Source organism: Nicotiana tabacum, chromosome 5, assembly GCF_000715075.1.
Source record: "Nicotiana tabacum cultivar K326 chromosome 5, ASM71507v2, whole genome shotgun sequence".
Classification (NCBI taxonomy): Eukaryota; Viridiplantae; Streptophyta; class Magnoliopsida; order Solanales; family Solanaceae; genus Nicotiana; species Nicotiana tabacum.
The window spans coordinates 49,170,549-49,314,727 of record NC_134084.1 but is presented as its reverse complement, the minus strand read 5'-3'; the positions used below and the strand labels follow the sequence as shown (position 1 = coordinate 49,314,727).

Below are 144,179 nucleotides of genomic sequence, written 5' to 3'. Positions count from 1 at the left end.
AGAAAAATCGGATTTAAGTTGCGAAAAAACCGACTAAGGATTTGTCTTGTAATGAAGCTTTTTGAGTAATACATTTCGTGTGCTATATGAGGTCTTTTTGGGACATATTATATATCAAATTGAAGGTCTTGGAATGTAGTTTCCAACGCTCTTAACCGTTTGCTCATACGACACCCGGATAAAAAGTTATAAGCATTGGAAGACGAGCCAATTATAGGGTGCCAAGTAGCACCTTTTGACTTTTCAACAAAATGGAGATTATCTCCTTTATCTCGTCTCTTTCTGTATATTTCCAGAGAGCACGGCCAAATAATACCCCTAACATCACCCTTAAGCTCTCTACAAGGGTTTCAAATAATACCATCATCCCGGGCACGAAATCACGAAGCAATAACACAAGAACGATCCCCACGACGTAAGTATTGCTATATAACCTTTCTTTTTCTTTATAGTTTGAGTGTTGGAAGGTATTTAATAGTTAAGAAAATTCTTAATTTCTGGTTTTAAGCTCTTAAAGATCAAGTAAGGTTGATTAATTCATTTCATAATATTTAGAACTCACGGGAAGGTGATCGGAAGCCGTGAGTTCGAGTTATTTGATTTGTAATGGACTGTTTTGTGGGCTATTTCGTGTAGCTTTTGGGCTGTATCTTTTGCTGATATTTAATGGAGTTTTTGGAGGATGAATGTTTTGAAGAAACACCACATATTTGTGAAATAATGGATTAGTCATTCTTTGTAATATTTTCGGGGTGTTGGACACTACTATAGTCGTTGTTTTTGGTATGAATTGATTGGGGTGTGTTGGGCTGTTGTAAGCTAAATATAATATAGATTTCGACTTGCATCTACTGTAGGAGGTAATTATATTGTTTTCCAACAAGTGCTTAAGGTTATATTGACATCGGTTGAGTTAAATGGATGAACTAGACATGAACTAGTGAATAAAATTGCTAATTAAGAATAATTGGAGTTGTGGATCATTTTCTTTGTTATGGATATATGGTATAAGGTTGGAATTATTAATGAATGACTTCATTATCATGTTAATGATACTATTAATTTAAAGTAAAAAGTCTATAAGGGATGATAAGGGATATACGAATTCCAATTGGAGCTTGTCGCTCGTCGTAAAATAGTTATGACTTGTTGTAGTTTTATGGTGTCTTGTTATTAATAATCTGTATTGATGGATTTCTCTGGTAATTCTTGTTGGTATATGGTATTGGAGGAGGCTCTTGTTACTGGGGAGATGCTTCCCGGATTTATATAAATGAGCTACAAGTTTAAGTTGCAAACTTAGCCTTTATTCAACACTAATTTTGAATCTCCTTATGCAATGGTAGATTGAGTTGAGTTGTTTGAAGAGTTGCTTAAGATGTATTAAGGACTCACCATGGTTAAGGTATGTTAAGGCACTTCCCTCTTTCTTTTGGCATGGTCTAAAGTGAAATGAATACACTATTTCGTAACAGATCTACTCCTAGAAACTAAGGTTGCCCATGTTGTTCTTTCCTTATAAAGTTATTCTAAGCAAGTATGTATGATCCTTGAATCCTATAGAAACTCATATTGATGGTATGATTTCCACAATGTTAATTGAAGGTGCAACGACCTTAAGTCACTCCAAAAGGTTTAGAACGTGATTCCATGAGTTTAACATGCATTATATATAATATCTATTTTACTCTACCGAGCCGCACTATAGTAGGTCGGGTACGATATATATTGTGTAACCACTGATCAGTTGGATTTACCGAGCTTCACATGGCCGAGTACGATTCTACCGAGCCTTATGATGGCCGGGTACGTTTTTACTTAGTCCTCTTTGAGGTCGGGTACGATATGATGATGATGATGATGATGCCTACAGACGCGTATATTTTTAAAAGTTTATGTATATATATATGTATTACGCATTTCATGTCAGTAGCCCACAGAGGCACGCATATGTTACAGGTTGTATCTCCTCTATCTCTCTTTATATTACTATTCTTGTTTATGCTTTCCTGCTTTACATACTCGGTACTTTATTGGTACTGACGTCCCTTTTGCCTGGGGACGCTGCGTTTCATGCCTGCAGGTCCCAATTGATAGGTTGACATTCCTCCTAGTAGGCTATCAGCTCAGCGGAGGTGTTGGTGCACTCCACTTGCTCCGGAGTTGCCTATTTGGTCAGTATGCTTTAGATATATATTGATTGACATGGTGGGGCCCTGTCTCGACCTTTATGATTTTATGTACTCTTAGAGGCTTGTAGACATATGTTATGTATATGAAAATCATATGGCCTTATCGGCCTATGTTCAGTGTATGAGTTATCACTTTGGTTTTATAGGCACGTATGTCACATGTATAAGTTTTCATGTCATGTCAGGTCGTCCAATATTTAGTATTCCCTTATATTTTATTTTTGTTATCTCATGACGACCTTTCTAGGCTATTTGCCCATGATATTATGATATGACAGATACGTTATGTTGGTACTCGGTTAAGTAAGGTATCGGGTGCCCGTCACGGCCCATTGGTTTGGGTCGTGACAAAAGTGGTATCAGAGCAGTTCTGTCCTAGGAAGTCTACAAGCCGTGTCTAGTAGAGTCTTGTTTATAGGTGTGTTGTGCACCACACTTATAAGCATGAGGCTACAGGGCATTTAGGATTGTCACTCTTTCTTCTTGTTCTAGATCGTGTGCTAGATCTCTGTTATAAGAATTCAAACTCCTAAATTTTGTTTTATTCATAATACAGTGATACTTACATCCTGAAAGATAGTTGGTAAGAGGTTGAATTTTGATGCGAAAGAGTTGAGTCAGAGGAACCCGATTTTGCATCATGCTTATGATGACTAAATATGAGGTCTTCAGCAGATCATATGTGTATTTAGATGTGTAAAGCTCTTGATAAGGATCCCTAAGACAAGAATATCTATCCACTTGTATGGTAAAAAGGAATAAGAAAATCGAAAAGTAGACACAAGTTTCACCAAGTAAAACAAGCAAGATGCTGAAGGGTACGAGGTACCTAGTTAATGAAGATTATCAGTATTTACAATTCAGGCAGAGAAATGTAAGTATTGGTGTTACCTTCAATATTATGGAGATATATACAATTGACCACACCCATCTGAGTTATGCCATATGGGAGCTAACAAATATAGTTTAAGAGAAGAATGTGATATCAAGATTCAGTTCGGGTTTGAGTAACCCAAAAATTATGGATGGATTGTTATCATTAACTAATGTTTCTGAAAGATGGTGCAAATGTGGTAATAGATCTCCTTATGAGATACCCAAATGGTGAACTCTAGAGTAGTACAATCAAATATAAATACTGGAATATTCAGAAATTTCAGAAGATAGGCAGTGGGATCCTAAAAGGGACAAATATTTACCTTAGTATGACTCTAGCCCTAAGTAAAAACAAAATAGGAGAATGTTAGGCATCCCAAAGAGCCAGTAAGATGAAGCTAGGGGAGCAAAAAGGGAAAGAACTTTTTGTTAGAATTTTCAGAATAAAGTGATAGACAAAAAGTATTATCCGGAGAATAAGAAGAGAGTAAATGAAGCATTATGAGTAAGATGTGATATATGGGTGATAACAGTAAATCAAAATATGACACGATGATAGAGTCTATAGTCAAGTGAAGGAAAATACAAGAGGTGATAGTCCTTGAGGCAATAAAAGAGTATAAACCATAAAGTCATATCCTTATTTCGAGAAGTGAGTTGGTGACTTCAGCGTGATTACAAGGAGGAAAGGTTAGACCCCAGAGTAATAAAAATCAGTATGGGCTGGTGAACAAGATAAACTGAACATGAATTAGGGACTGAAGGATTTTATAATAGTTGATATCATGAGAATTTCAGAGATAGCATTCCGACAATAATAGAATGGACAACAAAATAATAACCTTTAAGGTTCATTCAGGAAGATGCTTCCCAAAGCAAGCACATGGAGCAGAGTTAAGCCTAAGGGAGTAAGTGTGTCAGTTACACTAAGTATCACCCTTATGCGTAATAAATTCAATTATCCCCGGTATAGAGAGGTTACCGCAAGGCGAGTAAGATGTTAGTGAAGATGTGAAAAAATGATAAAATGAAGAGGTAACTATGGAATAGTAAATGAGGAATGCGGCAAAAGGGTGAAAGGAATGAGATTGCATCTATTCAGATCCTATAGATATGATATGACTCCAGAACATTATGCAAGCATGATACCGGAGAGAAGCAGTAAGGGTTGCACACCCGATGGTTGATAAAAAAGTACAAATGAACTCTTGATACATAAGGAGTCAGTGTGAGAGGTAACTTAAGACAAAGTAATTAACTAAAGAGAGATTACACAGAATATAGCTATGAGAATGGACCAACGAGTAGTTTGTAGTTGATTTAGGAAGAGCCAAGTTATGGCTATACAAGAGGTTATAAGCAAATCAGCAGATCATGCAAGATAAACGTAGTGAATCCTAATCTAGCAAATTCAGTCTTGCAGATATGATGTCGTAACCTTGAGAAATGTTCAGATAGGAGTTGGAGTATTTAAAGGTATTGTATAAGTGTTACGGAAATAATGGAGAGCGCCACTAAGGAGATAATCAAAATCTGAGTTTAGAATTAACACAACGAGTACAAGGGCACGAAGGTATGTAACTAAGGATGTTTGTAGGCGAGTAAGAATATCGAAAATTCCTTCAGGTATATAGTATAAAAAGATCGTAACTTTACAAGATCCAGAAGGTCTCCTTAAGTACTACAAAGAAATACTAGCTGAGGAAATAAGGAAGAAGGCTTCAACTTTAGCATAATGACATAAAGAAGATATGGTTGGGTAACAACAGTTCCACTACAACATTGTATGCACTCAATACGAAAGTGGCACCTATCGTGACTAATGAACGGGAAGTCAAAAGTGATATTTGAGATCAAATGAGTTATAGGAAATTCAAGTATTGGTGGGAAATAAAATAAGCCAAGTATTCATGCAACAAGTGGCAAAACGACCAGGAAAAGTGATTGCTTACATTTAAAGAACGCTGAGAAGGCACGAAAGGAATTATTCAATCAATGATCCAGAGTTAATTACGTTGTGAATGCACTTAAGACTTCAGAGTTATATCCATGCAGCATATATGTTGACATTCATATAGCTATAGGAGACTCTAGTATAAGTTAAAAGAAAGAATTAAGTCCACGCACCTATAAAGGCTTGAATTGTTAAAAGATTATCTCATGGATGCTACATAGAGTCCATGAAGGGCTAATGTAATAGCTAATACCATAAGCTGAAGATTGGAAGATAGCCTAAGCTTAATTAAAGGCTGATAAGGAAGAGGAAGCTCGAAAGTTACATCACGAGTCCGATTGTTAGACCCAGATGATTATAGAAATCGTGACTCAAACCATAGCAGGAATACTTTTAATAGTAGAGGTATAAAAGAGATAGTACAACAATCATATTCTATAAAAGCTCTACGATAAATCAATTAGAAGAGTACCATCCTCATAAGACGTTAATGCGAAGCTCCCACCAGATTATGTATGCACCAGGGTTACAAGTATTATAGTAGAGTTTTAAGGTATGGATGTGAATTCCACTAATGTAGAAGGGAGGTTATGAAATTGATAGAATATACGGTGCGAGATTTAAAGGTAAGTATGGTAAATATAAGTGAGAAGATGGCAATAATAGGCAAGGTCTCAGGATTAAACCCGTCAAAACAAGAGGTCTGATGATTTCCATGAGCTATAGAAAGCTCGGTACACTTTGAATGAACTTAGAGAAGTATAAGAACATGAGCAATTAGAAGAGATGGAATACTGCCCTGGTAGTATAATAAGGGTGTAATTGTGATTGTTAAGAGAATAACGTTCGGGCCTTCGATTGAGTAATGATTTAAAGAAAAGAGATTTTATGGATGGCACGGTATTAGAATGCCCCCATAAGATTAATACGTTGGGATGTTATGAAAATGCAGTTATTGAAGTATAGTATCATCCCTAAGTGCATCAAGAATATCACTTCAGATGTTCCCTGATGAGACGCGAGCCTTAGTGACAATGTATTACATCCGAGGCGATGGTTGGAGTTAGTGAAAGACTATGACGTTTATACTTTATATCATCCAGGGAAAGCGAATGTAGTAGTCAACGCCCTCAATCGTAGATCTATGTTTAGCCTATCATATTTAAAGGCATAGAAGAGTGAGATAGCTTGCGAGCTTCATTTGCCAGCTAATCTTGGAATTCGGTTACTAGATGCAGGTGGTACCAAAGTTACTACTTAGGACATGGAAACCCCATCTTTAGTAACTGAAGTGAAGGAATGCCAATATGAAGATCATGTGCTAGATCATTAAAGAGATACAACCCCTCAAAAGGAGAAGACACTATTTGAGATTACAGGAGATGAAGTCCTCAGATATCAAGGTTGATTATATGTTCCTAATGTGGCAGGGTGAGATGGAGTACTAAGATATTGAGGTCGATTATATGTTCCTAATGTGGCAGGGTTGCGCCGGCAGGTTATGGGACAAGCAATGAGAAAGTAACCTAGAGTTGTGTAGCTCACCTCAGTAATAATACCAAGGCTATAAAATGAAATATATTAATAGTCGTACATTCAGCAAAGTACCAAGCGAAGAGCTTAAGTATACCTATATATGCCTAGAGGGACATCATGTCTTAGTTCTATATATGTATTCACAATGTGAAGCCAAGAGATTGGCAAAAAGCTGGAGGAAAAAAAGAGAAGAGTCGTGCATAAAAGGACATAGTCATATAGGACTCATCATAGAAGGTAGTCGAAGTTACGAGATTGGAAGAACTCCGGCCATAAGTCGCGATGTGAGAATAGGTCTAAAAGGGGGAATGCTCTAGTTTTTGGATTTCTTCATAGAACAATTGCCTAGATGGCAAAGGACAATATTAAAGTATTCATAAGAGCCATATGGTATGATAATGAGAAGCGCATCAGTCAACATTCGAGGACGAATGTTCTAAAGGGGGGAATAATGTTACAACCCACATTTTTGTACGGGAAAGTACGTCGTAAGTCCGTTGATGTAAGCTCAGAAATGAGATCCTCTTGGAAAGTATATAAAGTGATTTAACGGTGTTACATCCCATTTTTTTTTTGCAATCCTTTGAGAGTTAATATTCAAGGATAAATGTTTACAAGGGTACATGTTGTTACACCCCGTACTTCAGATGTTACTATCATTATAGGATTATCTAATGTAAACTCAAAAAAGGATGAAATACTTCTACAAGGACAAGAAAGGTTTGCCGAAGTGTTACGCAAGTTAAGATAAATATGAGACTTGTTAATCATGATTTAAATGAGTTTAAAGCCATGATATAACTATATATGATGTTTGTATATGAAGTATAAAGTTTGAGAAAAATCGGATTTAAGTTGCGAAAAAACCGACTAAGGATTTGTCTTGTAATGAAGCTTTTTGAGTAATAAATTTCGTGTGCTATATGAGGTCTTTTTGGGACATATTATATATCAAATTGAAGGTCTTGGAATGTAGTTTCCAACACTCTTAACCGTTTTCTCATATTACACCCGGATAAAAAGTTATAAGCATTGGAAGACGAGCCAATTATAGGGTGCCAAGTAGCACCTTTTGACTTTTCAACAAAATGGAGATTATCTCCTTTATCTCGTCTCTTTCTGCATATTTTCAGAGAGCACGACCAAATAATACCCCTAACATCATCCTTAAGCTCTCTACAAGGGTTTCAAATAATACCATCATCCCGGGCACGAAATCACGAAGCAATAACACAAGAACGATCCCCACGACGTAAGTATTGCTATATAACCTTTCTTTTTCTTTATAGTTTGAGTGTTGGAAGGTATTTAATAGTTAAGAAAATTCTTAATTTCTGGTTTTAAGCTCTTAAATATCAAGTAAGGTTGATTAATTCATTTCATAATATTTAGAACTCACGGGAAGGTGATCGGAAGCCGTGAGTTCGAGTTATTTGATTTGTAATGGACTGTTTTGTGGGCTATTTCGTGTAGCTTTTGGGCTGTATCTTTTGCTGATATTTAATGGAGTTTTTGGAGGATGAATGGTTTGAAGAAACACCACATATTTGTGAAATAATGGATTAGTCATTCTTTGTAATATTTTCGGGGTGTTGGACACTACTATAGTCGTTGTTTTTGGTATGAATTGATTGGGGTGTGTTGGGCTGTTGTAAGCTAAATATAATATAGATTTCGACTTGCATCTACTGTAGGAGGTAATTATATTGTGTTCCAACAAGTGCTTAAGGTTATATTGACATCGGTTGAGTTAAATGGATGAACTAGACATGAACTAGTGAATAAAGTTGCTAATTAAGAATAATTGGAGTTGTGGATCATTTTCTTTGTTATGGATATATGGTATAAGGTTGAATTATTGATGAATGACTTCATTATCATGTTAATGATACTATTAATTTAAAGTAAAAAGTCTATAAGGGATGATAAGGGATATACGAATTCCAATTGGAGCTTGTCGCTCGTCGTAAAATAGTTATGACTTGTTGTAGTTTATGGTGTCTTGTTATTGATAATTAGTATTGATGGATTTCTCTGGTAATTCTTGTTGGTATATGGTATTGGAGGAGGCTCTTGTTACTGGGGAGATGCTGCCCGGATTTATATAAATGAGCTACAAGTTTAAGTTGCAAACTTAGCCTTTATTCAACACTAATTTTGAATCTCCTTATGCAATGGTAGATTGAGTTGAGTTGTTTGAAGAGTTGCTTAAGATGTATTAAGGACTCACCATGGTTAAGGTATGTTAAGGCACTTCCCTCTTTCTTTTGGCATGATCTAAAGTGAAATGAATACACTATTTCGTAACAGATCTACTCCTAGAAACTAAGGTTGCCCATGTTGTTCTTTCCTTATAAAGTTATTCTAAGCAAGTATGTATGATCCTTGAATCCTATAGAAACTCATATTGATGGTATGATGTCCATAATGTTAATCGAAGGTGTAACGACCTTAAGTCACTCCAAAAGGTTTAGAACGTGATTCCATGAGTTTAGCATGCATTATATATAATATCTATTTTACTCTACCGAGCCGCACTATAGTAGGTCGGGTACGATATATATTGTGTAACCACTGATCAGTTGGATTTACCGAGCTCCACGTGGCCGGGTACGATTCTACCGAGCCTTATGATGGCCGGGTACGTTTTTACCGAGTCCTCTTTGAGGCCGGGTACGATATGATGATGATGATGATGATGATGCCTATAGACGCGTATATTTTTAAAAGTTTATGTATATATATATGTATTACGCATTTCATGTCAGTAGCCCACAGAGGCACGCAGATGTTACAGGTTGTATCTCCTCTATCTCTCTTTATAGTACTATTCTTGTTTATGCTTTCCTGCTTTACATACTCGGTACTTTATTGGTACTGACGTCCCTTTTGCCTGGGGACGCTGCGTTTCATGCCTGCAGGTCCCAATTGATAGGTTGACATTCCTCCTAGTAGGCTATCAGCTCAGCGGAGGTGTTGGTGCACTCCACTTGCTCCGGAGTTGCCTATTTGTTCAGTATGCTTTAGATATATATTGATTGACATGGTGGGGCCCTGTCTCGACCTTTATGATTTTATGTACTCTTAGAGGCTTGTAGACATATGTTATGTATATGAAAATCATATGGCCTTATCGGCCTATGTTCAGTGTATGAGTTATCACTTTGGTTTTATAGGCACGTATGTCACATGTATAAGTTTTCATGTCATGTCAGGTTGTCCAATATTTAGTATTCCCTTATATTTTATTTTTGTTATCTCATGACGACCTTTCTAGTCTATTTGCCCATAATATTATGATATGACAGATACGTTATGTTGGTACTCGGTTAAGTAAGGTATCGGGTGCCCGTCACGGCCCATTGGTTTGGGTCGTGACAAGATCTTAATTTGGTCATTTATAATTTATGACAACATAGAGCTTAAACTCATTACCAAGAGTTGATAGATTCCATCTTAATCCATCACTAATTCTACAAGTATTTAATCATACCCAATATCCTTTCAACTATCGCCCTAGGACCATAGGTGTCTGGTATCAAAGCACAATAAATAACTTGTCAATTACTATGACGATCTCAGGTCAAAGGAAACTCTTACATCACATTCTTCAAGAGAATATCCTATTGACAGTTTATGGTAATTCTAACCATTAGGAATTATCCAATGAGTCGGTTCAATGATCATATCTCTATATGCATCATCTATCTATGTGATTTAGTTAATGAGATCAACTAATCTTTATCCCATAAAGACGATCACATAAATATTGATCTAACCAGATTACTAATGTCCAAGTTAATAATCCTACGATCAAGAACAAATCTAGATTAAATTATAAGAGACTTTGCTCTCATTATCATGATCTCTATCACAATGACAAATCTCAAAATTTAATCAAGGACCTTATCAAATTAATCAAATAATTAATTAATAACTATGATAAAAGAATATCAGGTGCCATATATATATATTTCATATCAAATAATATTCACAAAAATATGTTCAAATCATCAAATATGATATTGGATCTAGGGCATATTTACTATATCCCTAACATTCTCCCACTTGCACTAGAGCCAATCGCTCTTGTACTTCATTCCCAATTTTCACTTGTGCTTGTCAAACTACTTTGAGCCTAGAACTTTAGTGAATGGGTCTGCAGCATTTTCTTTTCCATCAACTTTTTGAATCTCGACGTCTCCACGTTCAATGATCTCTCTTATCAAGTGATACCTTCACAGAACGTGTTTGGATTTTTGGTGTGATCTTGGTTCTTTTGCTTGAGCAATGGCTCCAGTATTGCCACACAACAATGGAACCGCACCTTCTATTGTAGGAACCACACCAAGTTCAGTTAAGAACTTTTTCATCCATACAACTTCCTTAGCAGCTTCACTAGCTGCTATGTATTCTGCTTCAGTTACTGAATCAGCTACTGTAGCTTGTTTGGAACTTTTCCAACTCACCGCACCACCATTTAAGGTGAATACATAACCAGAAGTAGATTTGCTATCATATCTATCTGAAGAGAAACTTGCATCAGTGTAACCTTCAAGTTTCAACTCAGAATCTCCATAGATGAGGAATTGGTCTTTAGTCCTTCTTAAGTACTTAAGAATGTCTTCACCACCTTCTAATGTTCCTCACCAGGATTTGCTTGATATTGGCTAGTCACTCCAAGTGCATAAGCCACATCAGGACGTGTACATGTCATGGTATACATGATAGCTCCCACTGCACTAGCATATGGGATCCTACTCATGCGTTCTCTCTCTTCAGGTGTTTTAGGACAATCCTCCTTGCTGAGAGTAATTCCAGTGCCTATCGGTAGATAGCCTCTTTTGGAATTATCCGTGTTATATCTCTTTAATATGGTATCAATGTACAAAGACTGGGAAAGTCCAAGAAGCTTCCTAGATATATCTCTATAGATCTTTATTCCTAATATATAAGCTGCTTCTCCCAAGTCTTTCATGGAGAACTGTTCAGATAGCCAAATCTTGGTACTTTGCAATGCCGATATGTCATTCCTTATGAGTAATATATCATCAACATACAACACTAAGAATATAATTGTGCTCCCACTAACCCTTTTGTACACACAAGGTTCTTCTTCACATCTAACAAAATTGAACTTTTCAATTGTCTTGTTAAAACGAATATTCCAACTTCGAGAAGCTTGCTTTAGTCCATAAATAGATCTTTGTAGCTTACACATTTTATTATGATCAGATGAAGATGTGAAATCTTCAAGTTGTGTCATGTACACATCCTTTTCTAGATCACCATTAAGGAAAGCTGTTTTCACATCCATTTGCCATATTTTATAATCATAGTATGCTGCTATAGCAAGCAAAATCCGAATAGATTTGAGCATTGCCACGGGAGAGAAAGTCTCTTCATAGTTGACTCCTTCTTTCTGACGATATCCCTTGGTAACAAGACGGGCTTTGTAGGTCTCCACCTTTCCGTCTGCTCCAATCTTTTTCTTAAAAATTCATTTACATCCTATAGGTTTTATATCCTTTGAAGGTTCAACTAAAGTTCATACTTTATTTTCCTCCATAGATTCTATTTCAGATTTCATGGCCTTTTGCCACTTCTCATAATCAGAACTTTGTATAGCCTCTTCATAGGTCTTAGGGTTATAATTATTATGATCAACCTCATTTGATACATCATCTTGTACCATTAAATTTAATCTAGTTGGTACATGACGTTCTCGTGTAGACCTTCTAAGAGGTACTTGTACAACCTGTTCACCTTGTGCTGAATTTGGTTGTTGTTCAATTTAGTTTAGAACTGGTTCATTAACCTGTTCTTGAACTTCATTTAGTTCTTGAACTTCAACCGTTGAAGATGGCAACTTCCTTGGCAATTTCAAAACATTCAATAAAGGTTCTTCAACTTGGGTCTCATGATCTTTACATTGTGTTGATTCATTAGTTTCTTGAACTTCATCAAGTTCTATTTCTCCATTATAATTTCCTTCTAAAAGAAATTCCTTTTCCAAAAAGGTTGCTCCTCTGGACACAAACACTTTATGGTCAGAAGGGTGATAGAAATAATATCCCATTGTTTCCTTGGGGTACCCAATGAACCTACATTTATCAGATCTTGAGTCAAGTTTATCAGACAGGAGTCTCTTAACATAAGCTGGACAACCCCAAACTTTAATATGTTTAAGGTTAGGCTTACATCCTTTCCATATCTCATATGGTGTTGTAGAGACTGACTTAGTGGGAACTTTATTAAGTAAGTATGTTGCTGCTTCCAAAGCATATCCCCATAAATTTATTGGAAGATCAGTGAACCCCATCATAGATCTCACCATATCTAATAAGGTTCGATTTCTCCTTTCAGACACACCATTGTGTTGTGGTGTTCCTGGAGGTGTCCACTGTGAGAGAATCCCATTCTCTTTAAGATATCTGGTAAAATCTTTACTAAGATATTCTCCTCCTCTATCAGACCTTAGTATTTTGATACTTTTACAAGTTTGCTTCTCCACTTCACTACGGAACCTTTTGAACATTTCAAAAGATTCAGACTTATGTTTCATAAATACACAAATCCATATCTTGACATATCATTAGTGAAAGTGATGAAGTAAGAATATCCTCCTCTAGCTTGAATTTTTATGGGCCCACAAACATCTGTATGAATTAGTCCCAATAATTCAGTAGCTCTTTCTCCACTTCCAGTAAATGGAGATTTGATCATTTTTCCTTTGAGACAAGATTCACAAGTTAGATATGATTCAAAATCATATTTGTCAAGGTACCCTTCCTTGTACAACTTGTTAATTCTTTTCTCTCCAATATGACCAAGCCTACAATGCCAAAGGAATGTATGATTTACTTGATCATCTCTTTTTTTCTTAAGACTTGAAACATGCATAATTGAATTAGCATTCATATTAGGTAAGACATAAACATCAAGTTGGAGATAGCCATTCACATATAAATTATCACCATAATAAATAGAGCAAGTACCATTGCCTATATTTATGTGAAAACCACGTTTATCTAACATAGAAGCTGAAATTATGTTCAAAACAACTTTAGGAACGTAATAACAATCATCCAACATAAGTACTTTGCCCGTAGGCATTATTAAAGAAATTGATCCTACAGCTATGGCCGCAACTTTTGCACCATTTCCAACTTGTAGATTAATTTCTCCTTTCTTCAACCTTCTACTTATTTGGAACCCCTGCAACATAGTGCAGATGTTATAACCACTGCCAGTATCTAATACCCACAATGAAACATCAGTAGTAGTTAAAGAAACTTTGAAATCATTTTTCAGTTGAGTCTTACCTTGTTTCTTATCATTTAGAGTTGCAAGATACTCCGGGCAGTTTCTCTTCCAATGTCCTATCTTCTTACAGTGGAAACACTCAGCGTTATATTGGTCGGCTTTGCCTTTTTTGCCTTTGGGTTTGGTCACACCACCCTTAGGTGCAATAGGTTTCTTCTTGGGTTTAATTTTATTCTTACCCTTCTTCTTAGAAGAGTTTCCAACCAACATGACGGTTCCTTTCTTCTTCTCAGATGCAAGTTGATTCTCATAATCAATCAGCATGTTGAGCATCTCATGAAGATCACAATCCATTTTATTCATATTAAAATTAATAACAAATTGTGAAAAGGATTCTGATAGTGACTGCAAGATCAAATCTTGAGAAAGCTCTTTACCCAGTTTGCACCCCAACTTCTCAAGTTCTTCAATAAGATCAATCATACGATTAACATAGGGTCCAACTGGAGAGTTTCCAGTCAATTTGGATCCAAATAAAGCCTTAGATAGCTGGTATCTATCTGTCCTGCTTTGTGTACCAAACATCTTCTTAAGTTGTTCAATGATTGCAGTTGGATCCATATCCTGATGTTTCCTTTGTAGTTCAGAATTCATAGAAGCGAGAATGATGCATTTGGTAGTAAGACATTCTTTCAAGTATTTCTGATAAATCTTGGTGGCATCATCATCATTTTCATCTAGGACTTCCTTGGCAGGCTTATCGATCACATGAATAAGTTTTTTATGCATGAGAACAATTCTCAAATTTCTGTACCAATCATCAAAGTTTGGTCCTACCAACTTGTTGGTCTCAAGTATTCCACGTAGTGATATAACAGACATATTGAGAAATCTAAAATATAGAAAAGAAAAGGCAATAATATAAGAAAATATTTGCATATATCATAAAGACATGGACTTTTATCTATATGATATTTTTACTAATTATTTTAAACTATTTACCCTCATTATAGTTTACGAAATCTTTATTTCTGTTAGTGGAGTAAAGAAATCTTTTAACAATATGTATGAGCCCCTTGGAAGTCAAGTCGTTTCTCACATATATTTTAAAGGTAGGTACTCTTACCAATTGTATCCCTATACAACTTCCTTAAATAGCTCTATGTCAAATAGTCCCCTGGTATCCAGGTCGATCCTATTGGCATAATTGAGTTGAACCATCATGATAGCAAAGAACTTATTAAATTTTATACTCCCCCGGGTAGTCCAGGCGTCTAGTGTAAAATTGAATAATTCTTTCAATTCATACATCTATTGCAAATAAATAATTATAACATATTCTCGAACTATAAGTCTCCTGGTTGTCAGGCCGCTCCTTATAAACAAGAAGTAAGTAAAATTATTTACTTTGATGGATAACTCTATAATAAAATATCTTATATTTTATTATTCAAGAACTCAAATTTTTAATAAGAGGGAATTGTTACTAAAACAATTTTTAATAACATGAAGATCAAATCTTTTATAGCATGTGAATTTAGTTCAAGTTGTCTACGTGCTTAGTCCTAAATTAATTTACATCACATATAATAAATAATTCAAAATTATGTAATGAACAAGCACATGACATAAAAACGAAATTCAACATCCTCTAACATGTTTATCTTATATATATTACATAAAAGAATTCATGCTAGAATATTGTTATTAATTAACATCTCATGAACTAATAACAATTAAAAATAACCATAGAATCATGTAACCTATTAAAGATTCCCATTGTATCTAATACAAAATTTCAAATTCAAGTTATGAACTATCTCAATAGTTATATGAATGCATAATTTATCCACAACAAAATAATAGCAACATTCAAACGATTTGACTATTGCATAAGACACATGTATTATGGTTTGAACTATTCAAATATAATATTAAAATATTTCGTAAATAAATTTTAGACACAATAAACCACGACTCTGATACCACTGTAGGATTGTGTATAGGTGTTTGTAATACGCAGCGGAAGACAATAACAATCCTAGGAAGATCTTTTCGTGTTTAAAATTTATTTACATGCCAAAGATCGGATCTAAGACGTACCTAGTAAAGAGTGTCTCGTTTGAAAATTTCTTCGATAGTGCGAAGACTCTATGCGTATCCACACCGAGACCGATCCTTGCTATCAATTCTTTGATCAATGAAACCCGCGAACAAATTAAACGAAATATTTTGTTGAAATGTTTCTCAAAAACTTCAACTAAAATAGAAAGAACAAGAAACTAAGTTTTCTTGTCAAGAATATTTCTTGGTTTTTTTGTGCCTTCTTAAAAATTATATCACTTGTTCACCTTTTTCTTTTGGGTGAAGTACGATATCTATATATATATATATATATACCAAATTATTAATTTATGTTAAGAAACACGTGAAGACCGTCGAGGATCAAAAATCAAAATTGGATTCTTATAATTTTATATTGTAAAATACAAATCCTATTCATAATAGGACAAAGTAGCCAACAAATCCTTTTGACCTTATACATAAACTACTAATCTCATTCTTTGAATTTGATAGCCGACGTGAAGATGTTGTCCAATTCTAAATTGTACTTTTCTTTCAAAAAAAAAAAAAAAAACGAATCCCATTCAAATGGGATTGTGGCTACCGAAAAATTAGACTTTGCATATTCAATTCCAATTTGGATTCTAAAATCCTTGTTGGTATTTTACTATAGAAAATAACATCTCATTCTTAAAAGGATATCACGTTGCCGGCGAGTCCTTTTATGGACGTTTACTTTGCTAATCCAATTCAAAACTGGATTCAATCAAAGACTTCCATTAATATTTTATATAAATAAATATTTGTTATATATATCACATATATATTTCAACCAAGAGATATAATTTAATTTTTATTCCAAATAGAAACTTCAATTTGTTCATGATATTAATTATATCCTCTGTGCTAGCAAAAATATAATAATATTTCATTTGGATAATAACTAAATCTATTTGACTAATTAAATTCCTTAATTTAATTATCAAATAATAAGTTAATTAATCCTTTAGCAAAGATCAGAACACTCATAAGTGTGCGACCCCATAGGTTCAATACTAAATCGATAGTAAATTGATCACATCAATATACTAATCAAGGGTGGCATCTAGCAACACTCCTTAACGACCGGATAGTATGAAGTATACAATTTACTCTCAAGAACCAGTAGAAGAATATGTAGTAATTCCTTCTGTCCTTATAGCTCTGGATCACCCTAGGATATGATTCAACTGTCAAATCCTAATCGGCGACCAACTATGTGTTCATGTCAAATATAATCGACCATTGAATGACCTAAGAAACTCATTTCTTCTTTCCTTCAATTTCCCTAGCCAAGGTCTTAATTTGGTCGTTATAATTCATGACAACATGGAGCTTAAACTCATTACCAAGAGTTGATAGATTCCATATTGATCCATCACTAATTCTACAAGTATTTAATCGTACCCAATATCCTTTCAACTATCGCCCTAGGGCCATAGGTGTTTGGTATCAAAGCACAATAAATAACTTGTCAATTACTATGACGATCTTTGGTCAAAGGAAACTCTTACATCACATTCTTCAAGAGAATATCATATTGACAGTTTATGATAATTCTAACCATTAGGATTTATCCAATGAGTCGGTTCAATGATCATATCTCTATATGCATCATCTATCTATGTGATTTAGTTAATGAGATCAACTAATCTTTATCCAATAAATACGATCACATAAATATTGATCTAACTGGATTACTAATGTCCAAGTTAATAATCCTACGATCAAGAACAAATTTATATTAAATTATAAGAGACTTTGCTCTCATTATCATGATCTGTATCACGATGACAAATCTCAAAATTTAATCAAGGACCTTATCAAATTAATCAAATAATTAATTAATAACTATGATAAAAGAATATCAGGTGCCATATATATTTCATATCAAATTATGTTCACAAAAATATGTTCAAATCATCAAATATGATATTGGATCTAGGGCATATCTACTATATCCCTAACACTTTTACCCCCTTTTAGCGTAAATTTTTATTTTTAGTTTTTTTTTAAAAAGTTAATGTACCACTAATTAAGCTAGGTGGTTAGTGGTATTTTTTATTAATGAAAACAAAAATAAAACAATGTCTTACAATGTGAAAGAAATAAGAACTAGCTAGAATATTATAAACTAGTATAACTTAAACACAACATGCCTTAAGTTGATAGTATTAAATGAAAGAAGTACAAAGTTAGCTATTGATCCTTGTTTCCAAGTTTGCATCTTCTGGACACCAAAATACACTTGAAAGATCAACCTATTAATAGAAACTGTCTTCCCATGCATCCTGGAATTCCTTCTCTTCCCCAAATCCCACACAATTAAGGATGTGATGGCTTGGTAGGCTATCCTCAAGCTTGTATTGCCTGGCCTTCTCTATCTCTCATTTATCACTTGGACAAGTTGTTAACCTTCAATGTTGATCCATGTCGGTGCACAAAGTACCTCCATAAGAACATGGCCACTGGAGATCTCAAAATCACATGACATATGATTTCTTCTCTAGGGTTTCTACAACACCAACATCTTGATGGCATTGAGTACCCCATTCTTCTTAAGAATTTATCAAGTGGTGGATTTACTTTCCATAACCTCTACATAGAAACGATATCTTGATTGGTAATCCCTTTACTCATATGAACTTGTAAAGCTTGTTCTCTTGTCTTCTCCTCCAACTATTATGCCAAGCTGTCTTCAATGAAACATTGGACCTTGGACTCCAATTGCCACCATGGCTTATCCTTCATGACATGACAGTTTCGTGGTGCAATTTTCTCCGGTATATTCTCAACTAGCTCATCAGGTAGAATGTTCCTTAACATGTCTACATTCGGGTCCCTATTTTCCACTACATCACTAACATGTGTGATAGTTTCATCATACTAATGGTTTGGTCCTGAAGCATGGTGAAGTATTTCAAGACCAATCCAATTATCATACCAAAAGAATGTATTGTATTGTTTTAATTGCCACCATATTTGATCTTCAAGAGGGTCTATCTTTTCAATCATCTTTCTCCACACATGTGAGCCATATTTCCAAGGCACTAGGACCTCATTGATATTCCTGAAATATTTCTTCCTAATAAACGTGGTCCACAAGGTGTCTTTTGTTATAAAGTTTCACCAAATCTTAGCAAACAAAGCCTTAGACACATCATAAAGTGATCTAAAACCAAGACCCCTTCATATTTACAGAGTGTATCCCATGAAGTCCAATCTCTTGCCCTTCTATTTCCTGAATTGCTCCAATAGAATCTTACAAACATCTTGTGGAATTGAGCAATCACATAGGGAGGTGGATTGACAACTGACAAGAAATGGACTGGCATGCTTCCAAGAAGATGTGCAATCAATATTGCCCTCCAACCAATAGACAGTAGCTTGTCCTTCCACGATTGAAGCCTTTCTTGCACTTTGAAGATAATGTCCTTTTAGAAATTCTTATGCCTTATACTATAAAAAATAGGGAATCCAAGGTAGGTAAAAGGGAAGGAATGCCTCTGAAAGTTGGTAATCAGGTGCTCTGTATTAGCTTCATCAGGAGGTGCATTTTCATGCATATAGAATCATGATTTTTCCTTGTTGATCTTCTATCCAGAAGTTGCCTCATACTCCTCCAGTATATTCATGATTAATTGTATAGCCCCATAGTGTGATGAGCTAAAGATGATTGTATTTTCAGCATATAAGAAGTAGTTGATATTGTGACCCCATTTTGATCCAGTAAATTTTGGATTATCAAATAAAGCATCCAGAGCTCTTCCAAGGACCTCAGTTGCTAGTATGAGCAATATAGGAGATAAAGACCACATGGTTTGACTCCCATTAGCTTGACCATTCAAAAGTACTGAATACCAGTTGTTGGAGACCAACCTATATACCATATCTATGAAGACTTCTCGAAACACTATTTGCCTCAACACATTTGTCAAGAATATCTATGAAACTATTTTATATTCTTTAGTCATGTCTAGATTGATCACCGCATTTGATGGCTTGTCCCTCATTCTAGTATCTGCGAGAATAACCTGTGTTAACAAGATGGTTTTCACAATGCTCCTTCCTTCAACAAAACTAGCATGATTAGGAGAGATCATGGTTGGCAGTAAGTCCAATAGTCTCTTACGTAGTACCCTAGAGATGATGTTGTTTGAGAAATTGCTTAAACTTATTGGTCTCACATATGAAAAGGTTGCCACATTCTTCTTCTTAGGAAACATCACTAAATTGTGTGCATTATGAATTTAGGACACCTACAACCACAAAAGAAAGCCTTGACCATGCTAAGTATATCATCACAAATAACATCCCAGCATACATGATAGAATTGGCCAGTAAACCCATCTGGCCCACTATCACTATCACCATTCAAGTCACTTTACCTCTTCCATAGTAGGTTCTGCTCATAGTCTTGTATTCTGCTCCTCAATGACCATTCTAGGGATGTGATGCACAATATCAAAATTTGTAGGCACCTTTTCTTCAGTGAATTGAGCTTTGAAAAACTCCACTGCCTCCTTTTCCATGCCATCTTGATTGTCAATCCAATTGCCATTATTATCAAGAATTCTTGACACTTGTAACCTATTTCTCTTCCCCCTAATATGAGCACGAAAAAGTTGGGTGTTTCTATGTCATTCTTGGAACCATTTCATACCAACTTTTATCTCCAAAACTCCTCCTTCAAGTGCAAGTATCTAGTAAGATCAACTTGTAACTTGAGAGGTTTAGCTCTATTATGTGCGGTGGGATTGAGTTTAAACTCTACTTCATGTACCTTAATGACATATTCTAATGAAGCAATTAACTTGAATATGTCTCCAAATATTTCTATACTCCATGTTGCAAGTGCTTTATTTACATTCTTTAACTTGTGTTGAAATATGATGAAAGGATTCCCCATAATATCATTGTGCCAATATTCTTTTATCATTTCCAGAAATATCTCATGTTTTACCCAAAAATTAAGAAACTTGAATGGTTTCTTAGTTTGATGAAGCTGGAAATAAGTCTTGGAATTGTTGATTGGCTAAGAAACTGTCCAACCTTTTGAAAATGCAAGTATCATCAGATCTCCCATTCCACCATGTATATAGACTACCTTTAAAGGCAAGATCATAGAAAACAAAAGTATCAACACAATGTGCAAAGTCTTCGAATTCACTAACATAAATAGGCAGTCAACCATACTTCTCCTCTTATGCCAAAATGACATTAAAATCACCTCCCACAAGACAACGTAATCTATGTCAGAAGCTAGATGATACAATGAGTCCAACAGTTTAATTCTCTCCAAATCATTGCACTTTGCATAGATCAGTGTGACTACAATTTCTTTTCCAAGAATTCTATGAAATAATTTAAGAGTGAGTTGTTGATCCATAACAATCATAACATATACATTAATATCTTCATCAACAAATGCTCATATTTTCCCAGATACATTAGCAAAACAACATGAATTCTCAATCTTCTTCTACATTCTTCTAACTTATTAATGTCTTGCCATGGTTCTATCAAGCCAATTAAATAAAATTTATACTTTTTATGAAGGTTAATCAACCGTTGGAAAGTTTTTTTGTGTGTTTACAGACCTCACATTCCAAACTAAGGCATTATCCATGAGATTATTTGGAAAAAGGGACTCCACTCCTCTATAGTTGTACCCCAATTGGCACATTCTTATCTTTCTTCTTCTTGGCATGTTTTACACCCGATTTCTTTTTGTTAATACTTTTTAGTGATAAATATCCATCTCTAGATACTTGTTGAAAGTTAGCAGCTGTGGATTCCTCAGCTATGTCCTCCCCCAAATCTCCTTGTTCCTTTTGTCCATCATCAACAACTTGAAGAGCTAAAGGTCTTGGTTCAAATTCTTAGCAATAATGTCCAATTCCTTCTGACCCCTCTGATTCAGCAGGATTCCCTTTTCCAGCATTCCACTTGTGACACTAAATGTCTTCCTTGCAAGAATAACTGGATCCTCACTTCTGTGGTCAACCACTTATACTGCCTTATTCAAAGGTTTTAGTTGTGTTTCATCTACCAAAGTGTCAGCTACAACCAGTGTTTTGTCCTTTTCAGCTAATGTGTACTCCATTAAGTTTGTTTCCTTATGCCTTGCATCATCATCTTCAATACCTCCATCTTGTGCAAGATCATCGTGTAACTCAGAATCTTTGCCTGCATTATGTGGTGACTTGTTCACTGATTCATCTCCGTCAGTTGGATTCGAAACAACCAACTCATGTGCTTTCTCACCTTGAGAATCTACCTCCTTATCTCCATTGTCAACATTCCTCACATAAACATTCTCTTCATAAGTCTGCGATGGAACCTGCTGGCATGACCTCTTTTCAAAGACTTGAAGTTTCACATCATTCTTAGGTACATTCTCCATACTGTTTGTATCCTTCTCCACTTCGCTAGCTCTATTAAGAACCATACCAAATGACTGTTCAACCCAATTCTTAGCATACGCACTGCATAGTTTATACTAACCCTAGGGTTTGCATTCGGATTAGGATTTGTAGTAGGTTAGGATTTGAATCTTTCTTCTAACCCAAAATTTGGACCTCCTGTTCTTCTTCTTTTTCATGATTTTCTTGATCAATTTCACCTTGTTCCAGTACTAGAAAAGCATTAGAAGTAGTATCCATTTGTTGCTCTTGCACATTGGCAGGTACATTCACCTGTTTGTATCCGTCAACATTATGATCCTTGCTTTCTACTGGAGTTTTAGTCAATTTTCGATTATCACGAACAATATTCCGATCTCCAGCCTTTTTAATATTTCCAAAAACCTTTCCACTGGACAATATGCATATCGAAACCTCTTTTATATTGCATTACTGCTTTTCCATGTTTTTACCAGATTCAACAATTGTTTCTCCTTCTCCTAGTTTAACAAGAATTAGCTCCGGATGTAATTTTTGGCATTCTTCATTTTATGACCCTAAAACTTGCAATGAATGCAATACTTAGGAACATTGTCGTATCTAATTTTTAATCCACTTAGACACAAACTCCCTAGTTGACCTTTTACGATAAGTAATTTGAATTCTCTGGGGAAATTCAAGCGACAAATCCACCCCAACCTTAACCTTTGCATAGAGGGTACTTGTTTGATGTTTGGTGGCTGAATCTACTTGAAAAGGTTTCCCAACTGCATTGGCTAATGAAAACACAACCTCATTAACAAAATAATTTGGTTATAATGCTGGGAATGAAATCCAGGCTATTACAATTGATGTTTCCTCTCTAGGATCAAAATTTGGATCCCGCTTCATGGTTCTCATCTAATTGTACAAGTCTTTATGCTTGATGTAAAAAGCAGGATTAGATAGCATATTAACGTAGTCTTCCAATAGGGTCAATCTAATCAAAACAATATGATCAAACAATAATCCAATCTTGCATTCTCCCTTGATTTCACATTGTATGGGAATTGCTTTACGTAATTCCTGAAGGTCAGACCAACCATATAAGAACTTTCCTATGATTGCATATAGTAAATTCTACTTGATGATTATAGTTTGCTCTTCATCTTCTTCCAAGATAATGGATGGTTCACCATGTACGTAGGTGAGTGGTTTTATGTCAAGGGGTAGAGTTTGAGGAAGTGGGGTGTTAGGATTGAGAAATAGTGTGAATGGATTAGTGGTGGGGGTAGGTGAAGGAGGGATGAGGGTTGGACAACCTCTGATGGGGGATGTCCAATGGCCAAAGTGGCTATGTGTAATGATCCAACCAATTATTTTGTGTATTAGAGCCTTGTTCCCCTGTTTGTTGCTTCCCATATGTGTATTTGTTGTTATGTTACTTGTAGGGATGTTTGGTTTTGGTTCGGGAAGGTTAGATTAAATTGGAACACTTAGTTCCTTATTTGGAAGTTTAAGTTGGAAGTATTGACCAAGTCTGACTTTGTGTATATGACCTCATATCAGAGTTTTGATAGTTTAATTAGGTCTAGATAGTGATTTTAGACTTAGGCGTATGTTTGGATTGAGATTTGGAGGTTCCTAGGTTGTTTTAGCTTGAATTGGTGAAAGTTAAAAATTTAAAGGTTTAAAAGTTCATAAGTTTTACCTATAGTTGACTTTGTGGTTATCAATGTCCATTTGGGATTCTGAGCCTTAGAATAAGTTCGTATGGTGATTTATGACTTGTGTATAAAATTTGGGGTCTTTTCAAGTTGTTTAGGCATGTTCGGTGTAAGTTTGGAATTTGGATTAGTTCATTAAATTGTATTGAGGTGCGATTCATGGTTTTGATATTATTTGTGTAATTTAAAGCCTCAAGTAGATTCGTTTTATGTTTGGAGATTGGTTGGTGTCATTGGACAGGGTCTTGGGGTCTTCTGGTGTTTTTCGGATGGGTTTCAGATCATTTTTTGTTATTTTAGAGCAACTAGTTTTCTGGTGTTCTAGTGTTCATCACGATCACGAAAGGAGTCACGCGATCACAGAGTGTGTTTTGGTTACTGGTGATTTTTGCTCTTCACATTCATGATAGGGTATCGCGTTCGTGGAGCATTGTGGGCAGTGGCCATTGCGTTTGCAACCTGGATGTCGCATTTGCGTAGAGAGAAGGCTAGATGGGCTGCCAAGCTCTTGTACTTAGCATTCACGGGTGGGAACCGCGTTTGCGTAGGCTAGTGGAGATTATGAATTGCGTTCATGGGTGCGAGAACGTGTTCGTGAAGGGTCATTTTTGGCCAGTGTTGACTGGTACTTCATGATCGCGAAGTAGGTTCCACGATCGCGAAGGGAACCCTTGGGCTTATTTAAATACTCTATTTCGAGGGTTTGAGTTATTTTATTGCATTTTGAGATTAGGAGATCATATTTGGCCATTTTTGAGGGGATTTTCATGACCTAAATTGGGGTATGTGTTCTTGACTCGGATTTGATTATTATTCATGATTCATCCTTTATTTTAGCATTTTGATTCATCAGTCTAAGCAAGGAAAACTAGGGATTTTGGCAAAATATTTCTAAAATAAAAAATAGGGATTTGAACCTCGACTTGAAGTCAGATTTGGATGAAACTTGTATGGTTGAACTCGCATTAGAATGAGTGCTTGGAATTTGTAACTTTATTCTGGTTCCACGAGCTAGGCCCGAGTTGACTTTTTGATTTTTGATAAAACATTTGAAGCTTTATTAATTGGAATCGATTTCGATAACCATGTTTGATATTATTGAGTTGTTGTTTCTAGATTTGACCATTTAGAGGCCGATTTGAGAGGAAAGGGCTTGTTAGAGCATTGATTTGGCTTGTTTGAGGTAAGTATCTTGCCTAATATTGTGTGAGAGAATACCAATTAGGATGTGGCCTTAATTGCCTATTTGTGTTATGTGAAAAGCAATGTGTACACGAGGTGATGAGCATGTGTACATGTGCTATGTGTGGTTTGTGAACGGATTAGACCTTAAGCTATTAATATTCCTTAATTTTGAAGATAAAACATGCTCAATCACTTGATGTCTATGTGAACATGATCACTGCGCTTATTTTAGTTGTAGTAATACTTTATTTGTTAAATATCCATCCGCATTTTACTATTTTCCATTTCCTTATTCACCTTGTTGATAAATTATGAACTCAAATTCGTGATAAAAACTTTGGCTTTATTGTTTTATGATTATTGTGGCACATGTGGACATGTTGAGCGGACTGTTCTGGTATTGGCACGAGGTATTTATCGTGCGAGCATGAGGTCTTTGCCGTGTGAGTGTGATTGATATTGGCATGAGGTCTTTGTCTTGCAAGCACAAGGTCTCTGTCGTGCAAGTGTGATAATGTGGTACGAGTTCTTTACTGTGCGAGTGTGGTATTGTGGCACGAGGACTTTGCCGTGAAAGTGTGATTGATATTGTGGCATGAGATCTTTGCTGTGAGGGTATGATTATGTTATGTCACAAGGTGTTTGCCCTATGAGTGAGAATGATAATATGGGCACAGGGTGCCGTATGTGTCTGTTTCTATTTGATGAATTGTTGTTGAAGCTAAGACGTTACTTGCATTTAATTGTAATCACTTGTTTTGATGAGATTATTGCTATTGTTTCTGTTATATTTTCTGTTGCTAGTCTTTGATATATTGCACATGTTATTTGACTAGTGAGTATCACATGGCTTGGACCTCGTCACTACTTCATCGAGTTTAGTCTTGATACTTACTGGTTACCGACCATTGTGTACTCATACTATACTTCTGCATATTTTTTCGTAGATTTAGGAATTGGTAGCAGCGGACCTCGAGAGTGAGAGCTTGCTTGTTCGCAAGGATTCAAGGTAGAGCTGCATATTGTCGCAGTCCCTTAGAGTCATCTTTTATATTGATACTGTTAATTTATATTCAAATAGTAGTATATCTTTAGGGATATTTCGTATATATTCAGTTAGAGCTCATGACTCTGTACTACCTAGTTTTAGGAAGATGTTTGAGTATTGTCTTTGAATTATATTGACTTTATTTCTACTTTTATATTAATCTTTTCCTTATTATATCATGAATTGTTGATTTAATATTGTTAAGTGATAGACTTACCTATTATTAGAGATTAGGTTCCATCACGACTCCTATGGTGGGAGTTGGGTTGTGACAAGTTGGTATCAAGGCTCTAGGGTCATAGGTTCTACAACTCATGAGCATGTTTAGTAGAGTCTTGCGAATCGGTACGGAGACGTCTGTACTTATCTTCGAGAGACTACCGAACTGTTAGGAAACATCATCTTTTTTCATTCTTTGTCGCACCGATTTGTTGTTCTAAAGTTTGAACATTTACTCTTCTATTCTCTCACGGATGGTGAGGACACGCTTTAGTGAGTAGACACCAATGCCCCCTGCTAGAGCCGCGAGAGGTCGGGGTTGAGGTAGAGCCCGAGGAGGGGTACGTGCTACAACTAGAGCAACAGTTGTGGAGCCTCCACCAACTCCACTGAAGGATCAGGAGCTTGAGCATGCCTATTGCTACGTTGTCTCCAGGGGACTTTGGCACACCATTTGAGTACGTTTGGGATTTTAGTTGTTCCCCCAACGACTTTATGGGATGGGGTAGAAGCTTAGACTCCCGCCGCTCGTACACCAGAGTAGCCGGCTCATGCTTATCAGACACTGGGTGTTGTGCCAGTGCAGCTAGTAGTTGCAATTTAGCCCAACGTAGGGCCAGATGTGTTGGTAGAGGGGCAGAGGAGCTTGGAGAGGTTTTAGAAGTTCTGTCCTCCCCGATTCATTGAAGGGGCTTTTGAGGATGCACAAAGTTTTTTGGATCAGTGTCACCACATTTCGTGTAATATGGGTTTTGTGGAGTCGAGCGGGGTTGACCTTACTACGTTTTAGCTAACAGGGTCGGCATATAGATGGTGGCAGACTTATGAGGCGAGTAGGCCAGCTGGTGCAACACTACTTACATGGTCCTAGTTCTCTAATCTTTTATTGAGAGAGTTAATTCCACATACCCGCAGGGACAAGTTGCGCAGTGAGTTCGAGCAGTTGCGTCAGGGATGCATGATTGTTTCTGAGTATGCTCTAAGGTTTGCAGAGTTATCTCGCCAGGAGCCTTCCTTGGTTTCCACATATAGAGAGAGAGTTTGTAGGTTTATTGAGGGACTCATCTATAGCCTCAAGTTTGGGGAGTGCTAGAAGGTTGGAGCATATTCGCGGGCACGAGAGGAGGGATAAGGAGGCTAAAAATCCTCAAGGTTCTAGAGGATTTAATGGTTCCTACTCTTCGGCTCCTACCCATCATGGCAGAGGCTTTGTTAGTTGGCCAGTTCAGTTAGTACTCTAGCTTACCCGTAGTGCTCCAACTAGCTAGGGACCCAAAGGCACTCATAACGGGGGTTCCTACAACAGTTATTCCTGTTGTCCAGTATAGATTCAATATCGGCAGCCATGCCCGTAGAGGAGTTGTTTTGAATATGGTGATACTAGGCACTTTATAAGAGATTGTCCCAAACTTCGGAGGGGCATACCTTCGCAGGGTACTCAGGCTATGGTTTCCGCTCCAGTTGCTACTCCACCTGAATAGCCAGCTAGAGGTGGAGGACAGGTGCATAGAGGACGTCCTAGAGGGGGAGGCCAGGCCCGTTGTTATGATTTCCCTGGTAGGACTATGGCATTTGCATAAGATGTAGTCATTACATGTATTGTTTAAATCTGTCATAGAGATGCATTAGTTTTGATTTATCCGGGTTTTATTTATTCATATGTGTCATCCTATTTGCTTCATATTTGGATATGTCTCATGATTTTCTAGATACTCCTATTTATATGTCTACACCCATCGAGGATTCTATTGTGGTGGACCGTATTTATCATTCTTATTTGGTCACTATTGGGGGCTATGAGAGTAGGGTTGATCTTCTATTGTTTAATATGGTAGATTTTGATGTGATTTTGGGTATGGATTGGTTATCTCCCTATCATGCTATTCTTGATTATCTCGTTAAGATCGTGACGTTGGCTATGGCGGGGTTGCCGAGGATGGAATGGAGAGGTTCCCTAGGTCATGTTCCTATTAGAGTGGTGTCTTTTCTGAAGGCTCAATAGATGGTTAAGAAGGGGTGCTTGTCATACTTAGCCTTTATTATAGATATGAGTGATAATATTCCATGGTTGATTCAGTCCCGTGGTGAGGGAGTTTCCAGATGTGTTTCCACCAGACCTACCGGACATGCCACCCGATAGGTATATGGATTTCTATATTGACTTGGTATCGGGCACTCATCCCATATCTATTCCACCGTACCGCATGGCTCTAGAAGAATGGAAAGAATTAAAGGAACAATTGTAGGAATTGCTAGATAAAGGTTTCATCAGGCCGAGTATGTCACCTTGGGGTGCTCTTGTTCTATTTGTGAAGAAGAAAGATGATTTTGTGAGGATGTGCATTGACTACCGGAACAAGGTTACTATCTAGAACAAGTATCCACTACTACGTATTGATGATTTATTTGATCATCTTCAGGGTTCTTAGGTATTCTCGAAGATTGATTTGAGATCGGGTTACCATCAGTTGAAGATCAAGGCTTTGGATACTCCTAAGACGACCTTCAAACCCTGTTGTGGGCATTATGAGCTCTTGGTGGTGTCTTTTGGGTTGACCAATTCCCCAACAACTTTCATGCACTTGATGTATAGCAGGTTTCAGCCTAATCTGTATTCCTTTGTCATTATGTTCATTGATGATATATTGGTGTATTATCGTAGCTGGGAGGAGCTTGAGCAGCATTTGAGGCTCGTTCTCCAGACTTCGAGGGAAAAGAAACTATATATTAAGTTCTCCTAATGCGAGTTTTGGTTAGACTCCGTGGCATTCTTGGGTCACGTGGTATCCAGTGAGGGGACTAAGGTGGATCCTAAGAAGTTTAAGGCAGTTTGAAGTTGCCCACATCTTCTACAGCTACTAAGATAAAGAGTTTTTTTGGTTTGGCTGGGCCTTATACCGCTTCGTAGAGGTTTTTTTGTCTATTTCAGCTCCATTGAGTAGGTTGACTCATAAGGGTTCCCCATTTAGGTAGTGTGACGAGTGTGAGGAGAGCTTTTGGAAGCTCAAGACTTCCTTGACTAAAACTACAGTTCTAGTTTTGCCTTCGACATCGGGTTCGTATACAGTCTACTGTGATGCTTCACGGGTTGACATAAGGTATGTGTTGCTGCAGGATGGTAGGGTGATTGCTTATGCTTTGCGTAAGTTAAAGCACCATGATAAGAACTACTAGTGCATGAGTTAGAGTTAGCAACAATTATACACGTGCTCAATATTTGGAGGCATTACATTTATGACATATCTTATGAGGTGTATACGGATCACCAGAGTCTTCAGCACCTATTCAAGTATAAGGATTTGAATCTGAGGCAATATAGGTGGTTGGAGCTATTGAAAGACTATTATATCACCATTATTTATCATTTGAGGAAGGACAATATGGTGGCCGACGCCTTGAGTAGGAAGGCACAAAGTATGGGGAGTCTTGTTTCTATTCCAGCTGGGGAGAGACCATTAGCTTTGAATGTTCAGGCTTTGGCCAACAAGTTCGTGAGATTGGATATTTTGAATCCTAGCAGGGTTCTTGCTTGTGTTGTATTACAGTCATCCTTATTTGAGTGCATTCAGAGAGTGCCAATATGATGATCCACACTTGCTTGTCCTTAAGGATACGGTGCAGCATGGTGATGCTGTGACTATTAGTGATGATGGTGTGTTGTAGCTTTAGGGATAGATTTGTATGCCTAATGTGGATGGGTTGCGAGAGCTGATTCTTGAGGAGGCTTATAATTCACAGTTCAATTCATTGGGGTGTTGTGAAGCTGTACCATGATTTGAAGCAATATTGGTGGCGGATGATGAAGAAAGACATTATTGAGCATGTTACACAATGATTGAACTGCCATCAGGTAAAGTTTGAGCATCAGCGACCAGGTGGTTTGCTTTAGAGGCTAGATATATTGGAGTGGAAGTGGGAGCGTATCACTATGGATTTTGTGATTGGCTGCCACGGACCTTGAGGAGATTTGATATTGTATGGGTCATTATGGATAGACTGACTAAGTCAGCACACTTCATTCCAGTCAGGACTACCTATGAGCATATGGATCATATTTATCTTAAAGGGATTGTTCACCTGTATGGTGTGCTTGTGTCTATTATCTCGGATCGAGTCATTCAATTTACATCACATTTTTGGAGGGTGGTGCAGCGAGAGTTTGGCACACAGGTCGATTTGACTACAACATTTCATCCCCGGATAGATGGGAAGTTTGAGCATACTATTCAGATCTTAGAGGACATTTTGCGAGCCTATGCTATTGATTTTGGGGCTAGTGGGATCAATTTCTACCGTTAGCAGAGTTTTCCTGCAACAACAATGAGTCGAGTATCTAGATGGCTCTTTATGAAGCCTTATATGGAAGGAAATGTCATTCTCCAATTGGTTGATTTGAGCCTGGGGAGGCTAGGTTGTTGGGCACTAATTTGGTTCGTGATACATTAAAGAAGGTTAAATTGATTAAGGAGCGGCTCGTATGGTGCAGTCTAGGAAAAAGAGTTATATTGATAGGAAGGCTCGTGATGTGGCATTCATGGTGGGGGAGAGAGTTCTACTCAAAGTTTTTCTCATGAAGGGTATGATGAAGAAGGGCAAGTTAAGCCCTCGATATATTGGTCCTTTTGAGGTTCTAGAGAGAGTTGGAGAGGTGGCCTATAGACTTGCCTTTCCACCCAGCTTATCGGGAGTTCATCCGGTGTTTTATGTTTTCATGCTTCAGAAGTATTATGAGGATCTGTCATATGTGTTGAATTTCAGCTCGGTGCAGTTGGATAAGGATTTGACTTATAATGAGGAATTAGTTGCCATTTTGGGTAGGCGGGTTTGAAAGCTAAGCTCGAAGAATATTGCATCGGTGAAGGTCCTATGGAGAGGTCAACCAATAGGAGGCGACTTGGGTAATCGAACATGATATACAGAGCATATATCCTCATCTTTTTGGCACTTCAAGTATGTTTCTAAACTCGTTCGATGATGAAAGTTTGTTTAAGAGAGGGAAAATGTAATGACTTGGCCGATCGTTTTGTGTACTTGAGCCTGTTTCCCTATTTGATGCTTCTAGTTTGTGTATTTGTTGTTATGTGACTTTTAGGGATGGTTGGTTTTGTTTTTGGAAGGTTTTGGATTAAATTGGAACATTTAGTTCCTAGTTTGGAAGCTTAAGTTGGAAGTATTGACAAAGTTTGACTTTGTGTATTTGACCTTGGATCAGAGTTTTGATAGTTATATTAGGCCCGAATGATGATTTTAGACTTAGGTATATGTCCGGATTGGGATTTGGAGGTTCCTAGGTTATTTTGGCTTGAATAGGAGAAAGTTGAAAATTTGAATGTTTAGAAGTTCATAGGTTTGATCTATAGTTGACTATGTGGTTATCGTTATCCATTTGTGATTCCGAACATTGAAATAGGTTCGTATGGTGATTTATGACTTGTGTGTAAAATTTGGGATCACTCCGATTTGTGTAGGCATGTTTAGCATAAGTTTGGAATTCGAAAATTTAGATTAGTTCACTAAGTTGAATTGAGGTGAGATTCGTAGTTTGGATGTTATTTTATGTGATTTGAGGCCTCGAGTATAGCCGTGTTATATTTTGGGATTAGTTGGTGTGATTGAACGGTGTCTTGGAGCAGGTGTGTTTTAGACCATTTTTTCTTATTTTGGAGCAGCTGGTTTTCTAGTGTTCATCGCGATCGCAGAGAATGTTTTGGTGGCTGGTGATTTTTGCTCTTCGCGTTCGCGATGGGGGGGGGGGGGGGTCGCGTTCGCGGAGCATGGTGGTTAGTGGCCTTTGTGTCCATGACCTTGGCGTCACGTTCGCATAGATAGAAGGCCAGATAGGGTTGCCAAGCTTTTGGCCTTTGTGTCTGTAGGTGGGGGACCGCGTTTGCGTAGGCCAATGGAGGTTGTGTATCCATTAGCGGGTGCCAGACCGCGTTCGTGAAGAGTCATTTTTTGGCCATTTTTGATTAGTACTTTGCGATCGCGAAGGGAACCCTTGAGCAAACTTCAGTACTCTATTTCGAGGGTTTGAGTTATTTTATTACATTTTGAGATTGGGAGTTCGGATTGGGCGATTTTGAGGGAATTTACACGACTTGGATTGGGGTAAGTGTTCTTGACTCTTTATTTGTGATTCCATCCTTGATTTTATCATTTGACTATGAATTAAAGTGAGGAAAATTAGGGATTTTGGCCAATTTGTTCTAAAATGAAAAGTAGGAATTTGAACCCTGACTCAGAGCCGGATTTGGATGAAACTTATATGGTTGGACTCATATTCGATTGGGTGTTCGGAATTTGTGACTTTTGTCGGGTGCCGTGTGACGGTCGAGTTGACTTTTTGGATGAATTTTTTATTTTTGATAAATATTTGAGCTTTATTAATTAGAATCTATTTCTATAGCTGTGTTTGATATTGTTGAGTTGTCTTTGGCTAGATTTGACCCGTTAGGAGGCCGATTTAAGAGGCAAGGGCTTGTTAAAGCATTGTTTTGACTTGTTTGAGTAAGTATCTTGCCTAACTTTATGTGGGGAAATACCCCTTAGGATTTGGCTTTAATTTCCTATTTGTGTTATGTAAAAAGGCGATGTGTATATGAGGTGACGAGCATGTACACGGGTGCTATGTGTGGTTTGTTATCGAATTAGACCTTAAACTATTAATATGCCTTAATTTGAGGATGTATTGTATATGAAACATGCTTAATCAGTTGGTGGCTATGTGAACATGATCATTACACTTGTTTTAGCCGTAGTAATACTTTATTTGTTAAATACCCATCCACATTTTACTATTTGTCATGTCCTTGTGCACCCTGTTGATAAATTATGAACTCATATCTGTGATAAAAAGTTTAGCATTTGTTTTGTAATTATTGTGGCTCATGTGGACATGTTAAGCGTATTGTTTGGATATTGACGCGAGGTCTTTTCCATGCGAGCACGAGGTCATTACCCGAGGTCTTCTCCGCACGAGTCTGATTGATATTTTCATGAGGTATTTATTATGCGAGCACAAATTCTTTTCCATGAGAGCGTGATAATGTGGCACGAGCTCTTTGCCGTGCAAGTGTGATATTGTGGCACGAGGTCTTTGTTGTGCGAATGTGATATTGTAGCTCAAGGTCTTTGCTGTGTGAGTGTGATTGATGTTGTGGCACGAGGTCTTTTCGTGCGAGTGGGATTGATAATGTGGCCCGAGGTGCCATATGTGTGTGTTTCTATTTGATGAAATGTTGTTGAAGCTGAGCTGTTACTTGCACTTAATTGTTATCACTTGTTCTAATAAGATTATTGTTATTGTTTATGTTATGTTTTTTTACCAGTCTTTGATATATTGCACAAGTTATTTGACTAGTCACTATCACATGACTTGAAATCGTCACTACTTTATTATCATGACCCAAGACCACCTACTGATCGTGATGGCTCCTAACTCACTTTCTAGGCAATCCAAACCTAACAAAATTGAAATATAAATACTGAACTAATATAAATAGTACAAGTCTAGGCTAATGTAACGATCCGGCTGGTCATTTTGAGTGTTGTAGCCCCATTCCCCAATTTACTGCCTATTCTATGCTAAATTGTTGATATGCGACTTGCCGGGGTAGTTGGTTCAATTTCGAGGATATTGCGGAATGAGTTGAGATACTTTGTCTCAAGGTTGAAAGCTTAAGTTAAAAAGATTGATCGAGTGTTGACTTATATGTAAATGGCTACGGAATGGAGTTTTGATGGTTTCGATAGCTCCTTTGGATAATTTTGGATTTAGGAGTGTGTCCGAATAGTGATTTGGAGCTCCGTAGTTGATTTTGATGTTTGACTGAGAGTTGGACAATTAGAAGTTTTGGAAATTGAAAAGTTTGACCGAGAGTTGACTTTGTGGTTACCAGGCTCGGATTTTGGTTTCGGGAGTTGGAATAGGTCTGTTGTGTCATTTGTGACTTGTGTGCATAACTTGAGGTTAATCGGAGTTGATTTGATAGTTTTTATTATCGATTATAGAAGTTGGAATTTCTTTGTTTTCGTTAGGCTTAAATTGAGGTGTGACTCATGTTTTTGTTGTTGTTTGATGTGATTTTAGGCCTTGATTAAGTTCGTATCGTGTTTTAGGACTTGTTGGTATATTTGGTTGAGATCCTGGGGGCCTTGGGTTGGTTTTGGATGGTTAACGGATCAAATTTTGGCTTAAGTGTTATGCTGGGGGCTACAAATCTGGTGTCATCGCACCTTCAGTGGGATTGGCTGCAGGCGTGGAGCTGCAGAAGCGGATAGGAGGAAGGTCACTAGGGGTCGCAGGCACAGAAAGGTTTCAGCAGGTGCGAATGCGCATCTGCGCGAGGTCGACCGTAGAAGCGGATTTGAGCAGACAGTGTTGGGTTGCAGAAGCAAGGATAGGCTCATAGATGCGGTCCTGCAGGTGCGAGGCTGGGACCGCAGGTGCGAGAGTTCGATTGTTAAGTGGGTTTCGCAGAAGCGAGGATTTCTCTGAAAAGGTGGAATCGTAGGTGCGGAAATGCCTAGGTAGTGTATATAATTCTAGGGTTTCATGATTTTAATCGTTTTGGACTTTGAAAACTCAAACTAAGGCGATTTTTGAGAGGGATTTCAAGGGGTTTCTTGAGGTAAGTCAACTTTGATCTTTTTTATGCAATAATATTGTTTGCCCATTGAATTTCCCACCTAGTTTGTGTGTTTTTGATGTGGAATTTTGGGAGTTTATGCTAGGGATTAGAGAGTTAAATTTGGGTATTTGAGTGACGATTTGGTGTCAAAATTTGGTATGGTTGGGCTCATGGTTGAATGGGTTTCAGATTTTGTAACTTTTGTTCGATTACAAGACATGGGCCCGAGGGTTGACTTTTGAGTTAAATTTTTGACTTTTGATTAAGAACTTAGCATTTTTCATATGGAATTGATCCCTATAGCTTGAGTGTATCGAATCATTTGTTGCTAGATTCGAGGCGTTCGGACACCGATTCACAAGGCAAGAGCTTGTTGGAGTAGAGATTTGCGCGGTTTGAGGTAAGTAACATTTCTAAACTTGGTTCTGAGGGTATGAATCCCTGAAATTACATGCTATGTGATTGGTGTTGAGGTAACGCGCATGCTAGGTGACCGGCGTGTGGGCGTGCACCGTGGTAATTGTTATTTAGTCGATTCCATAGAACTGTGTTGCTATTTTATCTAAATATCATTACTATACTCTATGTGTTAGAGCACTTGAGCTGTGATTTATTCTAGAAATCATGTTTAGGCTATGTGGTGGTACTATTGGAACCTACAGTGGTCCTTCTTTACTGTTGAGCTATTTGCTTAATTGCAGTTGTGTACTTAGTCGCATTCATCATTACATATCATATCTTAGTCTCTGTTATCATACATTGTCACATCATGTATCATTGATTTGGGCTGCTTAGCATGAGTGTTGTGAGCCCGAGAGACTGGAGAGATAGATGACTAAGTGAGGCCGAGAGCTTGTTTGTAAGTGATATTTATGGGATCGGGTTGCACGCCGTAGCAGGATTTATTGATTCATGCCATGATTGTCTTATTATAGTGCTTGGGTTGGATCTACCCCTCCGGAGTCTGTACACCCACAGTGAGCGCAGTTGCTATTGATTCATGATATCTGATTCGGGCTGCGTCTATCCTGTACAGTGCTGTGTGATTGAGTGTGATGAGTGACAATTGAGACAGTTAGGTTGAGTACTCTGAGGATGTGAGTACGCGAGGCCTTCCATTGTGTTACATCACATACGATGTGCATATTGGCATATAGATATAGAGATGACATATTCCTCATATCATTCAGACTTGACATATTTTATATGTTCTGAGTTTAATTGTTAAGTCTGGAAGCATGTCTACATTCTTGTACTGGTACCTGCAAATTATGAGTTTCTCTGAGATATTACTATCATATGTTTCATAAATTTTTGTAGTATTTAGTTATGTATTTGGACCGTATTGTTCAGATTCATCACTGCTTTTCGTCCAAAGGTTAGACTTGTTGCTTATTAGGTTGGTTGTACTCACGCTACACTCTGCACTTCGTTTGCAGATCCAGGTGTTTCTGGGCATGTTGGTTGTTGATCTCAAAGTTTCAGCCATTCAGAGATTATCGAGGTAGCTGTCTTGGCATCTGCAGACTTGACTCTCCTCCCATATCCCTCAATTTTACTTATTCAGTTCTATTTTCTTAGATAGTGTATCAGACTGTATATTTGTATAGATGCTCATATAAACAGTGACACCTAGGTTTTTGGGAAATTCTATATTAAGATGTGACATTTTCATCTAGTTTTATGAGACTTTTACTTACTTGTGAGCTATGACATTTTCATCCAGTTTTATGAGACTTTTACTTACTTAAGCTTATTTCTGTATATTTTAAATTTCAAGATATTGGTATGTGTGAGTTGTCGGCTTGCCTAGTATCATGATAGGCACCATCACAACACTTGGGATTTTGGGTCGTGATAAGTTGGTATTAGAGCCTACATTACATAGGTCTCACGAGCCATGAACAGGCTTAGTACAGTCTTGTAAATCGGTACGGAGATGTCTGCACTTATCTTCGAGAGGCTACCGAACCCTTAGGAAAACTCCATATTTTTGTATTCTTGTCGTGCGAATTTGTTGATTCTGGGAACTAAAGTTCTGTTATTCTATTCTCTCACAAATGGTAAGGACACATGCTATCAGACCAAGAAGACGTCCACCAGTACCACCAACTAGGGCAACGAGAGGCTAGGGTCACGGTAGAGTCAAGGTGCAGCTCGTACAATAGCTAGAGAAACACTTGAGATCCACCAGTTGCTCAAGCTTAGGAGCACGTTCCAGATGTGGTTGAGCCGGTAGGGTTAGCTCACGCATCAGTTATACCTTTTGTGATTCTAGACCTTCAGGAGGATTTGGCCAGATATTAACTATTTGCACTAGCCTAGTTCTGGCGGTTTTTGTTCAGGCTGCGCCTGCCATTTCTCAGGCCGGGAAAGGTACTCAAACTCCCACCACTCATACTCCAAAGCAGGTAGTGCAGGGACTTCAGATATTGGGGGTACTACCAGCCCAGTCAGTTGCAGTTGCTCAGGACCAGGTGGGTCCCGTCATGAGTGATGAGGAGCAGTAGAGACCAGAGTGATTTGGGAGGCTCCAACCTCTATCATTCAATGGGTCTGAGTTAGAGGATGCTCAGAACTTCTTTGATAGGTGCCAGCGGATTCTTTGTACGGTAGGTATTGTGGAGAGTAGTGGAGTCTCCTTTACTACTTTTCAGCTGTCAGGGGATGCCTTTAGATGGTGGAGGCCTATGAGAGGAGTAGGACAGCCGGTGCAACACCACTTTCATGGCATGGGTTCTCTATTCTCTTCTTGGAGAAGTTTGTGCCAAAGACTCGCAAGAAGGAGCTGCACAGGCAATTCGAGTAGCTACATTAAGAGGGCATGTCTGTGGCCCAGTATGAAATGAGATTTTCAGAGTTGGCTCGTCATGCAGTTTGGTTGGTCCATTCAGAGGGAGAGGATTATGAGGTTCATTGATGGCCTCACCTATCAGTTGCGTTTTGTTATAACTCTGGAGAGTGTATCAGGTGCTAGGTTTGATGAGGTGGTTAATATTGCTCGGCAGCTAGAGTTGATTTGTAGTCAGGAGCGTGAGGAGAAAGAGTCCAAGAGGCCTCGTGGTTCGGGTGGTTTCAGTGTTTTTTCTTCCAAGGGTCAATTCTACCACAACAGGAGTCGTCCTTATAGGCCCGCTCAGATGGCTCGTCCAATTCATCGTGGTACATCATCTAGCCATGGTTCAATAGTGCTCGATCGAGTCAGTCATCTTTTAGTGCATTCCCAACTTAGAGTTCATCTCGTGCACTTTCAGTTCAGGGTTCATCTACACTAGGTACCTCTGGTAGTTATTCTGGTTCTTGGTGTCCGCCTCAGTACTTGCCACCATTTTTTGAGAGGGTTTGTTTTGAGTGTGGAGAGTTGGGTCATGTAAAGAGGCAGTGTCCCCGCATTTTGGGAGGTCGAGTTCAGTAGAGAAGTTAGGATGCGACTTCAACATTAATTACTTTACCACCCGCTCAGCCAGCTCGGGCAGCTAAGGGCCGCCCTAGAGGGAGAGGCTGATCAGGCGACAGTCAGGCTTGATTCTATGATATTCCTGCCAAGCCAGAGGCTGTTGCTTCAGACATATTGATCACATGTATTATCCTAGTATGCCACATGGATGCTTGTGTATTATTTGACCATGGTTCCACTTATTCGTATGTATCATCATGTTTTGCTCGTTATCTTGATATGCCCCGTGAATCCTTAGTTTCATATGTGCATGTAAATACGTTAGTGGGCGATTCTATTATTGTGGATTATGTATATCGGTCATGTGTAGTGACTATTGGGGGATTGGAGGCTAGAGTTGATCTCTTATTACTTAGTATGGTCGATTTCGACGTGATTTTGGGTATGGATTGGTTGTCTCCATGTCATGCTACTCTGGATTGTCATGCTAAGACCATGACGCTGGCTAGATAGGGGTTGCCAAGGATCGAGTGGAGAGGTTCTCTACATCATGTTCCCAGCAGGGTGATTTCATATTTGAAGGCCCAACGATGGTTGGGAAGGGTGTCTATCATATTTGGCCTTTTTAAGAGATGTTGGTACTGATATCCCTACTATTGATTTTGTTCTAGTGATGTGAGACTTTCCGGATGTGTTTCCTGTAGACCTGCTGAGCATGCCACCCAATAGGGATATTGACTTTGGTAGTGACTTTGTACCAGACACTCAGCCCATTTCTATTCCTCCGTATCATATGGCACCAACTGAGTTGAAAGAATTGAAAGAGCAGCTTCAGGATCTTCTTGATAAGGGGTTTATTAGGCTTAATGTGTCGCCTTGGGGTGCACCGGTTCTGTTTGTGAAGAAGAAGAATGGTACTATATGAATGTGCATCGACTATAGGTAGTTGAACAAAGTTATAATCAAGAACAAGTATCCTTTGCCACATTGATGATCTATTTGACCAGCTTCAGGGAGCGAGGGTGTTCTCTAAAAATTAGTTGAGGTCTGGTATCACCAGTTGAAGATTCGGGACTAGGATATTCTGAAGACAACATTCAAGGCCCGTTATGGTTACTATGAGTTCCTTGTGATATCTTTTGGGCTAACCAATGCCCCAACAACATTCATGCATTTGATGAACAGTGTATTCCAGCCATATCTTGATTCTTTTGTCATAGTATTCATTGATGATATCCTGGTACTTACGTAGCTAGGAGGAGCATGTCCAGTATTTGAGGATTGTACTACAACGGTTGAGGGAGGAGAAACTTTCTGCCAAGTTCTCCAATTGTGAGCTTTGGGTCAGTTCGATGGCGTTCTTAGGGAACGTGGTGTCCAGTGAGGGTATTGAGGTGGATCCAAAGAATATAGAGACGTTACAGAGTTAGCCAGACCGTCTTCAGCTACTGAGATTCAGAGCTTTCTCGGCTTGACTGGATATTATCGTTGCTTTGTGGAAAGTTTCTCGTCCATTGCAGTGCCTTTGACCAGGTTAACCCAGAAGGGTGCTCCATTCAGGTGGTCGGATGAGTGTAAGGAGAGCTTTCAGAAGCTTAAGACTGTCTTGACCACATCTCCAGTTCTAGTTGTGCCTTTAGCGTCAGAATCTTATACACTGTATTGTGATGCTTCACAGATTGGTATACGGTGTGTCCTGATGCAGGAGGATAGAGTGATTGCTTATGCTTTGCGCCAGTTGAAGCCCCATAAGAAAAACTACCTTGTTCATGATTTAGAGTTGGTAGCCATCGTTCATGCATTGAAGATTTGGAGGCATTATCGCTTTGGTGTGTCTTGTGAGGTATTTACGAATAATCAGAGTCTTCAGCACTTGTTCAAATAGAATGATTTAAATTTGAGGTAGCGGAGATGGTTGGAGCTGCTAAAGGACTATGATATCTCCATTCTGTATCATCCCGGGAAGGCCAATGTAGTGGCCGATTCCTTGAGTAGGAAGGCAGTGAGTATGGGTAGCCTTTCTTTTATTCCTGTCAGTAAGATGCCGCTTGCATCAGATGTTCAGGCTTTGGCCAATCAATTTTTGAGATTAGATGTTTCGGAGCCCAGTCGGGTTCTAGCTTGTGTGGTTTCTCAGTTTTCCTTATATGATCACATCAGAGAGCGCCAGTATGATGATCACCATTTGCTTGTTCTTAAGGACACGGTTCAGTATGGTGATGCTAAGTAGGTTACTATCGGGTATGTTGGGGTGTTGAGGATGCATGGTCGAATCTGTGTACCCAATGTAGATGGGTTGCGTGAGTTCATTCTTGAGGAGGCTCACAGTTCACGGTATTCCACTCATCCGGGTGTCGCGAAGATGTACCAATACTTGAGGCAACATTATTGGTGGAGGAGAATGAAGAAGGATATAGTGGGTTTCGTAGCTTGGTGCCTAAACTGCCAGCAGGTGATCTCTTTGAGATCGTTGCATTCAGACCTGATTGTCTTCTGTCTTCGGCTCCATGTGTTGCTTTCTCATGTGAACATTTAATATAAACATATTTTACCATATACAATGATAATGATTAATAATTTTGTTCCCATATATGTATTCAGAGTTAGTTGGCATTAGTTAATGCATTTCATAATTTTGTTTCTAAATCAGCCATGCAATGGGAGGGCAATGAAAAGCTGAAATTTTTGTGTAATTTTTTTTCTTTTTGAAATGGGTGTGAACAAATAGGGTTATAGTGTTTGTGGGTTTTGTTCTAAAACTTAATATTGATGGTGGTGACAATGGTGCCAATGATAATTTTAATGGCGGAACTTTAATGGAGAAGATGACTAAAAGGGGGGTTGGGGAAGATGAGAGATAGGTTGGGAAGGGGACCTTTTATATTTTCTTTAAATAAGTATTAATTAATTTGTAAATTACGCATTTTTTGTCATGACACGTGTTAGAACCTTATTGGTGCGTGATATCACACATATTTTAAAAAATTGGTCAACAAAAAAGTGGTGTGTCTAAGACACACTTTAAAAAGGTTGAGCGTGTAAAATATTTTCGTCCGCAAAAAGTATGTAACAGGAATTTGATCCATAGTACAGGGTAACTTAACTATTTTGCATGGTTTTTGTCAGTGCGGCTAACCGACTCATCCTAGGACATACAAATACGTTAGCTAGATCAATGCTACTGCCCAGAGATACAGATAGGTTGAGAAGTATATGATCGTTTCAAGTTTAGAGTCTTGCTCCGGTCTTGGGATTTTGTCTCGGATGACGTAACTATTAAGCTGACTTAAATCTCATACGATGAGCTTTCTGAGGTTTGAAATTAGTTAGACATGGCATGCGCTTGTTATTTCAATTATGTTGTAGGTGATTTGATGGAATGTTGACAACTTTGATACTCTTGTTATTATAGGATTTTCATAGTGAAAGGAGGTACGCAAACTAGGTAGAAAAAAGTGACAACAAAGAAGAATCTAACAAAAAAGGGAAATTCTTGAAAAGTAATACACATTGGACAATATCAACATCTAAAACGATATTATCTTAGAGAAGTGACTATAAGATTTAATAGAGACTACGTACAATAGAGTATAGGGTCCGGCCCTTCTTCGGACCCCGCGCATAGTAGGAGCTTAGTGTATCGAGCTGCTCTTTAAGTGAGTTTAAGATTTAATAGTGTTCACAAAAAAAAATCACTGTCAAATGAGCACATAAATAAATTTTCATGACATAAATTCAAAGAGCAATTATAGTGTATGAGTTGCAGTAGATCGTAAAAGAACAAATAGAGATCGTACATTTTGATTTATTAAGCACTGTATATATGTGTAAAAGTTCTTTCATATATAGTATCAAAGTTTGGAGCTTTTCAACTGTGATCTATCTGGAATTTCCAAGTAGCCCCAGCGATCATCGTGGACCACTTCAGAAAACTGCATTACAGTCGCATCTTGTACTTGCTCCAACTTTGATGGTTCCCACTATATATATGTAGAAAATAATTAGAACAGCACTTGACGTATGTTTTTCAAAACAAAGTTATAAACTTTGATAATCTTTTTTTTTTTTTTTAAATTACATTAGCTCGTTGTTGAAAAGTTAGATAAATATTGAAGATGCTGGACAAAAGGCGCAAATTTATGCTTGGGTTCGCTGAAAGTGCTGATACGTTTTGCGTTCTATATATATGATTAATCGTACCTTAAACTTTTTGCCTTTGTCAAAAAAGATTGCTTTACCACCCTACAAGTTCAATCAAATCAGAAAGTGAAGATCAAATTAAAGAGGTAAAATTTATATGATGTGAAGATTGCAGCATATATACCTCGTAGAAATCGTTGTAATTGAATGATCTTAGTACGATGCGACTACTAATATTAAATTCGCGAGACAAACACTGTCGAAGTGATTGCTTCCGTCCTTCTCTAATCTGTAAAACACTAATGTGTTAACTTTTATAAAAGAAGCAACAGATGATCAATTCAATAGTCGGCAGTTAATATTACAGATCGTAGTGAAATCTTAAGGCTTGTTGGTGAGGCAAACTTCATAGACTTTATTGCATTAGTGATCCACTTGTCATCCATTCCAGTTGCTTCTTTTTCCTACCAAAAGCAAGAGGTTAGAAGTAAATAAATATGTTTAGTTCACTCATATATAATAATTAGGAGATATATATATAAGAGAAAGATTTCATGAATAACTTACCAGTGCAGATAGTATATCTTCAACTGTGTCCTTGCCAAAGCAATGATTGATAACTTCAAGTCTATTTTGGTGATTGCATACAAGGAACAAATTAAATTAAGATAAGCCATTAGTAGGATGAAAGTACGTAGATTAAGAAAAAAATTATTGGAAACTGCTTCTTGCAATATACTAAGTTACATTGCATTCCATTCCTTTGGAAAATGACACAGTTTTTGTCTAATATTTGAAATCAGACATATCCATTTCTTCCTGAGCTAACCAACAAATAAAAATGTGCTAAAGTCATACATATAGCTAGAAAATATATCAATAGAAATAAATATTAGAAGAAAATAGCATTACCTTTTCAAACTACTTCCTTCTTTCAACTCTGGATTACGAGCGAACTCTTTTATGATTCTTGAAACGTCCAACTCATGAGCAAACTCTAATGATTTGTTTGATGAGAATGCTTGACATAATGCATCTTCCATTGACTCTATATCCTACAATTAAAAGATTCAGTTGTGCTTTTAGAATATATGACCAATTAACGTGAAGTAATCAGCTGATCCAAAGAGTTGCTAAATGTTTTGCAGGAATGTTGGTGTACAAATACAACTACACGTAATGGACTGTTTTAATTATGTTTGATTTGATATATGCTATATTTCATGATTCTCATGATACATATTTGTATTAAGGCTAATCTATGCAAAGATTTAATCCGTAAATACTAGTTAAGAGACTTATGTGTTTTGATGTGTGGCTATAATTTCATAGTTTCGTACATAATGTGCCTTGCATTTTACATGCTTTAATGATAAATTACACTTTATTTGCGCATAATGGAGTCTATTTTATATGTAGGTGAATTGGAGATGAAAGTAGAGCAAAACGGATACTTAAACGTCAAAGGTGTGCTCGAGAACAGTGAAAAGGAGAGACCTGGTGAGGCCAGCCAAAGGCCAGTATTATATGATTTGACTATGCATATAAGATGATATAGGTTAATCCGTGTGACTGGTTATGTGTTCTCCATACACTTGAAAATTGTATTGAAAACTAATTTTTTGGTTGATAATGGTAAAGTATTTATGAATGATTAGTACCAAGAGGGTACTTTACAAAAGACAATGTCAAGTTCACTGCATTAAATACAACATCATAGACTCCAAAGCCTTCCCGGAAATAAAGACTAAAAAATAGATTTTCCAATGGCTGCTTACTACACTAAAAATATTGTGTTCGAAAATTGTTCAGCTGAGCACATATTATGTTTTGATTATTAAGAAACAAAATTGATTGTGTTGTAGAGAACCAGGTTTCATGTTCCAGGTTGGTGTGCTACTAGACTGGTATCTGCAGACATGAAATACGAATGCCAAGATGTAATGACCTAGCTGGTTGTTTCGTGTATTTTAGCCCTGTTACCTTCCCTATGTGTATTTGTTGTTATGTGACTTCTGGGGATGGTTAGTTTAGTTTCGGAAAGGCTTTGGAGTGAATTGGAACACTTAGTTCCATAGTTAGAAGCTTAAGTTGTAAGAGTTGACTAAGGTTTGACATTTGTGTAAATGATCTCGGATTCGTATTTTGATGGTTCCAATAGGTTTGTATGGTAATTTTGGACTTAGGCATATGTCCGGAATTGGATTTGGAGATTCCTGGGTTGATTTGGCCCTAAATGTTGAAAGCTGAAAATTTAAAAATTTGGAAGGTTCACAGGTTTGATTGTGGGTTGACTTTGGTGTTAACAGATTCAGATTTTGGTTCGGAAGTTGTAATAGGTTCCTTTTGTCATTTGGAATTTTTGTGAAAAAATTAGGTTCATCCTGGATTGCTTAGTCTTGAATCGGACACTTGGTTTGAAGTTTGAATATTTGTTTAAACTTAGGAGACATTCTATTTGTGTTTTGGCATTTGATTCATTGTTGTGGTGTTACCCTATGTGTTAGGAGGCTTTGGATAGGTTGGAGTAGCGTTTATGAACTTTTTGGTGTGACTGGACGGGGTCCTAGGGAGCTCGGGTGGGCTTCGGGCCACCCGGAGCATTTTGGACAATTACAGATTTTGCTAGTGTTATATCTTCATCGCGATCGCGGGGTTGGGTCAATTGTGAGCTGGGCAGTTTTCTTTCATCGGGTTTGTGTATTCGTGGATCAGCTAGGAGCTGGGGGTCTATTGTCTATGCGTTTGCGATAACATGTTAGCGTAGGGTCAGGTTGGTTCTTCATCGCATTCGCAAGGTGGTGTCTGCGAACGCGAAGGTATATTTTGAGGCAGTCTTTTTTGCGAGAGCACGTGCCGCGTTCATGAAGGGCACACCTGGCCAGACCTTTTCATGGGAGCCTAAGTTCAAGGTTAGACATATACCACAAGAGACACTAAAGCGTTTCTTTCAAACTTCTTAAAGCTAAAGCCACTACCTTTATTAGACCTAGTACCATAGAGGACTCACAACAGTCATCTGATTGAGTAGTAGAGGACATTGGAGCTCTCACTCCTCTGAGCACATGATCCTGGTCGCATCCATAGGAGAAAAGAAGGAAAAAATTTGAATCTTTTTTTTTTTAAAAAAGAATGAGAATTTTGGAAGCAGCAAAGCTGGGTTAGGTTGAAGGATGTAGCTCATATCTGGTATAACAATTTATTGTTAGGAATGCTTATTGGTGCATCCCTGATGACATGGAGTATACCAAGGCTTTCATGGAGTAGTTCTTCCTAATTGCTTTAGAGACGAGTTGACTCGAGCATTCTAGAGATAATACATATGAAAAATATGATCATGGATAAATATGATGTTTAAATATACTTAGGGCTATGCCCCTTACTTGGTTCATGATGAGAGCATGAGGAATAAGAGGCTCGTTGAGGGTTGAGAGATCCATTATTTAGGGTCTTAGAACATTTGATGTGCACTATGACTTACATTTGAGGCTAGACACTGCTAGGAGGATTGAGGTGAGAAGATAGGAGAGAAGCGTACCTCTCGAGAGGATAGCAAAAAGATAAAGATAATAGGATATACCATTTAGTTGAGGCACTAGTTCTGGCTAGGCATCTAGATCATATGAGAAGCAAAAAGGCTTTATGAGTTCATCAGTGTTATTTAAGCAACCATCAGCTAGGTTCTTAACTTAAATAGGACTATAGAGGTTATGTATAGTCTGAGTCATCAGAATGTAGATAGTCTATCCTCGCAGTTGATGTTTGATTATAATTCTAAATTGTATGGTATTACTTGCCTTATATTTTGATGTAACAATAATAATTTGTGGGACATTTGAGCTTAATTAAGTTACTTTCATGGGTAGGAATACTTGGACATAAAGTGGAGAGAAGTTGCAAAAAGTGGTACAAAAAATGATAGAGTAGATCACGAAAGGAACAAGGCCACGAGACAGCCATTCCTTAGCACCATAGATAGCATGAGGCGATGCCAAACACGGAGAAGATGTCGTGCCTACAGTGTGAGGCACCCTTATATAAAGTCAGTTTAAGGCGCGAAGCGCCATCGACCCTGTTCGAGCTGGTTTCTTCTCTTTTTCAGTTTTGGACTTGGCTAATTCAGCCTAGGCTTTATCCTACCCTATAAATACTCTCTAAACTCGTTTTTACGGGATTGGATATATTTCAGAGGCAACAAAGGCTATGGAACACGTGTTGTAATGACCCGACTAGTTGTTTTGAGTATTTGCACTTCGCTCGGTATTTTGAGGGCTCGAGTATCTTCGCATGATATATTATGAGTTACATAAATCGACGGTGTTTGTTTTCAAGTTATCTGGAATCGATTTGGAAGAATGAACTTCAAGATTTAAGCTTTAAGTTGGAAAAGTTGACCAAGTTTGACTTCTTAGCATTTGACCTCGGAATGGAGTTTTGTCAATTCTGTTAGCTTCGTGGGTGATTTTGGACTTAGGAACGCGTTCGGATTTTGATTTGTAGGTCCGCAGTTGAGTTAGTCATGAAATGGCGAAAGTAAGATTTTTGGGAAGTTTGACCAGCAGTGGACTTTTTTATATCGGGTTCGGATTCTAATTCTGAAAGTTAGAATAGGTCCGTAATATCAAATGTGACTTGTATGTAAAATTTGAGGTCAATCGGAGGTGATTTGATATATTTCGACATCGGTTGTAGAAGTTGAAGTTTTAAAGTTTATTGATTTTGACTTGAGTTGTGATTCATCGTTTCGAGGTTGTTATTCGTAATTTGAAGCTTCAAGTAGGTTTATTTTGTCATATGGAACTTTTCTGCAAAATTTGGCGTCATTCGGAGTTGATTTGATATGGTTCGGATGCTTGGTTGCAATATCTATAAGTTCTTGAAGGTCATGATGATTTGTATGTGTTTTGGCATCTGATTTGTGGTTTTAGTTGTTATTTTGGTTTTCTGATCGTGCGAGCGAGTTCGTGTTATATTTCTAGACTTGTGTGGATGTTTGGTGTGGAGTCCCGAGGGCCCAGATGAGTTTCGTACGCGTTTCAGAGTGTTGGAAGAAGGTTCAGCTGTGTTGGTGTCTCTGCTCTCACATTTGCGAGATATTTCTTGCTTTTGCAAAGATGGGCTAGGGCAGGGGAGTTCTCAATTGCAAACAACATCATCGCATTTGCGATAGCAGCTTCGCATTTGCAACGCCAACTGTCGCTTTTGTAAAAGACTCTGAGCTCGCATTTGCGAGTCTTCTGTCGCATTTGCAACTTGAGAAGGGTTGGTCAGCCATCGCTTTTGCGATACTTTTGTCGCATTTGCGAGCATCGCATTTACGATCATGATGTCACAAATGCGACGTCTGAGGCTGCTATTAAGATTTTCATTTCCGGACTTAGCTTCATTTTATCATATTTTGAACCCTAGGTCCGAGAAGAGGAGATTTTATGAAAGGATTTTCATACCAAATCATTGGGTAAGTACCTTTAATCATTTCCCAACTACATTTCATGATTATATATAAGATTTAACATCAAATTCATGAGAATCTAAAGGAAAATTTGGGGAAAATTGTAAAATCTTTCAAAAATTTAAATTGATGATTTGAAGGACGAATTGGTACCAGCTTTGTAAAATTTTCAAAATTTTTTTCCCAAAACGTGTATTTATTGTAAAATCTTTCAAACAGAACGTGTATTTATTCGTACCAGCTTTGTAAATTCCAAGTCTTAGAAGCTCATGAGTTGTACTATTAGATCCTGGGTAAATTTTTAAATGTTCAGTTATCTATTCTCTATTTTCTTATAATCTCTATTGAGATGTATTATCTGTTAGTTGACTTACCTAACGGGTTGAGTTAGGTGCCATCACGACCAGTGATTTTTGGGTCGTGACAAGGTTGTATCAGACCACTAGGTTCGTAGGTTCTACGAGTCATGAGCACGTGTCTAGTAGAGTTCTGCGGATCGGTATGATGGCTTCTATACCTATCTTCGGGAGGCTACAGAGCATCTAGGAAAATTTCTTCTTCTTCTTTCCTTATCGTGCGACCTTGTTTGAGCTTGAAATCTACGACTTTGACTCTTCCCAATCGCTCATATGCAAAGTTGTGCACTCAGTATTCGCTATGCACTGACAATCAGTGATGCTGCAAATAGATTACGATAGGCTATGGATGCTTGATTATTATCGCGATGTGTTGTCTAGACTCAGAAGCAGGTGTAGTGTTAAATCTTCTAGTCGTTCATTTGTGGTATGAGGCGGGTTCATATGTCTGGTGGGTAAGCACAGATTTGGGAAGATTGGTTGGTGGCCTGGCTATTGTGATTAAAGTGGGTTCATGGCAAAGTGTCGGTTTGAGTATAACCGGTGGACGATCTCCTGCATGATGAGTTTGGGATCGTGTGTCTAGTATGTCTCGTATGAGGTTTCCATTCAGTGGAGTGCATATGTTATCATTTCAGAGCATTTGGGGCAGTTGTTTGACTATTGCAATGATGGGTAAGCACTTATAGTGACTTCGAAGTGTTCTATGATCGGCACTGCATGAGTTTTAAAGTATTCAGCTAAATAGCTGTGCGGGATCGGGGCATGCTGTGAAGATATGGTACTTTGGGGTGCTAACATCGTTCTATGGCTTCGAGCTAAGTGGTGGAGTTTTCTAATGATGATCGGATTGTAGGATTATAGGCCATATCAGTTTCCGGACCGAGGGATTGCATGGTAAATTCTTCAAATGGTCATATGTTGGTGAAGCACGGGTTGCTCGACGTGTTTAGCTGTGTGTTGAAGATCAGAGTAAGATGAGTGGTTATCGAGAACGTTCTGGCGAGTTCCAAGTCTTATGTAGCCTTTAAGGACTTTTGAATTTTTCTACATGTGGGCTTGAAAACGGTAGCAAATGGTAATCGGATCTGCGGTATTTCCTTGTCAAGAAAGGTTTACGTGTAAATGTTGGGGTGATGTAAGAAATGGCTTTGGGTTCCCAGGAAGTTCCCTTAAGGCGGTCATATCGGATTGAGTTACTCTCGGGTTGGCGGTCTGCGTGACTCGGTTGAGTTAGAGGCGATTAGTTATGATTACTCGATTATTTGTTACTGAGTTCTGAAAAGTTTATCATGGTTATGACCACGGTTGGAGTTGATGTCTTTCTACAGGTATAGAAGCTATATTGTGTATGGAGGTGTTCCCCTGGATTGAGTTAAATGAAAGATTCTCGGTTGATGAGGTGTTCAATTTGCTTATGGTTCAGAGTTGACTATGAGATTTTCATAGTATTACGAGTTATCATGTTAGAGGCGACGCGTTGTGTGGGGTTGAAAAGTTGAATGTACAAGGTTGCAGTTAGTTTTGGAGGGAAGTATATGAGTTCTTAATGATACAGCCAATTTCGGGTGTTTAAGGCTTTGATGGCACCGTGTGTTTCCACCGGGGGAGAGTTCGGCTGTTGGCAGGCATAATGTGTTTTGACTTATGGGTGTTTTGCCGTGAGATAATGGAGTATGAGTTACGTGTCGACCATCAGAGTAGTGGTGTTGAGATTGGATATGAAGATTCTGATATTCGTGAGGCTTAGAGACTAAATGTTCTTATTGCCAGACTATTCCTTGATTGCGAGTTGTGAAGAAATATTAAGGATTGGATGAATGATAGTAGGTGTTATGGAAAGGTTGCTATGGACATTTGGAAGGTTAATTGCATGTTTGGGAATGATTGGAATTTGGTTTAGGGATTATTTTGAGCCTAATGAGAATGTGTATTCTGTATCAGATTGGATTTGCTTGCTCTTGCGCAGTTGTTGCCACGTGGATATCATCGGGCGGAATAGATGTTATTCGTGCCTTGGTTTATGTTATATGTTTCTCTCTTATACTATAATGGATTGTGAGGGTTACATGGTTCTTCGCACGCATATTGTGATTTAGTTTAGGCCTCATGGCACTATGGGCGAGGTGGCCTTCGTGATGTTGCTTTACGTATTGCACCATAGTTGTGCTTGTCCTTCTCAGTATTGTTTGTTCTTAATAATTTTCCCACAGTTATATTTTTGTGCACTTTGCTGTGTTTGATGTTGACGCACATGTGATCAATGAGCCCGAGTATTATGGCTCGATGGGTACCCTATGTGGATCGATATAATGGGATCGAGTTGCACACTGCAACGGTACAGTAATGAAATGTGACTCCTTATTCCCGTTTCGTGTATTTTGCTTTCACCTTGTTAGAAATAGTTCATAGTAAAGTGCAAAAATTTCCCTGCTTGTTCAGCTTATTTAGTAGTCTTCTTATTTAATTTTCTTACTGTTATCTGTCATGTCTAGATTGTTACTTGTTAGTATACAAAACCAGGTTGTGAGGGGATCCATATGATTATTGTTGATACTTGTCGGTGTGGCTGTTTGCATTGGCTGAGATGAGGTTTCTAGACCTGAGATTTGCGATATTGTATTGGGATGAGGAAGTTTTGGAAGAATAATACTATATTTTGTTGAGGATTTGGACAATGGCCCTGGTCGGGTGAGTGAGTTTCTTGGCTTATTGATCAGATGAGTAGTTAAGCGGTTATGCATGTCTTTCATCATCGGTAGGGTATGAAGGTTTTTAACGAGGTTCTAATCAATATGAGGTTTGCTACCGACACCGGATTTGTTTTGGGCAGTAATGGTGGTCAGCAGTTCCTACTGTGAGTGTCGAAGTGATGGGGTATGTTTACCGTGAAAATGGTAACAACAACTAAAATTGTTAATGAGATTCTAAAAATACGTGATCTATTCCCGAGCTAGTTGTTAGAGCAGTTAATGCCAAGAACGCATACTATAATGATGCAATGCGAGCTAAAATGAGACAATAATCAAACTGAAGGGGCCTGTTACCCGAATGCAAAGCCGGTCGATAAGGACCTCGGGGTTTGGATTCGAATCGAGCTCGAGCTATCAGGGGAAACCAAGAATAGGATAACAATTAAGGATTCGATCAAGCGAGGCTCTTTATGGCCAGTATTGCGCAGTATAGCATGAAACAAGTAAGAAGACAATAGATATTAAAGTGGCCTTGGGCCAGTGAGAACAAGCAAAATAGGAGAAAATAGAGAGAGAGAGAGAGAGAGAGAGAGAGAGAGAGAGAGATTAGTGCATTTGTGGAGAAATGGAGCAACATTATCCCTTTACAAAGTGGTATGGGTTCCCCTTATATAGGTGAGGGAACACGGTATGGTACAGAATGCATTAAATGTAAAGATACGAGGATGGGACAGCTAGACATGACACTAGAGCCTATTGATTCTAGCTGCTTGCCTCGGGAGTTCCCCGTCTTTGTAACCTTTGCTGGGTCGTGGACAGATCCCCTAACCTCGGAGCCTCTGCAGGGCCGCGGATGATCCTTGAGATAAGGAGCCCGATCATGATCCCACAGCCTCGAGGCACTGACACGACATTCCGAATATACCTTAATGGCGGGAAATGGATTCCACTAATTTCACCGCATACAGATAGTCTTCGCTTTTCCTAGAATGAATTAAAAGGAAACGATATTGAATCATCCTCTCGAGGTCATTATTGCCATGACGTCAACCGTCTAAGAGCATTATATGCCATGCCCTAGAGAACCGTGCAGGGCCGCCGTCAAATGCGGTAATCAAGAAACCTGCGAACTGGTATAGGCTCGTCTCTTCTGCTTTCCCAGCGATTCCTATAAATGCACTGGTTGCTAGATACTCTCCATCTTCACCCTTGTTTCAGGCCTGAATCAGAATTTTGCTATTTGATATCTTCACATCTTTCCCTCTTTTCACTAAAAGGTTTTACCATTTTTCATGGCTAGGACTTCTAGGACGTCCCTTGACAGAATGATACTGCGTCATTGTCCCGATTACCTAAGGGGGAAAACAAATCGATTCCCACTTTAGAGCAATGGACTCCTCCCGATATTGACACGTCAAAGGATTTAGACATTGAGACTCCCTCGTCTACGTCGGGTCGATGCGAGCACGTATTTCGATATGTTAGTGTCGTGACCAATACTGACAAAGTGAAGGAGGACTGCCGATGGAGCGAGGCAGTGGAGGTAGAGATACCCAGCCCCAGCGACAACATTACCGACTTTAAGGCTGGCTTTCTTTACATATATACTTACCCATTCACCCTGGGTCCTAATAAATCTGTCGAATCTCCTCCTTTGGATATCGACCCAGTTATCCTTAACTTCTGCGCCTGATATCGGGTGACCCTCGGTCAGATCTACCCGTCCTTTTGGAGGATCGTGTTAATGCTCAGGCACTTTACCGAAGGGGTTACAGGCGAGGTTTTTACCCTTAGCCATTTGATCAGATTGTACCGCCCTCGGCTGTATCGAGGCTTAATCAAGCTTCGACATCGGTCCAAAAAGTCTTTCTTCATGAGTGTTGATGAGGGGAAGGACCGGGGATGGATGAGCAGGTTTATTCAAGTGAGGACCTCGGATATCATCCCGGCCCGGAGGATGCCCTTTCCAGAGCGATGGATCGATCGACGTAAGTGAACTTCCCTTTATCCACTTCACAATTACTCTTTTGTTTGTCACAATAACCCCTTTGTGCTCTCTCTAGCCGCTACTTGGCATCCCAAGGTGGTCCCAGATTTGGATGGATGGATCAGGCTTTTGGATGAAAGGTTCCTGTATCGTATTCGGTCTTGGACCGTCATGGATAAGGAGTGTTGGGTGGCTAAGAATCATGGTGAGGTTTATTTACCACTCGTGTGTGAGCACGTGATTTTTGCCTTAACGAAAACTACTCCAAAATAAATCAAAAAATAAAATAAATTTCTTTTACTGTGTAATTTTTGAATTTGCGTGGTGTTAAATATTTGTGTTATGTCCGTAAATGTTTACTTTGTCATAATAAAATGAAAAATAAAATAAAATACATGTTGCATGCATATAGGATTTAATTATGCATTTAAAAGATAATTTAAATAAAATCACAAAAATATGCGATAGTTCTATTTTAAATATTTCACTGTGTGATTGATGTTTTGTCTATGTGTTAAATAATTGTTATAGAGTAATTAATATATTTTTGTGAAGTTAAAATTGTTTTATAATTAAAATTGGAAATTTAAATTAGAAAAATGAAATAGTTGAAAAAGGAATAAAAATCGGACCTGGATTTAAATCCAGGCCCAAGCCAAATTACCCCCTTTAGCCCAATCCAGGCAGCCCAAGTCCGGTCCAGTCCAAAGCCAAGACCAAACGACGACGTTTGGCCACATTTATCAAGGACCATTGGATCAAATCCAACCAACGGACGCGATTTCATCACCTTTACCCGTAACCCGTAACCCGATCCAGTGACCCGACTCAGTCCGACCCCAACGTTAAACCAAACGACGTCGTTTGGATTAGTGGATTGATCCCGGCCCTTCATCTTACTTGATCGGACGGACAATACCAATCCACCCCACCCCTATATAAGTCCCAAGCCCTACCCCGGCCCCTAACTGAACACCCCCCTCCTCTCACTGTTCACCATCTTCCTCAGACCCTCCCACCTAACCCTAGCCGCCCTAAGACCCCAAAGCCTGAAACCCGGCGGCATCAACGCCGCCGGTCACCAAAATAACACCCTAAGATCCCCCTGAACATCCTCTACACGAATATGACCTTAGTTTCCTTCGAATCAGGCCCCAACCCTTCGAATCTTAAATCGAAGGTTGGCCTGAAAACCTGATCTTCTCCGATGGCTTCCAAAATAACACCACAACTTCCCCTAGATACCCTCATCATGGATCTGTTAGTTGCATGGTTCGAATCATACTGGAACTACTCGAATCTTCATTTGAAGATTCGAGTACAACCTGACCTTATCCCAACCTACTTCAAACCCACACCAGTTAACCCCCTGACCTCCCTCGTGCCTAGAACATCTTTGGTTTCCCTCGAATCTAACCAGAAATGAGTAAGTCCCAAATCGAACTTTCAAGAACCCTAAAATACCAAACTTTGGATTCTGTCCAGATTGAATAAAGATTGAGTTTTAATCGACCTTAGTCGAAGTATTTTCAGTGGAAAATACTTCGACTAAGGTCTGTTTGATTTCAAACAAAGTCCAAATCCAAGTCGAGTTGAGTTCATTTGAATTTAAAGGTTCAGAGGCAATTTCTGTTTCTTATGAGCATTCTATGAGTATTCTATGTTTGTTTTCATTAGTCTGTTTAATTTTTCATATTTTTTTAGTCAATTCTGTTATACTGTCTCAATACTCGTCTATTGGATCAGAATCATACTATTGTTTCTATTGTTTACGAATGGTCATAATATGTGTAATCGACTCGATTAAGTTCGTCGATTAGTTGTTTTGTAAATTCTTATTGCCATTAATGCTGTTTGTAATACCCTGTTTATCCGTTTGGAATTATTTATTGTCATTGAACTCAGTCAATTAGTTCTTCCCAATTAATTGATTCTCTTTTAATAATTCAGAAAGTTTGTCAATGGTATGTATATATTGTTTTCTGAACAGGGCATTGTCAGTATATTGACAATGCTCCTGTATTTGTTTGCTTTTAGTTCAGTTTTGAATTTCAGTTGAAATAATCCTGCATGTTCTGTGTAATGTTAAGGGTGTTTTATTCAGTGTTCAGTTGAGAATCCCCTGTTTAAATTCAGTTCTTGTCAATCAGTTATTAGAAATGTGATATACTGTCTAAAAATCATAGGATTGGTTATAGCTGTAAATCAGAAGGATAATTAAGTTTATACAGATTATAGAATCTGTTTTACAGTGGGTTCTGATTTTTCAGTAATAACAGTAGGTTTTCAGGGGTACTACTGGTAATGAAACAGTGAGGTAATATGATATAATAGAGGGCTGAAAGTGGTATGTTAATGACTATTAGTTAATGATACTAATGGGGAACAAGGGATAATGGGCTGCTAGAAATCAGGAAAAAGTTAACTTGATGGGATTTAAAGTAGTAAAAGCAGATTTTAATGGAATTTTTTCTGTTTTTAAAAGATAAAAGGGGGTCCGGGCAGCACTTAAAAAGGGGGGACAGACCTGTATAAGATAGAGGGAATGGGGACTGATTTAAAAAAGGGAGTTTTTTCAGAAAACTTGAAGAGAGTTTAAGAGTTTTTTTCAGAACAGAATTTAGACAGACCTTAAGAGTTTTCAGAAAGAGAGAAATCAGTTTTCAGACAGAAATTTTAAAGTTCAGTTTTCAGAGAGATTAGAACAAGGAAAATTGAGATCTTGGGCAGATTTTAGGAGATTGAAAGAGGAAAATCAAGCAGAAACAGAAATCTGAAAAGGAAGATAGAAAGAAAGGAAAACAGAAACATTAAAACAGAATTCTACATCGGAAGTTAGTATTGAAATTGATTCTGTGTTTAAAAATTGAAATTTTTTAGTCGGTTTTGTTCCAAGTCTCAGAATCAGAAATGTCATTCTCTTCATTAAATCTGTCCGGATTTGTTCAATATCGTTGTTCAGTTAAAAACGTGAAACTTCCTAAAAGTACTGTCACTGTGCATCTGGGTTCTTCGGGTCTTATTGTTGCTCAAACCTGTGGAAAGACTGCTATTCCATTGATTTTGTTACTGCTGCTACTGCTGAAATTTACTCCTTCTACCTTCATTTTCAGGTACATGTTTTTTAAATTTTAAGTTGGAAAGAGATTCAACATGACTCATCAATGAAGCTTGAATTGAACTTTTTTTTTATTTTGTCCAAATTCATCAGTTTAAATTTCATTTTTTTGTTTCATGTTAGTTAATTAGTAGTGAATTCAATTTGATAGCTATGAGCTAATTGTCTTACTTTGAAAGTTCGTATAAAGCTTTGTAATAATGTTAGTCCTTCATCTCATTAGTTTAATTATATTTGAACTGTCAAGGCAAGAAACATGACATAAAGATTGGCTATTTACTAGGCCTTATGGCATTGTTAGAATGGAGTAAAAATATCAAAACTATATTGCTAGTTTATTCTTATACATGATTTAGTTATGGATGGAATGATATAAGTTGTATATTCTTATGTGGTATGATAACAGGTATTTATAGAACCATTAGTGGATAGTAAGTTGAGTTGTTATGGCTCATTACGATGTTAAAGTGCTACGAATGTTTCAAGACATACAAATAGGTGGCATGTAAAGCAATGTTGTTAATTAATTTGTACAATAATTCCCTTTATTATCAATTTGATGCCTATTTACCATCCTAAATAAATAATTAGGCCTATTAGATTAAAAGCACGTATATGAGAATAAGATGAGATATACAAATTGCAACACTTTTATCAACGACAATTAAAAATAGGACTTGCACTAAATAGAAATAATAAAAGTTCTTTAAAAAAAAATATTCTTCCCTTTATAAATCATTTTTAGTTTCATATACAATTCATTATTGGGCATGTAGATATATATGTTGTATTTGTGAAAAATAGTATTAATCATGTTCTTATTCTTTATTTTGAATTTGAATAGTCTTGGATGAACATGTTATATGCGGAAATTATAATCAACGGGCAACATTCAATAAATTGCGAATTCTTTTTCAAGAATTAAAGGGTATCTTAAATGAAGATTTCTCCTAATATAATAAACAATTTGTGGAAAAATCCCTAATATCATTACAAATATTTTGCGCAATTAGGGATACGTTCGCGTACCCTGATTATATTTTTAAAAGCAAAAAATTCGGATTATGCGTACGCGCAATTTCGAGCAAATATTTAATAAAAGGATTTTTCCAAAGGCGTTAAATCAATTTCATAAAAATCCGAGATGTACGGTTCACTATTTAAGAAAAAAAACAAATATTCTTGATTCGACACAATTTCGAAAAATGATTGTTTAATAAATATCTTACCAAAAGTTATCGTGTACACGTACGCGTGACACAATTCCGCATTTTTAAATTTATAACACGAATATACGTACGCGTAATTCGATTCAAAGAAGGGTCTTCAATCACAATAAGTATAAGCGGTAGTAAAATCATGTAACATCAATATATTTAATAAAAATCAAGATAATTAATCCAATAATAAAAACAGTTAAGCGACCGTGCTAGAACCACGGAATTCAGAAATGCCTAACACCTTCTTCCGGATTAACAGAATTCCTTACTCAGGATTTCTGGTTCGCAGAATAATAAACAGAGTCATATTCTCCTCGATTCAGGGATTGAAATTGGTGACTTGGGACGCCTTAAAATTCCCAGGTGGCGACTCTTAAATAATTAAATAAATCCCGTTTCGACTGTCCTTTAATTGGAGAAAACTCCCCACGCGCCCCGCGGGCGCGGTAAAAAGGAGGTGCGACAGCTCTGGCGACTCTGCTGGGGAACTCAAACCAGTGTTATTGTAACCCAGAACCATTGGTTCAGGGTTTAAAGAATTCGAGCTTAAAATATCTGTGTTAATTGGCTTTATTTACTATATGATTTTCAACTGTTTATATGCTAATATGCTAATTTTTTTTACCACTTTAATATTATTTGAATTGTGAATATATACAACTGCTACGAAACCCCCTTCTTTCTAAGTCTTCTGAATTTATGGTGTACACGTGCGCGTGACCCACCTTTCTGTTAAAGTCATACCAAATAAGACGGAGTTGGGACAAGTAACTAGGCCGGGCAGACTTTCGTGCTCCCGGTACGTTGCCCCCGCTTCGGCTCAAACTGTCCGTTTGGGTAAGCCAGGTTTAGAACAATCAACCTAAGGTTTTACACTTAGAATAACTCAGCCATGTACCGGATCCCTAGTAGGAACGTCTATTTGCATCATACACATTTGGCCTTGGAGACTCAACACAGGAGTTGGGTCTGTCTAGGACAGGTGAACCCAAAATTAAAAGACCATCATGATGCATCCTATTTGTTACTTGTGCATTCATTTGCCTCGAACATGCTTGTTGACCAGCTTAAATAAAATCATGGTAAGAAGAAAGGAATAAAATGGGTTGTTTTAAAAATTTCGAAAAAATATAGTTTTAAATTTTGAAATAAAGGTATTTAATAAATAAATAAAAAAATTCGAAAATGATTTTTTTTAGTATAAATTTTCCAAAATGAATTTTGACTTTATTAAAATTAAATTTCAGATACAAAATGAGCACCACACAAAGTCCCTCATCCACAAGTACGGAAGAATTTCTATGTCAGCTTCAAATGTGGTGGTATGATTTAGGCGAAGACGGTCAAAAATGGGTCGTCAAGCATTTGGGAAATCTCACGGACATTATGAAAGTTGAACCTCGTGATGATCTGATTACGGCGTTAGTAACTTTCTGGGATCCTGTTCACAATGTTTTTCGTTTCTCTGACTTCGAGCTTACTCCTACATTAGAGGAGATAACTGGCTATGTTGTTTTGACGGAAGTTTAAGAAATCAAAGCTTGATATTCACAAAGGCTCCTTCGGTACATCGATTCTTCGGTCTTCTGAACATCAACAGTCAAATCAGGAAAAGCAATGTCATCAATGGATGTTGTTCTTTCAACTTTTTGTATTCAAGGTTCGGAAAGTCAGATGGGTTCGAAATTCATGAGAAAGGCCTTACTAATAAGCAAAACAAAGACACTTGGCATGTGCACCGTCGATTTGCTTTCATGGTGGCTTTTCTAGGAGTCATGGTCTTCCCAAATAAAGAGCGAACAATTGATATTCGCACCGCAAAAGTTGTGCAAATCCTCACCACTAAAGAAATCACACCTTTGTCCCCATCATTCTATCAGATATTTATCGGGCTTTGACTTTATGCAAATCAGGAGCAAAAGTCTTCGAAGGATGCAAAATTTTGTTGCAAATGTGGATGATTGAACATCTCCAACAACAGCCCAAGATCATACAGTATGGGTCAAACAATGATAATTGCATCGAAACCTATGAGGAAACAAAAAATTATCAGGTTCCAGAAGGGATAGAAGCATGGGTATCTCATCTAAAGGCTTTAACGGCAAATCAAATTGAATGGACCCTGGGATGGCTCCCGATGAGGGAAGCAATACATATGTCAACCTCAAATAGTTATCTACTACTATTGGGATTAAGAAGCATTCAGCCGTATGCACCACTAAGAGTCCTAAGGCAACTAGGGAGATATCAAATAGTTCCTGATGATGAAGATTTGAGTATGCAAGTAATCGAATTACACCCAGAAGCCACTATTCCCGAAGCTCTACTTCAGCAGATGTGGAATGGGTGCCGATACTTGAAAAGTGATACTCAAGTCCTAGACGCTACAATGGGTGAGATAAATCCTGGAAATGCAAGGTGGTTCGAAAAACGGTCTCACGTGGATGATGTACCAGAACCTGAGCTAAAAAGGCCAACAAAAAGACCCCATGTTCAAAACTTCAATGATAAAATCCAAGAGCGGTTGATCTGGGGAGAAAAAGAAAAAGGGTACAAAGCAACTATCCATGCCCTAAAAGAAAATATAAGAAGCCTCAGTTTGGAGAAAGATTTGCAAGAACAAGAAGCCGAAGGCGAGAAAAAGAGTCTAGCTTGTGAGAATGAAAATCTTCATGCTCGATTCCAAAAAATGAAAAGAGTTTCTGAAACGCCAAAGAGGAGCTGGAAGGATCAAAAAACCATCGCCAATCTCTTTGAAAAAATGCAAGATTATGATTCCATTCTTGCGGAAAACGAAAGGGCATTGAGCAAAGCAAAAGAAAGGATCCAACAATTAAACGAAGAAGCCAGATCTAACAAAGAACGCCAAGATAGGCAATCCGAAAAAGACAAGGCCCAATTCAAGAAGGAAAAAGACTATTGGATGCGATCAGAAGACCAGCTTCGTGCACAACTAGAAGAGGCAAGAAGATGCAACAGAGAATATCAACAAGCAGACCTCGACAGGGAAAGATCACAAGCAAGATTAGAGCAAGCCAGACTCCGAGCTCTATTAGAATCAGCTCTAGATCGTGAAAACCGTGTCAGAGATATAGCCACCACTCGTCAGCAGCAATTGCAAGACCAAGACCAACGTCTCCAAGGTTTCAGGGCACAAATCCACGACTTGGCAGTCGTCACATCTCAAAGTTATGTAAACTGCCAAGGAATGGATTATGAAAGGTTTACAGAGCATGCGCCCACTTTTGCTCGTCATCTAGCAATGGAGTTGGAAAGGATGTATCGTACGCTGGGAGGCCATCCGGGTCAAGCCCCACATTGAGCAGATAATCCAATATTTGACAAACAAAAGTGGAAAGTGGGGCACGTTGTGAGGTGTTAAGAATTGTATCTTTTATTTTGATTTAAGTGTGTGTTTTCAAGCCATTTTCTTAAAGTTTTCAAATGTAATTCCATCTTTGTGTAATAAATAAAAGTGATTGCCTTTGGTCCGAACTACGCAAGGTCTGATTCATGTAAGGCATGATACGTAGGCAATAACTAAGATTCGACCACCACGATAAAAGATATATATAGTAAATAAAAGTGAATGACAATTTTCAATTTCAAGAAAGCTGGGACGACACAAGCAGCCGAGCAAATGCATAATAGAAAGGGATTATTTGTCTAGGAGCATTGCATCTCAATGTGTGATTATATATATGTTAAACTCTCAAAACTAACAAGTTTGTTCATTTTCAGAATTCAAGCAGTTAGTTTCTCTAAAGAGTATACTGGCATATTATCACTATCACACAAGATCAAAAGGACCAATACCCGAAAGTATGTCTATCCCAGATATTGACACAGGTATGGAGATAGAAGAGATGGATGTCGGGAAAATGAAAGAAGAGATGTTTAAGCTCAAGCAGCAAATGGCTGAGATGTACCAAGCTTGGTCTACAGGACAGTTACCCCCATCTTACCCAAATAACCCTGCTCCATCAATGACCCAAACTCAGGATAATATCACCACTGAATTATCCCCAAGTTTCCCCATTTATCAGCACTACCGAGGCACCACTTCTCAGACACCACAGTCTCCACCTCCAAAACCAGTTCCGTACCTTCCTCCACCTATGACTCCTGTTTTCGTAGCACCTCCCCCTGCTACATTTCACAAATCTCCTAGTGAGCCTACATTTCAGGCCAAAGACAACCAAAATTACCCCCCGGAGCCCACCCTCAAAGCCTCCGAAATTCATTCAACCATTCCTCGTTTTGATCTCCCAACCAAAATTGACAAGCCAGCCAAAAATGCTGAACAAGAAGAGATGTTCAGAAAGGTCAAAAGACTAGAATAGTCATTCCGAGACATGCGGGGATTAGGTGGGCAAGTCAGTGTAGCATACAAAGATTTATGCTTATTCCCTAATGTACAATTGCCAGTTGGCTTCAAGATGCCCAAATTTGACCTATACAGCGGGCACGGCGACCCAGTAGCCCACTTAAGGGGTTTCTGTAGCAAGATGCGAGGAGCTGGGGGAAAGGATGAATTATTGATGGCTTACTTCAGCCAAAGTCTAAGCGGATCAGCTTTGGAGTGGTATACACGCCAGGACCATGGAAGATGGTACACCTGGGATGACCTGGCACAGGCATTCGCATACCATTTCCAATACAACCTGGAAATCATCCCAGATCGATTATCTTTGACAAAATTCGAGAAGAAACACAATGAAAGTTTCAGAGAGTATGGCTTTCGGTGGAGAGAACAGGCAGCAAGAGTGGATCCTCCTATGAAGGAGAGCAAAATGGTAGACTACTTCCTCCAAGCCTTGGAACCAACTTACTATGCCCACTTGGTTTCAGCGGTTGGGAAATCATTCAACGAAGTAGTGAAGATGGGAGGTATGGTGGAAGAAGGCCTCAAGACAAATAAAATCATGAGCTATTCAGCAATTAAGGCAACTACTCAAGCTATTCAAGGCGGGGTAGGAGGAATCGGAAGAAAGAAGAGGGAGGAAGCAGCAGTAGTTGATTCAGGAATTTGGCCGGGACCCAGAGGTTCACCGCTTTACTATAATCAACAACGACCTCGCCAATCAGCTTACCACCATGATTCATCCCAACACTACTATCACCCTTCAGAGCCTCATTTTTCCATTAACCATGCTCAAGCATACAATCAGCCACCTGTTCACACCAATTGGCGTGCTCCTGTCACACCAAATACTTACCCACGAGCCTATCCCGGATCAGGTTTCAGGCCTAGGCCAGCATTCAGGGGAGAAAGGGAACAGAAAAAGAAAACTTACACTCCATTGGGAGAGTCTTACACTAGTCTGTTCCACAGGCTGAGACAGCTAGACATGCTAAGACCAATACAATCCAAACTACCCAATCCTCCTCCAAAGAATCTGGATTACACCATTAGTTGTGAATATTGCTCCAGTACACTAGGCCATGATACGGAGAAATGCTGGCATTTGAAAAATGCAATACAAGAGCTGATTGATACTAATAAAATCGAGGTTCAAACCCCCGAAGCCCCAAATATCAATAGAAATCCAATGCCAGCCCATCAAGAGGCTAATATGATAGAAATCATACAAGCTGATGGGAAGACAAAGAAGCCGTCACAAACTGTCATGATGATCAAATCTCATGAAACCAATCCAGATAAGCAGTTAATAGAGGAGAAGCCGGTGTCTAAGCAGAACAAAAATGGTGATGAACCGTCTATGATAGTCGATGAGGGATCATCGAGCAAAGTTGCCGCAAAACAAGAAAGGCCGAAAGTGATAGTACCAGGGGTTGCTAACAAATCCATTGTATTTGTGGAAGGAGCCCGTACAGATCAGGTTATTATTGCACCTGTAATCCAGCTGCCGGTCATCAACAACAAAGCCATCCCATGGAACTACGAACGAATGACTGTGATGTACAAGGGAAAAGAAATCAAGGAAGAAGTGTGTGAGGTGCAAGGCTTGACTCGTTCGGGAAGATGTTTTACTCCCGAAGAGCTAAGAAAAACTAAAAACAATCCAATGCCAACAAAGAGAGCTGTGATGGAAGAAGAGGCGGAGGAGTTTTTAAGAAAAATGAAACTCCATGATTATTCTGTTGTGGATCAATTAAAGAAGACCCCCGCTCAAATTTCATTGTTGTCATTACTGATCCATTCAGAGGAACACCGTCTGGCGTTGATGAAAATCCTGAATGAAGCTCATGTTTCTGAAAAGATCTCTGTAAATCATTTGGGAAAAATAGCCAACAGAATCTTTGAGACAAACAGAATTACATTTGCTGATGATGAATTACCTGTGGAAGGTACCAAGCACAACAGATCTCTTTACCTCACCGTGAAATGTGAAAACTCTGTAGTAACCCGGGTATTGGTTGACAATGGGTCCAGTGCAAACATATGCCCTCTCTCCACTTTAAACAAATTAAAAATTAAAGAGGAGAGGATCCAAAAGAATAGTATCTGCGTACGAGGATTTGATGGTGGAAGCAGAGATTCATTTGGCGACATAGTGTTGGAACTAACTATAGGGCCAGTTGAATTCACAATGGAATTCCAAGTGTTGGGCATGACTGTTTCTTACAACTTGTTGTTGGGTCGACCATGGATCCATGCTGCTAAAGCAGTCCCGTCAACACTACATCAGGCTGTCAAGTTTGAATGGGATCATCAAGAAGTAGTCGTGTATGGAGAAGAAAGTTTAAATGCTCACAGCAATACCATTGTACCGGTCGAGGGAACAGAAAATGACCAGGGACCATGGGCATACCAAGTGACCGACACAGTGTCAATAGAGAAAATTCCAGAGGGGAAATATCTTCCAAATCCAAAGATATCCTCTGCATCAGTCATGGTAGCTTATGAAATGTTACAAAATGGCTTTATACCCGGCAAAGGTCTGGGTTTATCTTTGCAAGGAATCATACAACCAGTATCTCTCCCCGAGAACTGGGGAACATTCGGTTTAGGGTTCATACCCACCGCCAATGACGTGATAAGGGCCAGGAAGTTGAAACACCAAGCATGGGTTCTTCCAAAACCAGTACCACATCTGTTAAAGTCTTTTGTCAAGACCGGTGCTAAAAATCGCCCGATAACAACAATCCCTAAATCCCGGGTCAATCCTGAGGAGGAATTAATTGAAAGGTTCGAGAAATTATTTAGTGATGTGAATATGTTGGAAGGCGGAGAAGGGTGTAGCAACGCAGAAGTTCAATTCGTTGGGCCAGAAGCAAAGCTCAATAATTGGAAAACCACTCCTCTCCCAATTCGAAAGGAGTCTTGGTAGTTTATTTTGATTTTCTTTCAGTTTGTTTGGGTTACTTCAGGGTTATAATCCCAAAGCTTATCTTACAGTTTGTTTGAAGTGTGCAAACCTTGTTATCTTTCATCATCCAATAAAAAGCAGTTTTCTTTTTATTATCATTCCTGATAGTTTTCTTTTCTTTTTCTTCTTTCCTGTACAGTTCCTTTTACGCTGGCTCTAGCGATATGGCATGCATGAGGAATCCTCAGCCCAGTCTTAAAAATCAATCTGGTTCCGAAACATTAATTCAAGAAATATATTGTGATTATGAATCAGAATATGATGAAGATGAGGTTTTTGAAGAGATTAGTAAAGAGTTAATTCACTTTGAGGAAAAAATCAAACCTAACTTGAGTGATACCGAGTACATCAATATAGGGGACACGAGTAATATCCGAGAAACTAAAATAAGTGTCCATCTGGAGCCAAAGATCCGAGAGGAGTTAATTAAAGCACTCATAGAGTTCAAAGATGTTTTTGCATGGTCGTATGACGACATGCCAGGCCTGTGCACTGATTTAGTGGTTCACAAATTGCCCACCGATCCAACAGTGCCTCCTGTCAAGCAGAGGTTGAGAAAATTCAAGCCTGACATGAGTGTGAGAATTAAGGAAGAAATCACCAAACAATTGGAAGCAAAGGTCATTCGAGTCACTCGATATCCTATTTGGTTGGCTAATATCGTTCCTGTACTAAAGAAAGACGGCAAAATTAGAGTATGCATCGACTATCGCAATCTCAACAAAGCAAGTCCAAAGGATAATTTCCCATTACCCAATATCCATATTTTGATCGACAATTGTGCCAAGCATGATATAGGGTCTTTCGTGGATTGTTATGCCGGATATCATCAAATTCTAATGGATGAAGAAGATGCAGAAAAGACGGCATTCATCACACCATGGGGAACTTATTGCTACCGGGTAATGCCATTCGGTTTAAAGAACGCCGGAGCGACCTATATGAGAGCAATGACCACAGTGTTTCATGATATGATACACCAGGAGATTGAGGTATACGTGGACGATGTGATCATAAAATCAAAGCATCAGGCCGACCACGTTGGGGATTTGAGGAAGTTCTTCTTAAGACTTCGCAGGTACAACCTCAAGCTTAACCCTGCCAAGTGTGCATTTGGAGTTCCATCTGGAAAGTTGTTGGGATTCATAGTCAGTCGACGAGGCATCGAGCTAGACCCATCAAAAATCAAAGCCATCCAAGAATTGCCACCTCCCAGGAACAAAACTGAAGTAATGAGTTTGTTGGGAAGATTGAATTATATCAGCAGGTTTATTGCTCAGCTCACAACAACCTGTGAGCCAATTTTCAAATTGTTGAAAAAGGATGCTGTGATCAAATGGACCGATGAGTGTTAATAAGCGTTCGATAAGATAAAAGGGTACTTGTCGAAACCACCCGTGTTGGTCCCGCCAGAGCCAGGAAGACCTTTGATTCTTTACTTAACGGTTTTGGAAAATTTATTTGGTTGTGTATTGGGGCAACATGACCTCACTGGCAGAAAAGAACAGGCCATCTACTACCTTAGCAAGAAGTTCACAGCTTATGAAGTTAAGTATACTCATCTGGAAAAGACATGTTGCGCCCTAACATGGGTAGCTCAAAAATTGAAACACTATTTGTCATCCTACACTACTTACCTCATTTCTCAGTTGGAACCATTGAAATACATTTTTCAAAAACCCATGCCAACGGGAAGACTTGCAAAGTGGCAGATATTACTCATAGAATTCGACATCATCTATGTGACTTGAACTGCAATGAAGGCTCAAGCACTGGCCGATCATTTAGCCGAAAACCCGGTCGATGAGGAATATGAGCCATTAAAAACTTATTTTCCTGATGAAGAAACAATGCATATCGACGAGGTGAAGCAAATTGAAAAGCCTGGTTGGAAACTTTTCTTTGATGGAGCCGCCAACATGAAAGGAGTCGGAATAGGAGCTGTAATCATTTCTGAAACAGGGCATCACTATCCTGTTACGGCTCAATTACGATTTTATTGCACCAATAATATGGCTGAATATGAAGCTTGTATTTTGGGGTTAAGGCTAGCCGCAGACATGGGTATTCGAGCAATCTTAGTTATGGGAGATTCGGATCTGTTAGTACATCAAATTCAAGGAGAATGGGAAACCCGAGACTTGAAGCTCATCCCATACCAACAATGTCTACATGATCTTTGTCAGCGGTTTCAATCAGTGGAATTCCAACATATTCCAAGAATCCATAATGAGGTTGCCGATGCATTGGCTACCCTGGCATCAATGTTGCACCATCCGGACAAAGCTTATGTAGATCCAATACATATTCAAGTCCACGATCAGCACGCTTATTGCAATATGGTTGAAGAAGAATTTGATGGTGAACCATGGTTCCATGACATCAAGGAGTATATCAGGATGGGTATATATCCCGCACAAGCCACAGGAGATCAAAAGAGGACCATTAGGCGATTGGCAAATGGATTCTTCTTAAGAGGAAGAGTTTTGTATAAAAGAACACCAGATCTTGGATTATTAAGATGCATAGATGCCAGACAAGCTGCAGCTGTCATGTCTGAAGTACATTCAGGAGTTTGCGGACCTCACATGAGTGGATATGTATTGGCAAAGAAAATCCTCCGAGCCGGTTACTATTGGCTTACCATGGAACGAGATTGTATCAGTTTTGTGCGCAAGTGTCATCAATGCAAAATACACGGAGATTTGATTCATTCTCCACCATCCGAGTTGCACACAATGTCGGCACCATGGCCCTTCGTTGCCTGGGGCATAGATGTGATTGGACCAATTGAGCCGGCAGCATCCAATGGACACAGGTTCATTCTGGTAGCTATTGATTATTTTACCAAATGGGTTGAGGCCAAGACATTCAAATCAGTAACCAAGAAAGCTGTGGTCGATTTTGTCCACTCAAATATCATATGTCGATTCGGAATCCCGAAGGTGATCATCACAGATAACGGTGCTAATCTTAACAGCAACTTAATGAAGGAAGTATGTCAACAGTTTAAGATTACACATCGTAATTCTACCCCATATCGGCCAAAGGCGAATGGAGCAGTAGAAGCAGCCAACAAAAACATAAAGAAGTTACTTCGGAAAATGATAGAAGGATCAAAACAATGGCATGAAAAATTACCATTTGCATTATTGGGATACCGCACTACTGTTCGCACTTCAGTAGGAGCAACTCCTTATTTGTTGGTATACGGCACTGAAGCAGTAATTCCCGCAGAAGTTGAGATTCCTTCCCTTCGGATCATCGCCGAAGCAAAGATTGATGATGATGAATGGGTCAAAACCCGTCTAGAACAGTTAAACTTGATTGATGAAAAACGATTGACCGCAGTATGCCATGGTCAATTATATAAAAGAAGAATAGAAAGAGCATACAACAAAAAGGTGCGTCCCCGGAAGTTTGAAGTAGGTCAGCATGTGCTAAAATGTATTCTTCCACATCAGGTTGAGGCAAAAGGCAAATTTGCCCCGAATTGGCAAGGACCATTCATTGTGACCAGATTATTATCGAATGGTGCACTATGTTTAACAGATATTGAAGGCAAATGCGTAGATATGGCGATCAATTCTGACGCGGTAAAGAGATATTATGCATAACTTTTTGAATGTTTGTATTTAGCACTATTTCGAAGATTGAAATGACAAAGGCAATTTATTCTGCTATCCAAACACTATACCATTTGCTTTCCCTTTGAGCCATACTTGTTTCTTTCCTACCCTTTCTTGGAATCAATAAAAAAAATCAAGTATGAAATAATTTAAAAAAAAAAAAAACATCGCTATTATTTAGTGAACTACGTTTGACCTGATTCCTCAAAGAAAGATACGTAGGCGCCTCACGGCTCGGTCATAGGGTGCACAACATACACAATGTGCACGAAAAAGAAACATTAAGAGACCCCAATCAAAAACTGGGGCAGGAATCGTATTGGAAATAAGAAAAGATTCCAAGAGTTGTAAACCCATACCAAATCTATTTAGCTTTTAATACCTTTTCCATTTCTAACCCCGTACCAAAAAGACCTTTCGATCAATCTTAGAAAAATGTTGTGGCAAGCAAATGAAGTGGTTCATAACACTCTGGTACAAACAAGAAAAGAAAGTAAAAATGAGAGAGTCTTATAGGTGAAAACCCACACGGGCACCATAAGGCGACGGAAGTTGAGAGAAAGGTAAAATGAGAGAGTCTTATTGGTGAAAACCTTCGTAGGCACCATAAGGCGAAAAAGAAGTGAAGAAGTGAAAAATGAGGAAAATTTATCGATGAAAACTCCTTGAAACAATTGAAAGGAGATTGATTAAAAGACTGGGTTGAGTAATCCGAAATGCATACCCTGATCATTGGTGCCAGTAATTCCAATCAGATAAGTCCTTTATTCCTTTTCCAACGGTCATCCAAAAATTGGATTCTTCTTTTCATTCTATAATTGTCGAAATCAGCGTATTTCGCTACTAATAATCTTACTTTCTCCAAGCTTTGAGATAAGTTTTATTCCAAACAAATAAGAAGGAATGTCAAGGTATACTACCAAGATTCAAGGTTACAAAATACAACCACGAAAGGTGGGAGATAAAATATGGGTGTAAGAAAGGTGAAATCAAAAGTGGATCAGCAAAGTCAGAAGGGGCATATGATTACAGTTAAAAGGTTTTTGAAGGAAAACATACAGAGGGGAATCCTATAGTCAAGGATCAATTACAAGGACAAAACAGTCTTTTCAACCATTCCAAGGCAATAAAGAGAGACGAAGAGAAGCATCACCATCTGCAAGAATACCACAGCCAACCACCCTGCTTTAAACTAACGAAGTTTTCTTTGATTTAAAACAGGGGCAAGTATAATATTTGTGTCAGGAAATACCCGATAGAGAATTGAAGAAGTTAAAGAAGTCAGGCGTCCACCTGGAGAATGAGGATGAAGAATTGAAGAAGTCAGGCGTCCACCTGGAGAATGAGGATGAGAATTAAAGAAGTCAGGCGTCCACCTGGAGAATGAGGATGAAGAAATTGAAGAAATCAGGCGTCCACCTGGAGAATGAGGATGAAGAAGTTAAAGAAGTCAGGCGTCCACCTGGAGAATGAGGATGAAGAATTGAAGAAGTCAGGCATCCACCTGGAGAATGAGGATGAGAATTAAAGAAGTCAGGCGTCCACCTGGAGAATGAGGATGAGAATTGAAGAAGTCAGGCGTCCACCTGGAGAATGAGGATGAGAATTGAAGAAGTCAGGCGTCCACCTGGAGAATGAGGATGAGAATTGAAGAAGTCAGGCGTCCACCTGGAGAATGAGGATGAAGAATTGAAGAAGTCAGGCGTCCACCTGGAGAATGAGGATGAGAATTAAAGAAGTCAGGCGTCCACCTGGAGAATGAGGATGAAGAAATTGAAGAAATCAGGCGTCCACCTGGAGAATGAGGATGAAGAAGTTAAAGAAGTCAGGCGTCCACCTGGAGAATGAGGAAGAAGAATTGAAGAAGTCAGGCATCCACCTGGAGAATGAGGATGAGAATTAAAGAAGTCAGGCGTCCACCTGGAGAATGAGGATGAGAATTGAAGAAGTCAGGCGTCCACCTGGAGAATGAGGATGAGAATTGAAGAAGTCAGGCGTCCACCTGGAGAATGAGGATGAGAATTGAAGAAGTCAGGCATCCACCTGGAGAATGAGGATGAGAATTGAAGAAGTCAGGCGTCCACCTGGAGAATGAGGATGAAGAAATTGAAGAAATCAGGCGTCCACCTGGAGAATGAGGATGAAGAAGTTAAAGAAGTCAGGCGTCCACCTGGAGAATGAGGATGAAGAATTGAAGAAGTCAGGCGTCCACCTGGAGAATGAGGATGAGAATTAAAGAAGTCAGGCGTCCACCTGGAGAATGAGGATGAAGAAATTGAAGAAATCAGGCGTCCACCTGGAGAATGAGGATGAAGAAGTTAAAGAAGTCAGGCGTCCACCTGGAGAATGAGGATGAAGAATTGAAGAAGTCAGGCGTCCACCTGGAGAATGAGGATGAGAATTAAAGAAGTCAGGCGTCCACCTGGAGAATGAGGATGAAGAAATTGAAGAAATCAGGCGTCCACCTGGAGAATGAGGATGAAGAAGTTAAAGAAGTCAGGCGTCCACCTGGAGAATGAGGATGAAGAATTGAAGAAGTCAGGCATCCACCTGGAGAATGAGGATGAGAATTAAAGAAGTCAGGCGTCCACCTGGAGAATGAGGATGAGAATTGAAGAAGTCAGGCGTCCACCTGGAGAATGAGGATGAGAATTGAAGAAGTCAGGCGTCCACCTGGAGAATGAGGATGAGAATTGAAGAAGTCAGGCGTCCACCTGGAGAATGAGGATGAAGAATTGAAGAAGTCAGGCGTCCACCTGGAGAATGAGGATGAGAATTAAAGAAGTCAGGCGTCCACCTGGAGAATGAGGATGAAGAAATTGAAGAAATCAGGCGTCCACCTGGAGAATGAGGATGAAGAAGTTAAAGAAGTCAGGCGTCCACCTGGAGAATGAGGAAGAAGAATTGAAGAAGTCAGGCATCCACCTGGAGAATGAGGATGAGAATTAAAGAAGTCAGGCGTCCACCTGGAGAATGAGGATGAGAATTGAAGAAGTCAGGCGTCCACCTGGAGAATGAGGATGAGAATTGAAGAAGTCAGGCGTCCACCTGGAGAATGAGGATGAGAATTGAAGAAGTCAGGCATCCACCTGGAGAATGAGGATGAGAATTGAAGAAGTCAGGCGTCCACCTGGAGAATGAGGATGAAGAAATTGAAGAAATCAGGCGTCCACCTGGAGAATGAGGATGAAGAAGTTAAAGAAGTCAGGCGTCCACCTGGAGAATGAGGATGAAGAATTGAAGAAGTCAGGCGTCCACCTGGAGAATGAGGATGAGAATTAAAGAAGTCAGGCGTCCACCTGGAGAATGAGGATGAAGAAATTGAAGAAATCAGGCGTCCACCTGGAGAATGAGGATGAAGAAGTTAAAGAAGTCAGGCGTCCACCTGGAGAATGAGGATGAAGAATTGAAGAAGTCAGGCATCCACCTGGAAGAATGAGGATGAGAATTAAAGAAGTCAGGCGTCCACCTGGAGAATGAGGATGAGAATTGAAGAAGTCAGGCGTCCACCTGGAGAATGAGGATGAGAATTGAAGAAGTCAGGCGTCCACCTGGAGAATGAGGATGAGAATTAAAGAAGTCAGGCATCCACCTGGAGAATGAGGATGAGAATTAAAGAAGTCAGGCGTCCACCTGGAGAATGAGGATGAGAATTAAAGAAGTCAGGCGTCCACCTGGAGAATGAGGATGAGAATTAAAGAAGTCAGGCGTCCACCTGGAGAATGAGGATGAGAATTAAAGAAGTCAGGCGTCCACCTGGAGAATGAGGATGAGAATTAAAGAAGTCAGGCGTCCACCTGGAGAATGAGGATGAGAATTAAAGAAGTCAGGCGTCCACCTGGAGAATGAGGATGAGAATTAAAGAAGTCAGGCGTCCACCTGGAGAATGGGGATGAGAATTAAAGAAGTCAGGCGTCCACCTGGAGAATGAGGACAAAGAAAAGAAGAAGTCAGGCATCCACCTGGAGAATGAGGATGAGAATTAAAGAAGTCAGGCATCCACCTGGAGAACGAGGATGAATAAGTTAAAAAGAAGTCAGGCATCCACCTGGAGAATGAGGATGAAGAAAGAAAAGAAGCAGTCAGGCACCCACCTGAAGAACAAGGGAATGCAATTGAAGTGTTGAAATCAAAAGCCCGCTCATATGAAAGGAGCACACTTAGAATCAATAAAGCAGAGGAGTCCAACAGAATCCCCAGCAAGAAACAACAAGAGTCCCAAACAGATGAAAGAAATACGGGACACAATGAAAAGGAATACGGAATAAGCCAAACGCCCAAGAGTCACCAAGAAATCAAGACAACAAGAAACGCAAGGGCATAATCTAGATAAGATTTTATAATTCATGTACCATAGTCTAGTTTAGCTTTTTGTATTACCTTGGAAGTAAGGTGTAATAAGGAGGTCAGCAAGCAGTAAAAACAGCACGAAACAGTAGTAACATCGCAGTCCCACGGTAGTCCCAGCTACCCAAACCTTCTCGAACTACATTGACTTGATTCCTTTATAGCCAAGGATATGTAGGAAACCTTTGAAGCAGAGGTTCGGTCAAATCTTTCAAAAATGCTTCCACGGAGTATTCGAACGGGCAAAAATCGCTCGTATCCGCTCACTTTATCTTTGCACGAAAACTCTTCGAGTTTCCGCACAAAGAGGGGCAGCTGTGAGCACGTGATTTTTGCCTTAACGAAAACTACTCCAAAATAAATCAAAAAATAAAATAAATTTCTTTTACTGTGTAATTTTTGAATTTGCGTGGTATTAAATATTTGTGTTATGTCCGTAAATGTTTACTTTGTCATAATAAAATGAAAAATAAAATAAAATACATGTTGCATGCATATAGGATTTAATTATGCATTTAAAAGATAATTTAAATAAAATCACAAAAATATGCGATAGTTCTATTTTAAATATTTCACTGTGTGATTGATGTTTTGTCTATGTGTTAAATAATTGTTATAGAGTAATTAATATATTTTTGTGAAGTTAAAATTGTTTTATAATTAAAATTGGAAATTTAAATTAGAAAAATGAAATAGTTGAAAAAGGAATAAAAATCGGACCTGGATTTAAATCCAAGCCCAAGCCAAATTACCCCTTTAGCCCAATCCAGGCAGCCCAAGTCCGGTCCAGTCCAAAGCCAAGACCAAACGACGATGTTTGGCCACATTTATCAAGGACCATTGGATCAAATCCAACCAACGGACGCGATTTCATCACCTTTACCCGTAACCCGTAACCCGATCCAGTGACCCGACTCAGTCCGACCCCAACGTTAAACCAAACGACGTCGTTTGGATTAGTGGATTGATCCTGGCCCTTCATCTTACTTGATCGGACGGACAATACCAATCCACCCCACCCCTATATAAGTCCCAAGTCCTACCCCGGCCCCTAACTGAACACCCCCCCTCCTCTTACTGTTCACCATCTTCCTCAGACCCTCCCACCTAACCCTAGCCGCCCTAAGACCCCAAAGCCTGAAACCCGGCGGTATCAACACTGCCGGTCACCAAAATAACACCCTAAGATCCCCTGAACATCCTCTACACGAATATGACCTTAGTTTCCTTCGAATCAGGCCCCAACTCTTCGAATCTTAAATCGAAGGTTGGCCTGAAAACCTGATCTTCTCCGATGGCTTCCAAAATAACACCACAACTTCCCCTAGATACCCTCATCATGGATCTGTTAGTTGCATGGTTCGAATCATACTGGAACTACTCGAATCTTCATTTGAAGATTCGAGTACAACCTGACCTTATCCCAACCTACTTCAAACCCACACCAGTTAACCCCCTGACCTCCCTCGTGCCTAGAACATCTTTGGTTTCCCTCGAATCTAACCAGAAATGAGTAAGTCCCAAATCGAACTTTCAAGAACCCTAAAATACCAAACTTTTGGATTCTGTCCAGATTGAATAAAGATTGAGGTTTAATCGACCTTAGTCGAAGTATTTTCAGTGGAAAATACTTCGACTAAGGTCTGTTTGATTTCAAACAAAGTCCAAATCCAAGTCGAGTTGAGTTCATTTGAATTTAAAGGTTCAGAGGTAATTTCTGTTTCTTATGAGCATTCTATGAGTATTCTATGTTTGTTTTCATTAGTCTGTTTAATTTTTCATATTTTTTAGTCAATTCTGTTATACTGTCTCATACTCGTCTATTGGATCAGAATCATACTATTGTTTCTATTGTTTACGAATGGTCATAATATGTGTAATCGACTCGATTAAGTTCGTCGATTAATTGTTTTGTAAATTCTTATTGCCATTAATGCTGTTTGTAATACCCTGTTTATCCGTTTGGAATTATTTATTGTCATTGAACTCAGTCAATTAGTTCTTCCCAATTAATTTATTCTCTTTTAATAATTCAGAAAGTTTGTCAATGGTATGTATATATTGTTTTCTGAACAGGGCATTGTCAGTATATTGACAATGCTCCTGTATTTGTTTGCTTTTAGTTCAGTTTTGAATTTCAGTTGAAATAATCCTGCATGTTCTGTGTAATGTTAAGGGTGTTTTATTCAGTGTTCAGTTGAGAATCCCCTGTTTAAATTCAGTTCTTGTCAATCAGTTATTAGAAATGTGATATACTGTCTCAAAATCATAGGATTGGTTATAGCTATAAATCAGAAGGATAATTAAGTTTATACAGATTATAGAATCTATTTTACAGTGGGTTCTGATTTTTCAGTAATAACAGTAGGTTTTCAGGGGTACTACTGGTAATGAAACAGTGAGGTAATATGATATAATAGAGGGCTGAAAGTGGTATGTTAATGGCTATTAGTTAATGATACTAATGAGGAACAAGGGATAATGGGCTGCTAGAAATCAGGAAAAAGTTAACTTGATGGGATTTAAAGTAGTAAAAGCAGATTTTAATGGAATTTTTTCTGTTTTTAAAAGATAAAAGGGGGTCCGGGCAGCACTTAAAAAGGGGGGACAGACCTGTATAAGATAGAGGGGAATGGGGACTGATTTAAAAAAGGGAGTTTTTTCAGAAAACTTGAAGAGAGTTTAAGAGTTTTTTTCAGAACAGAATTTAGACAAACCTTAAGAGTTTTCAGAAAGAGAGAAATCAGTTTTCAGACAGAAATTTTAAAGTTCAGTTTTCAGAGAGATTAGAACAAGGAAAATTGAGATCTTGGGTAGATTTTAGGAGATTGAAAGAGGAAAATCAAGCAGAAACAGAAATCTGAAAAGGAAGATAGAAAGAAAGGAAAACAGAAACATTAAAACAGAATTCTACATCGGAAGTTAGTATTGAAATTGATTCTGTGTTTAAAAATTGAAATTTTTTAGTCGGTTTTGTTCCAAGTCTCAGAATCAGAAATATCATTCTCTTCATTAAATCTGTCCGGATTTGTTCAATATCGTTGTTCAGTTAAAAACCTGAAACTTCCTCAAAGTACTGTCACTGTGCATCTGAGTTCTTCGGGTCTTATTGTTGCTCAAACCTGTGGAAAGACTGCTATTCCATTGATTTTGTTACTGCTGCTACTGCTGAAATTTACTCCTTCTACCTTCATTTTCAGGTACATGTCTTTTAAATTTTAAGTTGGAAAGAGATTCAACATGACTCATCAATGAAGCTTGAATTGATTTTTTTTTTATTTTGTCCAAGTTCATCAGTTTAAATTTCATTTTTTTGTTTCATGTTAGTTAATTAGTAGTGAATTCAATTTGATAGCTATGAGCTAATTGTCTTACTTTGAAAGTTCGTATAAAGCTTTGTAATAATGTTAGTCCTTCATCTCATTAGTTTAATTATATTTGAACTGTCAAGGCAAGAAACATGACATAAAGATTGGCTATTTACTAGGCCTTATGGCATTGTTAGAATGGAGTAAAAATATCAAAACTATATTGCTAGTTTATTCTTATACTTGATTTAGTTATGGATGGAATGATATAAGTTGTACATTCTTATGTGGTATGATAACAGGTATTTATAGAACCATTAGTGGATAGTAAGTTGAGTTGTTATGGCTCATTACGATGTTAAAGTGCTACGAATGTTTCAAGACATACAAATAGGTGGCATGTAAAGCAATGTTGTTAATTAATTTGTACAATAATTCCCTTTATTATCAATTTGATGCCTATTTACCATCCTAAATAAATAATTAGGCCTATTAGATTAAAAGCACGTATATGAGAATAAGATGAGATATACAAATTGCAACACTTTTATCAACGACAATTAAAAATAGGACTTGCACTAAATAGAAATAATAAAAGTTCTTTAAAAAAAAATATTCTTCCCTTTATAAATCATTTTTAGTTTCATATACAATTCATTATTGGGCATGTAGATATATATGTTGTATTTGTGAAAAATAGTATTAATCATGTTCTTATTCTTTATTTTGAATTTGAATAGTCTTGGATGAACATGTTATATGCGGAAATTATAATCAACGGGCAACATTCAATAAATTGCGAATTCTTTTTCAAGAATTAAAGGGTATCTTAAATGAAGATTTCTCATAATATAATAAACAATTTGTGGAAAAATCCCTAATATCATTACAAATATTTTGCGCAATTAGGGATACGTTCGCGTACCCTGATTATATTTTTAAAAGCAAAAAATTCGGATTATGTGTACGCGCAATTTCGAGCGAATATTTAATAAAAGGATTTTTCCAAAGGCGTTAAATCAATTTCATAAAAACCCGAGATGTACGGTTCACTATTTAAGAAAAAAAAACAAATATTCTTGATTCGACACAATTTCGAAAAATGATTGTTTAATAAATATCTTACCAAAAGTTATCGTGTACACGTACGCGTGACACAATTCCGCATTTTTAAATTTATAACACGAATATACGTACGAGTAATTCGATTCAAAGAAGGGTCTTCAATCACAATAAGTATAAGCGGTAGTAAAATCATGTAACATCAATATATTTAATAAAAATCAAGATAATTAAGCCAATAATAAAAACAGTTAAGCGACCGTGCTAGAACCACGGAATTCGGAAATGCCTAACACCTTCTTCCGGATTAACAGAATTCCTTACTCAGGATTTCTGGTTCGCAGAATAATAAACAGAGTCATATTCTCCTCGATTCAGGGATTGAAATTGGTGACTTGGGACGCCTTAAAATTCCCAGGTGGCGACTCTTAAATAATTAAATAAATCCCGTTTCGATTGTCCTTTAATTGGAGAAAACTCCCCACGCGCCCCGCGGGCGCGGTAAAAAGGAGGTGCGACATCGTGCTCCATATTTTGTATTTTCCTCTGAGCTCCAAGCAACAACGTATCGCATTTATTGCGTTGGTATAGGCTTTGGCGAGAATATGCAGATGAGGCCACCCCTCGACGGTGAAGCAGAGGCCTTGGAGCCTGATATGAATAAGAAAAGGAAAGACAGGGCGGCCATTGCTCGTCCTGATGAAACTGCTGCCCTAACCTCCGGGTTGAACCCCGATGCCGAGGGGGAGGATGATGATGAAAGTCCTTTGAAGAGGAGAATGCGGTCCAGCATGAGAGATTTACAGGCGTCTAGGTCGGAGGCTGCTGAGTTTGGGATGGCTGGGTCCGGAAGGGCTACGGAGCCGGGGGTCCTCGAAGAAGACGTTGATGTAACTTCAAATTGTGCGGCCGGATTTGATGTAGCTTCTTCCAGCAGGACCGTTGGTCTTGATGGGTCGGGGTTCGGGGTTTTCCAAGAACGTGGGTTGCTATTTGGAGAAATCGGTGACTCGAACAATCTTATTCAGAACTTTCCAGTCTCATCAGGAGAGCTGAGGGATGCCGAAAGGATGATCGGCGCCATGGTTGGTACTCCTTTCAGAGGGGGAGGATTCATTGCCAACATTTTTATGGCGTAATCGACAGAGCTGATCTCGACGTCTCTGGCGTCGTCAAAGCGGTGGAGAAGTCCCTGTAGTAGGTGACAATTTTTCCTTGCGCGTCTCTTTTCGCTCTCGGGCATTATTCGTCATCTTTCTTAACTTTCTCGTTGTGCCGCAGTATAACGAGATGTATGATCATGACATCCTTCGGCTTCATGGGGAACTTTCTTGCCACGAGAAGGAGCGTAATAACATTGCTTCAAAGCGACAATACTCGGAGGCTCGTGGCACCCGGGGAGATAAAGAGTTGGGGGAGCTTCGGGCCTCTTTGGAGGCGGCGCTCCAGGAGAAGGCCGCTCTTGCTGCTCAGGTATTCTGCCTTGCTCATACCTGCTCTTTTAATCCGTATCCACACATGTTCTGTATTCACATATTCACTATCTTGCCCTTCATTGTAGGTTGAGCAGAGCAGCTCGCGGATTAGTCAATTAGAAGCAGAGATATCCGGGCTGAAGGAGCGAAGCGAGACTGTGACCGGGGAATTGGTGACATCTCGGGGCCTTCTCTCGGACACTCGAAGGGAGATTGCTACTTTGGCCGCGGCTAATTCTGAGGCCGAACGAGATGCTGCCGCTTATAAGGAGGATGCGGCCACAGCACATGCAATGGTTCGTGACATATCCCTGGCAGCTGAGCAGAAACTGGTCCTAGCTGTTGAACATGCCAAAGCGGAGGCGAAGAGGGAGGTCCTGGAAGAACTCGAGGCTAGAGGCTTCGAGCTGTCTACTGGCCTGGAGGAGTTTCGCGTGACGGAGGGAAGATTAGCGCTCTTGATTGCCCCCGATAGGGGTGAAGATGATAGTGGCGAGGAGTAGTCTCTGAGTCTTTTTTTGTATGCCTTCTTTTTTATTCCATGTGTTCTCCCTCCAGGGAGACGAATAATGTAAAACTGTTTTTCCTTTTTGTCAATGTACGAAAGGAGCTTTTATTCGGCCAGTCCTTCTTGCTGCTTTCCCTCTTTTTTTGCTTCCGAGCATCGAGCATCGGCCCTTTGGAGCATTTTCGTAGGACGGACCGGGGTCCCCAAGACTAGCCATGTCCTGAGGTTGAGTCGGTAGCTCCTCCGAACCGATATTTGTGACGTCGGGGATCTCCCGAGGTCCCTTGAATTTATGAATTATATGGGAGCCCAGGATTATTCTTCCTATGCACTCCCCAAGGAGAAGGTGACATTAATGCGGCCAGAATTAATTGGCCTTCTTGGGCAATTGAGTAGTTGCTGCCTGGCCCCTATATATTTGTCTATCCGCCCTTCAAGCGGCGATTTTGTAGTCTTTGATAAGCCTATCTCCTCTGTAGAGCCTGGCGCTTTGTGCGAGTCCCTCTACTTCTTTGCTTCAGGAGGTTTTTTGCCTGGATCCTCCTCTTCTTTTGATTATTCTGTCGTAGTCATGGACATTGCTTCGACACCTGATCCTCGGATGAAGGGGATTCCTTCTTGTGTTCCACCTTTGGTTGGCACCAGCGGCTCTCCCCCGATGTCGGGGGAGCGAGTCCCGGGGTGCGCTGCCTCGAAGAGGGTCGCCACATCGGGGAAGCCTCCCAATGATCCGGGCCATTGAGAGCACGTGTCGAGGATTATTTCATCGGTGAGGGAGGAGAACCTCGGGGTGATCAGGAGAGAGTGCAGATGGGGGAAAGCATGATTCTACAAGTACCTTCCCCCGAGGAGAGTGTCATAACGTATGTTGAGGGTTTCTTGAGTGTGTATACCTATGTTCTCGTGGCGGGCTCCCCGGACCGGGTTGTGCTTGATTTCTGTAGAAGGTATCAAGTAACGGTGGTGCAGGTTCATCCCTTTCTCTCGAGGATAGTGCGGTCGATATGATATTATGCTGATAAGGCTGGGATAGAGTTTACCCTCAGTCACCTCATAAGGTTGTACCGGCCATTACGTTACCGGGGCCTAGTTGCTCTCTAGCGTAGGTCCACTCGAGCTTCTACGATCGACAATGAGGAGAATGAGGACCGTGGATGGATGAGTCAGTTCGTTCGAGTCCGGACGACCGACATTATCTTTAGAGAATTTTTACCGTTTCCTGAGAAATGGAACTCCGTACGTAAGCACTCTGTTCGAACTGTCTTTCTCTTCATATGAGGTTGGCCCCATAATGATGTCTTCCTATCCTTTGTTTACAACAACTCATTGGTTGCCCGGTGAGGTCCCTAATTTAGCCGAATGGTCTCGTAGGCTGGCAGTTTGATGGGCTCATGATAGGCGCCGGTGGCGAGATCTTTCAAAAGGGAGATGGGAGAAGAAACATTATGGTAGGCACCTAGCGTTCCCTCTTTTTAAGGATGGATTCCCTTTTGCTGATTCTCCTGATTCCTCTATCTCAGCTGTCAGGAGTTCATTCGAGGCGAGACTGGGTTCCCCGAGGGAGAAGGAGAGATTGTTGGCCCGGAATCAAGGAGCATTGGCAAAAGGAAAGGTGCTCCGTGGTGTGAGAAGGCTTGTGGTGAGGCGGCTTAGCTGCAGCGGTTGAAGGGAAGCGATTTGGTCGGCCAACAAGCTTTTGTGATTGATGCACCATCGGATGTTGCTTCGGCCCTCGACGAGGCTCATCGTCTTGGCCTTGTGGTGAGTTTTCGGCTGCGGTAGGGATGTTCTGCCCCGTGCTCCTTTTTCTTCCCTTTACTCGCCTGGCTTTTCTTCTTCAGGCTTTTGATAGGCTCAAAGCCAAACTGCTTCGTTGCGAGGCCCCGTTGCGGGAGGCTCGAGAAAGGGAAAAATCCCTCAAACTTCTCTATGCGGCAAAGGAAAGTGAGCACGTTTCTTTACAGCGTGGGGTAGACCGAAGCCATGCCCGGGAGGCCCTCTTGGAGAAATAGGTATTCTACATTTTGCGCTGGCCCGTATTCCCTTTTTTGTCTTGCCGTTTTTGACTTGTTGCTGTTTCAATTAAAGGGCAAGGCGAATGAGCTAGAACAACTCTGGGGCGAGGTCGACAAAGCCAAATGTGAATTCACTGAGTTGCAAGCGCGTGTTAGTGCCCATTATGAGGCCAAAGAGAGGGCTCAGGCCGTGACATCCGTTCTTGAGGCGCAAATTCAGGTTGCCCGTGCGAATGATTCCGCTCGGGTGAAGATGATTGCGAGACTCTCATCCGAGCTATCAAGGGCAAAAATCGAGGTGGTGAATGTCCGGGCCGAGGTTGTAATGAATAATACCAAGGGGAAAAAATGGCGGCTCATTCAAAGAGTGCCGCTAAGGCTGAGCTGAAGAAGACCCTCGATCGTGCAAACAATTACGAGAGGCGCAGATCCCGGAGGGAGACCCTAGAGGAGATTCATGGTAGAGGCTTTGATCTTTTGGAGGAGATAGAAAAAGCCAAAGGAGAGGAGTTCGATGCCAAGTACCTGATGTCCGATGATGAGAATGATGAGGAGGAGACCGCCGGACCATAGCTGCTGGAAAAAAGGGGGAACGAATATTCCCTGCCTTCTTTGTTGTGTATATATAGCTTTCATTATACGGCGCATGCCGAGATTGTGCTTTGTCATCAATATGTAGTAATATAGATATCAGGGTCGGATTCTGATTACGGAAAATGGAATAGGCCATAATGGTAAATGTGACTTGTGTGCAAAATTTGAGGTTAATCGGAGGTGATTTGATAGGTTTCGGCATCAGTTGTAGAAGTTAAAGTTTTAAAGTTCATTGATTTTGACATGAGGTGTGATTCCTCATTTCGAGGTTGTTATGCGTTATTTGAAGCTTTGAGTAGGTTCGCTTCGTCATATGGAACTTGTGTGCAAAATTTAGTACCATTCAGAGTCGATTTGGTATGGTTCGGACGCTTGGTTGCAATTCTAGAAGTTCTTGAAGTTCATGATGATTTTCATGTGTTTTGGCATCCGATTCGTGGTTTTATTTGTTATTTTTGTATTCCGATCGCGTGAGCGAGTTCGTGTTATATTTTCAGACTTGCGTAGATATTTGGTTTGGAGCCCCAAAGGCTCGGATGAGTTTCGTACGCGTTTCAGAGTGTTGGAAGAAGGTTCAGCTGTGCTGTGTCTCTGTTCTCGCATTTATGAGATTTCCATCACATTTGCGAGATATTTATCGCTTTTGCGAAGATGGGCTGGGGCTACGGAGTTCGCAATTGCGAAAAGCATCATTGTATTTCCGATAGCAGTTCCGCATTTGCGACGCCAACTTTTGCTTTTGCGAAAGATGCAGAGCTCGCATTTGCGAGTCTTCTGTCGCATTTGCAACCTGAGTAGGGCTGGTCAGCCTTTGCTTTTGCGATACTTTTGTCACATTTGCAAGGATCGCATTTGCAATCCTGATGTTGCAAATGCGACGTCTGAGATTGGTATTAAGACTCACATTTAGGGACTTAGCTTCATTTTCTCATATTTTGAACCCTAGGTCCGAGAAGAGGCGATTTTGTGAAGGAATTTTCATACCAAATCATTGGGTATGTACCTTTAATCATTTCCCAACTACATTTCATGACTATATATAAGATTTAACATCTGATTCATGAGAATCTAAAGGAAAATTTGGGGAAAAGCTGTAAAATCTTTCAAAATTTAAATTGATGATTTGAAGGACGAATTGGTATCAGAACTTGATAAATTTTGTATGGTTGAACTTGTATTGGAATTAGTGTTCGGATTTTGTAAATTTTATATGGTTTAGAGGTGCGGGCCCGGGGAGTTGACTTTCATTGACTTTTTGCAAATTGAATATGGGTCATAGCTTTGTAAATTGAAATTATTTTCTCTTGCATTGTTTGATGTATTTAAGTCGTCTTTGGCTAGATTGAGCCGAGCAGAGGTGAATTTGTAAAGGGAAAGCTAATTTGAGTATTGAGTTAGCTGAATCGAGGTAAGTGTTTTGCCTAGCATTCTTGAGGGAATTTTTCCTCCTATTTTGTTTGCCACATGTGGGGGTGATACATATATGAGGTGACGGGCGTATATGTATGTGCCAGGGTTAATCATGCTTGGGGGTGGATTATGTTACATTTATGTTTTGTAGAATTTCGTGACCTCCTGCTTCATGCATTACTTGACTCTTAGATACTAAGAACATATTATTAAATGATAGAAATCAAGACCAAGCTTATTATAACTTAATCAAACTTGACAGAAATTCTGAGAATACATTAACGTGTCTAATTCGGTCATCTCTATGCGAAATCATTACTGCATTACTACAACTGATATTCTTGAGATACTAGACTCTATAATTGTGTTGTGGATCATTTGTGAGATTTGTGGAAGTATTTGAATAATAAAGTTCTTGTGGGTTTATTGAACTATTGTTGGCTTGGAAAGTTGTGATTGGGATTTATTTGGAATATTCACTTAAACACTCTCCTTGATGTTATTTATGCTTCCTGCCTTGTTTGTCATTGATATACATATGCTTGGTAAGGAAGAGTGTAAAACACGAAGGGTGATGTCGTGCCTTTGTTTATACATTATCATGTGAGGGAGAGTGTAAAACACGAAGGGTGATGCCGTGCCATATTATTGAGAGTAAAAGCATGAAGGGTGATGCCGTGCCATATTATTGAGAGTAAAAGCACGAAGGGTGATGCCGTGAGGTCATGGCACGATGGGTGTTTCCGTGCAGGCGAGGATGAGGGACATGCATTATGTTTGATATCAGTTTTCCGTTATATACATTCATGTCTTTACCTTGAACTGTTATTATTATAATTATAGATCTGATGTGATCTATTGCTATTGTCCTGTCATTGATCTCTATCTCAATTGTTGTTGTGTTGCTCATACATTCTACTTGCTTAACTTGCAAATACCATGCCTATTTCCTGCTTTTATAAATATTATACTCATGTTGTATCTATTCTGTTGCACTTTAGTATAAGCCTTCCACCATGCTAGTCATTCGTGTCCTTACTTGTTAACTTGTAAAGATCATGTATTTCCTTCCTTCTTATTTGTTATATTTGTACTTTAGTTGCTTTACTTTTTTTTTTGTAGTAGTTATAGTTAATTAAAATCACAATCACTTCTCGAAAAATTATTTGAACGAATAATTCCTAAATAGTTTAATTTAATTAATAGTTAATCATTAGTCTATGTGAGAACACTACTCTATTTACCACGTATAAGATGCTTGTACGTTTGGCCCTAACAGCAGCACCCCCTTTTAGGTGTGACAAACCTCACTAAGGTCAATGTCGACTAGAGACTAGAGTATGTTTCATTGTAGAATATTAGGGCACATTAAGCGGGGCAGTCCTACACTCCAAAAAATTTTAGCCATAAATAGGTTAGCAGACTAGATAGTCAGCTTCTACTACAAATCACCTTGCGAGGGATGTTTCTATTCTCAAGATAGAGATTCGGCAGAACAGGGCACAAGCAGGGGCTGATCAACAAAAGTTGTAGCCAAAAGCTAAAAGCCAAGATAAAGAGGCCTAAAATATGTTAAATAAAATTTTATTTATCTAGGTTTTTGAAATAATTAATAATTTTTTCTTTTTACTTTTTCTTGCGTATATTTTAATATTTTATAAATATTTTTAAACCATCAAGTTAGCTACTAGAAAATGCTTTATTTGCTTTGGCCTTAAGCCGACCCTTGGCGCAGGAGGTCGAGGTTTTGGTCAGGTTGAACCCTATTTAGGTTGTGACTATCAAAGGATAAGATTTTCGATAGCCCTAAGTCAAACCTATATCTAGAATTCTTTTAAATTATGTCCAGTGTCAAGAATAATACGTATGACATGGAGCGGAAGAAATAAGACTTTCACAAAACCAACATAGAGTGCATCGAGAACTTTAAAGCCATGACGGTATAACTTTGAGATTATTTTAAGTTATAATATCTCAAAGATCAATAGGATCTATTTTAATTTAAGTTTGTTGAACAGAATTATAAAATTATATCATACCTTTGAGTAAACAAAATGAGTTGCAAGGCCACAGGCAATCATTTCTGACCCATTTATTTTTGCCCCTGTTAGTCCCAAGTATTCTCCTGTTAACAATGAATCAAAAGTAAAAATAAGACATCAATCATATACATAAACATAAACCATTCAAGTGTTAGCTACTATTTTCTTATTAATGTGTAGAATTCCATAATTTATGACAATTTCCAAAACAAAGAATGTAAAACTAATAGCACCCGTATTACAAAAATAAATAAATGATAATATTCCTAAAAGCAATATATTTTAAATGATGAGTCCATGGGTTTCTTGTTGATTTTGAGATTCATGTTGGGACATATGGTAGTATGTGATGTTACATTCAGTACAAATTTGATGATGGTCTAGCCATTGGCCTATGTGCGAGGCAATCAACATACAAGACAATGTGGGCATTGTCAATGACAACAAACTATTGCAAGAATAAGGTGTGACGGACTACACTACTGTTGCAAGGCAAAAGTGTGACGGACTAGACTAAAGCACAAGTGGGCTGTGTGCACGCAAAGGCCAAGATCTTGAAGGAATAAGGTGAGCTGGACGAAAGCTTGACACAACAATGCGGGGAAGATCTAGGCTCTAAGACAAGGCGGCTTAGTGCCAAGGCAGTGGCATTGGCAACACGGTGTTGCCTTGGCTTAGGTGAGCGGGTTGACAGCTAAGGAATTTGCTACATGATAATTTAACGTGGCAATTTATGAAACTTACTCAAGTGACGTCGAAGACATGGTCATGCATGCATACATGTTATGTGATTGTACAAATTTGTTATTATATAACCTAAAGCTATTTAGAGATCTTAATGGAGGATATTTTAAATTTAAGCTGACAAGATATAACCGTAAACAACGAAGTCTTGTTTACTTTACCAAAATGGCCAGGTAATCTTGAAAGAAAATAAGATGCTCCGACATCCGGATGATGTCCAAATGATGCTTCTGGCATGGCAAACACCTAATTATCCATAAATAAATGAAACGATTATGATATACTGTCCAAAATCTACTAAAAGTAAACATATCAAACATTTCTTATTATTTTTTTTTTGTAAACATATCAAACATGGGAATTAATAAGCTCCAAATCGTTAAAAAACGAACAAACATTAGATTAGAAACCATCCAAGAAAACAATAAAGGAAAATGCTCACGCATACTATTATGATGACTAGTTTGAAAGAGCCTTCTATAAGGCACTTAAAAGGCTACTTATTTAATACTAAAATATATAAAAATGGTTAATTATAAATTAAGTTAATATTCCAATAATGAGAATAAATAAGTTTCAAAAGTAGTATAGCTAAGTAAAAATTTAAGAAGGCCATTCTAATACCTCAATAGTCATCTTTCTAACAAACTTTGAATGTATCCTTTTATACTTGATACTTGATAGTGACGGCATTTGGCTAAAAACATATAACCAAGTAATTTTAAGGCTATAAAGAAAATTAGTTGTACGTCTTCGAAACGCACCGTATTTTCGGTGACGATTCGGAATTTTGCGTTCATGGATAGTCCAGCACCTCCTCCCATAACTGCTCCATTGATGAGGATAACCTTCATATTTAACATGGATTATGATTTAAATAATTAGCGCAAAATAAAATCATAAGTGACACCTTTATTAATTTTTCTATGATATTAACAAAGCTTACCACTGGTTTTTTGTATGTTGCCACCAAATAATCCAATGTTAGCTGCATTCTGTAAAAGTCCAGAACAGAACGGTAGTCACCTGACAAATGAGGAAAGAGATGAAACACAGAATTTTAGTACGAAATTAATTCTTTATACTTGAAAAATAAAGTTACATGTACGTTTAATGTTAAAAATGGGAATTTCTTGTACATCTATAGCAATTTAATAAAACTAAATGAACTTTCACTAGATAAATATATTAACAGCATGTTTCATAGACCTCCCTCTAAATTTGTTGTGTACACCAACTTGCTTTTGGTTTGGAGTCGTGCACTCACCTCCCTAATTATTATCATAATTAATGTCCATATTTCTATAAAAATCTTCATGCTACTGATAATAGAAATCAGGAGGGTATTTGTAGATTAAAAAAAATCAAATATGGAATTCAAGATATTTAAAACATAAAAATGGACGTATTAGCTATAATTTAATAACACATATTTTTTATGAGATGCTTATTATATAAAAAAAAAGTATTTTTCTAAGGTTCAAGAAACTAAAATGTAAAAATGAAAACATATTTTTTCACAGAATTAGGGAGGAGGATACATACTAAATTAGATTAGAGTAAATATCTCTGGCATTTATCAAACCAGAGTGAAGGTTAAAAGAATTAAAAAAGAGCTTTATGTTATTACCTCGTAGCATGGATTGTATCACTCGAACAACGTCTCCTCCCGCACAAAATGCTTTTCCTTTTCCCTACATTGAAATGAAAAATCGCATTGGTTGTTGGAGTTGTAAGAAAAAGAGTGAATAGTAAATAGAAATCACCATGTTTAATTAATGTTATTTACCTTTACTATTACAAGTCTAACTTGTGGATCTTGTTCATACTCTTTGAAAGTTCGTAACAAATGAGAAATCTGCAGAATTCAAAAGAAGAAAACAGAATTTGTAGTACTTATTTGTAGTACTATGTTGTATCATTCAACTGCATTCACTTTCTTCTTTAACAACTATTATCACTACTAATGAAAAATGCCGCGAAAACAAACTTACAGAGTAATTAAATTCAATTACCAATGTGATTTTCCCACTAAATAAATATAAATAGTTTTTAATCAAAAAAGGTGTCTAGTCCATTCAAAAAATTCTATATATTGCAAGAAGAGCATATAGATTAATCTGATCAAAAAAGTTATGTATAAAATAAAAAGAACTTGGGTTTAAATTTTTTTGCAAAGGTAGAGGTACCAAGGGGTTGGCCGATAGTAAAATATGATTAATGTATTATATAGGAGAGTAATTAAGGACGGTAAATTGCAATAACTTTACGTAAACCATTTTCTATTTTGAGTTGGAGAAGTACGTAAAAAGTAGTACAATAACGTAAACCAAAAAGGCTATAATATTCTTTTCCTTATCTCCTTTTTCTCGTATAATAATTTCTTCTTGTTCTCTCAAATAAAATATAATAAAGCAGAATAATGATCAGTAGACGCTCAAACATACCATCTCGAAAGTCAAACAATTCAATTGTCTTGGTCTATTTAGAGTGACTTTGCGCACGCAAGACGTAGCTTCAAACACCACCTGGCAAATTAATGAAAATTAATAAAAGGAATTGAATGAATTATGGGCAAATGTAATGTTATAATGCCAGATTAATCATGTGACTGCCTTAACGTCGTACTATGCTTTATTAAGCTTTCTTTTATTTGTTTGAAAAGAAGAAAACCGTACTAATAAATAAAATGACTAAACGCTACTTTCTTAATTTTAATAAATAATAGTTCTGAATCAATTTAACAAATTCAAACCATCAACCTATACGTATAATCGGGGGTGAATCTGCATTGGATCAAGGGGGTTCAACTGAACCCATTTCGTCAAAATTATTTTTTATTTATAATTTTATATAGATGTTGTTATAAAGAGGCCTGCAGAATGTACAAGGCAGAACTACAATGTTACATACGGGTGGGAATGAACCTACTAGCTTTTATTTAGATTCTATATTTGTAGTAGGATATTTATTGAATATGTATAGATATTTAATTAAAAACCCAAAAATTAAAACGAAATATATATTCGGTATCAAGTTTGAAACTCACAAACTTCAAATACTGAACTCGTATATTGTAATGATCTTTTGTCTTTCTGGGTTGTAGGTCCGAATAGGGAAAAGGTGAAGGGAAGGAAAGGTTTTGATAAGAAGTCATGAATTTTACAAGTATCTTTGTAGTTTTAAATCCTTTTATATTCTCTATCTACGTATCATTTCTTAAGAAAAGAATTATAGCTAATAACAAGCTGTAGCATAATGTCCATATACACCAGGAAATCGCTGGGCAATAGTGCCACAATTTTGTTGGGAGTACTTTTGATCATTAAGATCTTTCAGTAATACCTTTAGGGTCGTTTGGTTCGAAACAAATTATCCCAAGATTAATTATTTCAGAATTAATTATTCATAGTTATTTTACTTTTTCACAGGGATAAAAAAAATATTATAATTCCCGGATAACTAATCCCGAGATTATACTACAGTTTTATTTCAATCAAATATGGGATAAACTCATATAAAATTTAATCCCGATATTAATTATCTCTTATCTCTCGTACCAAACGAGCCCTTAGTGGATAGTTAAACTTAATTAAGGATTTAAAATAGAGAGTTGCTGCAATAAATTTATAACGAAAACAATCCATAAACACTAAGGAGTCGTTTGGTTTGAATACGGCTTATGCCGGGATAAGTTATACTAGTATAAGTTATGCTGGGATTGTTTTTTATCCATTGTTTGGTATGTTGTATTAAATAGGACAATTGCATAATTTGTAAGAACAATGTATAAGTTATACCAGGGTTAATTACCTCACCCTCTATAAGGTATAAGTTATTCCGGTGTTAGTTTTTAATCATGTGATAACTTATACATGCTAACCAAACGAAGCATTAAGGTAGTATTAAATTTTTATACCAGCACTATATCTTCTTATACCTCATACCAAACGACCCCTAAGTGTGTTAAGAGATCACCCATTCTTGAATTAATAAGGATTAACTTTAATTGATTAGTATGAATTTTAACCAATTCATACTTATGCGAGGCTCTTTATTAACTGACAAGTTAACTTATAGATCCCATTTGCTTACTTTAAGAGATTAAATTAAAAAGCCAACTTAAAGGACCATAATAATAATAATAATAATAATAATAATAATAATAATAATAATAATAATAATAATAATAATAATAATAAACATGGTAATAGAATATCTTCAATGAAGAAGCTAACCATTTATGGCAGGTCGTTTTTGTTCCGTTTCGGAAAATGAATTCAGTTCATTTATGTTGAAGAAAAAGCGAGGAACTAATATGGAGGATTTACATGTTGACGCTGTGAACTTTGAAAAAACATGTATGACGTCAATATCTTGAATTTGTATTCAACTGTATTCAGCAACAATTTTTCATATTCTTTGGCATATTTAATTATCATTTAGCATACTTTTCCAATTCGAATAAATATTTTAGCTTCTCAAATATAACTGCCAATTATCATTTAGCTACCATACTTATTCAATTTGAATATATATATATATACATTTAACTTCTAAAATTTCTCGCGCCGGTCGAAAAAACCATGTTTGCAAATATTTATTTAGCTTCTCTATTGCAGATATTCCATTACCATGTTCCCTATTATTTTATTTCTCTAATGGTTCTTAGTTTAAGCATCTTAAATAGGAAAAATATAAAATTTTATGTTGTTTTTATAATTTTATCTTCTCAAAATAAGCAAATGAGACCCGTAAATCTACTTGTCAATTACGTAATAAATAGCCTCGCATAAGTTAAATTTGGCATGTGAATAAAATTTCACGAGAGAGTAAAAATCTGTTTGGACATAGATTCCCAAATATTTTTTGAAAATGTTGATTTTGGGGAAGTTTGATGTGAAATTAAAAAAATATTTGGACATGAATTTTGGGGCAAGTTTTAACATGTCAAAGAGTCTTTTTTTTACTTAATTTTTTCAGCTAAAAAGTCCGAAATGATTGTGATTTGACCCAAAAAAAAGTCTTAAGCTGTATTTGAGATTTGAAGTTTTAGTTTTCAAAAATTTCCAAAAACTAGATTAATTCTTTAAATAAATACATATTTGAATATTTTTTTTAAAAAATAATAACTTTCAAAACTTATGGCCTACTAAGACAAAGTAAAGCATCATATGTTTGATCTAAAGTACAGTTGGCAATAAATTTGCACCCTTTTTGTCTGCAATTAATGAGATTGTACTTAAAGGAGGAAATTCTTTGTTTTTCCTTTAGGCCAAATAAAAGTTGTTTGATGCTTTCACTTTGACATTTGAGCTACCTAGTATTTGTGCATTACTCGAGATCTATTTCAATCAAATACTTCATCCGGTCCAAAATAAGTGATTTTTTGGCCCTTTTTTGTGGTCCGAAATAAGTAATTTTTCCAGATTTCAAGAATGAATTAATTATTTTTTTCCTACATTATCTTTGGAGTAGCTAGTGTTGGAATATGTGTTAGGAGTGTTTATGTGAGATAGTAAAGGTTAATATGGTCAATTCCATTGCTAATTAATGCAAAAAGATAAATTTCTTAATCTATGTAAAAACATCCAAAAAATCATTTATTTTGGACCGAAGGGAGTAATTTTTTCTCAATCTTGATGCAAAGGGTGAGAGTGTATAACACGTGTATTTACCCAATAAATATTTTAGGCGGTCTAAGTAATCATTAAAATCCCTCTTTAAACATAAACATTGAAATTTAAATATACACTATCGATGTAATCTTACTAGTCGTAATAAGTCACTTACATCATCCGCCTCAAGTTGCAAGATTTTCACATATTTTTATATTTAAAAATAATTTAAATTTAAATTTTTTATTTTATTCATTTTACCTCACATATTTTTATATTTAAAAATAATTTAATTTTAAATTTTTTGTTTTATTCATTTTATCTTAGTGACAAGCTTTTATAGCTACATAGATTATAGCTAAAGAAACTTTTTTATTTTAAGTTCTTAGACCACAAATTTAAAATTCTTTCTTTTTTAATATTTATATTAAATCAAACTACATCACATAATTGAAACAGATGAGTTCATGCTTGTGTTAAATGAAAAATCTTTATAGTTTAATCGTATAAAAGTTATACTCTTGTACTGCTAGCACACCTACTACTTGTAATGAGATACAATATCTAATATAATTCCGCACTTTACCACCACAAGAAACTATAATTATTTTGTAAATTTCAGTGTAAAAGTTAAAGAATATTCTCAATGTAGAAAGTGTTAGTACTATTTTTTGTGGACCAGATGTCCTATAAAATGACTGTGATCGAATAGTATATTTCGAAACAAAGTGGAAATCAAGAAACAGTAAAACCAAAAATGTATACTCTAACGAATGAACCTACTTTTTTTTTTTTTTTTGGTTGATCAGGTACTAAGGAGATAGGAAAAAGGAGTTCATACCTGATTAACGTCACGATCGGACGAAACATTAGAGGCCATGTCTTAGTTAACTTGTTCTCTGAAAGCAGCTCAAAGGAAAGAAACAAAAGATCAAAATTCAAATCAAAGAAGAAAATAGCCATCACTTACATACATTCGAAAAAAAAAAAACACAACTAAAAGAACCATTTGAGAAAAGAGAAGCAAGGTGAGGGTTTTTATTTTTATTTTTATGGGATGGAGGGATAAGTAGCTAGAAAGAGAGAAAATTGAGTAGTCTAAGAACCTGAAATGGCAGAGCTGAGGAGCAGAGAAAGATTGGCAGATGTATGTAGTGCATGGGATATGTTGATATTTATTGGAGAAGCCAGCCACTCACTTATAATGCATTTATTGTGATTTGGAAAGTAGGTCTGGAGACAACAAATGTGTAGATTTATGGCGTTTCGATTTGGTTCCACGAAAGTCGGTGAGAAATAAATTTTGATGGAGTTTAACTGCGTTGCGTATTGAAATTTTGATGATTAACAAAGTTTGTTTAGATGCAATGTTCGAAGAATCAGATTCTTAACATAGCTGCTTAACTGTTCTAATAAGCAGCTCCTCAAGGTAAAGGACAAGCTCCTCAGGTTGATGATTGAACATCTGTGCAAGACAGTAACTTTATCTCAAAGCTATCCAAGTCCGAGTTCGGTGGAAGAAGACTGCTACATGTGATAAGGGTTCTTGCCCAAGAAGATACGAATAAATCAGTAAGAGACAAAGTCCCAAAACTTGTGGAGTCCTTGAATCAAACAAGAAGCTTACTATGCACAGGACTCCTAGAAGATCTTGAAGTCCACGCGTTTAAATACTGTCTATTTTGGACTTCTGAGATTATCCTTTCACACATCAACTGAAGAACTACATTTTGTACGCTGTAGTCGAGTATCAGTGTTCTACTCTTCTTGAGTCAGTCTAGTGAATGTGTTTTAGGAAATTGAGTTGTAATCAAAGTGTCACAAACAATTAGTGAGTTGGAGTGAGTATTTGCTTTACACGTTAGAGTAACTTGTAAATCAAATAGTCGTAGTAGGAGTACTGGAGAATATTAAATTATAGTCTTGTAATTAGTACATTTTGGCTCATTGTTCTAGTGGAGTTGCAGTTGAAAATCTTACACAGTAGGTCGTGGTTTTTGCTCTTTTTGTTCCGGGAGATTTTTCACGTAAAAAATCGTTGTGTTTACTTTACTGCTTATTTTACTTCACGTTTACAGAACACGGTAAAGAACCAAGTTCTTTAGTAATCCATACAGGGACTCAAACCAACAATTGGTATTAGAGCAAGTTCTCTCTTACACACAACTGATACCTAGAGAGATCTTGGAAGCAAGATAAGTGCTCCACCCTGAATTAATAAAGGACAATCAACTACCAGACCACCCCTGTTTAATGAAAAATATTACAGTTGGTGAAAAGTAAGAATGGAAGACTTCCTGACAGCTGAAGACTATGAACTATGGACCATAGTCAACCAAGGTCCATTTACTCCTATTAAACAAAATGCACAAAATGAAACAATTCCTAAGGACCCTTTTGAATTTGTGGAAGCAGATTTCAGAATGATGGAGAAGAATGCAAAGGCTAAGAAAATCTTTATTTGTGGACTTGGTCCTGATGAGCGCAACAGAATATATGTGTGGTCTAATGCAAAGGAGATATGAGATGCACTCCAAACTGCTCATGAAAGAACAAACCAAGTGAAGAGATCAAGGATAGAACTACTTATGAGAAACTATGAGCTCTTCTTAATGAAGGAGTCTAAGCCAATCCAAGAGATGATCACTAGGTTTACAGTAATAATTAATGAGCTGAAATCACTTGGAAAGATGTTTACTCCAGAAGAGTTGGTCATCAAAGTTCTAAGGATCCTTCTAGCTTTATGGGAATAAAAAGTCACAGCAATCCAGGAAGCTAAGGAGCTGGACACAATCTCACTTGATGAGTTGGTTGGAAACTTATAGACTCATGAAATAAGAAAGATAGAACTGTGCAAAGAAGAATCAAAGAGAGATAAGGCCTTGGTGCTTAAACTGTCTAAGGAAGATAAATCTGACAGTGATGATCCTAACCTAGCAATGTTTGCCAAGTTCAAGAGGTTCATGAAGAACTCCAAAAATGCGTCTAAGAGAGAGACCAACAGTAAGCCTAAGAAGATTGACAAAGCTAATTATGATGAGTGCTACAAGTGTAGCAAGCTAGATCACATGGTTAAGGACTGCCCAATATGGGAAAATGAGTGGAGGAAAGAACGAGCTAAAAAGGAGAAACGGGAGAAGATGAGAGAAAAACGTTCCAACAAAGGAAAAATCCTAAGTAACGGATTCACTAAAGCAATGAAGTAGGTCTTCTTCACAGCATATGAGGACAGTGGAAGTGATAAAGAGGAAGGAAATGAGGATGAGGCTATAAGTCTCTATACTGTAATTAATGAACATCAGGTAGTGGGGAAAGAGCCTCCAGTACATCATGGAATGCATATTGGAAGACCTCCTCTATTTGATGGACATCACTATGATGAGTGGAAGCTACGTATGAAAACATTCCTTCAAGCCACTGACTTTGACCTATGGATAATTGTCAGTCATGGACCAATTCTCCTGAACAAAATGGATGGCGAAGGTAACAAGTGCAACAATAGAGAAGAGGAATACGATGATGAAGATCATCAGCTGGTCAAGAAAAATGCTAAAGCAAAGGACCTACTTTACAGAAGCTTGCCCAAAAATATTATCTACAAAGTGTTCTCATGTATCTCTGCTAATGATATATGGAGGACCTTGGAAGCTGAATTTGGAGATGAAAATATCGAAGTGGCACGGATGGAGATTGAAGAAATCCAAATAGAAGAAGAAGTGATTAGAATGATGTCCATGAGTGATTCAGAAACTGAAGATAAAATATATCAGGTAAGTATCTCTAACTTAAAAGAAAACATTCATGCTATGTCTAAAAAACAATTGATGGCCATAATTGTGACCATGATGAGTGAATGGATAAAATGAGTGGTGGAAATAATCAGTTAATTAGGCAATCTTTCATGTGTCAAACTTGATCTCAAAGAGCTTGAATCTGACAAAGCTAATCTAGAAGGACATATCAAAGACCTTAAGAACCAGGTTCTTGAGACTATGACATTGGACTCACTGGTGATGGGCTCCTACGGAATCTGAACCTCAATTTGAAGATTGATCCGGAGACCACAAGGAAATTGACAATGATTATGAGGAACAAGAAGAAGAGAGAACTACTCTGACTACTAACCAGACTGATGAAGTTATACCTACTGAACCTGTTCCTTTGGGTCACTCCTTGGGTGAATCATCTCTGGGTATACAGATCAGGCAATGGAAACATTAAAGTTCACATCCTCTTGAGAACATCATCTCTGATCCAAATACAGGAGTGCAAACTAGGTCATCTATGAGAAATCTATGTGCACTCACAACATTTCTCTCACAGGTTGAACCTAGACCATCAAGGAAGCTCCAAAGGATTCATATTGGATTATAGCCATATAAGAGAAGCTAAATTAGTTTGAAAGAAGCAAGGTCTAGCACTTGGTTAAAAGGTACAAGAACAGAACTGTCATAGGTACCAGATGGGTATTCAGAAACAAGCTGGATTAACAATGAAATATCACAAGGAACAAGGTTAGACTGGTGGTTCAGAGATACAATCAAGAGGAGGGCATTGACTATGATGAGACAGTTGCACCTGTAGTTAGAATGAAAGCTTTAAGAATGCTAATAGCCTTTGATGCATACATGGAGTTTACCTTGTATCAGATGGATGTAAAGAGCGCATTCTTGAATAGTTATCCGAAAGAAGAAGTGTTTGTTAAATAACCTCTTGGTTTTGAAAGTGAAGAATTCTCTAACTATGTGTTTAAGTTAGAGAGAGCCATGTATGTACTGAAACAGGCTCCAAAAGCTTGATATGAAAGACTGTCAAAATTTCTCTTAACCAACAACTTGTAAGAGGAAAGGTAGGCAACACTCTATTTCTAAGGAACAAAAATTTTCTGATTGTGCAAGTATATGTGTATGGCAGTATCTTTGGGGCTACTAATTAAGCAATGTGTAAGGAATTTGCTGAGATGACGGGGAATGAGTTTGAAATGAGCATGATGGGTGAACTGAACTTCTTCCTGGTGTTGAAAATCAAGCAAATACCTATCAGAGCCATGATACATCAGCAAAAATACATCAAGGAACTGCTGAAGAAATTCAACTTGGGCTCCTCTAAGTCCATTGACACTCCCATTGCCATTGCAACAAAGCTGGTCCTTGATGAAGAAGGGAAAAGTGTTGAGCAAAAACTATATAGAGGAATGATTGGGTCACTATTGTATCACATAACAAGAATCCCTAATATTGTATTCAGTGTGGGACTATGTGCAAGATTTCAGGCAAATCCCAAGGAGTCTTGCCTGAAAGCTGTCAAGAGGATACTAAGATATCTCAAAGGGAATCCTGACATGTGCCTATGGTATCCCAAAGGGTATAGCTTTGATCTAGTTGGTTATGATGATGCTAGCTATGCAAGTTTTCATGTTGACAGGAAAAGCACTTTAGGAATAAAATATTTTCTAGGTTCTTGTCTGGTGTTCTTGAGGAACAAAGAAGTAGAACTCAGTGGCCTTATCCACAACTGAGGCTTAATATGTGGTATCAACATCTTGTTGTGCTCAGTTGCTGCGGATAAGACAACAACTAAGGGACTATGGTATTTTTGTTGATTGTGTTTTCATTTTCTTTGACAACACTAGTGCTATAAACATTGCTAAAAGTCTCTGTCAGCATAAGAGAAGCAAGCACATTGACATTAAACACCACTTTCTCAGAGACAATGTTGAAAAAGGAAATATCTCAATTAACTTCTATAAAACTGAAGACCAAATTGCAGATATTTTTACTAAAGCTCTAAGTAGGGATCACTTTGAAAGGAACAGGCTGGAACTAGGTCTAATTAATACTTCCAACTAGTTGAACCCCAATGATTGGCTAGAAAAGTATAATTAGATGTAAATAGTCAATTACAATGTGTTTGATTCAGTCTCGTGCTTGTATTAAGCACCCACACTTGCTTAGAAATATCTGGCAGATAACTATGTTGCATGATACTAATGTATAGTGCTGAAGCTTTATTGCAGAAACAAGTAAGGAGTTGCTATGGAGTTGGTTCTTCGACTCAGGTACATAACATCTTGTCTTAATTCACTGGGACTTAATATGCTAAATTATTGCTATGCTCAAACTTCTAATCCTATTAGCATCACTTCTACTTGTCTATCTAGTCAAAGAGTAAGGGCAAATCCTAGAGCAATTAGAGTTTAATTACTCTTGAAATCCTAACAGTCAAAGAAACCATTACAAGAGTCCTGTTAGAACTCAAATTCGGTCACCCTCTTTCTTCCAGTAAAATCAGGAGTGACGTCTTTAAAAGCTCCTTATGATCATCTTCTCAGACTTTACTATTTCTCCCAAACCCTAAGCAAGAATCAACAAAATAATTCTCTTTTCTTCCTTCATTGATTTTCTTCTCTGATCACCATGCCTAAATCTAACCGAACCTCTTCTAAAGCCAAATCATCATCCAAGACTGAAGCCAAATCCAAGAACATGAAGCCCAAATTAAAGAAAAGTGTCAAACCATCAAGTGAACCCGCACCAACACCTGCTCCTTCTCCATCGATATCTTCCATTGTGCCTACACCATCATCCCCTATTCTTGTTGATCTCACCATCCCCACCTCTACTGGACATTCACTTCCAAAACCAACCACCTATGCATCTGTGCCTACTTTAAAAAATACCTCTAAGTCAACCAAGATCAAGGAAACTCCCAGAAAATGTATCAAGAATGTCAAGGTAGTGCTTGATGCTACTGCTCAAGTAGACACAGTAGTCAAGGAAGCTATGGTTTAGGGGGAACTAGTGCCCGTCACTAAAAGTCAAGTACAACTCTCTCCTTCAAAATTAGATGTTCTGGTATCCACTATAGATGTCGCACCCTTAGACACTCTTACACCCATAAGTGATAAACCACAAGTGGAGGAACTCACTGTAGAAAGGGTGCGGGAACTTTGGAGAAAGAGGTAGATAACACTAGCTATGGTTCAGGGGGAATCAATGCCCGCCACTAAAAGTCAAGTACAACTCCCTCCTTCAAAATTAGATGCTCTGGTATCCGCTATATATGTTGCACCCTTAGACACTCTTACACCGATAAGTGATAAATCACAAGTGGAGGAACTCACTGTAGAAAGGGTGCAGGAACAGACTGGAACTAGGTCTAATTAATACTTCCAACTAGTTGAACCCCAATGATTAGCTAGAAAAGTATAATTAGATATAAATAGTCAAGTACAATGTGTTTGATTTAGTCTCGTGCTTGTATTAAGCACACACAGCTGCTTAGAAAACTCTGGCTGATAACTATGTTGCATGATACTAATGTATAGTGCTGAAGCTTTATTGTAGAAACAAGTAAGGAGTTGCTATGGAGTTGGTTCTTCGACTCAGGTACATAACATCTTGTCTTAATTCACTGGGACTTAATATGCTAAATTATTGCTATGCTCAGACTTCTAATCCTATTAGCATCAGTTCTACTTGTCTATCTAGTCAAAGAGTAAGGGCAAATCCTAGAGCAATTAGAGTTTAATTACTCCTGAAATCCTAACAGTCAAAGCAACTGTTACAAGAGTCTTGTTAGAACTCAAATTCGGTCACTCTCTCTCTTCCAGTCAAATCAGTAGTGACGTCTTTAAAAGCCCCTTATGATTATCTTCTCAGACCTCACTGTTTCTCCCAAACCCTAAGCAAGAATCAAGAAAATAATTCTCTTTTCTCCATTCATTGATTTTCTTCTCTGATCACCATGTCTAAATCCAGCCGAACCCCTTCTAAAGCCTAATCATCATCCAAGACTGAAGCCAAATCCAAGAACATGAAGCCCAAATCAAAGAAAAGTGTCAAACCATCAAGTGAACCGAGAGGGCTGGAAGCATCACAATTCTGTATCAAGAAATGATAGTGGTATCATCAGTAGCATATCTTCCGCCCAACAGTTTTCAGGTACTGAGAGGTCTAGTTAAAGAGAGGACAGAAGTGCTAGATATGCGTCATGTTTCGCTTGAGGTTCCAGAATAACATAAGGAAATGCATGGTGTTAGAAAGTTAAAGGAAGGTTGTGGGTACTATAAATAGATATGTGTAGGTCGCAAGCTAAAGTATGGTAGAGCAACAAGGCCTTAAGTGTACAGGAGTAAGGATAAGAAAATGTGAGTGAGAAGGTGACGAGAATGGTTAAGTCCTCGGGATTAAACCCATCACAACAAGAGAGCTGATGGTTTCCATAAAGTTATAAAAATCTCAGTATAGTATGGGTAAACTCAGAGGAGTTTAAGACTAGGAGAATTTAGAAAAAGATGGAATGCTGCCCTAATGGTAGAATAAGGGTGTAATTGTGATAAATAAGAGGCTGACGTTTAGACCTTTGATTGAGTGATGATTCAAAGAAAAGGGATTTCATAAATTGTACAGGATTAAAATACCCCCATAAGGTGAATCACATTGGAATGCTATGAAATACGGTTAATGAAGTATTGTATTGTCCCTAGGTGGATTAGGCAAATAACTTCAGATGTTCCCCGATACAATGTGAGCCCTAACGAAATGTATTACAAAAGAGGTTTCAAGTGATCAATGATAGATTATATATCAACATTAAGGTGAATCAACAATAGTGAGATAGAAGTTCCAAAGTACGAGATGAGATTTATTTGTCATTCTTAAGATGAACAGTAAAGAGAAAGCATTAAAGGACTTAGATTTTTACATATAGGATCAACAACAAGAGAGTAACTTGGAGTTTGGTAGTAGACCTCAGTAATAATAAATCAAAGCATGTGTTATGGTATAGTATGACCTACCTAGATGCAGTAAAGCCATAAGGATAGATATCCGAGGCTATGAAACAAGATACAACAATAGTCGTAAGTTTCACAAAGTACCAAGCGAAGGACTTCAATACACCTATAGATGACTAGAGGGGAAACTTTCCATAGTTCTGTATATGTTCCCAAAGTAAGGCCTAGAGATTGGCTAAAAGCTGGAGGAAAAAGGACAGAAGAGTCGCATAGGCGCACATACAAGGACAAAGTCGCACAGGCTGTATGACAGAAGGTCGCAACAACTACGAGATTGGAAGAATTCTGACAACAAGTCGTAGTGTGAGAAAGAGGCCTAAAGGGGGAATACCCTAGCTTTCGAATTTATTCAAAGAACAGTTTTCTAGATGGAAAGGACACCATTAAAATATTTGTAACAACTATAGGTTATAAGACTGATAAACGCATCAACCAATATTCGAGGACGAATGTTCCAAAGGAGGGAATGATGTTACACCCCATATTTTCGTACGTAAGAGTACGTCTTAAGTCAATTGATGTAAGACCAAAAATGAGATCATCTTTGGAAGTATATAAAGTAATTTATCATGTTACCTCGGAAGTTACTTATATTAAAGATCATGAACAACAAGTACAAAGAGGGTTGGAAGGTTTAGAAGCTAAGGAATTGAAGAAAATAATGTTTCATCGAAAGTCGACAAGTTGAGAATGTTATAACATGTACTTTTTGGGTGAGACTAGGGTTCTTAACATGATATGGAGGTTATGTTATGAGTTATGTTAGTCATATGATAGTCTTATGTTATGTTTTGAAGTCAAGCGAGTTGTGAAACAAAAGATCGAAAAGATCATCACAAGTTACATTCACCAATATGCTGAAAATTAGGTCAAATTTAGTTGAGTATTTCTCCCAATGTACTTATAATTATGGGATAATCTACCTACCAAATTGAAGATTTACAAGTCTAGTTTCCAACGAATTAAACTTTTCACTGATACAACATTGGAGTAGTGAGATATTCATATTTTTGCTAGACTGCACAGATAGTAGGTGACAAATAGGTGCATCACCTACTTGCCAAAAGGAGAGGCCTCAATAAAAGCCCCAAAGTCGGCCAAGAGGGTACTTTTAAGGGCTATTAAACTCATTTATTTCACTTATCTTTCAGGCCAAGAAAACCAAATTGAACCCCAGCAACTCCTCCCCAAAAATCTCACACTAACCCTATGTTATTTTGGGTGTTACGATGTGATTCTAGTGCCGAAAACACCAGACAGCTTGTTAGTTTCTCTTTCTCATTCTTGTAGTTGTGTTGGGGGACTAATTTTGGATGAAGAAGAGCTATGTTCGTGGGTTCTAATCAGTCCAATGTAAATATATGTTTCTCCTTCCATTATCTATGCTTGTACGAGTTATAACTCGATCATAAAGACTAGACCTAGCGAGTTTCGAAAGAGTAGTATGTTGTTTGTTGTTGCATCATTGTTGGCTGGTTGTAAACTTATTTTTAAGTTGAATTCCTGGCAGGTTTACTGGATAAGAGTCTTAACTATTTGTTGTGGTGCTCAATTTGAAAGAAACGACAAGGCAAAACGTGTTTTAGAAAACTGAAAAATCAATTTTGAGTTGCTCAACTTGTGGGACTGTATTGTGGGTTATTTCGTGTTTCTTTTGGGTTGTATCTTTTGCTACTGTTATATGGAGTTTGGGAGGAGAAAGGTTGTAGAGAAACACCAAATAATGGCAGGGTGGTTTGCTAGTCGTTCGTCGTAACATTTCGGATTGTTTGACACTATTATGGTTGTTGTTTTGTGTATGAAGTGATCGGGGTATGTTGGGCTATTTTGTGATGGATATAAGGTTGGAAAATGATGTATATATGTTGTTATTTTTATGCTCTTGTTGTTGTTGGTGTTATGTCGAATTGGGAGGAAGTAGAGATTATAGAGGAGAGGCTGCCTGTTTTATTATAAAATAAGTTTGGCATTCGTTGTGCGATAGTTGTACCTTCCATAACTTGATGATAGTATTGTTATCTTTGTTGTAGATTAAAGTGCAACGAGACAAGTTTAACATGGTTATTGGACAGATTGTGATAAGGTATATTAAGTCTAAACCTTTCTTTTATTTGGCATGATCCAGTAACTACATGTGTTTGACAATGAGACATAAAAAGAAGTTCATACTCCCGAATTTATATACACTATCTTAGTCTCATAAGTTACAATATTCTCCCTTGTCGGGATTTCATATTCAGTTTAGTTTTATCTTATGTCAGCCAAGAGAGAAGAAAGTCTATATATATATACAGTATTACAGTATTTTCAGCACCATCGAGCTATAATCGGTGGGCAGGCCCCTATTGGGCAGACTACAGTATTTTCACCACCATCAAGCTATAATCGGTGGGCAGACCCCTATTGGGCAACCTCTGATTAGATGGTAAGTTATATACCGAGCCTAGTGTGGCCGAGCGCCTATGAGCGAGCCCAGCATGGCCGAGATACAGAGCCTAGTATGGCCGAGCGCCTATGAGAGAGCCTACTACGGCAGAGCAGTTATATATATATATATATATATACCGAGCCTTATAGGGTCGGACATCTATTTTACTTACTATATTGAGAGAGTTGAGTCAGTATTAGTAGGTAAGCATATCTTTAGATTATCTTTGACTCTCAGTTACTTTCAGTTATTATATTATCAGTTTAGTTTCAGCTTTCAGTTATTTTGTTGCCTTATATACTTGGTATAATATTTCATACTGACGTCCCTTTTGCTGGGGACGCTGCATTTCATGCCTACAGGTCCTCGTTGACAGTTGGACAGACCCTCCCAACAGACAGAGTCAAACATCAGCTTGGTTGGTAAGCTCCATTTCCTTGGAGTTACCAAGTCTAGACCTTGGAGTCCATTTTATATAAATAGATTTTATGGGTAGGTCGAGGCCCTGTCCCAACCATAGTATAGTTCAGTTATCTCTAGAGGCTTGTAGACGAGTCTTGTATAGTTTGTATAACAGTAGATGTTCATGGCGGCCTCATCAGCCTCTACAATTATATATATATATATATATATATATATATATATATATATATATATATATATATATATATGTATATATATATATATATATATATATATATATATATATGTACTTTTGGGTATGCTTACCCCTCAGATAAGAGAGTCGATATTTTCATATGATTTAGAATATGGCCTCACCAGCCTATGTTGAGGGTTACCCCTCCAGCGCTTACAGTTACAGAGTGGTACGCTCGGGCCGAGTATGGCATCGAGTGCCGGCCATGCCTCATCAAATTCGGGGCGTGGCAGTTCTAATATATTAAGAAAAGGCCTTGGACTTATTTTGACACTATTAAATGATTTCTATTATACTGGTTTAATGCTTCGTACAATATTGGATCATCAGCCTAGATTGTTTGCTTTGATAATTCTTGAATCTTACATTAATTGTGTTGTAGCATGTATGGCCTTGAATCTTACATTAATTTTGCTTAATATGTGTAACATCTTTTTGTTTTTTTTTCCTACGATTCCCAAAGAGGGAAGATAAGGTTGGGGGTGTTGTTATGAATATGTCTATCTATGGTGTAATGTGCATGTTGATTGATTGTGATTACTTGGTTCTAGTGTGTACAAAGTTTGTCATTATTAAAATGAGGGAATTTGTTGAATATTGAGATTTTAAGGATTAATTAGATGCAATATTCGAAGAACCAAGTCCTCAATGTAGCTGCTTAACTATTCTAAGAACTAGCTTCTCAGGGTAAAGGACCAGCTCCATATGTTCATGATTGAACATCTGTGCAAGACAACAACTTTATCTCAAAATTACTCAGGTCTGTGTTTGGTGGAAGAAGGCTACTACATGTAATAAGGGTGAATCTACAAACAAATCAGTAAGAGACAAGAGTCCCAAAAAAATTTGTGGAGTCCTTAGAAGAGTAGGAGTCCTATCAAATGAGAAGATGACTATGCATATGATTCCTAGAGTATCTTGAAGTCCAGGTGTTTAAATACTATCTATTTTGAACTTCTGAGATTATCCTTTCACACATCAACTGAAGAACTACATTTTGTAAGCTGTAGTCGAGTACCAATGATGTTGTGTTCTTCTTTAGTCAGTCTAGTGAATATGTTATAGAAAATTGAGTTATAATCAAAGTGTCACAAATAATTAGTGAGTTGGAGTGAGTGCTTGTTTTACAAGTTAGAGTAATTTATAAATTAAATAGTCGTAGTAGGAGTACTGAAAAGTATTGAATTACAGTCTTGTAATTGATACATTTTGGCTCATTGTTCTAGTGGAATTGAAGTTGAAAATCCTATGCAGTAGGTCGTGATTTTTGTACCTTTTGAGCCGGGTGATTTTCCACGTAAAAATCGTTGTGTTTACTTTACTGCTTTTTTTACTTCACCTTTAAAAAATACAATAAAGAACCAAGTTCTTTAGTAATTCATACGACACTCAAACTAACAAACTGATATACAATGTACGTATATATATATATATATACACCCTTTTTTAACTTTCCTTAAAGGTCTCTAATAGAAAATGAACATTATGTTCATGCGAGGGGCCTAAGGTCTCTAATTAGAAAATGAACAGTATGTTCACATGATGGGCCTTTTTGTCTTTGCACCATCTATACCCAATTCTCTTTCACTCTGTCTTCTTCCTTTCCATTTTAACTTTATTCTTCTACCAGATTTAGCTTCACACCAAAGTTTCTTCCATTGCTAATAAATACTTTTCTCCATATAATTCAACCATGAAAGCTTTCACAACCCCTCACATAAAATGTACATAAATTGAAAATTCAGAAATTGTTTTAGAGTTCTACAAGTACTCCATCTGGAAATTGTTTTAGAGTTAATTCCCTATGTAAGTGTGAACAACTAATTTTTGACCACACTCCAATTCTATATTATTTTAGTGTAAATATTTCTTTTAGCTCTTGATGTGTGGCTATAATTCATGGTTTAACATATTATGTGCCTTGCATTTTACATGCTTTAATGATAAATTACACTTTATTTGTTGTGCGTAATGGAGTCCATTTTATGTGTAGGTAAATTGGATATGAAAGTAGAGCAAAAGGAATACTTAAACCTTGAAAGTGTGCTCGAGAACAGTGAAAAGGAGAGGCCAGGAAAATGCCAACTCAACCAGGCTTTAGCCTGGCGAGACCAGCTAAAGGCCAGGCTGAACCAGGCTTTAGCATGGCAAGGCCAGCCAAAGGCCAGGTTGAGGCTAGCGACGCTAGGCCTGAGGCCAGGTCCAGTCTGAGCTTTGAAGACTTAATTCGTCTCCTGGTTTGGCTAGTACTTGGCCTACACGTTTAGGTCTTTTCTTACACATAGAAATAGACCTAAAAACATCACTTTTGACATACTTTAGATAGATGGACAGGGTGACCTACATTAGACGGAGATTCGACCTGAGGAGGCAAGAACACACTAGGAGCAAGGCGAGGAATTCTTCTACGAGTTTTTCATTTTCTTCTTCCTATTTCCATTATTGGTTATGAATTCTTGTATTGTAGTTTTGCATACTATTATGAATAACTAATTTGTTATCTAGGGTTTTAATAAAACCTGTTGGAGGATGATTTTCCTGTCGTTAATATAGTTTTGCCATAGTATTTTCTCTATTTGTTCAACTATATTGTTATTGTGGTTGGTTAAAGAGCTCTCAATTGACTGTGCCTATTTAGTTTGTATTACTCGGGAGAGAGTGCATATTTAGGTAGTTGTTGAGCAACATCACTCCAAATGTATATGAGGGATCAATAGGAAGGGTGTAAAAGTGGGATTAGGGATAACGAAACCTTGGTGCGATCCGAGTGAGCCATACTTAATGCCAACTAGCGTAATTCAAGAGAATATGTCTAGTAAATTGTGGTAATTACTCGGAAGAGAGTTACGGTAGTCAGAGTGCTCATGATCGGTAGAGATGACTTAGATAAATTTATAGAAGACGTAGCGGAAAGGATTCCGACAATAGGGGAGATCATAACTCTGGACCTCCATAATCTTCTCTCCAATCCTTATCCTTGTTAATTGATAGTTATACTGCTTTCTAATATTTGCTAGTTAATTAGATAAAAATAAACATTATACTCTTTATAATTAGGAAACTATTTGGACTTGTATTTCTTAACGATTTTGAACAACTGTAGCTACGCCTTAGTTCTCTGTTGGATTCAACTCCGAACTTGTAAATCGGATTATATTTGCAACGACCACTGAGTCCTTTTAATAAGGCATAGTTGGGCGTGATCAAATTTTGGCGTTGTTGCCGGGGAGCTAACGATTTAGCTGTAGGTGTATATATTGGTAGGTTGTAAGTTTGAACTTTTATTTTTGCTTTCTTGTATTTGATTTTTTTTATTTTTGTTTTACTTGTTAATTTGAGAAACATGGCATCTTGGAATTATGAGCATTTTGATGGTAATTCTACTTTTGATCCTCCTTCTGCATATTGCGGAGGAAGCCACCCATTGCAAAACTGTAAAAATATTCCCGAGAGCGAGTTACGTGCACCAACTCAATCTTATTTGTGGAATGTGTGTAATATGTGTGGTGGTCAAGATTGTCACTTTCATGGTTGTGCTTATATTTCTTATCTTCCCCCAACCCCTTATTATGATGGTTCTATTTTTTCTTGTGAGGATAACATGAACAAAGAACCTAGGGATGCTGACTTGAAGAAGATCAAAGATATGTTAAAGCTGAACGAGGATATATTAAATGCCTTGTGGAACAAAATAATAAATTACAACTGCAGATAGAAAGTTAAGAGGAACTATTCACAACTTGAAAGTTCAAGTGAGTCAACAGGTTGAAGATTTTAATGCTCAATAAGCCAATAATGTGAATAGTATCCAAGAAGAGCATGAATTAGATACAAAAATTGAGGTGCTAGTGAAGGAGGTTAGAGTAGAACACCAACAATCTATCCAACTAAAAGTTGAGGATGCCGATGTTGAAGAAGTACTACTAGAGTCAACCAGGGATATTGAAGATACAAATTTAGTTAACTCTAGTGTGACTAGTGTGGAGGAGGTTAAAAATCTTGAAGTTCATGCATTTGAGCGCGTTGGACCTCATTCCAAACACTTCTCTACATTATGTTCAGATGGTGAAATGAAAATTGATCTGCATGAGCCAATGCAAGAGTTAAAGGAAGAGGTAGATGAGCCCTACATTCTGATATTTTCAAGGCCGTTTAGGCAAAACGACACTCGGTTGAAAGCCAAAAAGTTCAGAAAGTATCATTTAATTTTTGGCTCACAACAATTTGTATGGCCCTAGGAGCATGATCTTAGAGCAGAATCAAAACTTGGGGTCCAATTCGTAAGTTCGAAGTGGAGGCAGAAAGTGATTCACGTCATGCCGCGATGTTAAATCAAGCGCTTGTTGGGAGGCAACCCAGCTTTATTGCTTTCTTTTATTTTTTATTATTATTTTTAATTTTATTATTTTTGTAGTGTCAATTTTTGATTTTCTAGGAGCATGAAAAGCAAAGCTATTGGAAGGATTCAACAGCAAACCAGATGGTTGGAACTAAGTGTGAGGTACCCGCACGAAGGACAAAGCCTGTAAGAAGTGTGAGTACCCTATGAGCTGCTAGTGCTTTGGCCTTTGGCCTACAAAGGAGTTTATTTTACCTTCTTATTAGTTATGGTGTGCATTGTGGATAATGCATAATTTTAAGTGTGGGGTGAGAAGATTGTCTGGCTGACATTCTATGCTATTTTAGCTGCGCTAGTTTAATTGAATAATGCTTTTGTTTAAAAAAATTAAAAAAATGAACTATTCCCGACGATGGATCTATTAGACAATTTTCTTGAGGGATTTAAGTCTAAATAAAAAAAAGGATTTTCTTTGTAGGTAGTGTAGTAATTCCCCATTGATTTTTCTTTATGCTGTGGTTCTTTTCCAAGGGTTTTGTTTGAAACACATGAAGTTAGTATTATTTTTTTAGGAGTAGGAGCTAGTGTGAGATGAATTGAATTGCAACAATATCTCCGAGCTTTGTGATGCCTTGAGAATAGTAAGTTCTTTGGTTGTGACGCTTAGGCTCAATTTTTGACTCTAGGATAAATACCTTAAATTGTGGATTCTTAAATTTACTTAACTGCTTTGACTGGAGTGTCGTGATAAAAACTAATCCTGAATGAGCTATGTGCCATGTCTGTGTGAGGTTTGTATGTATTCTGTGCGTTGCATTCGATGTGTAGAACTTGCCCCGTGTGTGTGCAAAGCGAAATAGTAGACTTGTTCAGTCTAAGAAGTGATATAGGCGGTTCTTTGTTAAGCCAGATATATATAGAGTACCCACCTAAATGTGATGTATCGTAGTTAACCCCGTTGAGCCTATAATCCTGTTTCTTTGGTAACCACATTACAAGCCATACCCCTTTGTTTGAATCGACCATATACTTGAACCTTGTCACCTCTCATGAGTACTTGAATTGTGATGAATTATGGAAAAGTTAAAGTGTGGGGTGGTGGGTTGGCTTTTGAGTGGAACAAGTGAAATAAGGAGAAAAGGTGCACCATTTGAAAGAAAAAAACGTGTCAATAAAAGCAATTTGGAAAGAGAAAGAAAAGAAAAAGAAAAAAAAATATTTATATGTGACGACCCGGTAAGTCGTCTCCTGAGTTACCCCTCTGTTTCCCCCATTTCTGCTTCTTATTTCTTTGTTTATCAGTTCTGTGTGTGATCGGGTTGGTTGGCTCGAGTTCGTAAAGGTTTTGGTAAGGTTTGAGAAACTTAGTCTCTTTTGAGGAAGCTTAAGTTGGAAAAGTCAACCGGATGTTGACTTATGTGTTAAAGGGTTCGGATGGGAATTTTGATGGTTCAGATAGCTTTGGGAGGTAATTTGGGACTTAGGAGCGTGATCGGAATGTGTTTTGGAGGTCCGGAGTAGATTTAGGCTTGAATTGGCATTTTGGCGTTTTCCGGTTGATAGGTGAGATTTTGATATAGGGGTCGGAATGGAATTCCGGAAGTTGCAGTAAGTCCATTGTGTCATTTGGGATGTGTGTGCAAAATTTCAGGTCATTTGGATGTGGGTTGGTAGACTTTTTGATCAAAAGCGTAATTCGGAAGATTTTGAAATCTTAGGCTTGAATTCGATGTGATTTGGTTGATTCGATGTTGTTTGAGGTGTTTTGAGGATTGGTATTAGTTTGGATGGTGATATGTAACTTGTTTGTGCTTTTGGTTGAGGTCCCGGGGGCCTCGGGGTGATTTCAGATGGTTAGCGGAAAGTTTGGAAGTTGGTTTTGGCAGCTGAAGATGTTCCATTGCTGTCATAACTGCACCTGCGGCTAGGGGACCGTAGGTGCGGTCTCGTAGAAGCGAGTGTGGAGTCGCAGAAGCGGAAGAAGCCAAGAAAGGCTGGAACCGCAGAAGCGGTTGAGGAACCGCCCCTATGATGGCGCAGGTGCGGAGTGTGCAACGCAGATGCAGAATGGAGGAATTAAGTGAGGACCGCAAATGTAGTGTCTTGGACCGCAGAAGCGGTATCTGGACTGCAGGTGCAAAATGCCTGGGCCAGAAGGTATAAATTGTTTCCTTCGCAAATATTTGGGTTATTCCACCATTTCTAAGTTGGTTTTAGAGCTTTTTGGGAGATTTTGATGAGGGAATCAAGGGATAATGTCTGGAGGTAAGATTGTTGAACCTAAAACTCGTTTCTATGGCATTATTTCACGGATTAGGGATGTAATTATGGAAATTAAAGGTTAAAATTGGGAAACTAGGGCTTGATATTGGAGACCTTGACTTGTGGCCGAATTTTGGGACTTTTGATATGTATGAACTCGTGGGGAGATAAGGAATCTATTGATGTAAATTTTATCGAATTCCGAGACGTGGGCCCGAGGATCAGGTTTTGGTTAATTTCGGGATTTATGTTATAAATTGATCATTTTCGCATTTGCTTCATTCCTTTAGCATATTTTGACGTCGTGATTCTGATTTTGGATAGATTCGATGCGAGTTGAGGCTGATTCGAGGGGCAAAGGCATCGCGGGCTAGAGTTTTGCCCAGATCGAGGTGAGTAATGATTTTAAATATTGTCCTGAGGGTATGAAACCCCGGATTTGCACATCGTGGTGTTATATTTACGTAACACACACGCTAGATGATGAGCGTGGGGTCGTGCACCATTGATGATTGTGACTTAGTCCATCCCGAATGACTGGTATACCGCGTATTTGATTAAAAATTGTTTGCTATCATCATGATTTGGCTGAATGCCATATTTGGGCCCTGTTCCAACTATTTGAATCCTGAGGCGATTTTTACTGATATTTCCTCACTATTTTGATTTTATATTTGTACTCAGTCATGCCATATTATACGGTTTTCATAACTCAGCCATGTTTACCGGTCGTGTGTGGTGACTATTGGGGGTCTGGAGACCCGAGTGGATCTGTTGTTATTGTGTATGGTAAACTTTAATGTTATTTTAGGCATGGATTGGCTATCTCCATATCGTGCTATTCTGGACTCTCATGCTAAGACAGTGACATTGGCTATATTGGGTATGCCAAGGATTGAGTGGCGAGGTTTGACTGATTATGTTCCCAATAGGGTAATCTCGTTCTTGAAAGCCCAGCGTATGGTTGGGAAGGGTTGTCTTTCGTATCTAGTCTTTATGAGGGATGTCAGTGCAAAGACTCCCAGTATTGATTTTGTCCTAGTTGTGAGGGAGTTTCCCGATGTGTTTCTTGCAGACCTGTCGGGCATGCCATAGGATAGGGATATTGATTTTGGTATTGAACTGGTGCCGAGCACTCAACCCATTTTTATTTTGCCGTATCGTATGACACCAACAGAGTTGAAGGTGTTAAAGGAGCAGCTTCAGGAACTCCTTGATAAGGGGTTCATTCGGCCTAGTGTGTCTCCTTGAGGTGCGCCGGTTCTATTTGTAAAGAAGAAGGATGTCACAATGAGGATGTGGATTGATTATAGGCAGTTGAACAAAGTAACAGTTAAGAACAAGTATCCTTTGCCTCGTATTGATAATTTATTCGACCAGCTCCACGGAGCGAGAGTGTTCTCCAAGATTGATCTCCATCCAGATTATCACCAATTGAAGATCAGGGACTCGAATATTCTTAAGTCGGCTTTCAAGACCCGATATGGTCATTATGAGTTCTTGGTGATGTCTTTTGGGCTGACCAATGCCCTAGTGCGTTTCGGCCTTGTCTCGACTCGTTTGTTATAGTCTTCATTGATCATATTCTAGTGTATTTGCATAGTCAGGAGGAGCACGCAGAGCATTTGAGAGTGGTGTTGCAGATATTGAGGGAGAAGAAGCTTAACGCAAAGTTCTACAAGTGTGAGTTTTGGCTCAGTTTAGTGGCTTTCTTTGGGCACGTGGTGTCCAGTGAGGGTATTCAGGTTGATCTGAAGAAGATAAAGGCGATTCAGAGTTGGCCCAGACCATCCTCAGCCACCGAGATTTGTAGCTTTCTTGGTTTAGTAGGTTATTACCATAGGTTTGTTCAGGTATTTTCATTTATCGCATCGCCTTTGACCAAGTTGACTCAGAAGGGTGCTTCATTTGATGGTCAGATGAGTATGAGGAGAGCTTTCAGAAGCTTAAGACAGCCTTGACCACAGCTCCAGTGTTAGTGCTGCCATCCGCTTTAGGTTTATATACCATGTATTATGATGCTTCGAGAGTTGGTATTGGGTGTGTATTGATGCAGGAGGGTAGAGTTATTGCTTATGCTTCTCGTCAGCTGAAGCCCCATGAGAAGAACTACCATGTTCATGATTTGGAGTTGGCTGCCATTGTTGATGCGTCAAAGATTTGGAGGCATTATTTTTATGGTGTGTCTTGTGAGGTGTTTACTGATCATCGTAGCCTCCAGCACTTGTTCAAGCTAGAAGGATCTCAATTTGAGGTAGCAGAGATAGTTGGAGTTGCTAAAGGATTATGATATCATTATATTGTACCATCCAGGGAAGGCCAATGTGGTGGCCGATGCTTTGAGCTGAAAAGTGGTGAGTGTGGGGAGTTTGTAATATATTCCAATTGGGTAGAGACCTCTTGCAGTTGATGTTTAGGCCTTGGCCAATCGGTTTGTGAGGTTGGATATTTCGGATCCTAGTCGGGTATTGGCTTATGTGATTTCTCGGTCTTCCTTATATGATCACATCAGAGAGCGCCAGTATGATGATCTTTATTTGCTTGTCCTTAAGGACAGAGTTCAGCACGATGATGCTCGAGATGTGACTATTGGTGACGATAGGGTATTGAGGATGTAGGGCCGGATATGTGTGCCCAATGTAGATGGTCTTTGGGAGTTGATTCTGGAGGAGGCCCATAACTCACGGTATTCAATTCATTCGGGTGCCGCAAATATGTATCTGGATCTGAGAAAGCATTATTGGTGGAGGAGAATGAAGAAAGACATTGTGGGATTTGTAGATCGGTGTCTCAATTGTCAGCAGGTGAAATATGAGCATTAGAGATTGGATGGCTTGCTTCAGCGATGAATATTCCAAAGTGGAAGTGGGAGCGGATCACCATGGACTTTGTAGTTGGTCTCCCACGGACTTTTAAGAAGTTTGATGCTATTTGGGTGATTGTGGATCGGCTGACCAAGTCCACGCACTTCATTCCGGTGTGTACTACCTATTCTTCAGAGCGATTGGCAGAGATTTATATCCGGGAGATTGTTCATTTGCATGGAGTCCCACTCATTTTAGATAAGGGCACTTAGTTTACTTCGCAATTTTGGAGGTCTGTGCAGCAAGAGTTGGGTACTCGGGTTGAGTTGAGCACAACTTTTTACCCTTAGATGGACGGGCAGTCCAAGCGCACTATTCATATATTGGAGGAAATGTTGCGTGCTTGTGTCATTGATTTCGGAGGTTCATGGGATCAGTTTCTACCGCTTGCCGAGTTTGCTTATAACAACAACTACCAGTCGAGTATTCAGATGGCTCCATATGAGGCTTTGTATGAGAGTCAATGTAGATCTCCAGTTGGTTGGTTTGAGCCAGGTGAGGCTAGGCTATTGGGGACAGACTTGGTGCATGATGCTTTAGACAAGGTGAAGGTAATTCAGGAGAGGCTTCGTACAGCGTAGCCGAGACAAAGGAGTTATGCTGACAGGGAGGTTCGGGATGTGTCCTACATGGTTGGTGAGAAGGTTCTATTAAAGGTTTCACCCATGAAGGGTGTTATGAGGTTTGGGAAGAAGGGTAATTTGAGTCCTCGGTTTATTGGGCCTTTTGAGGTGCTTCAGAGGATTAGAGAGGTGGCTTATGAGCTTGCTTTGCCACCCAGCATGTCGAGTGTACATCCGATATTTCATGTTTCTATGCTCCGAAAGTATATTGGGGATTCGTCTCATGTTCTGGATTTTAGCACGGTTCAATTAGATGATGATTCGACTTAGGAGTCCTAGCGGGAGATGCGGAGCATATATGCTCACATGTTTGAGGCTTCAGGTATGTTTATTGACTCGTTTGAGGACGAACGTTTGTTTAAGAGGGGGAGAATGTGACGACCCGGCCAGTCGTCTTATGAGTTACCGCTCCGTTTCCCCTATTTCTACTTCTTATTGCTTTATTTATCGGTTCTATGTGTTATCGGGTTGGGTGCCTCGGGTTCGGAAAGGTTTTAGTAAGGTTTGAGACACTTAGTCTCTTTTGAGAAAGCTTAAGTTGAAAAAGTCAACCGGATGTTGACTTATGTGTTAAAGGGCTCGGATGGGAATTTCGATAGTTCGGATAGCTTCGGGAGATGATTTGGGACTTAGGAGTGTGATCAGAATGAATTTTGGAGGTCCAGAGTAGATTTAGGCTTGAATTGGCATTTTGGCGTTTTCCGGTTGATAGGTGAGATTTTGATATAGGGGTCAGAATGGAATTTCGGGAGTTGCAGTAGGTCTGTTGTGTCATTTGGAATGTGTGTTCAAAATTTCAGGTCATTTGGACGTGGTTTGGTAGACTTTTTGATCAAAAGCATAATTCGGAAGATTTTGGAACCTTAGGCTTGAATTCAATGTGATTTGGTTGATTCGATATTGTTTGAGGTGTTTTGAGGATTGGTATAAGTTTGGATGGTGGTATGTGACTTGTTTGTGCTTTTGGTTGAGGTCCCGAGGGCCTCGAGGTGATTTCGGATGATTGGTGGAAAGTTTGGAAGTTGGTTTTGGTAGCTGAAGATGTTCCATTATTGTCATAACCGCACCTGCGGCTAGGGGACCACAGGTGCGGTCTCGCAGAAGCGAGTTTGGAGTCCCAGAAGCGAAGGAGCCAAGAAAGGCTGGAACCGCACCTGCGATGGCGCATGTGCAGAGTGTGCAACGCAGATGCGGAATGTAGTAATTAAGTGAGGACCGCAGATGCGGCGTCTTGGACCGCAGAAGTGGTATCTGGACTGCAGGTGCGAAATGCCTGGGCCAGAAGGTATAAATTGTTTCCTTCGCGAATTTTTGGGTTATTCCACCATTTCTAAGTCGGTTTTGGAGCTTTTTGGGAGATTTTGAAGATGGAATCAAGGGATAACGTCTAGAGGTAAGATTGTTGAACCTAAAACTCGTTTCTATGGTATTATTTCATGGATTAGGGCTGTAATTATGGAAATTAAGGATTAAAATTTGAGAAACTAGGGCTTGGTATTGGAGACCTTGACTTGAGGATTTGAGGGGCTATTTGTGGTCGGATTTTGGGACTTTTGATATGTATGAACTCGTGGGGAGATAAGGAATCTATTAATGTGAATTTTATCGAATTCCGAGACATGGCCCGAGGGTCGGGTTTTGGTTAATTTCGGGATTTATGTTATAAATTGATCATTTTCGCATGGGCTTCATTCCCTTAGCATATTTTGACGTTGTGATTCTGATTTTGGATAGATTCGACGTGAGTTGAGGCCGATTCGAGGGGCAAAGGCGTCGCGGGCTAGAGTTTGGACCAGATTGAGGTGAGTAATGATTTTAAATGTTGTCTTGAAGGTATAAAACCCCAAATTTGCACATCGTGGTGTTATATTGAGGTGACACACATGCTAGATGACGAGCGTGAGATCGTGCACCGTTGAGGATTGTGACTTAGTCCATCCCGAATGACTGGTTTACCGCGTATTTGATTAAAAACTATTTGCTATCATCATGATTTGGGCTGAATGCCATATTTGGGGCTTGTGCCAACTATTTGAACCCTTAGGGGATTTTTACTGATATTTCCTTACTGTTTTGATTTTATATCTTTACTCAGTCATGGTATATTATACTGTTTTCATAACTCAGCCATGTTTACTCTATTTTAACTCACTAAATGATATTTTAAATGATAATTTGGGCTGAGCATCATGTTTTACTGTTGCGCGAGTGGCTTATGAAATTCTGACTGAGTAAGGCCGAGGGCCTTTATATTGAGGATACACTGATGTATGATTTTGAGGCCGAGGGCCTGAGTTGTACACCACGAGGTGTCTTGATGAGGTCGATAGCCTATTGATTATGCCACGGGATGGCTTGATATTGCGCTTGGGCAGTAAGTGGCCCCTCCCGGAGCCTGTACACCCCCAGTGAGTGCGGGTACCCATTGTGATATGAGATATAGCCCGAGGAGCTGGTATTGTTCCATGTGTTGCTCGAGGGGCTGATTTTGTTGGTATTGTGCCCGAGGGGCGGTTCTTTATGTGTTTACCTTTTTTAGTTGCCTGTCATTTACTTGCTTAACTGTTCAAAACGGTATTTTAAAGAAGCTTAAACAGAACTAAGGTGACTTTATATGTTTTTACTGTTTCATTGTTTTTACTGGCTTTATACTACTTCTTTATAGCATGTTGATGTGCCTTTACATGATTTCTTATCGCTCAGTCTTCATTTATTATTATTACTCACTGATTTGGAGTACTCACTTTACTCCCTGCCCCCCGTGTGGAGATTCAGGCGCTTCAGGTCCTGCTTGCGAGGGTTTAGAGCTTCCAGCAGATCGGAGTTCACTAGGTAGCTGCTCAGCGTTCGCAGTCCAGTGTTTCTCCCTCTTATCATTATTTCTTTCCCTTGTCCTAGTTATGTAATAGTTTGTGTAGACTCTTTCAGACTTGTAGTATTATGATATATGCTCATGACTGGTGACACCCCGATGTCGGGCTATGTCTATTTCGCAAATTGTCTTATTTACCTTACTTTGGAATTTTTATTATGTTAAAGACTTAATTTGTATCATTTTTAACTGCTTAAAATGAATTGGGTGTGTTTCGGGTGGCCTTGTCTTCACGAGAGATTCCATTACGACCGGGTCCGGGTTGAGAGTCGTGACATTATATAATAGTTGTAGTGTATGAAAAATAATTCTTGATGGTGGTGGCTATTGATGTACTGGTGTTTAAAGAAGTAGGGTAAAATATAGTGAAATTAAGGTGGAGTTTTGGTTTGGCATAAGTATGGGCTTGAAGGTTAACGTGTTTGTATTAAAGTGCTTAAGGGAGGTGTAGTCACTTATATTCAAATGTATCCTACCCGACCCGCAGCTTACGTTACAACCAATGAAAGTCCTATTTGATCTTAGACTGAATGAACTCGATTAGTGGAGTATTACAATACAAGCAAGCTTATGGTGCGTCCTTTGGGGCATATGAATTTTATTTCTGAGAGCGAGTGAAGTTTTCCTATCTTGAGTTCCTACGTTATTTAAATTTATTTTGTGTGGAACATCTCTTTGATTGGGCGAGGGCACATGATTCATAAAGGAAAGGTAACATTGTTGACTTCCATGTTAGAGTAAGTAAGTGAATTGTGAATAAGGCATGGTATTTGTGAGTCGATTCATGAGGCGAGGATGTCACACCTTTGCACTTAAACTATTTTAAAGATTCTTGGTATAATGAGTTAAGGGAATTGCTTAATAGGTTGTGTCCATGAGTGTAGTTTGATTGCTCGAGTACTAACACTATTTAAGTGTGGGGTATTAATGTGTGGCTATAATTCATGGTTTAGCACATTATGTGCCTTGCATTTTACATGCTTTCATAATAAATTACACTTTATTTGCGCGTAATGTAGTTTATTTTATGTGTATGTGAATTGGAGATGAAAGTAGAGCAAAAAGGATACTTAAACGTTGAAAGTGTGCTCGACAACAGTGAAAAGGAGAGGTCAGGCAAAGGCCAGCTCAACCAGGCTTTAGCCTGGCGAGGCCAGCCAAAGGCCAGAATGAACTAGGCTTTAGCCTGGCGAGGCTAGCCAAAGGCCAAGCTGAGGTTGGCATTAGGCTGGCGACTCCAGGCCTTGGGCCAGGTCCAGTCTGAGTTTTGAAGACTTAATTCGTCTCCTGGTTTGACTAGGACTTGGACTACACGTTTAAATCTTTTGCTACACATATAAATAGACCTAAAAACGTCACTTTGACATACTTTAGACAAACGAACATGGAGACCGACATTAGACGGAGATTCGACCTAAGGAGACAATAACACACTAGGAGTAAGGCGGAGAATTCTTCTACAAGTTTTTCACTTTCTTCTTCCTATTTTCATTATTGGATATAAATTCTGGTATTGTAGTTTTGCATACTATTATGAATAACTAATTTGTTATCTAGGGTTTTGATGGAGCCTATTGGAGGATGATTTTCCTGTTACATTAATATAGTTTTGCCGTAGTATTTTCTCTATTTGTTCAACTACGTTATTATTGTGGTTAGTTGAAGATCTCTCAATCGACTGTGCCTATTTAGTGTATATTACTTGGAAAAGATTGCATATTTAGGTAGTTGTTGAATAACATCACTCCTAACGTATATGAGGGATCAATACAGAGGGTATAAAGGTGGGATTAGGGATAACGAAACCTTGGTGCGATCTGAGTGAGCCCTATTGGGATTTTACTAGGTTGTTGTTGTTGTTGTTGTTATAGTGGAAAGGATTCCTACAATAGGGGAAATCATAACTCCAAACCTCCGTAATCTTCTCTCCAACCCTTATCCTAATTAATTGATAGTTTTACTGCTTTCTAGTAATTGTTAGTTAATTAGATAAAAATAAACATTATACTCTTTATAATTAGAAAACTGTTTGGACTTCTGTTTCTTAGCGATATTGAACAACTATAGCTACGCCTTAGTTCTCTGTGGGATTTGACTCCGGATTTGTAAACCGGATTATATTTATAACGACCGCTTAGTCCTTTTTATAAGGCATAGTTGGGTGTGATCTGATCTAATCTTGATATTTCTAGTTTTTATCTTACTCTTAATAGGTTTTAATTGAGAAAAATTAAAATACTACAAAAAATCCACACATTCTTAGAGTATAAGTTTTATTTCTATTTAAAAAAGAAAAGAAAATTCACATATATATAATTTTGATATGTAAGCTATAGAATCTTTCTTAGTGTCATTGAAAGTACATGTAAATATTTATATTTCCTAATTTATAAATGTCGGTTAATCTTGGGAACAATAACTGGAGTTTAGCTTCCAAGCTACACGCATATGATTCAGGGGACACTACCTATATTCTTTCTTACCTTTCATTTGCAAATAATACATCTTAGATTTTGAAAACAGATATGGAATACAAAAGGGAAGGCAACCTTGTCTTCATATAGCTTCAAGTTCTATATGCAATTATAGTTTAACAATCCAAATAAAGTTTGCAATGTGGTGTCACTGAACATTTTAAGTATACTAATTTGGACCAGAATTAGAATTTTAAGACATAAATATTGTTTCATAAATTTGAGAAGAAATGACTCGTGCTTTTTGGCAGCCCTTTATTTACATCTCATCATAGTTTCATTGTCAGGACTCAGTCATATGTAATGTAAAGGGAAAAGAATATTGGCCTAGTTGCTTTAGTTTTTGAAATATCGTGTAACTATCTGATGTAACAGTTCAATACAATGACAACATATATTTACCTTAAGTATTCCAACTGTTACCCCTATTCTTCCAGCTGCTAATGTAGCCCCACCAACAAGAAAGTTGGAATGATGATATATTTCTCTCTTCTTCTGAAAGACATTAGAATAACATACATTTCACATTATTAAAAGAAAAATAAACCTTCTTTTTGCAGGATAATAATAAAAAAAGCATTTTCGCTGTAACTTTTACCACACACCTCGCCTGCATAGAGTTTTGTTGAGGTGCTCATAATAAAAATTCATTTTGCCTCTGGCAACCCATTGGTTATATCAAGACGATTTCTAGTGTGTTTATGCATGCTTTTCTATTCTGCCACTATATATTCATAATGTTCTCTCTCTTGCTGAGAATATTAAGAAAACGATAAATAATTAGAGTTGCATGCTAATATCAAACAATGAAAGTAAGAAAATTATGTAGAGTTTTCTCCTTGACTTAACATACAAAAAGGATATTTTGGCCCCTTTTTTAATCAGGGACAAAAGGAACATATGGAACATGTCATAGAGGTAATTAATATTAGTAGTGTATAATAGAGTAGATCATATATATAAAGAGAAACCAATGTTTGTGCATGGATATGAGAAGCCATTTGTATATTGATGCTAAACATTATGATTTGCATTGCAATAAGTGACAAACATTTTTTACATACTGGTCCAAGATACTTAATACATTGTTTCTAAAGCTTAGATCTTGGACATTCTTTGAGATCAACCTTTTTTCCATCTCCATGATTCCTACTTGAAAAAATCTTCAGAATTGTAATGTGTTCCACATCTGCTTTGAGAAATAACAGTTTGACTGCTTCATGTCTAACAATTGGATGCTTATTAATATCTTTAATATACCTGGATAGTGCATCTGTAGTATTTTTAGTATGTAATTGACCCAACACATAATTGACTTCATGCTTTACTAAAGTAGTGTTTCAAGTTACAAGTTCTTTATCGTGTCTACATTGTTATAATATGAAAACAGAACATAATAATAATGATACATGCCCTGTTCTTCTTTAAAAAGAACGTGCCTCAAGTCTTGGACAAGGAAAAAACAGAAGGAGCAGATGGTCTGTGGATAGAAAGGGTGATAAAACCATTGTTCAGGAAGAATCATCCAAACTAAAATTTTCTCTAGCAACAAAGTATTTGGATAGGAAATCACACCAATTACATAGTCAGACATATTCCACATAAATAATTGTCGCTAATATATGCATTTATCACTAACCATAGTTAAGGAGTAGTATATATTCTGACATCAATCCATCCTTGATAAACTAATATAATCTGGTGTATACATTGGGTGTGAGTAAGTTTTTTCTCTTTTTCGTTCTATTATCTGCTTTGGTGCTAAAATGTGGTTTCTAGTATGAGCTTAACATAGTTTAGGTATGTTGCATTAGCTAGAAAAGTAATCTGGATCTTTTTGCTCTTTAACAATTGAAATGTTGGAGAATTTGCAGTTAAAGTTTGTTACACTTTAGGCGCATACACACACCTAAAGTAGTTTTATGGAACTCTCATGTTATTATTACTTTTTGTAGCAAGTCCAATGTGCATAACATAAGCTATGCATGAGATAAGAGATGTTCTAAGAAGTATTCGTCTTTCTTAATTCATATGTTAAAGTTAGTTGAACCTGTTTTATGAAAAAATTCAATCACCATAGTTGCTGCCAAATCAACCCTGAAAATCCGACCGAAAACGCAGCGAAAAGCTTCAAAAAAATAGTCCAAAAAAGTTATCTAAATCCAATCAAAGCCACCTCTAAAGCCACCATAACTGCTTCGACAAACCAGCCATGAAACACCTCTAAACCTTCATTAAAATGACCTTTAAACTCCATTAAACCACCACAAGAATGATCCCAAATTATCCATGTAAAAGACCACCTGAAAACTCCATAAAACCAGTTCATAAAGCACTAAAAACTTCTTTGTTAACACCAAAAGCTCCTCCTATAAATTTGTTTCTTAACAACTGCAACACTTTTGTAGCTTTTGAACACAATATGTATTAACTTTCTGAAGTTTCATGGACAGTTCCTCTGATGATTATTGTCAGAAAATAGCAAGCAGAACTAAAAGGGGAAGGAATAGAATTTGATTTTACATTCTAGGGGCAGACAATAGTTCTTCTACGGTGCAAATATACATAACCTTATCAATAACACGCAACTACTTAAAAAACATCTCCCAACTATTGTAAGCACATGATTTTTGCCCTATATGAGAAATACTCCCAAAAAATGCAAAATAAAATGATTTTCCTTGGTGTGCAAATTTTGAGTACTTTTGTGATATTTTTAGATAATTATTTGTATTTGTCTGTGTTTGCTTATTTGTTAAATTAATAAAAAATACAAAAATATGTCGCATTTTGCATGTAGGATTTAATTCTACAATTGTTAGTAATTAAATTAGTTTTACAAAAATTAAAAATTACAAAAATAGGCATCTTTTGCATTTTTAGCATTTAATGTTCAAATGAACAATTTTATGCTTAATTATTACTTAATTGCGCGTTAATTGTTATTGGGAGTTAATTTGCGATTTTATAACTTAATTTAGTTCTTAATAATAATTTAAGTATTTTTATAATTTAGTTTTAGAAAATAAAAGAAGAAAAGATAACAAAAATACAAATAAAAATCGGATTGGGCCACTTCTTCAATTTTCAACCCCAGGCCCAAACAATAGTCCACGACCCAGTCCACTTCACACGGGTCGACCCGGTCCGCCCCATTAACCCATTAACCCAAATCCCACTCTTCATTTTGTCAAAACACAAAACAAAAGACAAACCAAAAACCCTAAGAAAACCTAAAAAACTACCCGCCCCCCTCCATCTTCTTCCTCTCCAAAACCTTGAACCCCGTCCAAGGATGCCTCCCATGGCTTTGTTTGCGTCTTCGTCGTCACCCCCCCTCGTTCGAACTCGAGCAGCTGTTGCTGCGTCCTTCTCCTTCGACGACCACGGCTGGTTCGTCGCCGTCGTCACCACCAAGCTCACATCAAACCCCCAGCTCCCCGCCACCACCAAACAACCAGTCAAGACCACCCCCGCACTCCCCAGCAGCGAACCAAACACCACCACCATCCACCACGAACAAAGCTCCAGCCATCGCCACCACCAAGCGACCCTCCCGGCGATCCACCATAACCCGTCACTGCCCGACGTCCAGTCCCCCCCCAGCTGCTACTTCTTCACCTCCGTTACTGTTTCGCCTGCGACTGCAAATACCTCGCTCTGGCTGTGTTGTTGCTGCCTCAACGAACAACTGCTTCTTTCTCTAAGTTGCTGCCTCACCTTCATCTTCTTCGTCGTCCGCTTCAAGCTCGCGTTGCTGCTTCATCGTCCAAACGAACCCAGCCGCGCTGCTTCTTCTGTTTTCAGCTTCTTCACGTAACATAGCTGCTGCTTTCGTCACTGTTACTGCTCCGGCAATCGCCACTGTTTCAGCAACGATGACGCTACTGTAGTTGCTGCTGCCACCATTTCATTCAGTTGAGTTTTAGTCGAGGTCGTCGAGCGTAGTTTTGAGTTCGCCAAGTTTACAAGGAAATTGAGTTCGTCGTTGGTTTGTCGAAACAGTCCGTACATATTTCGTGTCGATCCGGTTAGTAGATTTTGAGTTTTATTTTGTCCGTATTTTGTTTTGATATTTTCGAATCTAAAATCGGCAAATGTTTGTTTTGTTCATGTCTATGGTTAGATATTTTTTGTTTTGTTTTGTTCATGTTCATGTGTTTTTTGTTGAATTAATTTTCAGATTTCAAATGGAAGTTAATTAGTTATTTTTCATGTTTATTTCATATTTGTATTGTTGTTTAAGTGAATATTTTGTTAGTTTTATGTTTGTTAGATTCAAATTGAAATTTAATTAATTATTTCTTCAATTTGTTTCATGTTGTTTCCAGAAAATATTAATGTTGTTTGAGTCGTTAGAATCCATCATGTGTGTTGCTTAAAAAAAGATTTAATTCATGTGCATCTTTGTTTGAAGTTCATGTTTAAATCCAGTGATTTAATGTGAGTTTATGTTTGTTTTGATTTGTTAATTTAGTTTGAATCATGTATTTTGTTGTTTGTATTGTTGTATCCTTGCTCATACATTCATGGTCTAAATTAACCAGGATTGGTTCCCGATATGGTTAATTTAGTTCCATTGATTTGGAGTTGTGTTGTTCATCGTGTTCATATAATTGTTGTTGAAGATTGTTGAAAGATTGGTCATCTTGATTATATTTTGGTCAAGTTATGATTAATTGAGTGTTTAGAGCTGATGAGGGTAATTTGATAAATTGCATTGCATTCGGGGGTAGATTTGTAATTGCAATAAGGTCGGAGGGGTAGTTTGGTAATTGAACATTATTTTGATTCTTTATGTTAAGCATGGGGGACAAATATAATGGGGTGGGGTTTTTGATGTACTTGTTTAATGTAATGGGGGACAAGACAAAACATAATGGGGAGGAATCTTGTACTTTTTTAATATAGGCATGGGGGACATATTGTAATGGGTTGGGAATGTGGTATTTATTTAATGTAGGCATGGGGGACAAAATTTAAAATAAAGAAGACATTTAATAGTGGGCCAAAGCATGCCATTGGGGGAATAATTTTGGGGTTGGGAATGGAAGACTTGTCTTGCTATATATAGAGTCATTCTTGACTTGAAATGGAGAGGATTTTGAAGCTTGAAGGGATTTTTTTGAGAGAGTTTTTAGAACTTGAATATTATTGAGAGGATTTTTGGGGAGAGAGTTTTAATACGTGAGGTAGAACATAAAACATTTTTCTACATTTTGAGAGCGGACATACTTGAAATATTTTGAGAGTAAAAGAGAAATGTAATTTGAATTTTCACTCGAATAATTTTCGTTTGCTTTTCTCGAGTGTTATTCAAAATCCGAAACTACTGCCTCTTGCATCTGTTCTCTCTTCTGCTTTGATTGTGATTGTACTTTTGCACTGCTGAGTTTTCAATCTGTTACTGGGTCATTCTACTGGTTGTTACTGGTTTTGCGGTGTTGCTGAACCTGCTGTTGCCGCGTTATTACTGTTGCTGACTCCTACTTCTTTTGTTCTTGTACTGCTGTTTCCAGGTATACATTTGTACACTCTTGGCTTGAAGCAAAAAATGAAATATTAATCAGGCTCCTGTTCCTGTTGAATTCTTTTGTTTGGATCTGTGTTTGAATATTAATTTTCCTCTCTTTGTATAAAAATGTAGTCGATTAATTAATGAGTAATGAGGCTGCATATGTATGATTTCTTCATCTAATAATGCTAGTTTAAATTATTTGAAGAATAGTTAATCGGCTTTGATATTATTGTGTATCCCTCTCATGTTCTATCATTAGTAAATAATAGAATATAAAAATGAAAGCAGTTTTTCTTTGTACAAACTCGATCGAAATTTTCCAATCGCATTAGCCGTAAACTAATAACTAATAAGTTACGTTTTCAGCATGTAAATAATTAAGAGATTTTCTTTTATGTTAGAGACGAACTTAATAGAAAATATAGTCACTATAGGTTTATCCTTTAAAATAAAAATGAGACGAGCCTCGCCAAATAAATCACAAACCGCCGGGGCCCTCAATAAAATACATAACCATTGACTAGACTTTGGATTTGGCTGTTTAATGAACCTTCACGGCCTCTTCCTAAAATAACAATACGTTAGACTCTTTAGGACGCGCCTTAATAAATCTTACCTTCTTAAACTCGGGTGCATATTTATGTGACCCAAATCCAATTCTCAACGGAGTCGAAATGTGTTTCTAATCACGGGTACATTGATTGTGACGTGGTTCGAGAATTCATTTTAAAAAAAATAAGAATGAGATGAGTCTCGCCAAATAAAATACAAATTGCGGGGCCCTCAGTAAATATTTGCTTTAAAAATTGTTTAGACTTCGGGATGGACCGTTTAGTAAAATTTCACGGTCCTACCCAAAATAAATACGCTAGTCGCTTTAGGCGCGCCTTTAATAATTTAATTTCCTTAAATTCGGGTGCACATTGATGTGACCCAAATCCAAATCTCAACGAAGTCAAAGTGTGTCGACGACCACGGGTACATTGATTGTAACATGGTTCGAGCTACATTTTCACAACGTTGCAATTCTTGATAAAAACAGTAAATGATAAAAGCGGTTAAAAGTTAAATTTTGCACATAAGTTCACACTTGTATAAAATCAGATAATTAAGCCGAATATAACAGTTGAGCGACCGTGCTAGAACCACGGAACTCGGGAATGCCTAACACCTTCTCCCGGGTTAACAGAATTCCTTATCCGGATTTCTGGTACGCAGACTGTAATATGGAGTCATTCTTTTCCTCGATTCGGGATTAAAATTGGTGACTTGGGACACCCTAAATCTCCCAAGTGGCGACTCTGAAATAATTAAACCAATCCCGTTTCGATTGTCCTTTAATTGGAAAAAACTCCCTTGTACCCTCGCGGGTGCGGAAAAAGGAGGTGTGACAGCTCTGGCGACTCTGCTGGGGAACTAAATGACCCAGAACCACTGGTTTAGGGTTAGAAATTCGAGCTTAGATAAATTGTTATATTTGGCTTTATCTGATTTTTACATGTTTTGAGCCTAATGTGCTAAATGTTGCCTTTACCGCTTTGATATTATCTGAACTGTATATAAATTGTGCCGAAACCTTTGTCTTCTTACCTCCGGGGATGTGCTCACTGGTTGAGACTCCCTATTCTGTTAGTGTCATACCCTAAATAAAAGAGGCTCGGAAAGTTTCTAAGCCGGCTGGCCTTTTGGTTCCCGGAAAGGAGCTCCTTCCTCAACTCGAGTTGTCCGCTCGGGTACACTGTCTAGAACACCGACCCAGGTTTTGAACATAGAATAACGTGACTTCATGCCAGATCCCTAGTAGGAACGCTTATTTGCATCACGTTGCATTTGACTTAGGGGACTCAACATAGGGGTTGGGTCCGTCTAGGACTAGCAACCTGATATGAAAAGACCATCCTGATGCATCCTATTTGTTTTCCGTGAATTTATTTTGTCTCGCTGACCGGTGTTTTGTGAAGTCGAAAAATAGTAGTTAGGGAATTGATTGTTTATTTTTGAAACAACCTAATACACAAAAACTGTCAAAACTCTGCCGAAATTTTGAGAAAATAAAAAAAGAGTCTTATTAGTTTGTTTTATTAAAAGCAAAGGAAAAATAGAAAAAAAATCATCATTGTTCTGTCTTATTTTTTCAAAAAAAAAATAGAAAGGAAAATAGTTTGTTTTGCCATGAAAATGAAAATGAAAAAGAGTCTTGTTTTTAAAATGGTTTTTTTATTTTTATTTTGTTTGTCTATGAAAATGCCAAAATAAAAAAAAAAAAAAGTCGTGCGTTGAACGTGGTTTTATTATTTATTCCAATATATATATATATATATATATATATATATATATATATATTACTTCAAATATATATATATATCTTTATTTGTTGCAAAGAGTATTTGTCTTGCCAAGAAAATTCAAAGTAAAATTCCAAAAAATATGTCTTGCAAAAATATATATAAATATCTTTATTTTCCATTGTTGATTTCTTTAGAAAGCCTTTTTAATTTTGTTTTTTTTTTAAATAAAAATAAAATAAAAATAAAAAACAATATAAAAAAAAATATTTTCTTTTAAAAAAATCCGAAAATATTTTGATTCTGCTTTAAAAATTGAAAAGAAAATTCAAAATTCAAAAAATATTTTTTTAGAAGCATTTCTCTTATTAAAGGTAAAATTCCAAAAAATATTTTCTTTTTTCTTTAGAATAAGAAAAAAAAACAAATGAAAATTCAGAAAAAAAATATATCTTCCTTTTACTTTTGAAATTCTCAAAGTTCAAATCAAAAGAAAAGGAATTTTTACAAGTCTTTCTTTCAAAAAGAAATCAATCAAAAAAAATATACTTCTTTTCTTCTTTTGAAGCAGTTCTTTCACAAATTCCAATTAAAAAAAAATGTTAGTTCATTTACTTATTCACGAGGCCCGAACTACGCGGGTTTGATTCTCACCGGATGTGAGATACGTAGGCAACCCTCATCGGGTCCAACCCCACCTTTTGCTAAAAAGCCAAAAACAAATAAATAATAATAAAAAAAAATATGTCAAATTTTAATTTTGTCATAAAGAAGTCGGGTGACGCTATTTTGTCAAAACATAGCCGAATGTTCTCGAAAGGGACGCCGGAAGGCTGACTTTGCATAAACAGCCACCTTCGGGTCATTTTTTATTTTGATCCAATTGACCCACTCAGCCTTAAAAAATCTTCGTCCCCGAGGCGCTGAAGGGCCGTGTTTGCAACACCAAGTTTTTATTATAATTTGAAAAGAAAAAAAACAAAGAGTCGGCGGTCAGGTGAATACCGTTTGAATTTTGTCATAATAAGCCGAGTCAGCTTCGGCCGCGTCTTAAACCGTTCTTGCCGAAATAGCCTTAGAGTATCTTTCATGTTGTCGAAAGGTTATTTTCGTAAAAGAATGGACAAGTTGGTAAAGTGTCATAAAATAATCCTCCCCGGCCTCAAAATTCATGTGAAATTCGGAAGGGGCCACATTTGCAAAAATAACCATTTGGTTGCATTTGTCGAACAGAGAAAGGGAGTTAGCCTTTTGTTTTTGAGTTTATAAATCTCTTGATTAAAGTATATGGGTTATTTGATTTTCGAGTTTGTAGGTCATCTTCAAACCTTTGAAACCCAGTTTGTTTTAATATGAAAATTGAAAAAAATTGTTTGTTATTGTTTATCTCTTATTGGTCCGAACTACGCAAGGTCTGATTCACGCGGGGACGTGATACGTAGGCAATCTCCATAAGATTCGACCACCACTAAAATAAAAAATAAAAAAAAATATAATAATAAATAAATAAAAGAGAGTGTGGAAGATTTTCAGGGGGCACAATTGTCTAACTGCTTAGGTACATTGTATCTCTGATATATGATTGTCTGTCCAATGCCCTAACACTAACGTGATGGCTTCCCTTTGATGTGTCCATATATAGAAAGTGGTTGGTTGTGGTAACTCCTCCCTGCAAAGCAAAATCAAAGGACAATGGCTCAGAACCGCAGAACCGAGTGGGTCGGTACTGATGACCGACAACAATTGATCGAACGGAACAGCGGGTTGGTAGAAGAAGTGAGAATGCTGAGACAGCATGTGGCAGACATGTATCAGGCATGTATAACGGGAAAAGCACCACCCCCTCCACCGCCAAGTCTCTTGAGCTCGGTCATTTCCCAAGCACCCAACACCATAACGGAAGATCCCCCACACTCTCCATCCCAACCCACTTATGGCAGCTTTCCCAGCTACCCGAGTAGCTCCATCACTCCTCAATGCTTCTCCGCTCCCCAACATCACTTCTTTCCCCGCCATACTTCACTTTCCAGGCACCCAGACTCCACAAAATGCCTACCCACCTACACAAGCCTACCAAAAGCCACCTGGATCAGGTTTCCGGCCCTGTCAACATGCAAGAATGAAGAGGCTATTGAAACGAGGAAAGACTCTCACCCCTATCGGAGTATCTTATGCCAGTCTGTTTGGAAGGCTAAGGCATGCTGGCTTGATTGAGCCACTCCCCGCATGTACTCCAGATCCACTTGCAAGGAACTTTGATCCGGCAGCGCGATGCGCATACCACTCCAATGTCGTAGGGCACAACGTTGAGAGCTGTCGTACTTTGAAAAGGGAAGTGGAGAAAATGATCCAAGAAGGGAGGATTGTGATCAATAACAGTGACATGGAGCACTCGAACCCTATCGAGAGCTTGTCGACGGAGGTTGATGATGTTGAAGCTGGCAATAGTCTTGGCAGTATTGATGCAAAGCTCAGTGGCTAAGATGCCAGTTTTTGCTAAAGTGGGAGGATGCTTCGTTTCCTTGGTCAGCAAGAGAGAAGCTTGTGGTGGCTTATTTTGTTGTCATTTCTGTTGTTCAGATTATTAGGGTTATAAGCCGGATATTGTCTTGTGTCAAACTGTCTTAACTTTCCGTTTTGTCATAGCGGTTGTTTAAATTTTGTCCAGTTTGTTTCAGGATTTTTGTTCTGGTTTGTTTTGTTTGTTTTGTTATTCAAACTATTTCACCGGTAGGCTAACGCAAGATCCGATCTTTTATTATTTCCAGTCATCTTTTGTTTAGTCCTTTTGTCATTTTGTTCAGCGCTGATTCTAGTGACATGAAATGCGCACACACTTTGGGCCTAATCTTAAAAGTTAATCATAAAACCCCAGAAAATAAGAACGGTTTGAGAATATTCAGAGCTCGAGTCATGTGGAACTAGGGCAAGTTAAACACAAAGAAAACCGTTAAAGAAAGATTCGCCTAAATGGGCATGAGGGTCGTTCATAATAATGAGAATGAGAGTGTCGCCCAATGGTGCTTTAGAAGTGACAAATGAACAAACAGATGTTGAATATAATTGTCGAGTCCAGCACCATCGGAAGAGACTATAAATCTATTGTTTAATTGTGTTGTTTGCACTTGGCATGTCTTGAAGACTGGAATGACGAAGGCATTTTTTTCTGCTACTCAAACACTCTATCCTTCGTTACCCCTTTTGAGCCTTATTTATTTTTCTTTCATACCCCTCGTTCGGAATCAATAGCAACGAAGAAAAAAAAGAGAGAAAGAAAGAAAACAACAACGGAAAAAAAGAGAAAAAAAGAAAAGAAAAATGATAACAAAAACAAAAAGAAAGCCACAAGAAAAAAGAGGAATTGGGAACTACGTTTGACCTGATTCCTTAAAGAGGATACGTAGGCGCTTCACGGCTCGGTCATAGTTTTGAAAAATGGAAAAAAATTCAATTAAGATATCCCCAAGCAAGAAACTGGGGCAGAGATTGCGTTCGTTGTAAATAAATCTGGTTCCGAAAGTTGTAATTAATAACCCAGAATCGATGCACTTTTGAGCCTTTAATACCCTTTCTTTCTAGCCCTATCCAAAACCCACATTACGGTCCAAAGAAAGACCTTCTGATCAGTCTTCAAAAGATGCCAAGTCAGACAAATGGAGAGTCTTACCGGTGAGCATAACATTCTGTTCCACAGCAGAAAGGACTCTTATCCCCAACAGAAAGAGTCGTTCCGGCAACACTCCAAATCCCCCAGCTGGAGAGAGATATAAAACGAGAGTCTTATTGGTGAAAACCTTCACAGGCACCATAAGGCGATGAAAGCTGAGAAAAGAACAAAAAATGTGAGAGACTTGATAGTGAAAACCCTTTGGGCACTACAAGTCGAATAAGATTGAGAATCAGATGGGGAATCGCCAATTGAAGATCTTGAAAGATGATTGACGGTAGAGGATAGGCCACAGGCGCATGTCATGACCATTAGAGTCGGTGTCTGCATTTGATAGGTTTTTATTTATAGTTTCTTTTGTTAAAGAGTCATCTTTTCTTTTGTCTTTATTCTGTTCCCTTTTATCTTTTTCCTTTCATAGAAAAATCTCCAATAGAGCCTGTTTGGTCAGAACAAGTGTGAATTGACTTCAAAATAGGCCATCAGCTTTCCAAAATGAGATCTGACTAGTACATCCAAGTGGTATAGTCAGCGAGGAACAAGCGCGAGGCCAGTGTAAAAAAAGATATCCCCAGCAAAAGGGAATTGACAGAAGGATTGACAAGTGTCAAGAGGGATACCATTGCCTTTATCAAAAGTTATAAACCTCAAGGCCAAGGCCCATGAACAAAGCAAGGAAAGCAGTGAGCATGATTTGGCGAAATCCATACTAGACTAAAAGGTCGGGGAAATGCCAGTTTCCGAACTATGCCACAAAAGAAGAGGGATATCCCCAGCAGAAAGGGATTGTACCCAGCAAATAAAATCGTCCCCAACAAGTTGTGCAACGCAAAGCAAGGAAGGAAAAAAGGGAAAGTCATCCCAGTAGGAGTATCACAACCAACCACCATGTTTTAAACTAACAAAATTTTGTTTGATTTGGAAAAAGTAAAGGAAATGGCATTGATGCCAGAACTGCATGCCACAAGGGATATTATCAAACTGGGGCAGAAAAGTTTCCTTCCATTTAGAAAATTTTCTGGAAGTCAGGTACTCCCAGCTGATAACATTTTACCCCCCAACAGGTAAGTAAATAATCCCCAGCAAGTTTTCGAGGTAAGACATTTTTTCAAGTTTTTTTTTCTTTGGGTTCATCCGCCCTCGAATAGGATATTTTGGGTTCATCCGCCCTCGAATAGGATATATTGGGTTCATCCGCCCTCGAATAGGATATTTTGGGTTCGTCCGCCCTCGAATAGGATATTTTGGGTTCGTCCGCCCTCGAATAGGATCTTGGGTTCGTCCACCCTCGAATAGGATATTTTGTATTCGTCCGCCCTTGAATAGGATATTTTGGGTTCGTCCGCCCTCGAATAGGATATTTTGGGTTCGTCCGCTCTCGAATAGGATATTTTGGGTTCGTCCGCCCTCGAATAGGATATTTTGGGTTCGTCCGCCCTCGAATAGGATATTTTGGGTTCGTCCGCCCTCGAATAGGATATTTTGGGTTCGTCCGCCCTCGAATAGGATATTTTGGGTTCGTCCGCCCTCGAATAGGATATTTTGGGTTCGTCCGCCCTCGAATAGGATATTTTGGGTTCGTCCGCCCTCGAATAGGATATTTTGGGTTCGTCCGCCCTCGAATAGGATATTTTGGGTTCGTCCGCCCTCGAATAGGATATTTTGGGTTCGTCCGCCCTCGAATAGGATATTTTGGGTTCATCCGCCCTCGAATAGGATATTTTGGGCTCATCCGCCCTCGAATAGGATATTTTGGGCTCATCCGCCCTCGAATAGGATATTTTGGGCTCATCCGCCCTCGAATAGGATATTTTGGGCTCATCCGCCCTCGAATAGGATATTTTGGGCTCATCCGCCCTCGAATAGGATATTTTGGGCTCATCCGCCCTCGAATAGGATATTTTGGGCTCATCCGCCCTCGAATAGGATATTTTGGGCTCATCCGCCCTCGAATAGGATATTTTGGGCTCATCCGCTCTCGAATAGGATATTTTTGGATCATCCGCCCTCGAATAGGATATTTTGGGCTCATCCGCCCTCGAATAGGATATTTTGGGTTCATCCGCCCTCGAATAGGATTTTATTTTCAAAGTTGTTGTTGAAACCAGGCGCCCACCTGAATAACGAGAGGAATACTTTTCTTGTCTGTCCATTGCATATTTTAGGTGCCCACCTGTATAACAAGGGAATACATTCCATGCCTTTACCAATAGGAGACGCACTTCCTAGGTCAAGTTTTACCAATAGGAGACACACTTCCTAAGTTCAGTTTTACCAATAGGAGACGCACTTCCTAAGTTCAGTTCTACCAATAGGAGACACACTTCCTAAGTTCAGTTCTACCAATAGGAGACGCACTTCCTAAGTTCAGTTTTTACCATGGGAGACGCATTTCCTCCTAAAGTTTATTTTACCCATAGGAGACACATTTCCTCCTAAGTTTAGTTTTACCCGTAGGAGATGCATTTCCTCCTAAGTTTGTTTTAGTTCCGCCCATAGGAGATGCATTTCCTCCTAAGTTTAGTTTTACCCATAGGAGACGCATTTCCTCCTGAGTTTAGTTTTACCTATAGGAGACGCATTTCCTCCTAAGTTTAGTTTTATTCATAGGAGACACATTTCCTCCTAAGTCTAGTTCTACCCATAGGAGATGCATTTCCTCCTAAGTTTGTTTTGGTTTTACCCATAGGAGATGCATTTCCTCCTAAGTTGTTGTTGAAATCAGGAGCCCGCCTGAAGAGAAGAGTGGCATTTATTTTTAAAGTTGTTTAAATTCGCCAACCTAAAGAAAGGAATGGCATTTTACTTTTCAAGTGTTGAAGTTGGGAGCCCGCCCAGATAACAGAGGCATACATTCAGTCTTTTACTTTCAAGTGTTGAAGTTGGGAGCCCACCCAGATAACAGAGGCATACATTCAGTCTTTTACTTTCAAGTGTTGAAGTTGGGAGCCCGCCCATAATAACAGAGGAATACATTCAGTCTTTTACTTTCAAGCGTTGAAATTGGGAGCCCGCCCAGATAATAGAGGCATACATTTCAGTCTTTATATTTCCAGAGTTGAAGTTGGGAGCCCGCCCATAATAACAGAGGCATACATTCAGTCTTTACTTTCAAGTGTTGAAGTTGGGAGCCCACCCAGATAACAGAGGCATACATTCAGTCTTTTACTTTCAAGTGTTGAAGTTGGGAGCCCGCCCATAATAACAGAGGAATACATTCAGTCTTTTACTTTCAAGCGTTGAAATTGGGAGCCCGCCCAGATAATAGAGGCATACATTTCAGTCTTTATATTTCCAGAGTTGAAGTTGGGAGCCCGCCCATAATAACAGAGGCATACATTCAGTCTTTATTTTCAAGTATTGAAGTTGGGAGCCCGCCCAGATAACAGAGGCATACATTCAGTCTTTACTTTTCAAGCGTTGAAGTTGGGAGCCCGCCCAGATAACAGAGGCATAAATTCAGTCTTTACTTTTCAAGTGTTGAAGTTGGGAGCCCGCCCAGATAACAGAGGCATACATTAAGTCTTTTACTTTCAAGTGTTGAAGTTGGGAGCCCGCCCATAATAACAGAGGAATACATTCAGTCTTTACTTTCAAGTGTTGAAATTGGGAGCCCGCCCATAATAACAGAGGAATACATTCAGTCTTTACTTTTCAAGTGTTGAAGTTGGGAGCCCGCCCAGATAACAGAGGCATACATTTCAGTCTTTAATTTTCAAGTATTGAAGTTGGGAGCCCGCCCAGATAATAGATGCATACATTCCAGTCTTTATTTTCAAGCATTGAAGTTGGGAGCCCGCCCATAATAACAGAGGCATACATTCAGTCTTTATATTTCAAGTGTTGAAGTTGGGAGCCCGCCCATACAACAGAGGCATACGTTTCAAGATCAAGTCATATGACAATAAAATAGAGGGTTACAGCAGGAATCCACTACAGGAAACAATAAAAATCCCCAGCACCGGAAAGCAGAAGGTTGCAACAAGAGATCCCAGCACAAATTCAGGCGCATGAGTCAAAAGGAAGAAAAGAGGCATCTTGAAAGAAGCAGCTGGTGAACATTAAATCATGCCCAGCATAACAAGTCTGATGAAGAAAGTTGTACCCACTAGAGGAACCGCTAAAAGCTTAATGAAGAAAGACATGTCCCCAGCGGACCGAGCAAAATGATGAAAACTGGTATTCAGAAAAGCAAAGGGCCAGTATCATTCCAAAATTCAAGGAAGAAAAGCATCGGATGAAACACAAGCCGACAAGAAAGCAAGGCAACAAGAACAAGTTACAGTCTAGCCTAGCTTCTTGTTTTCTTTTAAACACGGTGTAACAAGGAGATCGGTAAGCAGTGATAACAGCAGGCAACAACAGTAACATTGCAGTCCCACGGTAGTCCCAGCTACCAAAACTTTCCGAACTACATTAACCTGATTCCCCTTTAGCCAGGGATATGTAGGAGACCTTTGAAGCAAAGGTTCAGTTAAATCTTTTTCAAAAAAAAAAATGCTTCACACGGAGTACTCGGATGGGCAAAAATCGCTCGCTTTATCTTTGCACGAAAACCCTTCGTGTCTCCGGGCAAAGAGGGCAGCTGTAAGCACGTGATTTTTGCCCTATATGAGAAATACTCCCAAAAAATGCAAAATAAAATGATTTTCCTTGGTGTGCAAATTTTGAGTACTTTTGTGATATTTTTAGATAATTATTTGTATTTGTCTGTGTTTGCTTATTTGTTAAATTAATAAAAAATACAAAAATATGTCGCATTTTGCATGTAGGATTTAATTCTACAATTGTTAGTAATTAAATTAGTTTTACAAAAATTAAAATTACAAAAATAGGCATCTTTTGCATTTTTAGCATTTAATGTCCAAATGAACAATTTTATGCTTAATTATTACTTAATTGCGCGTTAATTGTTATTGGGAGTTAATTTGCGATTTTATAACTTAATTTAGTTCTTAATAATAATTTAAGTATTTTTATAATTTAGTTTTAGAAAATAAAAGAAGAAAAGATAACAAAAATACAAATAAAAATCGGATTGAGCCACTTCTTCAATTTTCAACCCCAGGCCCAAACAATAGTCCACGACCCAGTCCACTTCACACGGGTCGACCCGGTCCGCCCCATTAACCCATTAACCCAAGACCCACTCTTCATTTTGTCAAAACACAAAACAAAAGACAAACCAAAAACCTTAAGAAAACCTAAAAAACTACCCGCCCCCCTCCATCTTCTTCCTCTCCAAAACCTTGAACCCCGTCCATGGCTGCCTCCCATGGCTTTGTCTGCGTCTTCGTCGTCACCCCCCCTCGTCCGAACTCGAGCAGCTGTTGCTGCGTCCTTCTCCTTCGACGACCACGGCTGGTTCGTCGCCGTCGTCACCACCAAGCTCACATCAAACCCCCAGCTCCCCGCCACCACCAAACAACTAGTCAAGACCACCCCCGCACTCCCCAGCAGCGAACCAAACACCACTACCATCCACCACGAACAAAGCTCCAGCCATCGCCACCACCAAGCGACCCTCCCGGCGATCCACCATAACCCGTCACTGCCCGACGTCCAGTCCCCCCCAGCTGCTACTTCTTCACCTCCGTTACTGTTTCGCCTGTGACTGCAAATACCTCGCTCTGGCTGTGTTGTTGCTGCCTCAATGAACAGCTGCTTCTTTCTCTAAGTTGCTGCCTCACCTTCATCTTCTTCGTCGTCCGCTTCAAGCTCGCGTTGCTGCTTCATCGTCCAAACGAACCCAGCCGCGCTGCTTCTTCTATTTTATGCTTCTTCACGTAACATAGCTGCTGCTTTCGTCACTGTTACTGCTCCGGCAATCGCCAATGTTTCAGCAACGATGACGCTACTATAGTTGCTGCTGCCACCATTTCATTCAGTTGAGTTTTAGTCGAGGTCGTCGAGCATAGTTTTGAGTTCGCCAAGTTTACAAGGAAGTTGAGTTCGTCGTTGGTTTGTCGAAACAGTCCGTACATATTTCGTGTTGATCCGGTTAGTAGATTTTGAGTTTTATTTTGTCCGTATTTTGTTTTGATATTTTCGAATCTAAAATCGGCAAATGTTTGTTTTGTTCATGTCTATGGTTAGATATTTATTGTTTTGTTTTGTTCATGTTCATGTGTTTTTTGTTGAATTAATTTTCAGATTTCAAATGGAAGTTAATTAGTTATTTTTCATGTTTATTTCATATTTGTATTGTTGTTTAAGTGAATATTTTGTTAGTTTTATGTTTGTTAGATTCAAATTGAAATTTAATTAATTATTTCTTCAATTTGTTTCATGTTGTTTCCAGAAAATATTAATGTTGTTTGAGTCGTTAGAATCCATCATGTGTGTTGCTTAAAAACAGATTTAATTCATGTGCATCTTTGTTTGAAGTTCATGTTTAAATCCAGTGATTTAATGTGAGTTTATGTTTGTTTTGATTTGTTAATTTAGTTTGAATCATGTATTTTGTTGTTTGTATTGTTGTATCCTTGCTCATACATTCATGGTCTAAATTAACCAGGATTGGTTCCCGATATGGTTAATTTAGTTCCATTGATTTGGAGTTGTGTTGTTCATCGTGTTCATATAATTGTTGTTGAAGATTGTTCAAAGATTGGTCATCTTGATTATATTTTGGTCAAGTTATGATTAATTGAGTGTTTAGAGCTGATGGGGGTAATTTGGTAAATTGCATTGCATTCGGGGGTAGATTTGTAATTGCAATAAGGTCGGAGGGGTAGTTTGGTAATTGAACATTATTTTGATTCTTTATGTTAAGCATGGGGGACAAATATAATGGGGTGGGGTTTTTGATGTACTTGTTTAATGTAATGGGGGACAAGACAAAACATAATGGGGAGGAATCTTGTACTTTTTTAATATAGGCAAGGGGGACATATTGTAATGGGTTGGGAATGTGGTATTTATTTAATGTAGGCATGGGGGACAAAATTTAAAATAAAGAAGACATTTAATAGTGGGCCAAATCATGCCATTGGGGGAATAATTTTGGGGTTGGGAATGGAAGACTTGTCTTGCTATATATAGAGTCATTCTTGACTTGAAATAGAGGACTTTTGATTGAAAGAGGAGGATTTTTTGGAGAGAGTTTTTAGAACTTGAATATTATTGAGAGGATTTTTGGGGAGAGAGTTTTAATACGTGAGGTAGAACATAAAACATTTTTCTACATTTTGAGAGCGGACATACTTGAAATATTTTGAGAGTAAAAGAGAAATGCAATTTGAATTTTCACTCGAATAATTTTCGTTTGCTTTTCTCGAGTGTTATTCAAAATCCGAAACTACTGCCTCTTGCATCTGTTCTCTCTTCTGCTTTGATTGTGATTGTACTTTGGCACTGCTGAGTTTTCAATCTGTTACTGGGTCATTCTACTGGTTGTTACTGGTTTTGCTGTGTTGCTGAACCTGCTGTTGCCGCGTTATTACTGTTGCTGACTCTTACTTCTTTTGTTCTTGTACTGCTGTTTCCAGGTACACATTTGTACATCTTGGCTTGAAGCGAAAAATGAAATATTAATCAGGCTCCTGTTCCTGTTGAATTCTTTTGTTTGGATCTGTGTTTGAATATTAATTTTCCTCTCTTTGTATAAAAATGTAGTCGATTAATTAATGAGTAATGAGGCTGCATATGTATGATTTCTTCATCTAATAATGCTAGTTTAAATTATTTGAAGAATAGTTAATCGGCTTTGATATTATTGTGTATCCCTCTCATGTTCTAGCATTAGTAAATAATAGAATATAAAAATGAAAGCAGTTTTTCTTTGTACAAACTCGATCGCAATTTTCCATTCGCATTAGCCGTAAACTAATAACTAATAAGTTACGTTTTCAGCATGTAAATAATTAAGAGATTTTCTTTTATGTTAGAGACGAACTTAATAGAAAATATAGTCACTATAGGTTTATCCTTTAAAATAAAAATGAGACGAGCCTCGCCAAATAAATCACAAACCGCCGGGGCCCTCAATAAAATACATAACCATTGACTAGACTTTGGATTTGGCCGTTTAATGAACCTTCACGGCCTCTTCCTAAAATAACAATACGTTAGACTCTTTAGGACGCGCCTTAATAAATCTTACCTTCTTAAACTCGAGTGCATATTTATGTGACCCAAATCCAATTCTCAACGGAGTCGAAATGTGTTTCTAATCACGGGTACATTGATTGTGACGTGGTTCGAGAATTCATTTTAAAAAAAATAAGAATGAGATGAGTCTCGCCAAATAAAATACAAATTGCGGGGCCCTCAATAAATATTTGCTTTAAAAATTGTTTAGACTTCGGGATGGACCGTTTAGTAAAATTCCACGGTCCTACCCAAAATAAATACACTAGTCGCTTTAGGCGCTCCTTTAATAATTTAATTTCCTTAAACTCGGGTGCACATTGATGTGACCCAAATCCAAATCTCAACGGAGTCAAAGTGTGTCGACGACCACGGGTACATTGATTGTAACGCGGTTCGAGCTACATTTTCACAACGTTGCAATTCTTGATAAAAACAGTAAATGATAAAAGCGGTTAATAGTTAAATTTTGCACATAAGTTCACACTTGTATAAAATCAGATAATTAAGCCGAATATAACAGTTGAGCGACCGTGCTAGAACCACGGAACTCGGGAATGCCTAACACCTTCTCCCGGGTTAACAGAATTCCTTATCCGGATTTCTGGTACGCAGACTGTAATATGGAGTCATTCTTTTCCTCGATTCGGGATTAAAATTGATGACTTGGGACACCCTAAATCTCCCAAGTGGCGACTCTGAAATAATTAAACCAATCCCGTTTCGATTGTCCTTTAATTGGAAAAAACTCCCTTGTACCCTTGCGGGTGCGGAAAAAGGAGGTGTGACAACTATGAGTTTACAACTATCAAAGTATCTCGTATAAATCTTAGCTTCACCAACACATTCATTCAACATTCGATTAGTTCAAATAACTAACATGTTGCATACAAAAAATTAACTGAAAGAGTCAACTAAATATTAATTTAGAATCAGTTTTTTTAAATATGAATGTAGATCAATATTTTCGTAGGAATTAGTGCACAATTATAAATCCAACTTTCAGAAACATAAAGTTAAATACGTATACTATACATAATTGTTTATGTAAAATTGGAATGATTGGAACAATTTCGTAGACTCTTGAAATTATGGGGAACATACGAAATATCATATAAGTCTTAGCAAAGTACTTCAACAATACTGGAAAGAAATATTGACTTTTCTGTATTTTTTCTTCATCCTAATAACATACTCCTTAGAAAGTTAGAATCATATATCATATTGCTGATAAATTCCATATATATACAAGTTGGTACATAAATATGAATCCTACTTTCAGAAACAGAAAGAGAAATATTGGTAGCACACATAATTATTTTATCAGTACAATTTCATGTATTTGAAGATTGTGAAAAATTTATCCATTAAAGTAGCATAGAAGATGACTACATATAATCGTTTCATTAGTACAATTTTATGTACTTAAGGATTATGAAAAAGTTATCCATTGAAGCAACAAAGAAAGGATTAACATAAAAACTATGTGAAAGTAGAATGTTACCTATGCATCGGGTAAAATCTAACTCTATAGAATATGGTATTTCAGGCTTGAAATGATTCAGATTTTTTACATTCGAACGACTCCAACTCGATCAGATTCAATTGCATCGATGCTTGAAATTTGTCTGATTGTAGCAATATTTGCAAAGTTGTTGTAGTTGAGTGGAGAAAATAGAGATTGGAAAAGGAATTTAACATATGAAACCTCATAAATCGTTGGAGATCCTCTCACTGTTTGAGTTAGTTTATAATTGTTGTTGAACCCCACGTTTGGGAAGATGATGAGTCGTGGGTTATCCTCACGACTAATTTTGTAAAAAACGGCAAATTCTAGAAAGTATTTATATTTTCTTATTGAATAAGTAAATAAAATAACTATCAAACGTGGGAAGTATCCATTTTTGTGAATATATCTTTCTGTGCCTTTTCAAAGATAAATATTTTATTCTTTTCTTAATTTCCAAGTATTATAAATGAATAAAATAACTGCCCTAAATAAAATAACTCCCAATATGGCACGCGGTATCAATCTCTTTTGTGAATTCGTATAGTTAAAGCTTTTTTGCCTATTTTTAGTTTCAAATAATTTTAAACTCCAACTTTTTTGGAGATGTGTCCAAAAAAATAACACTTGTTTAATTGTGATTATGCCACTTGACATCATTACATGCTTTTGCTTCTCTTTTTATATATAAATAGATTTAAATAGCGGCGGTTTCTTCTTCTGTTCTTGTTATTTATATATATGTATGTTTTGGAATTTAAAGCATCATACTGATCTAAAATCTGTTCCTAACTTTTAAACTTTAGTCTAATCTATTCTTTTGCCATAATTTACGTGAAAATTTTAAATTATAAATAGTTACATAAAATTGTTTAAAGCTTTTGTCAATAAAATATTTCTTTGGTAAATTCTATTTAATGTGTGAGTTTATTATATTGGTTTTGGTTATCATCGTTTTAGTACAAATCCTTGCAAATCTGTTAGGTCCTTAATTTTTATTTGGGATTAAAACTTATTCTGTTTTAGTTATTTTTTTTCTCTTTCCTCGAACTAGTATTTTGCTAACTAGGTATAAATGATTTTAGTGATAAATTTGGTGTAAGTTAGTTTACCTACTTTAAATACTTTTTTTTCTAATGTTATCGTAATGCAGATTGCATGGATTTGGATAGGATCCCATTAGTTAAAAAGAATAAATTTAGTTTAAAGTTAATTTTTTTTTTGTAATTGCGTTTCAATGTAAACATCATTTCAATTCATTTATTTATAATTGGTATTTAAATAAATAATTCAAGATTCCATCTAAAAATACTCAAAGGTTCAAGTTGAAAATATTCTAATAACACTTTAGTTTTAATTGATGTTAAGATTGTTAGTTTAGGTAGTTTTGAGTCTCTGTATCAGTAAAATATTTTCATCAGTTTGGTTATATCACATGGTCAATTTTCTTTTAATCATGTCTACATTTTAAAGTTAAAAATCACAGTGTTATATTTAATCAATATTTCTCTGTCTTTGTAGAAAATATAATTATTCGTGTATGTTTGGAATTTTGGTTAGATCATATTGCTACATTTGATTTTATATTTTTTTGAATAATATATATGAACTGCCAAAGGATTTGTACCCAGCTAGATAGGAAGTGATAATGTTGGGATCTTCGGTTTATTTATATAATTTTATTGAGTTAATATTTGAGAAGGTGATGTCATATAATTTAATGGATAGAATTTTATTTCATATTACTTTTCTGTATGTTGGAACTAATAAAAGGAACATTAGGGGAAATAATTTTGAGTATAGAAAAGAAATTAAGCCTAAATATAACTTAGAGCTTATTCCATAAATAAATAGCTCGGAGTACATATGATTTTTTATAGTGAGGATTACGGGTTGTGAATTAATTCAAAAATACAAGAAATAAAAAGAGTGGTAAAAAAGACATTGTGAGGGAGGGAGATGATTCATGAACCAATTTAAGATTCGTTGTAATATGTAGCATGTCGTTCAGCAGTTGAGACCTTGAGTAGTTTAACATTATACATCATGACTTGTGTATGTGGTTTCTTTCAATTTTTTAGATGTTTGGAGTTTATTTGGAAGAATAATTCTCAATTCGGAAGCTTTATGATGTACGAATTGACCAAGATTTGGCTTTTGATTAAACAACCTCGAAATCAGGATTTGAAGGTTGTAATAGGTTCATAAGATGATTTCAGACGTGTGAGTATGTTCGGTTGACTATCGGATAGTCCGGGAACAATTCAGCGCTTATTGTCGGAAGTTTGCATTTTGAAGGTTTTTGAATTTGCTAAGTTTGACTTGGAGTGGACTTTATTGTTATCCGATTTATTTGGTATTCCGAGCCTTGGGACAGGTTCATATAGTCATATTGGACTTGTGTGTGATTTTTAGTTCCATTCCGAGGTGCTTAAGAGTAATTCAGACACTTGGGTTGCATACTAGTTAAGATAGAGAAAATGAGTTGGCTACGGTCAAATAGTGTACCTAACAAACCCGGATTCATGATTTAAAAGTTTTAACATGTTTGAGTTGTGTGGTGCTCTTATTTGATGTAACAAGTACTATATTGAGCAAACGATTTTTTATTTGTGATTAGATTGAACCATTATATCTATATCGTAATTACGGAACCATAGCAACAAGAATCGTCGAACTCCGAGGTATTATGAGAGCATTATACCCATTTTCGTATCGAGAAAGATTGCTGATTTCTACTGCGAACATTTGTTCTTCGGTGGACGTGAGAAAGGTCCCGCGAACGCGAAGAAGGAATTCTGGCTTGACCGTTCAACCCAAAAAATTTCTCTTCGCAAACGCGAAGTGTCACGACCCAAAATTCACTATAGACCGTGATGGCGCCAACGTCGTCGTTAGGCAAGACAACAGTGAACTACCAACTTAATTATTTATTTTATTATTTTTAAAATCACAAATCTTATTTAGATAGAGAGGTTAGTGCATTAAAATAAATCGTAGTTATGCATAGTTTAATTACAATAATAAGTAAAAGTGTATCAATGTAAAACGATCCATAAATTGGAATACAAGTTGGACAAGAAAATGTAAATTATTCTGATGGAGACTATGTATACTGCGGATCGTAACATGGGATGCAACTCACTGTAAATTCCCTGCAATAGACGCGCCTTTGCGCCCAAAAGACCACCAAATATATATATATATATATATATATATATATATATATATATATATATATATATGCACAATAAGTGCAGAAGTATAACATGAGTACATAAATCAATGCTTACCCAGTAAGTATCTATCCTAACCCTGAAGAACTAGTGACGAGGGGTCGACATCGACACTTACTAGTGGTCCAATAAATCAAGTACAGTAGAAAGTAAACAAGTATGAGGCATGGTAAATAAATAGTGTAAACCAATATAGATACATGGTACGATCCTCCTCCGAACAGTAAACAGAAGCTCTCAATTATCAGTTTCCTTCCCAACCAGATTATATATAAGATGGTCCCCACTAGATAGGTCGTCACAACTTAAATCACGAAAACTCACAGATACCTTGGCTTTTGTCGAATATTACGCACAATTCTGTCGAGGTGAACGTCCCGATCCCATAAAAGTATTTTATAGAAATACCGAGGCGAACGGCCCGATCCCATAAGAATATGATATTGCCAAGGGGAACAGCCCGATCTCATAAGAATATGATACTGCCAAGGCTAACATTCCAATCCCATAAGAATATGATACTGCCGAGGCGAATGGCTCGATCCCATTAGAATAAGAAGCTATAACGGGTCCTTGACCCCACTCATGAATATACATGTGAGTTATGAAATTTAAGGAAGCGTTTTGATAAAAACGCACAACGGGGGAGAAATTCGTAAGGGAAGCACAATTATTGTGTAGCTAATCAAGTAGCTCATCAAATCTCTACAATAGCGAGTCTATCACTCTACGCAAGCCTAGTCTCAGGTAGTAACACGAAATAAAGGAATTCAACAAGCAAGAATAACTCAAATAGCACAATTAAAGCATGGCGTGAATCCTAGTCTACCCTGACATAATCAGGAATTCTAGCATACGCACGGATACTCATCACCTTATACGTGCGTAGCTCCCACAACATGTAGCATATAACAGGAATAATACCTACGGGGTAATTTCCCTCTCACAAGGTTAGACAAGAGACTTACCTCGCTCTGAAGTTCCATACCT

General features: G+C 38.0%; 1 protein-coding gene and 1 long non-coding RNA gene across 3 annotated transcripts; one reads left to right on the top strand and one right to left on the bottom strand.

The window, feature by feature from the left end:
* The first annotated feature begins 285 nt into the window (after positions 1-285).
* On the top strand, positions 286-9,755 carry LOC142181150 (uncharacterized). Of its 2 annotated transcripts, XR_012709502.1 has the most exons (5): positions 286-415; positions 1,347-1,405; positions 2,084-2,174; positions 8,740-8,798; positions 9,480-9,755. It is a non-coding gene; the product is annotated as an uncharacterized LOC142181150 (long non-coding RNA). The 2 variants fall into 2 exon arrangements; XR_012709503.1 differs by lacking the exon at positions 8,740-8,798.
* Positions 9,756-42,227: 32,472 nt separating this feature from the next.
* LOC107828549 (putative 3-hydroxyisobutyryl-CoA hydrolase 3) lies at positions 42,228-92,763 on the bottom strand. The gene is made up of 15 exons (XM_075253529.1): positions 92,675-92,763; positions 92,410-92,467; positions 88,398-88,478; positions 87,740-87,808; positions 87,581-87,644; positions 86,897-86,976; positions 86,715-86,798; positions 86,112-86,196; positions 85,204-85,289; positions 43,569-43,711; positions 43,224-43,284; positions 43,022-43,120; positions 42,841-42,945; positions 42,717-42,758; positions 42,228-42,496 (listed from the first exon to the last, which is right to left on the bottom strand). Exons 2-15 carry the CDS (start codon positions 92,446-92,448, stop codon positions 42,368-42,370), a joined length of 1,167 nt encoding a protein of 388 aa, XP_075109630.1. The 5' UTR covers positions 92,449-92,467; positions 92,675-92,763; the 3' UTR covers positions 42,228-42,367.
* Between the last annotated feature and the right edge of the window lie 51,416 nt (positions 92,764-144,179).

Coding starts and splice junctions, on each gene's coding strand:
- LOC107828549 (XM_075253529.1), bottom strand. CDS start 92,448: ATGGCCTCTAATGTTTCGTCCGATCGTGACGTTAATCAG. Junction 86,799..86,896: donor CAACATACAAAAAACCAGTG/GTAAGCTTTGTT, acceptor TTAAATATGAAG/GTTATCCTCATCAATGGAGC. Junction 42,497..42,716: donor ACAAAGGCAAAAAGTTTAAG/GTACGATTAATC, acceptor ACATATATATAG/TGGGAACCATCAAAGTTGGA.